This window comes from Lactuca serriola, chromosome 4, assembly GCF_051521515.1.
Source record: "Lactuca serriola cultivar US96UC23 chromosome 4, Lser_US96UC23_V15, whole genome shotgun sequence".
Classification (NCBI taxonomy): Eukaryota; Viridiplantae; Streptophyta; class Magnoliopsida; order Asterales; family Asteraceae; genus Lactuca; species Lactuca serriola.
In genome coordinates, this window is record NC_136411.1 from 388,030,873 (window position 1) to 388,175,051 (window position 144,179).

Consider the following 144,179-nt stretch of genomic DNA (forward strand, 5'->3'; position numbering starts at 1 on the left):
TAGTAAGTAAGTAGTCTTCTCACGAGACCCGCTGTAAGTAAGTAATAATATGATTGGTAGTCCCTATTCTACATTTGGAACTATTGGTGACTTCCGCAATGAATCGCTAGGTCGAAATCCATATTTATTACCAAATCATATATAAGACCAAACTATACCTATAATAGCTTACTAGGGATATAAGAACGTATACCCTTGCTACCCAAAGGTACTGAACTGACTGACTAGAACTATTATGTCCGTATATGTACACATGATATATAACTAATATTTAGACGACCTTCGGACGGATACCCGATACCCTACCAGACCACATCCCAATGAGGAAAAGGAAATAAAGCGGGTCAACCTTCCTAAGTCCTTTAAACATTACTTATATAACTATACATATACAGGCATGCTTTTAACAAAGTATCTATGTAAAGGTATCCAAGTAAGTGTATCCATGTAAGTGTATCCCTTCATATATCATTTAGTATAGACTCATGAATGAACTGACTCTGGTGTAATTCCTTATAATAGGAATAACAAGTAGTATCTCCTAACTATACCTATAATAGTTACTAGTAATGTACAAGTATCAACGAAGGTATACCTTTGCTAGCCAAAGGTACCGAACTGACTGAAGGCACTTTTATGTCTACATATGTATATATGATATATAACTAATATTTAGATGTCATTCGGACGGATAACTGATACCCCATAGCCACATCCCAATGAGGAAAAGGAAATAGAGTGAATTAGCCTTCCTAAGTCCTTTAAACATTACTTATATAACTATACATATACAGGCATGCATTTGGTAATATAATAGCATAAAAGGATTTTTGTAAAACCTTTGAAAAAGATTAATATCCTAAGAAAAGATTGACTTGATGTTAGTTTATAAAACAATTTGAAAGCATTTTGTTTGAATAAACAGTTTAAGTATAAAGAAAACCTTTGTTTGAAACACATTTGTAACATAGTTTGAAAAGAAACATACTGTGTATAAAGTAGTTTGATAAAGAGTTTTAAAAATATAAAAACGTTTAAGAAAGTCGTTTGAAGAAATCTATTTGGTAAAACAGTTAACGTATAGTAAATCCATTTGCATGCTAGTTATTAATCACATGTGATTGATATAATAACTAAACATGATTTAACTTGTATTCCCCTCCCCCCCTAAAGCATTTAAAAACATTTAGAAACATTTAAAAGGTTAATTTAAGGGGGTATGAACTCACCTGTAGTTGATGGTTTGGATGTATTGACTAACGTAGGATGCTAAGTGTCAAGTGAAGACTTGTACACACACAAGGATCCTAGTTAACATATAGTAGTACATATATGTACCCAATTAGTCTTTAAACAACTAATTAACAAATTTAAGACATCCTAGGATATGATAAACACTTTATATAAGTGTTATAAGTGCTAAGGTGTGCATCTAAGTATTGTAGGACAAGGCTATTGAGTTTAGGGTTCAAGGGAACCCCTAATATGAGTTTACTCCCTAAAGACCATAACCCATTGAGTTTACAGTCGTAAACTCATGGGTTTACGGCCGTAAACTCATGTCTTCTTGACCATGAGTTTTTTTGAAGCCTTGTAAGTCCCTTGAAGCAATTCTTCATTGAAGTATAAGCCTATGGAAGTGTTTGTGGCATCAAATCACCCCTATATGTAGTTTACGGCCCATGGACCACTTCTCCATGTGTTTGCAGCCGTAAACACATATTATTTATGTTCTTTTGATGTTTTCAAGTCCCAAACATATCAAGAAATAAAATCTAGACTAGTTTCCTAAGCTTGTGAAGGGACTAGGGCCATTTTGACCCCTTAAGAAGGGTTTACGGCCCAAGGTGTTCTTGGACCGTAAACACCTTTAACCTTGGTGTTTTCTTGTGATTTTCTTGATGTAAGGACGTATACTAAGCAATATGATACTCTAGGATAGAAACACTTACAATATAGAAGCTTGAAATGAGCCAAAAGTCCAAGAACACTAGTGTGTGTTCTTGGTGGAAATGGAAGAATCAACCTTTTGGAATGATTTCACAGTTAGAAGTGTCTTAAAACACTAGATTAAGGCTTATAATCACTTAAGAAAGCTAGAATCACTTACTAGATTGAAGATCTTGAAAAACTTTCGGATGATACTTGAGAGAGAAATGGATTTGGATCTTTAGAATTTGGAAAAAGTGAAAATAATGACAAATAGTCCTATATATACCCCCAGATTTAGGGTTTTTGGCAGAAAATATTTTATTTAGGCAGTAAACTCTAATTTCTTAGAGTTTTGGAGTAACAGTGTTGCACAACACCCTAGGGCATCCTCTCTCCTAACATCACCCGAAGTGTAAATCCTAAAATACTCAAATTTGTTCCAAAAAGTTTGAAACTTAGCAGCAACTTTTTTGACTTCTATTGAATTGAAGGGTTGTACATAATAGAAATTTCGGGTTGTCATAGTTAAGTGTAATTATATACCCGAAACTTGTCAATCTATTTGAATTTTTGTATTGATCAATCTACAGGTAGAAAACTTTACTTACTATGATAATTTTGACAGCTAAGTCTAAATATATATGAAGTGTTGCCTCTGACAATGGATGAATCAAATTTTCACTCATTGATGTAAATAACGGTGCTTCTTTTAAAACTAGTAGCTCAACTTTGTCATAAACACAACATATGGAATAAATAAGATGTATTCCCTTTTTCCCTTTTAGAGATTCATATCTCCAAAATTTTGCATCGTATATTTCACATATAATAATATGGTGTCCATGATCCAAATAATATATTGAATATGATAAATATAAAAATTATCAGTATATTGAACAATACAAAATGAAAAATATTAAAATTAAAAGAATTATGATTACCTTTTGATATACCACGACCAATATTTTGAATAATATGATCATTGTTAATTTTTTCATTTCCTTTCTAATTGACGCTTTCATGTTATTAACTTGGTTGATAAAGAAATTTGAATGATATTCGAACAATTGTTGGATGTAATGCCGGTGTTTGAGTAGTAAACACTGAATGATGTTTGTTAATAGGTAGGGATGTTTGATTGTTATTATTAAAATTGAAAAAAAAATAATAATATAAATTAGAAGGTTAGGAATTGTAATAATTTATATAAATGTCAAGTATATATTTAAAAAATATGTATAGACAAATGTGTACCATTGAAAATGTTAGAAAAGAGGCTTCTAATATTTATATTTGTAGAAGTAGAACGATTAATTGTAATTTGATATAAACATGACTTATTTGAGTTTATACCAATGTTTTAAAACCCGGGTCGACCCGGCCGGTTCAACCGGTTGGACCATGACCCATGATAGAAAGCGGGTCAAATTAGAACGGGCTTTTGTAAAATTACCGACCGGATCGAACCGGCCGGGTTTAACTTGAACCACGGTTGAACCGGGTATTTCGAACCGGTGAAACCCGGATTGGCCCGTTTATTAGGGCTTTGTTAATTAAGTGAGATCGCTCCAGGCAAAACAAAGTCGGCTCTTCTCTTCTCTGGGAAACGAAAGCAATGAGCTGAAGAAGAATGCAAGCAGCGACATCAGCAGCGAGCTGAAGAAAGAAACTCGACTCTTCTCTTCTCCAGGTGAGTTTTCATGTTTCTTCTTTTCCCTGCAAAACAACGACTTTTCATGTTTCTTTTTTTCTTGCAAAACATCGATTTTGATTAGCTGTGAAGAGAAGCAAAACAACGATTTTGAATAGTTGGTGTTATGAAATCAGTTTCCCCCTCTATTACTAATCCACTTACTCCAATCCGTCCAATCATCCAATTTTGATTAGTTGTGGTTATGAAATCAGTTTTCTTTTGACTGTGAAATCAATTGACTGTGAAATTAGGTGATAAATTTGTTTTCTTTTCTTCTCCAATTGACTGTGAAATCAAGTTCTTTTCTTTTATAGTTTCCGATTAGCTTTTCTTATGAAACATGTTTTCTTTTGAAAAAGGTGATAAATTTTGTTAGTTTACAATTCATTTATGGTTAATTGATCATTGTTTCAAGGTTTTAGTTGTGACAGATTTGGTTAGTTTACCGTATGCAGGAAAGTAAACTTTGTTTCAGACCTGACAATTTTAGACACGAAGACACGAATCTGTGAGAGACACGACACGACATGAATACACGACATGAATACATCTTAAAATTTAGATAAAGCTTATTTCTCATCGTGTAATCATATCGTGTCAAATTCGTGGCTGACACGTTTTCATGACACGGATACACGAATTTCCAGGTTTACTTTGTTGGCATCAAATTATTGATATTATATGTGTATGTAGAATGCAGGAAAGTAAAAATATATGAAAATAGAAAAACAACATAAACCAGGTTGACCCGGCGGTTCAACCGGTTGAACCGGTTGACCCGTGAACCGGTCATTACACCGGATCAACTAAAAACTCGGGTTTTAAAACATTGGTTTATACGTTCCTTATTGAAGGTGAAAATGTTAAAATATTGTTCATTTTTTTTTTAATTTTTTACTGGAAAAGAATAGACATGTTATCAATGATAAAAAATTGTGCAAAAGTTCATTTGCAAAAAGTGATTTTTCTTATGAATATAAAAATGGATGTAACTTAAGTATTTTTGACACCATTAATTTGGTGACAAGTTGTGCAGTTTACTAACCATTTTGCAGGCCTTTTTTCATATCTTAAAAGGTTTATGATCAAAATACTTGTGTTGTTTACAACAATATACTTTGGTGAAAATGGTAAAATAATTTTTTTTCTTATACATATATATATATATATATATATATATATATATATATATATATATATATATATATATATTGATATTTTAATGAAGTTGAATGCAATTTGAACAATTGGAAATTATAGCATTGTGTATAGATTTTAGTGTTTCTCTTGAAGATATAAAAAAGACTTTCAGATTGCAAGGTGAAGAGAATCATCAAACTGTCACTTATGGTAACAACCATGAAAGGACCAAATTATCCTTTTTTCCATTCATTCTTTTTATTGCACAATATCATCCGATCTTACTTGATTTTCATAACACGTATATTAAAACCCATTATTTTATACTCAAGTTTAAAAAACTCCCATTATTTATTTTAAACAGAAATGACCATTATGGCCTTTTCTAAAAAGTCATTTTTTTAAAATTATTTTAATTAAATTTAACTCGGCTTTAACCTCCAATTTGATACATTATTAAAGTGCTTTTAAATTTATTTTTAGGAGATTAAACTTTCATTTCAGGTTTCATTGATTTGAATATCATAATCCTTTAACCTTCAATCAAATTACAAAACAATATTACCTATTGTTTGTTATGTAATAAGTAAAAAAATAAACAAACTAAAATGAAACAATTGAAGGCAATAACTTTTAAAAATTTTGCAACAACTGAAATGGGATTGAAAATAATCTTTTTAATCTTTATGCTTCCTCAATGCTACATGATACAAGTGGTAAGGGCAAATTTGTCAAAATTTTAAGATTTTGCTGGAAAGTAGAAATTGAATGGCATGAAAGAATCAAATGGGAATACATATCAATCCTCTTTTTGTGTCGAGTACTCAGATTTACATATAGAAAGTAGATTGCTATATTCATAGTTGTTAACTCGTGACTCGAAATCCTAAATTTTAACTCGTGACTCGTCTCGTGACTCGCTTCGTAAGAGTCATGACACTAAAGTTATATATATATATATATATATATATATATATATATATATATATATATATATATATATATATATAACATCATGTGTCAACAAAATATAAGCCGAATATTTAAGCACATTTACTAATATGTTACAAATTCACTAGTTAGGGTAATACATGTCATAAAGTATCAAAAAATAACTAGTGATTTAGTAACAAAGCAAATGACAAAAAGACTTGGTGTGTATAAATCATAAAACTAAACTTTAGGGATAAAAGTGGTCATCATCATCTTCATCTTCAACCACCGTTGTCTCATGGAAACCAATATCATCTCCCTCATCCTCATCATCTAAGTCAACAAGTTGGCTTTTAGCTTTGTCTTTAACATTAGTCACTTTGTTTAGGTTCCTTGGTCCTACAAATAAACCTTGAATTTATTAAACTTGATACTTATTAATATTATAATATGTAATCATCCCTTTATATAATTTACATCTCTTCCTTTTATTAGTACTAGTTCCCTCATCCTATTTAAAACATTCATGAACATCCATCCATGATATATCTTTAGGGAGACATACATCCTCCTTTTCAGTAATCCATTCATCATCCGACTCCATGTCCGACAAACATATTGGATCATAAGTCTCCCCTCTTTATTTTCTCTTTTGAAGTCGTGTATCAAGGTTGATGTTATATTTCACAAACACCAATGCATTCAACCTTTGTTGTTCCAAACGGTTCCTCTTCTTGGAGTGTATATGGTCAAAAGTGCTCTAGTTTCTCTCACATCCGGTGGCACTACATGTAAGGCTCAAGACACGAATAACAAGATGTTGAAGTTTTGGGCACTCATCTCCATAACTTGACCACCATTTAGCTACAATTTAATAGAACAAATGAGTAATAAATAATAATGTAATTATTGTATATTTTACTAGGTTATATTTTTCCTAAAAGTTACCAGGTTGCATTTTCTTCCTTATTAACACGGCTGTGGATATCCCAAACATCCCGATGCTCTCATTGAACTTTACAAGTTGTTCATGAATTGTCACCATTGTTGACCTATCATACATCCTTTCAAGTTTCAATGACATCATACAATCCACATTTGACTTCTTTATCAGCATTAAAGTTCTCCTCGAAATGAAGACTAGTTTATAAAATAAAAGAAAGTATGTGTTTAGTCATATATAATAAATGCTAGTGAAATAATAAAAATATATACCTAGGATTAAGAAAATATCCCGCGGCGTGAAGTGGCCTATGAAGTATGTGTTTATTGCAATAATTGCATTGCAATCTAACTCTATTTTTTGGGTTTACTTTAGTACAATGTCCCTACGTGATGTCTGGTTTTGCCTTTCCTTTTGGCATAATTAAACTCTACAAACGAAAGAACTTGATCAAAGATAATCACATTACTAAAAAGAACCTGATCAAAATAAAATAAAATTGCACACAGGTAATATTTGAACAGAGAAAGAACATAGATAACAGGGAAGAAAGAAAACAAGAACGCATATAATATTTGAACATATAAAGAACATAGACAACAACAGGGAAGACAAAAAATGAGAACAAGTTAATAAAAAGTTTATGGGAAAGAGTTAGCTTCCTGAACTAACTCACATAAGTTTAAAAAACAATATAATCCGAAAATACCCCTGGGGACTCTTTTTGGCCTAGAAAATTTGAATCTTTGAGATAAAAAAAACTGATTCAACAAATTTATTCACATTCAATATCATAATCTTATACAAAAAAATTGAAAAAGAGGAAAAAACCTTACCTGTTAACTGATGAAGGATTGTGAAGTGATGAAGGAGTGAAGGAGAATTGCAGGAAAAGTTAAGAAGATCGTAAGAAATGTCAAGAAGAAGTATCGCAGGTAAAGAGAAGAACTAAAGAAGACTTAGGAAATGAAGAAGTATAGGAAAAAAGAAAGAAGAGACAAGAAGTTCAGTTTAAGAAAAGATGGAGAAGACATGAAGTTCAGTTTAAGAAAAAAAGGACAATAGCTTTTTACACGTTGACTTCTATCTCCATAAAACCCATCATATAGCTGGATAATAGTTTTAACCACCGGATAATAACTTTAACCATTGGATAAACAAAAGTAAGTCATATGTTTCATGACTCGTCCGATTTACGAGCCAACTCGACTCGGCCTGAGTCGGTACTTGACCCGAAATTTTTTTACGAGTTAGACAAAAAACAAGTCACCTTACGAGTTGAACCGTTTTGGGTATCAAATGGCTCGAATCGTACGAGTCAACTCATGACTCGTACAAGTTTAACAATTATGGCTATATTCTCCAAAATAGGCTATTTAATGAATGTATGTTATGTGTTATAATCATTATAAGTTATAACCTGTATGTGTTGTAATTGTTATAACTAATCTTTACATGTTAACTAATATAAAAAAATGGTCCTTGTCTTGTAACAAAATAGTCACTATCTTAATAAGTTTTAAATGGTCACTATTTTATAAAAAGTTACAATAATGGTCATTATACTTTAGTTTTTATTTGTATAAATTGTATTGTTTAGGTACCGGTTCTTGTGATTGTAGGAGAAAAGCACATCAAGGAAATGAAGGTCAGTCACCACAACAAGTATCTATGTAGGAAGGTAATAATATATTTTTTAGTATTTTATCACAAAAATATACAAACCATAACATCGTAGTTTTAAAAAAATTCACAAGTTGATAATGTGTTTTAAATAGCTTACAAAGAGTATTGTTAAGGCCTACACAAAACATTAGAAAAACAACAATAATAGAAAAACATGATTTACAGAAAATCACGATTGTCATATTTGAAGCAGGTCTATTATCAAAGGGAGGGACAAATTAGTTTGTGCAAAAATACATGACTATCATAATATTATAACACAAGAATAATAGAAAAAGAACATATTACTAAGCTTGAAGAAACCAGTAGAGCAGAGCAGAGTAGCAAAGAATGATATCAAATTCAATGGCAGAAAATAAATAGACCTTTTTTCAAGCAATACATATAAATATATGTAGAGGAATGAGACGCAATATATTGTTTTAAATGGAGAAGATTTAAAATGCCATAATTGTTACGAAAATTACATTAGTTTCGATATATTATTGATGATTTTTAGGGATTTGATAGATTTTAAAGAACTTGGTAAAGGTGATCAGGCTTCAAAATCGTTGGCAGAAAACAAACCAACCAAATTTTAGGGATTAAATGCATTTTGATTTGTTTACATAAATAAAGTTGATTTTTATTGCAGATATTTTGGTAAAAGATAAAATAGTCAAAATGGAAGTGCTGATTTAAAGGGATATATCGTCGATTTTAAAGGTATACAATGCAGATGAGCAAAAGAGCGGGAAAACAATTGAGCAAAATGGTGGAGAACTTGCCACGTGGCAAAACAGGGGTTTATAAGGGGGACATGTCTAGCTTAAATGAATCTTTTATTAAGAATATATATATATATATATATATATATATATATATATATATATATATACACACACACACTACACTTTCACCTACACTTTCACATTTACACTTCCAAATCAAAAAAATACTTCTACTTTCTTTCACTTTTCTTCCAAAAAATGGATCCAAACCAAAATACTCCACCCACTCCAAGTGATTATCAAGCATATATGCAATTGTTGAATTCTCCAATCCAACAACAACTTTTATTCACTAACCTTCCATACAACCCACAATTCTTCCAACAAGAACAACCACAACAACAATTCACTCAACTTCAATTCATTCCCCAATTCCAAGGCTTTCAACAACAAGTTTCTCCACAACTCCAAACACAATCATCTCAAGCCCTATTAACTCAATCCCAAACCGTCAACCTTGACAACGACGATGAGATGGTCCAAGAAACACCACAACCATCTCGAAGAAGGCAACCAAAAGGAAAAAGGAAAAAGAAAACAACGGCTTGGAACGAAGAATAAGAAGCTTTAGCAAAAGCTTGGATTATCATATCTTGTAACTCGAGGAGAAGCAACGCGCAATCTAGAGAAAGTTTTTGGAATCGTGTTTTGGACCACTTTCACGCGCTACTTGGAAGGGAAATGGATCGGTCCTACGACACGGTCAATGGAAAATGGTGTGATCTTCGCGCGATTTGCACAAAGTTCAATGGCATATTTGAAAATCTAAAAAATATGCATAAAAGTGGTTCCAACGATTTCAACATTTTATCAACCGCGTGTTACCAATTCAAAGTGACCAACAACGGTAAACCATTTGGTCACCAAAAAGCATGGGAAGTTTGCCATCAAGGTCCAAAATGGGTCCTTAATCCGGAGACATCACATTTGGACTCGACACCGGCTCCAACAAAAGAACAAGAACTTCTGAATCGGACGCGGGTTTTGGGCTAGACCTCAATGATGACGTCGATGTTGCCGAGGGAGAGGGTCCACCTGAAGTCCAACTCCGTCGACCACCGAGAAGGGACAAAGCAAAACGGGTGGCGTCTTCAAGCGGGAAAGCAACCGCAACTAGCGACGACGGGTTGTCGAATCCATAGATAAAACTTTAAGTTTTCTAGAAAGAAAATATGAATCCACGGAGGAATCTCGTCGCCAAAAAATCGCTCTTACCGATCTTCAAATCATAAACTCAAAGCCCCTACCGGATCTCGACCCCGAAAATCTCGCGACATTTCTCAAAATCCAACAACGTGTCCGTGCTAAGTATGAGGATTAGGTTCTCATATTTATGTTTTAGTTGTCATGTTGTGTGTTTTTTCAAAGTAATTTAGGATAAATAAGTAACTTTAGGATTTTTTTAATGTTTGTTTTATTTGAATTACTTTTTTTTTAATTTAATCTAATATTGTCAAAAAAAAAATGATGTGGAGTGGTAACCATTTCCAATGGCTAGTGGGTTGGTAGTGAGTTTGTAGTAGAGGTGAGGTGACGCTGATGTGACATCACTTTTTGAGTAGATTGGGTGTGACCATACTCTTACGCCTCGTTCCCTAGTTTAACAAAAGAAAAGAAGAGAAGAGAAAAGAAAGTCATTAGAAAAAAGAAGAGAAGGGAAAGGAAAACAAAATTTTCTTTTATGTTCCCAAGTTAGAGAGAAATGGAAGTAAAATGAATCATTTTGTTATTTCTTTTCAAATCCATTCAAATCGGAAGGAAAATTAGAAGGGAAAGTGATCCTCCTATTTTCCTCCACTTTTTTCCACTTCTCTCCTTTAATAAAACTCGGAAAAACAATTTACTTTCGTTTCTCTCGTTAAAGTTGAACTCGTGAGCAGAATGGTAGCCTTAGAAGTAAAGCTTTGGTTATTGCGAAAAAAAAGTCTCTTCACAGACCTATTTTGACTTTTAGGCAACTGCCGGAGTAAATAGTTTGTGATACAGGTTTCAAACACCAACCCTAAAACGCATCCTCTGTAATACGACGCCACCGAGATCGACGCAACTTCTTCCACCCTCTCCATCACCGGTCTCCGGCGCTTCTCCTTCCTTTGCCGGAACTGCTGTCCATCGAAGTCTTCATTGTGTCTTCGTCGGAGTTTCCCATCACCAGGTTTGTTTTGTTTTCCCTGAAATCTAATTTTTTGGAGTCTCATGAAAAAAATTCTAGATAGATTCTTTAGTTTATGATATTATACATGATAGCTTCGTGATTTCCTGAAATTGATTTTGCGAAGCTGATTGTTAATTCAGATGTTTGTGGAGTCTGATATACATGTTGATTCTGATTTTGTTATTTATGATTTTGTGAAATTGAGCTTATGTTTTATGTTAATCTGATTTGTACATTGCACTATGATACAAAAGTTGATATCTTTGTTGTTATTTATGATATGTAAGATTGTGTCACAGAAGAAGCAAATCTCTTTCCATCAAACTAATTCAGAAGTTGCAAAGGTAACAAAAATGGAGGTTTATATAGTATAAAAAATCTGCGTTTCGAGTTCCTGAGATTGAATAGCGCAAAAGACCCAAGGAGACACATACAGATCATGCATTGATCATCATACACTCTTATTTGGTTTCAATCAATATATATCTCTCATAATCTGCAATTATGATCTTCAAAATTCCAAGTCATTCTATTTTCCTTTTGTATATTCTTGTTTGTTTTCTGTTTCCGTTTCAAATAACCGCAATGTAAGTCATTGCGATTGTGTTTTGGCTGCTTTTTCCTCATAAACATGTTTACAACTCAACCATAACTAATACTATTTTACATTGTATAAGTTATAGCTTTAGGAGGTTATTTGCTGCATGCTATCACACTTATTTATTTGCTTATTTTATTTTTTTCATAAAAAACAATTCCATTTATTTTGGAAATGGTTATGGACAAGAAACAGCATATTACTGCTTAGGGAGAAGACTCATTTTTCTTATGATTCTCCTAAAACTGCTATAAATTTGGCTTATTATCAAACCATTAAAATTCTGTTTTTTGGTGTGACATCTTTCAGATAAAATTGATCTGAGTAGATAAGAAAAACAACCAACTCTTCACCTCCTTCTCAAGCAATGGAATTCTTGGAAGCAAAGGAGATCCAGGTTGGAATTGCTGTTGCCATTGTTGCTGTTGTTGCAACTGCAGCCTATTTATATACCTCAAAGAAAAGCAAAGGTGTTTATATTTCCATGTCAAACAATTTAACTTACTCGTGCAACTATTATTTTCCAAGCTTCAATTTCCCATGGTTTCCATCTGTAAAACTAAATAAGAAAGTATTGTTATTGTGTTGTCAGTAGTAGGGAGCATAGACCCTGAAAATTTTAAGGAATTCAAGCTTGTGAAACGCACACAGCTTAGCCATAATGTTGCAAAGTTCAGATTTGAGCTTCCTACACCTACTTCGGTCTTGGGCCTTCCTATTGGACAACACATAAGTTGCAGGTTTATTTATTTATTTTCTTCACTCAATCTCTAAATATATCACATGTTATCTTTAAGTGGTGAGTGTACAATTATTTACCTTGTTTTGTTTTTGTACTGTAGGGGTAAAGATAGTCAAGGGGAAGAGGTTATCAAACCATACACCCCAACCACCCTTGACACTGATGTGGGATATTTTGAGTTAGTTATTAAGGTACACATCAATATTAAAATTTGATGCACTTTTTTGATTTTTAATCTTGTTGTATTTAAATATATATATATATATATATATATATATATATATATGTCTGTGTGTAGATGTATCCACTAGGTCGGATGTCCCATTACTTTAGAGAGCTGCGTGAAGGTGACTATATGTCTGTAAGGGGACCCAAGGTACATAAAATCTTCTTTTTCTAGAATGTTTGCAATTGTTAGAAAGAAAGAGTGAATTTTACTTCCATCTATAATTAATTTCTGTAAATTCCATTCCAGGGGCGTTTCAAGTATCAACCTGGTGAGGTGAGAGCTTTTGGAATGCTTGCTGGAGGCTCTGGAATCACTCCAATGTTTCAGGTTTTTTTTTTTTTTTTTTTAATGTCAACAGGTTGTATAACTATATATGATGTATATAAACATCATAGTTTAATATTTTTGTGATTTTTTTTTTGGATGTAGGTTGCTAGAGCTATACTAGAAAACCCAAAGGACAACACCCAGGTGCATCTCATATATGCTAATGTCACATATGATGACATCCTTCTTAAGGTGAGTAATTTATAAGAGTTGTCCATATTAATTATAAATAAACATGGCTTATTTAAATTTGAGTGATTGGATGATTTTAATTTCAGGAAGAACTTGAGGGACTTGAAGCTAAATACCCCGGGCGTTTCCAAGTCTACTATGTGCTAAATCAGGTATTCAGATGAAACCCTAATTTTTGTCTCATTCACATCAGTCTCAGTCTCAATCCCAATCATGTCATGTGTTGTCCTTTTTGCAGCCACCAGAGGAATGGACAGGTGGAGTTGGTTTTGTATCAAAAGAAATGATCCAAGCCCACTGCCCCGCACCTGCACCCGATATCAAGGTACCATTCAAACATGTTTTCAACTTTTTTTTTTTAAAAAAAAAAATATGAGAATTATATTGTGAGAGAAAAAAAAACATGCAGATTCTAAGGTGTGGGCCACCACCAATGAACAAGGCCATGGCTGCTCATCTAGACGCATTGGGATATTCAGCAGAGATGCAATTCCAGTTCTAGTTCCACTATTCACATACGCCATGGATTCTACATATTGTTGCTCTATTTTGAACAATACGAACATGCTACTACTTCATCATAATATACTCGAATAAAGTTTTTCCCATTGATGTTGACCATGACAACATGCAACATATGCATTTTGTTTGGAATCTTTATCCCTCCTTCATAGATTGGGTAGAGGGGAAGTTGGTTAACTTTTAGTAACAAACAAAAACATCACTATATATATAAATATATACTTCATAACTTCATCTTGTTGCATATGAAAGATAGGGTGAAAATATATAATGGAGGTCTTAGGTTCAAAATCTGGGTACGTTTCTTGACGGGATTTACATCTAAAATGATATGATTAGTTCTCAACCATTTTATTATATTATCTTAATAATTTTTTGGCAATAAAAGCACAAATGTAACAAATTCTACAGGGTAACAAACTAATAATCATGTGAGAAGTAGAATTAAAAAAAAAAATCAGTTTGAATTATTTATTTAAATGTTATCATCGTTCTATATGTTATAATAAATTTAGTCTAATGTCTAAATCTTTTCTTTTGTTCTATATTAAAAAAAATTATATTTGTTTGCCCAAAATTTAAATATCTAAGGGGAGCATTGTAACACCTGCCTCATCAATCCCGATTTAGGACTTTCGAAAGAACATGTTCTTGTTGCAACCGTGAATAATTAGGGTGTCTTTGGTTGGTAGGAAATGAATGAAATTCGGAGGAAAATGATTTTAATTTGAATTTATGTGTTTGGATGGACTTAGAAGGAGGAAAAGAGTTTTTAAATGAAATAAAATTCACCATATGGAGGAAAGTGGATTTCTTCTAAAGTTTGATGGAAAACATTCTTTTGTATCAAGGAAATTGATAGATTACAAAAATACTCATTTACTTATCAAAAAACCAACCGACCACCAACCGTCACTACTACCACCACCATCACAAGTCACAACCAGTGCTACCACTGTTGTTGTCACCACCATAAGTATTTTAACTCCTTGTTGGAGAAAATACATAATATTTTTGTTTACAAAAAAATCATAATATTTTGGGTTAGTTTACGAAATAGTCCCAAATTAATTTGGTACCGGTTTCAACCGTTCAAAAAAAAAATCTTGGGACTTTTCATTCAAAAAAAAAATCTTAGGACTAAAGTGTAACTTTTCTGTAAATATTGATATTTTTCTGGAGATTTCCCAATAAATAAATAAAAAGATGTTATAAATCAATATCTCAAAAAGCTTTTAGAGTAAATTACACGAACGATCTCTATGGTTTAGAGTAATTTGTACATTTGGTCTCTAATTTATTTTTTTAACTCAGAAGGTCCTTACAGTTTGTCTTTGTTGCGCGCTTAGTCCCTGTTTTACCTAAAAAGACTATTTTGCCCTTGATTTTTTTAATTAATTTAAATAATGTGTGTAAGGTAAGGTAAGGTGAAGTGGAAGTGAGATCGGGGGTGTGTTTATTTAAATAAATTAAAAAATCAAGGGCAAAACAGTCTTTTTAGATAAAATAGGGACCAGACGCTCAACAAAAACAAATAATAGGAACCTTCCGAGTTAAAAAAATTTATTAGGGACCAAACACGCAAATTACCCCAAACCATAAGGACCATTCGTGTAATTTACTCAAATAATTATTGATAGACAAACAAAAAATCAAATGATATATTTCGTATAAATATATAAAGGAACCAAATATAAATAAAAGACTAAACTGCACGAATGGTCCATGTGGTTAGCTGAAAATTGTTACTTTGATCCAAAAAAGTTTGGACTAGCACAAGAGGTCCAAACTTTTTATTTTATTGCGAGTTTGGTCCGATTTTGTTTGAACTTTTTTATAAAGACGATTTTGCCCTTGATTATTTAATATAATAATTTTCTTTTATTACAACAATTAAAAAGAATTAAAAATAAAAGAAAGTATTACAAAGTGATTCCGAGTTGTATTCAAATACCCATTTCTTTGCAGTGGCCATGACTGATGTCCTCACAGAGGTGGGTTTACATCACAAATGTGGGTTTACATGGTTTTCAGATCTATGACACATCATAGAGGCGGGTTTACAAGGTTTTTCAGATCTGGGAGAGGGGGAGAGAAGGGTTATCAGATCTTAAAGAGGTGGAGAGAAGGGCGGCGATCTGAAAACAACATCCTATTTCATCAGAGCTAGGGTTTTCGGCGATGGCTTCTTATGTTGGAGGTAAAGATCTGTGAAAACCCTAATAGAGACGATGACGACTTATGGTTTCCAGTAGACGATATCGGAGAAGGTAGAGGGTGGTGTTCTAGATCCGATAACGTAGAAAATAAGGCATGAAGAAGATGTTGGTGGTCGCATTCTTGAAGGTTATCTGACGGTGGTTGTTGTGGAAACGACGATGGTGGCTAACGGTGGTGACGAAGGCGACTGATGGTGGTGTATCGGCAATTTTCATCTTCTTGCAAGTGGTTGTGCATCGGTGTATATGAAAATGAAAGAATATGGAGTTACAGACTTTAAGAGAGAGAGAGAGAGAGAGAGAGAGAGAGAGAGTATTTTATTTTTCTTTTATTTTTAATTGTTGTAATAAAAGAAAAATGAAAAATTAAATAATAAGGGGCAAAATCGTCTTTATAAAAAAGTGCAAACAATATCGGACCAAACTCGCAACAAAATGAAAAGTTTAGACCTTTGGTGTTATTCCAAACTTTTTGGGACCTAAGTGACAATTTTCAACTAACCATAAGGACCATTCGTGCTGTTTTGTCTAAATAAATCCAAAATCTTTCTAAAGCATTTTCCCTAACACTAAGAATCATTTCCTCCAAAACTAGGTTCCAATCCATCCATCTCTACTGTTTTATTTTTCTTTTAGCAACTAATGTTACATGAGAAAATTCGGCAAATGACCAAAATGTAGGATAGGTTTGAAGAAAATGACCACAAAAATGAACATTTCAGAAAATTACCACAGGTTCCGCAGAGGGGGTTCTGCGGAATCATAAACACCTCTGCGGAATGTGAACACCTCGATCTTGGTTTTTTTTCTTTTTTTATTGTTTTTTTATTGTTTTTATTGTTTTCATTTATTATATTTTTTTAATCACATAAGGTACTATATAAATTATTATGTAAAAAAATATTGTTTTCGTTTTTTATTTTTCTTATTTAATTACCCGTTTATAAAAGTTATGTGTTTAATAAAAATTATACAAATACACTATGTTTTTTATAAAATTACACACACCGGTATTCTGAATAATAAACATACTTTAAGTAGATTACAAAACATACTTTAAAAAACATAAACATATAACCTTCATAATAAACATACTTTGAAATAAACTTCATTGAAGGCTCTGCAGATCCTCTACAGCTCTGCGGAATCTTTGTTAAAAAACTTCATTTTCGTTTATTAATATAATTTTTTTAATACACTAATACCTTATGTGATTATTATGTAAAAAATTCTACAAAAAAATGTTAAAAATAATGAAATGTTTTATGTAATACGTTTGCATATGTGGAACCGAAACACCTCTGCGGATCTTGAGTTTTTTAATTTTTATTTTTTCGTTTTTTCTATTTTTTGTTTTCGTTTATTAATATTAATTTTTTTAATACACTAATACCTTATGTTTTATGTAAAAAAAATTGACAAAAAGAGGTTAAAAATAATGAACTTATGTTTAATATCAGTCCACAGAACTGTTTGGGAATCCACATAACTGTTATCAGTGGATCAGTGTACATCTCTACGGATCATTATACACATCTGCGGATCAATGTACACCACTGAGGATCAGACAATCAGTATACACCTTTGCGGATCTGTGTACACCTCTGCAGATCAGTGTACACCTCTGCAAATCAGTATACACCTTTGCGGATCAGTGTACACCTCTGAGGATCTGTGTACACCTCTGCGGAATTGCTGTTTTTTGATTTTTCTTTTCGTTTTTTCATTTTTTTTGCGTTCATTTTCGTTTATTATGAGGGTTGTATGTTTATGTTTTTTAAGGTATTTTTTCTAACCTATAAAAAACATGGAATATTTGTATAATTTTAATTAGGTTATTTATATGCACCGGTTTGTATTACGTTATTTATATGTATTTTGTTTGTATTAGTGTATTTAAAAAAAATCAATATAAATAAACTAAAATTAACGCAAAAAAAAAAAACCTTTTTTTGTCAAATTTTTACATAATAATAACATAATGTATTAGTGTATTTAAAAAAAATATTAATAAACTAAAATTAACGCAAAAAAAAATTAAAAAAAAAACTACATTCCGCAGAGATGTAGCAAATCCGCAGAGGGCTTAATAGATCCGCAGAGGGTGCTCTGCGGATCCTTTGGTCAAAAATTAAAAAAATTAAAAAAAAAACTACATTCCGCAGAGGTATCCGCAGAGATGTAGCAAATCCGCAGAGGGCTTAATAGATCCGCAGAGGGTGCTCTGCGGATCTTTTGGTCATTTTCTGAAATGTGTTTTTCCTTAGTTATTTTCTTCAAACCACCTATTGTTTTTGGTCATTTTCTGATGTTACATTGTTAATTTGTTATGGAGCCGCCTCCTTTCAAACTTTTGTTTTTATACTTTACAACTAAATTTAAGTTTTTTTTTCTTTTTATAAATTTGGTTAAAAAACCATTTTATAATTACCTTATAGTTATAACTTTGGTTTATTTTAATGGATTTTATAGATCGTGATATAAATATGTTTAGAATCTTTTGTTAACTTCTTTTAGAAAATTACTTTTTTTAAAGTAAAGGGTTGTTTGGATATGGAAAAAATAAGTTGTTTATTGATTATTGCTCAATCCCACCGCAATAAGCAAATTTAAGTGTGTGGATATAAGTCTTTAAAAATCAGCTTATTGCGGTAAGAATAAGCTAAATAAGCTGATTTTAATAAGCAAGGGGGGAATGCTTATTGCTTATTGCTTATTGGTCATTTTACTCATATAAGCTGTTTTATTTGCCAAACACTTAAAATGCTTATTGCTTATTCCCACCGTAATAAGCTAATCCAAACACATTTTAAAAAAATGTTTATTCCTACCACAATAAGCAATAAATTAATAAGTTAAAAACTATTTATCCAAACACCCGCTAAGTCTTTTTAAAACAAAAACAAAAACTTTTTTTTTTAATTTTTTTTCCAAATCTAAATTACATAACTTATTTTACATATTCTTTTACACGTTTGTTTATAAAAAATTTATATACTTTTTTTATAGACTTTAAACATTTTTTTTTCTTTTTTACAAATTAAAACACAAAATTTAATCAACTCTTGATTTGTTTATATTTGTTTTTTTTTCTTTTTAGTATGCAATATAACATCTAATTTATTGTTTGTGTTTAACATAACTTTTTTGATTGACTATATAAGTGAAAGACAATCAAAAGATTATGTTGAATAGAATAAGGTCTTGTTTAATAGTTGTTGATTGACAAAGTGATGACTGAGAAATGTCTGTCTGTCTGTCTGGGTAAGAAATCCTGACCGAATACTAAACCATTTTGTTTTGATTGCATATCTGACTGAATGTGTTGGTTGATAAAAAATGACCATTTTACTTTGCTCTTTGATTGTACATCTGATCAGACACAGACACTTGATTTCAAACCAAACACATACAAAAAAAATACAATAGAGCAACAAAAGTCCAACATACACAATATATACTTATCAATAATATATAGCAACAATATTATTCTTATTCACAAGATACAAGTGTAGATTTCAAAAAAAGAAAGATGATATACCCTTCATTAAGCTAAACCTATTAACATATATATTTAACCTAAATTACCCAAAATGCCCTTCCACTACCAAAGATTTCCCAACAATATTTAGCTCAATTTAATTAACTATTTTTCCATTTCTACCCCTAACAAACACACTAGGATGAAGTGAATGGGTAGGAATAGAACTAATCAACCAAATAAAGCAAAATAATATTATGAGTAAACTACAAGTCTAGAAAAAGAAAAACATTTTATTTATGCGAAATATGAAATAAACAAAACAACAAAGACATAAAAATGAATGAACTAGTCTAGATCAACTAATTCCTATGGAGCAAAAATGAGTTTAAAAACAATTTTATACAGACAACGTTCACCAATATACAACACTAAAAGCAAAAAAAAGCTTTAGAGCATCACAATCTCAAAGCTTTTTCAGTAACCTCATTCAGGCCCCCAAGGAAAACAATGTTTTTTCAAAAAAATGAATTTTTTTGGAACCATAGGCCACAAACATGCAAGAAAAAAGAAAAACCTTGTGATTATGGTCACCTGAAAGTCTGGACTCCAACGACAATATGAGAGGTATCAAGTATTTGAGAGAGCAGCAAGAGGCATTTTGTGATGGAAACTCATGTCCATCGAATCAAAGAATTAATTTCAATAATCGATTTCAAGGAAAAACGTGAAAACGAGATGGAGAACCTACGATTGAAGGAGATGGTTCGATATCAATTAATTTCAAAAACGGAATCATGAATCAATTTCAAAAATGATTTCATGAATCAATTAAAGAAGAAGAATGGAGGCGATAATCCCCGATAGGAAAAAGCATAGTGCAGAGGCAGGAAATAGGTTTCATGATGAAAATAGGAGAAGGCGTACCTGATGAGAAGAGGAGAATGAGCTGATCGGTGGGGACAGAGGCGTGAAAAAGGAACGTAGGGAAGGGCAAAATAGGAAACGTTTCTCCCTTTATATGTCAATCCGTTGTTTTCTTCTTACCGAGCGAGACCTTTCTTTCCATGGCAAAATTTGATTTACCAAACAGCTTTTAAATGACCGAGTCAGCCAAAATGCCTGACCCGACTCAGTCAAACGCATATCAAACAGGGCCTAATAGTAAATGAATATAATAGACAAACAACAAATATAGTAGGGTCATGGTGTAAAGAAACAAGTTAGACTGCATTTTTCTCATAGAATGAATAAAACAGGCTAATAGTAAATAGCTTATGACTCCGTGAGTTGGGAGTATTTAGATCGAATTATTTTTTTCTTAGGTTCCCGGACAAATGGCGAAGTTGGATTCGTGCATGCTTGGTCTCTTCTAAATCTTTGGTTATTTTAAATGGTGCCACTATTGATGAGTTCAGTTGGCTAGAGGGCTTAGACAAGGTGATACATTGTCTCCTTTCTTGTTTATTATAGCAATGGAAGGTTTGCATGTTATTATGGAAGATGTTGTGTCGAATGGTATTTTCAGAGCTACGAAAGTAGGATTGATGGGGTTGTAGGTTTCTTATTTATTCTATGCATATGATGCTCTCTTTTTGGGGGAGTGGGACGAGGAAAATAAAAAGTCTTATCCATTATAAAATGTTTTTATATGATGTCTAGGCTCTAGTCAAATCTAATTTGTTAGGAGTTGGGGTGAAGTTTCATTAATGCCAAGTTTTATCCACGGCTTGTAATGCAACTACTTTCCCTTTTAAATACCTTGGGGTTCCTATTTGTGAAAACATAGTTGATAGATTTTTAAAAAGATTGTCTAACTGAAAAGTTAAAATGCTTTCGTATGGGGGTCGTTTAACTCTCATAAAATATGTTTTGGGAAGCTGAGGGATATACTACATGTATTTGTTAAAGATGCCTATAAAAGTGTGTAGCATGTTGGAGTCTATTCGAGCCAAGTTTTTTTTGGGGGGCTGATGTGCAGGAATGTAAAATTAGTTGGGTAAAGTGGGATTTAATTTTGAACTATAAAGAGAATGGTGGGCTTAGGGTAGGAAGTTTGGATGCCCTTAACAATGCTTTGATTTACAAATAGAAGTGGCGATATTGTACTAATACTAATGCTCTTTGGACGAGAGTTATAAGGGCGTGTAATGACAAACAATTTGGTTTGAATGGGTGAGAAGGCTGAATTAAATCGACAAGGGTTTGGAATAATATTATTTCTTTAATTAGTAAATTACATTCTACAGGTAAAGTTGATAAAGGCAATATGATATGAAAATTGGGTGATGGTTGTCTTATTCAGTTTTGGCGGGATAAGTGGCGGGATCAACTAAGATTTAAGATGAAGTATGATCAGTGGCGAATCTAGGATTCAAACTCACGTGTGTCCCATTATAAAATAGATGAGTCGAAAATTTTGGTTATGAGTCGGTTTGTCGATATACTTTGATCAAGGTGTTTGTTATTCATCGTTGGTATCATGATCATACCATAAAGAGCTTCTTTCACCTTTTTATGTAAATTTTTAGCATTATGCCAAAAATAATAAAATAAATAATTACAAATCTATATAAATCATCAAAAACAAATACATATACACTATCACTATATATCTATAATATAAATAAAGCATCTAAACAAATAATATATATAAAAAATCACTTAAAAAAAGTATAATAAAATAATAATCATAATTGTTCGTTTTACCTAACAAGAAGAGTGACTTTTTTGTTTCATTTAAGCTTTATTACGTTATATATGTCAGACGTATTATTTAGTAAAATTTTAGTGAAGTAAATTAAATTGATAATTACAACTGTTCATTATAGAAAACAATAAGAGAGGCATCTGATGCCTGACATATGATCACAAAAACAATGATAGGTTTAGACTATGACTTTTTTAGTTTGTAGGTAGACTATGTTTTTTTTCTTTAATTGCTTTACAGTCCATATCGACCATATTGACTGCTACAAGAAATTTAACCTTAAGTCCTAAAAGAAAGAAAAGAAAGACTTACCCAAATAAATTGAATAGAGGAGAAGCAATGCATGTTTCTGGTTGCAGTGCCGGCGATAGATGGTCCAGTCCGGTCGGATGAAGGTGGGGATGGTATCCGGTACGAGTGGCGAAGAACAAGTGAGAGACGACCAGTAATATAAAACTATGACCCCAAGACATGTTGAAGACAACCTGCGGTCACCAGAGATCGAGACAGTCGGAGTCGTTGTTGTCGGCGACACCAAAAAATCAACGGCGTCCTGAAGGGGCCAATTCGGTTTTTGGAAGACAAAGGGCACTCAAAAATCATAATTTTTTAGGTTTTTGTTTTTCCACTTTACTAATTTTCTACCCTTTACAGTTTATAGATCGATCTGAGCTTGCAATATTCTTTCTTATTATATATTTGAAAAATATTTTGTTTACTTACTGCTCTTGAATTTTTTTTGTAAGTTTTAAAGATTAACAAGAAATTGAGATTGACAAATGTGATAAATCAAATCAAAATATTGTATTATTTATTCATTTGTGTTACTTAATCCAAGGGTGTCCGGACTTTTTCCCAACAGGGGTCCCATGGAATTTACGTTATATCTTGTAAATAAAATTTGAGATTTAGGGGTGTCCATGGACACCCTTTATAATACTGTACACTCGCCCCTGCAGTCAGTGTTGCAAAACTCGGCCTACTCGGCCGATTACTCGGAATCGGCCCTCCACCGAGGTGATTAATGTCAACTCGGCCAAAAAACTCGGATTTAGTCAAAATCGGCCAAAATCGGTCAAACTCGGTAAAAAATCGGACAAACTCGGTCAAACTCAGGGCCTAATCGGTCTTACTCGGGTCTACTCGGTCAAAATCGGTCAAACTTGGTCAAATGGTCAAAATTGTCATAAAAAGAGAAAAAAATCAAGAATTTCAAGATTAATATAATGCACTTAATGATTTATTATTTAACACAAACATGTGATTATTACTACATATATATCTTAAATTTTCAGTAATTATCCAAGTAGTTAGACAATTATGTGTATTTCAGTTTTTATGTATTTACATGTATCTAATTTTAGTTATATATTTCAATCAAATTATGATTTTAACTTATGATTTTGACATATATAATTTTCCAAAAAATATTTCTACATGAATTACCGAATCCGAGTGCTCCCCGAGTACTCCCGAGTACTCGCTACTCTCTAGTCGGCCGAGCAGGTACCGAGTAGCGAGTTCTACAATCTTGCCTGCAGTATGATAGACTTTATGCTTTATCTTTGAATAAAGAAGGAGTGGTGAAAGATTTTTGGATAGACACACGGTGGAGTTTTGAATGGCGTCGTGAGGTTTGCGCAGGTGCTAAGATGGATCAGCTTCAAGATTTGCAAGTGGAGATACATCAAATTCATTTAAATTCGAATAAGGATTCGTGGGGCAGGCATCTCGGTGGTGAGGGGGAGTATTTTGTAGCTTCTCTTAGAGAAGCTTTGGATGTGGGGGCTTTACCAGTTATGCTAGTGATTATGAAATGGAATAAATATGTTCCTATAAAAGTCAATATTTTGATTTGGAGAATAGCAATGGATAGATTGCCCACAAGGCTAAATTTTTCGCACAAAGGAATTAGCATACCTTCTATTAGGTGTTTGATGTGCGATGATCAGTTGGAACATAATGATCATGTTTTTTCAATGTGATATTGCTAAACAGGTTTGAAATCGGATTCTTATGGCGCTGGGACTCCCAAACTTTGATTTCAATACCATTTTGGAAGCTCAAGAATGGATTCAAGGCCTGCATGTAAGACAAGATAAGGAGGTGGTGTGTACGGTGTTAATGACAGGATTGTGGATTATTTGGTGCTTTAGAAATTACTTAGTCTTTCAGAATAAGAATGGGAAGGATATGTCATTTGATTCCATTGTTTTGTTTTTTTTAATATGTTTACTTTTAAAAACAAAAAAGATGTTAGAGATTGAAACTTGTGACTCCAACGACGTATGATTTTGTAATTTTGTTGTTTTAGGCTAGTTTCTTGTGCTAGTCTCTAACGTCTTGTTCCCAAGTTTAACAAAAGAAAAGAAGAGAAGAGAAAAGAAAGTCACGAAAAAAAAAAAGGAAGGAAAAACAAAATTTTCTTTCGTGTTCCCGAGTTGGAGAGAAGTAGAAAGAAAATGAATCATTTTGTTCTTTCTTTCCAAATCCTCCAAAATTGGAAGGAAAGTTAGAAAGGAAAATGATCCTCCTGTTTCCTTCCACTTTACTCAAATAAAACTCGAAAACACCAACCTTTTTTATTTCTCATTTCCAATTAGTTGCTTTCCTTTCTCTCATTCTCTCATTAAGTTGAAGCAGGGAGGGAACGGGGTGTAACGCTTGTTTCTTTTATAGCCTGCAGTTCAAAAAAAATAGTAGTAAATAGTTTGTGATACAGGTTTCAAACACCCAACCCTAAAACGCATCGACGCCACCTCCCCATCGACGCAACTTCTTCTACCCTCTCCATCACCGGTCTCCGGCGCTTCTCCTTCCTTCGCCGGAATTGCTGTCCCATCGAAGTCTTCATTCTGCCTTCGTCGGATTTTCCTTCTCTATCATCAGGTTTGTTTTGTTTTCCCTGAAATCTAATTTTTTGGAGTCTCATGAAAAAAAATTCTATATAGATTCTTTAGTTTATGATATTGTACACGATAGCTTCGTTATTTCCTGAAATTGATTTTTGTGAAGCTGATTGTTGCTTCTGATTTTTGTTCATCTGATGTTTGTGGAGTCTGATATACATTTTGATTCTGATTTTGCTATATGATTTTGTGAAATTGAGTTTACGTTTCATGTTAATCTGATTTGTACCTTGCTAAACGATACAAAAAGATGATATCTTTGTTGTTATTTATGATATGTAGATTGTGTCACAGAAGAAGCAAATCTCAAATGGACAAAAGTATGCTCGGAGATCTGGGGAATCTTCCAGCGGAGGATCAGGCTCGAATGGCCACCATGATCGACCAGCTTCAAATCCGTGACAGGTTCACTGCTCTATAAACTTTATCTGCTGATTCATTCATCTATCATACATATGTTATGTTACTCATACTCCTCTGATCCCCAATATTGCTTCAGATTTTCGTTTCTTTTTCCTCTTATGCTTTTTGATATAGATATGCATATCAACTTTGAAATTGAAATTATAAGTTGAATATTACAAAATTCTCGATTGCAGTTTGAGAATGTATAACACGCTTGTGGAGAGATGCTTTACAGATTGTGTGGATACATTCAGACGCAAAACATTAGATAAGCAAGAGGAGACATGTGTGAGGAGATGTGCTGAGAAGTTCTTGAAGCATTCCATGCGTGTTGGATTGAGATTTGCAGAACTCAACCAAGGTGCAGCTACACCAGATTAATCCTCCATAGCATCTATGGACCTCACTTCACTTTTGTAGTCTAATAGAGTTGCTTTAGTCTTTCAAGTAAACACCATAAAACATATAGACTGAGTTTCATAAACTTCTTTCCATTAACAATTGCTTTTCTCCAAGATCTGCATCTTCTCTCCTATTTTGTACTTCTTTGCATAATTTGCATGACCTCGTAAGGTATTTGAAAACATGCTAATGCCATTGATTTTCTTGTAGTAAGACCATATCCTAAATGTATATACAATCCTGAAATATCGTGCAATGCATAATTATGCACATGAAATAATGTTAAGCAATGTATTAAACATGACAAAAAATGTATAAACCGCTAGTAGAAATTGGGGTATATAACAAGCACACACATTTTCAATCTCTGAAAGAATGAGTACAGAAAAGTTGATTGGTTATAACTTATACAATCATAGACTACTCATCATCAAATACATCAAACCAACGCTACTAGTTTCAAACAAGATAACAACTGATAGATACCTTTTTCAAACAATAACACTCCATTCGATGATAAGAAACAATCACTTTCTGTTCCTTTTTTTGTCCCTCCCAACCCGTGAATCCTCCTCAAAGCTGCTACCATCTGAATCAGAAGACAAAGCTGCCCTTTTACTCTTACTCTTCCTCCTATGCCTTCTACTCGTCTCTTTTTCAGAACTGTCTGAATCATCTTCTGAATGCCTATGGCTTCTCATTCTCTTTCTCTTTTCAAATCGACGTTCTCCATCATCATCATTGTTGGTGTCGTCGTCGGACAACTAATCCTTTCTCCTCTTTTCTTTCTTCCTCTTCTTACCACTCACATCATCATCACTATCACTTAAACACTCTTCTTCTTTGATCTTCCTCTCCTTTGAATCCGACTCATTTTCATCATCTTTCTTCTATTTTGATTCACTAACCCCAACCCTCTTCCTGCGAACAATAGCCTTCTCACTCTCCTCTTCATCACTCTCATTCTATTTTAATATGACCGATGATGAAGAGTGACATGCTATTTTAATATGTTTTAGTTTTGTTTGAATTTATTAATGTATTTTTTTTAATTAATGAAATAGTTTTCTTTTATTATTATTATTATTATTATTAATAATTTTACATAATTATTAAATTACATTTTAATATATTTAATTAAATAAAAAATAAAAGTGAGAGGTAGTGAGAATTGACCATTTTCTAATAGTGAAGTGAAAGGGTGAGGGTAAAATGATGTGGCGATAAGGTGATAGACAAAAATTGAGAGGTAGTAAGAGTATACCCACCAAGCCTATGAACTTCAAAATCTTTAAAAAAGACGAAAAGTTCATATTATTCATTGTTTGTTTTCATCAAGCTATAGCTTGGTTAATGTCGGTTTATAGACGAGATGAATGGCACATGAGATTGTAGTTTTCAGACCTCCTTTACAATTAATCAAATCCATAGAAGGCGAATTTTGTAGCAATAAGAGTAATGAACCAATCTTTATTTTTTACACACGACAGAACGAAGTTTCCACATGAAGTCCAAAAAAGCATTTGAGTCACTCAAATTCTAATTTTGTACTTTTACCATTGATGTTGTCTTTCTTTGGTCTTGTTGTATTTCTCTTCCTAACCCTAGACTCGGATTGGACATAAACTCATGTCTATGTTACTACTTCCAATGGCGTTGAGGCAAGAAAGAAACAACGATATAGAAAATTGCAGGTAAAGGGTTTTTAAACCACTCACTCCACTTGGTAGAAACTTTAGGGTTCCTATTTACAAACCAATTGAACGAGGTATCCACAATATTATCAAATATCATCTCATTGGGACAAGCTGTCTCTAAAACCAAATTGATCCAAAATCTCCAAATTGTCCATATCGTTATGAAAACAATAGCTTCCACTGTTTTCTTATTATTTGTATTACCTGAGACCAATGTTCTAAAAAGCTCGCCATAGCGCGTCATGACTCAAATGCTTGTATTTGCCACCAAACTTTGACAAAATGTCACCTTAAGTCATATATGTATATAAAAGTGAATAATAGTAGAAAATATATAAAAAATTATTAGTTATACGCAAATTTCCGCTTTAAGTCACGTTTTACAAACGACGTGGCTTGTTATGACTCAAAAAAAGCTTGAGGCTTGACATTGCTGCCAAGTCACGTCTTACGTTATTTAGAACCTCTGACAACACCACAACAATCATATATATCTTCCTTAGAAATCCAACTATGCATCTATATATCAAGCCATTTGAACACCAATCTACGAACATTGCTAGCCAATTCACAAGCAATAAACACATGATCACATGATCCGAGGTCTCGACAGCCACAAAACAAATGAGATATAAAGGCGTTGAGGCAATTGACTAGTTTTATGACATGTTTCTCATCGGATTTTGAAAAAAAAAAATTGAACATTTTTGGATTATCAATTCTTCATTAGCAAAATCTTTTCAAAACTGGAGAAGATTGTCACATCTTTTAAATTTGGTAGACCATTGTGATGAAATGCTAAGAAGAAGACAAATATTGAATGTAGCACCTGGTTCCTGGTATGTAAGATTTATCTGAGTATTTTGTATTATTGGCCTTGGACTCGGCGAGTTGGAGGCCCGACTCGCCGAGTAGAGACGAGACTTGGGACGCGGTTAAGTTGGCGAATCGGCGAGTCCGCGCTGTCTGATGAAACCCTAATTTTCAAGGGTTTGCACCCTATTTAAACGACCATTTGCGCCCCAACTCCGCCCCCCTTCACCCTTAGAAGCTCTCCATACATTCTAGCCCTTGTTCTTGTGAGTTTGAGGCTTTTAGTGTGTTTCCTTGAAGATTTTGAGAAGGAAGAGGAGTAGATCAAGAGGAAGGGAAGGAAGCCAAGCATCTTCGTGTTCCCTCAGTAATTTCTTTGAGGTATAACTCGTTTTCCCTCTGTTTCTATGCTTATTACTCCATTAGAGTCCTTCTTGAACCATGTCCCAAGCTTGGTTGTGCATTGTTGGTTAATTCAAGTTGTTAGCCTTTAGATCTAGACCCTATTCAGTCCCTGGAGCTTGGATCTACTGCCTTTATGGAGTCATAATGCACACAAGCCCTAGATCTACCCCTTTTGGTGCACTTTGAGCCTTAGAACCTTTATTGGTGATGATCTACACGTAAAGTTGGAAACTTTACGTGTAAACCAGGCCCTAGGAGCCCAGATCTATGAATGGCATGGACTGGATTCGAGCAAAATCGCGTATATGGCTTTTGCATGAAGCAGACTCGGCGAGTCGCTCATCTGACTCGGCGAGTCTGGTCGCGAGTCTCCGAGTTTGTCCCCTTTTCGTTGTGTCGAGTTGAGTAGTGAGTCCTGGGTGGACTCGGTGAGTTGGTAGCCAAACTCACCCATGAAGGAACTCGGCGAGTCAACGCCCTGACTCGGCGAGTTCAAGGAAATCTTCTTAGATCAAGATCAGACTCGGCGAGTTGTTCATACAACTCGGCGAGTCACAACATAAATTGTTCATCGGATGAAGATGAACTCGGCGAGTTGTTCATACAACTCGGCGAGTAGGATGAAGGACTTGGATATCAGTTTAGAAGGAGAACTCGTCGAGTCAACGCCCAACTCGACGAGTAGAGACGGGTTGCAGGACAATTGATTGGATAAGGACTCGGCGAGTTGGGGAGCCAACTCGACGAGTTGGGTCAACTGAAAGATGACTCTGGCTTTGACTTTTAACTTGATCAAGGGTAAAATGGTCAATTTACCCGAGGGTCAGTTAGCGGTGTTTGATCGAGTGTTTTGTGGGAATTATAGCCAGAGGATTTCCGGAGCAGCAGCAGCAGACAGTCAATTCCCACACAGACCAGCAGCTATTTCGAGGTGAGTTTCCTTCCAGTAGGAACGGGTCTAAGGCACCAAGGCCGACCCGTGTAGACGAGATGTTAGCACTAGAGTGTGGGCCGAGCCCGTATCTCTTGGTTTAGTTAATTATGATATATGTGTCGGTATGATAGAGTTGTCTATACTTATTGTCTGTGTGATACTTGTATATTATGAGTTAGCGGTTGAGTGTGGGCAAGGCCCGTATCTCTCCGAGAGTGGAGTGTGGGCTAGGCCCGTATCTCCCAGATAATAGAGTGTGGGCGAGGCCCGTATCTCCCGGCTAGCGAAGTGTGGGCAGGGCCCGTATCTTCACGAGTGTGGGCGAGGCCCGTATCTCCCGGCTATTATGGGGGAACTCACTAAGCTTTGTGCTTACAGTTTACAGTTTTGGTTTCAGGTACCTCTTCATCGAAGGGGAAGGAGCTGGCGCGGTAGCGGCACATCATACACACACTGGTTTCCGCACTTACGAGATTCCTCTGGGATTTATACTCTGATATTTCGATTGGCTGTATGATTTGGCTTTTAGACATGGTTTACGTTGTGATGTGGTTTGATCAAACAATGTTTTTAATTATTAATGTTTTCTAAAGTACTGTTTTAAAAACGAAATTTTTGGACGAGAAAATTGGGTCGTTACATTGAGATTTTCCAAAAGCATGTTTATGAACAAAGAAACTTCTCTACTTTTCATTGAACCCTCGTCACCCATCAACTGCTTCCAGAACCCTCGAAACCGTCTGTCTATCAGCTACTTCCAGAATTCTACTCAAACCAAAAACATATATGAATTTCCATTTTGCCTTTCTTCCTTAACCAAAAGCCTATGGCCAAATTTAAAACCCAAGTCCCTTAAGTTCTCGCCAAACTTCAAAACCGAATCCTCTGAATCTTGATTAAACTGCCCACACACTCTTTTAAATCCTTAAAATTTAGAAAACTTTGCTGCCTCTTATCAAGTTTTTGAAGCTAAAATCAAGTCTACACCTTCCAAAATCACCACATGCATCAATTTTGAAGGTACATCGACTTTGAAGGTAAATCTTCGGAAATGCAGATCAATAGCTCTGATGGTTTCATTACTTTTTGAACATCTTCTTTTAGTGATCCGATTTGAGTTTAAACATTACAAAATTTTGATTGCACAACACAATTACTTCTTTCTGTTCCGTCTACTCTTTAAGTAACCATTCTTATCATTGTTCAGATTGAAACAACTATGCTTCTATTTCAGATCGCATCAATCTGATACCAATTGTTATGAATTACAATTTTACTCTGCATATCTATTTAACATGACAATTGTGACATCCCCAAAATCACGACCAGAAAATACCGGTTTAATTTATGCTTTTAAAATGATTTCAGAGTAATCCTTTGATTAAAAGAGTTGCGGAATTTGTTCCCAAAACAAAATATGATAAAATAAGATTTACCAAAGCATTTCTTAAAGAAATGTATTTTTCATTATATTACAATACTCGAGATGTCATGTTCCGATAAATAGACCAAAAGCATAAACATTTAAATACATACCTTACAACAGTTATTTACAACAACATGTCAATAATCCAAAAATAACTTGACAAGTCATCCAACTTATGGCTGACTACGGTCAAGGCCGTTGACTACTGTTTTAGGCCGGAAACTACTGTTTTGTGCAAATGGGCTACTGTTTCAAGGGCCCGTTTCCTTTTTCGTGACCATTAGCCCAAAGTATATAATGAAATTTTTTTCAGATTATGTCATTTTACCTATTGTTTTCTTTGGTTTGGCTACTTTTTTCTCTCAATTGAGCACCCAAAAAACAACCAGGTTTTTCTACTTTTCATCAAAATCTTACCGTCTTTGTGATTAGGAGTAGGATTTATATATGTGGTTAAATTGTTTTTGAAAAAAATCGAAAAAAAAAATATAAAACCGTAGGTTTTTGGACAAAACAGTAGTTTTTTTGGATAAAACAGTAGATAAAACTGCCAAAATAGTAGATAAAAAAACCGTAGCTTTTTCTCAAAAACTGTAGACTACGGTTTGGGAAACCATAGGTTTTATAATACCGACGGTTTTGTATGGCAAAAATGATTTTTTTTATAGAAAACGCGAAACAGTAGACTAATCTCGAAACCTACGGTTTCGTGGGCTATTTTTGGCCAGTTACTAATTTTTGGCTAAAATTTGCTAATTACTCCCTTAATTTGGCTAGATTAGTAATTACCCCTTGAAACAACATGTTATGCTTATAAATCTCATCGGGATTGACAATCTGCAACAGAAAATTCCAGTGATTAACGGCATCTAGAAATTCCTACATCTCCAAACATAATTCGGCGTGCGCTTCATACACAAACCCCCATTTTCCCTTCACATCTTCTATATAATTCCCGGTATAAAAATCACCCACGGCACATCCGTTGTCAATTTCATCGACCTACCCGACTTCTCAAGCCACATGACGGCGGCAACTTTCATCTAAATAAACCTTTCATCTCAAAAAATATAACAGACACACGTAGGCACACTTGATGACATCTCAAAATCGATTCGGGTAACATGGTTGAGTCTATAACAATCGATTATGTTTCCATGAGTATACCATCGTCCGAGTACAAGCTAAAATTAAAATATGAGGGTATATTCCTAGAAAATAACACTTGTACGAAAATATATTGTTTTTCTTTCAAAAATGCATCTTCATAGGCATATATATCATACCACTTCAGTCAACTAAATAAAGAAGTCATAAAATCGTTATCCAATCAAAGAACAAACGGAAAATTTCATGTCTATTCTTACCATATATGAAAACAAAAAAGAAAGAAGTAATAATTTTGGTGATTACAGAAAATAGCATCGAGTCAAATAACATCGGCTTCGGTAACCAGTTATATGACAATAAATGATCCACATGACAACCAATTATACGACAATAAATGATCCACATGACGACGATAATCTAGATATTTAGTAGTAGATTAGATTCCCGGTTCAAAAAAAACTAGAAAATTATATAAATATACTTGTAATATTTATTTATTTATTTATTTATTTATTGTAAAAATATATCATTTTTCAAGATAAATTGCTATTTAAATAATAATTTTGTAAAAAAAAAAACTTTAGAATTAAAGAATAGACAAAATTGCAAGAATGGTCCTAGTAGTATGTCCAAAATTGCTACTTTGGGCCAAACAGGTTTGGACTAGCACCAACAGTCCAACGGTTTTCATTTTGCTGTTATATTGGTCCAAATCAGTTTAAAAAATCTAAAAATAACGGATTTGCCCTTTTCCATTTGTTTTTTGTTTTTCTTTTTGTTATTTAATTATTTTCTAACTAAAAAAATTAACAAAATAAAATAAAATAAAATCTCTTTCTCTCTCTCTCTATCTCTCTCTCTCTCTCTCTCAAACCTCAAATGGGTAAAACTCGAATCTCCGATCTCTCTTGCCCTTTCTCTCGGTCCACATGTCTGGTGATACGCTGAACAAGGTGATGACGTAAACAGAAGAGAACGATAAACATGGTTCTCTTGAATCTGATTGTAACTTACAGGTGGTACCAAATTCGAAGAACAAGGGTGTGGAGACGATGATGGAGGTGGTTGCACGATTAAAACAAGAATAGGCTTGTTGAATCGATTAGAATTTTGAACCCTAGATGATGAAGGTTCAGACCATCGATCTGATATTCGGAGATCAACGAGGAGGAGAGTGATGGACACTGTCATTACTTCCTGCGATTGATTTATCCCAAATAATGGCGGTGGTGGTGTTAAATTTAGGGTTCTGGTAGCATCTCCAGTGATGGGGTGGAAGGCGATTTTGATGAACACCGACGTCTTTTCCGACAATCTCTATTTGGGGTGATTATGTGGTTTGGTGTCGTATTTGGCGATTTTGGAAGGTATTATCATCAAGTTTAGTTTCATTTGATGCAGATGGTAATCCCAATGTGTTGGTACATTCGATGGCAGTGGTGGTGGACTGAGATATATTAGTTTTCGATGGAGGTAAATCTAAAGAAACAATAGAGAAGATGAAGCTGGTGATTAGACGAAGAAGAGGATTAAGCCGGAGAAGACGACGAACTCGGTGGATGTAACCCAGATCGAAGAAGACAAAGTCATTGGAGCCGGAGTTGCCAAAACCCTAATTCTTCAGATCTCGGTAGGTGGCAGCGCTGTGATTCGACGAAGAAAACGATTAAGCCAGAGAAGACGAAGGAGGGCTTCAGTTTCGATGGTTTCCGGTGAAGAGGTGGTTTTCGGCGTAACTGTAGACCGAGAGAGATAATCTTGTATGTTAGGTGGTTTCAAAAGAGAGAGAGAGAAAGAGATTTATATTTTATTTTATTTTTTAAGTTTTTTTAGTTAGAAAATAGTTAAATAACAAAAACAAAAACAAAAAACAAATGGAAAATAGCAAATCCATTATTTTTAGATTTTTTAAATTTTTTAAACTGATTTGGACAAAAACACCAGCAAAATGGAATACTTTTGACTATTGGTGTTAGTCCAAACCTATTTAGCCCAAAGTAGTAATTTTGGACATACCACATGACCATTCTTACAATTTTGTCTAAAGAATATGTAAAAACTATATCATGATAATTATAATCACAAATAATCATATAACTAAATTGAGTTGTCAATTTCCAAAAGTTAAAAGGGAAATAAGATCGCAAGTTGAAAATTATGATAACCAAACCAGTTACAACTTACAAACACCTTCTGTAAACCAAAAGATTCTTATATCGATCCCAAATCTTTCCTATCCTTGATCGAGAATGAAAACAACATATTATGCTTATAAATCTCACCGGGATTCACAATCTGCGACGGAAAATTCCGGTGGTTAACAGCATCTGGAAATCCTTGTGTCTCCAAACACAATCCGGCATGCGCTTCATACACACACCCCCCTTTTCCCTTCACATCTTTTACATAATTCCCGGTATAAAACTGCACCCCCGGCGCATCCGTTGTCAATTTCATCGACCTACCAGACTTATCATCCCACACGACGGCGACGACTTTCATCTTCTTCCCCTTTTCTCCGTCCAGCACGTAATTGATGTCATAGCCGTCGGGAAGTTCCCCGATTTTGCTTTTTATCGTGTAGGGTTTGAGGAAATCGTAGGGCGTACCTTTGACAGAGACAATTTTTCCGGTGGGGATGAGTTCGTCGTCTGTCGGCGTGATATGAGACCCGAAGATTTTGATTTTTTGCGATAATACATCGCCGCTGTTGTGGCCTCCGAGATTCCAGTATGTGTGTTGTGCTAAATTCACCGGCGTTGCTTTGTTTAGGGATTTTGCTTCCATTTTTACGCGGAGTTTGTAGTTGCCGACGAGTGAATAGGTCACCATTACTTTGAGATCTCCGGGGAACCCTGATTCAGGTCAGAAAATGAATCGAATCAGATTGAATTAAGTTAATGTGAATTGTGATTAATGGAGGAAGAAATGAATAAGGAGATTTGACCTTGTTCGCCATCAAAACTGTGGTATGTGAAGGTAATACAAGGCGATTCACAATCTTTTTCATATTTTTTGACCTTCCAAACAACGTCGCTAAACCCGGGAGTGCCACCTGAAATTAGAAGTCCGATAATCAGAAAGTATAGATGTAACTTATAGCAATTTATTTTTATTTATGTATAATAATAATAATAATAATAATAATAATAATAATAACTTTATATATTGTATTTTTTTTCGATTAAGTCTCAACTTTTTTTTTAATAAAAAAAAAAACTTGTATTTTTCTATTTTTTCTGAGTAAGGTCTCAACTTTATATTATTTTCCAAAAAAAAAAATTCTTTTCCAAAAAGAAACCTCAAACTTGATAGTTTTTTATGGAAAAAAAATTGCCAAATAAAAAATAAAAAAAACAAACAGAAGGCCTTTTATAATATTAATTTTGTATATTTTGTATTTCAAGTTTTGTTTTTATAAACTATGAATTTGTTCAAATAGTTTCACTCAAAATAAGATTTTTTATTTCGACTGTTAACATTTTAAGATATTTTGTAATTAACAACTTAACAAGTTCCTAATTAGTGTTCATATATAATTAACCAAAAATAGATCAAGTTGTTAAATGTCTAGTCAAATAATGGTTTTTTTTTATAGTTTTGTTCTTCATTTTAGCAAATATTTATATTGATATTTGCAAGAACATTACAATCACAATATATATTTACAAAAATAATTTTTTTTATTAAATAAACAAGAAATAGAAGTGAATAGTGATCCCACACCATGAAGAATGTTTCCCTTCTCATTAGCATGTAACTTATAAGAAGTCCCATTTAACGTGAACTTAGCTCCTCCTATTCGATTAGCAACACGTCCAACAATAGCTCCAAAGTAGGTTGAATCATTCTACAATCATTAAAAAAAATTAAAACTATATTGTTAAAGTAATAATTTTAGTTATTAAATTAAACCATTTATTTGAGTAATAAGATTAGAAGGAATATTTTACAGCTAAGCTGAATAATAATATTCGAAAGAAATCAGTTGTCGCAAGAGAAGTTGGACTTTTCGAGTCAAATTTGAAGATGTGTGTTAAAGCGATATGGAAGGATTAGATTGACCACAACTTGTTTCTTGGCATTATATACATTGGTCACATTAAAACAAAAAAAAAATCAATAACTTAATATGATTATTGTAGTTCCCAAACATATAAAAAAAATAAATGGTTTTTGGTTTGGAGTATAAGTATAAGACAATAATAAAACTAGTTGTAGCAATTCTTAATAAATAAATCGATTTAGGTTATGTTTTATCTTTCTAGGTGAGAAGTGAATCCAAACTTTTAGCTAAAGGATCTTAAACCCAACCTTATTTTTGGTGTAAAAAAATATATATTTGTTCCAACCTAACACTATTTTTTAGTGTTACACAAAATTTGGTGTCGCAAATTTGTTAACACCAAATTTAATGTTCAAATTTGATTTTATATATTTAGTTTATTTAAATTGTATTAAATGTAAATATTATTTCGAATATATGTATGTTTTTAAAAGTTTTTAATAACTTATTTAAATATGCCATAAATTTAAAACTTTCTTTAATAATATATTTGTTTTAATAATGTAACCTTTAATTTGAATTATTTGTTTGGTTATATTTATTTATTAATACAATTACTAGAATTATTGAAACAAAAAGATACAAAACAAATTTATGACTATCTAATAAATAGAATCACATTTTCATAAAATTCTAAATAAGTTCAAAGAAAAAATATTATGTACATGAATATTTTTTGGTGTAAAAGTAATACAGGATTGAAGATTACGTATTATTTGCACCATTTATACCAAAAAAAATATATTAAATATAATATGCTAATCGCCTTTTAAAAAACATATAAAAGTGAACTTAATCTTTCTATTTCAGCTCATACTAAGCTGTTTATTCTTCCCGTTATCCAACGTGTCTCACACCCCTTGTTTAAAAATAGTAAAAGACAAGTGTTTGGTGAAGAGGTGGTGATTGAGGTTTATATCTAATCTAGGTCTATTGCTTTCATTATTATGGGCATTTCATGCTTTCTAATCACAATGTTATTTCTTGCAATGTGATAAGAGTGTCTTTTATTTTGATGTTTTTGTGATTAACTTTTTAAATTAATGATAACCACCACTCAAAACATGTTTTTGTCGACTTCGGCTCAAAATGGCAAGAACCAAACTTCAAGACTACTAAAAGCAGCATCAACTTTCTTCAAATAATAAAGATAACAAAACCAACTTTAAATAAAAAGACTTAAAGGTATCATAGTTTTTAATCTCCTTAATAAATTTAAAAAGACTCTTAGACACTAGAAAATACTATATTCTTATCAACTTTCCATCAACATACATTTGGTCTTTTATCATTTATCATTGCGTAGTTAATAGTTATTTTAGTATATCTAAATTTGATACAGTTTTGTTTATAGCAACATATTCTCAATAGGTCTGAACCCAAAAACCATGAACCCACAAACCTACCGTTTCAAACCAAAAAGCCACAAACCAAATTGAAAAACAAACATATACGATTTGGGTTCGGTTTTAGACCAAAACCAACCCATGTTCTCCCCTAATAAGATAGGTTTAGTATGTCGATTTTAGTTATCATTATCTAAATTTAATCCTAATAAAATAATTATTTTATTTTATGTTGAACTTAATTATTTTAAAAGGGATATGATCTTCTTATTATACAAAATAAATCAAATCTCAACAAAAATTTAAATGTGGACTCCCTCTCTCTATATATATAATTCAAAAAAGATATTATATCACTATTTTATTTATTTTCCAACATGATAAATACATATAGTCAAAAGTCGTGATCTCCATTTATTTGAAGTGTAGAAATTCGTGATCATCATTTAATTCCCTGTTTTTGTTCATATGACTAAAAGTCTAAAACTCTTCATAATTAATGGTGATGATATGTTTGAATCTTATTTCCATTCAATATTATCAAAACATATTATTAGTAAGCCTCTAACCAAATTATGAGTGTGATTTGATATCCATTAGTTATTCCAAAAAAAATGTCACCAACATATATACATCAAAATGGAAATATGGCAATTTATAGTCGAATTTTAGTACCCTTTAAGAATTGAAATTTAAAGATAAGAACATAACAAAAGATCTCACCTTGTATGTATCGATATTGTCATATCCAAGAACCACATCTTCGACTTTCCCTGAAAACACACACATATATTATTCTTAATTTCCTCGAAATACATAGGAATTGCCAAAAAGAATTCTGGGAATTTCAAGAAACAACCAAAAAAGATTCAAAGGAAATAAAACACACACACACACACAAAGAGAAAAGGTGAGTTTAGTGTGTGTGTGACATTCTAGTTAGGATGAAAATCAAGAATTGAATACATATATGAATGTAGATTTTATCAAAACCAATTAGAAATTACCAAAAAAACATTAGGAATTCAAGAAAGACCCAAAAAGGACTCCATGAAAAAAAACAGAAAAAGGTGAGTTTAGTGCGTGTTAGTACCATTTTCGTTAAGATAAACAAGAATATGATTATTAAATTCCCAAAAATCCGATAGCAATTCCAACAAAGATTATGGGATTTAAAGAAGAGAGAGAAAGTAAATCAAGAATGTGTACCATTTTTGTCAGGAAGAAAAACAGAGACAATGGTTGCTCCCCAATTGGTTAATTTGACAGAAAAATGGCCATTGTTGAGCTCATAAATCCCTATATCTTCATGTTTTGTGGCACTCACACCTCTTGATAACAACACAAAACTGTTGATGATGATGATAATGGTGATGAAACAGTGGAAAACAGTTGGGGATTTGTACATCGTTAAATTGGGTATAGAAAAGGATAAATTAGATTGATGGAAATTAATGGTGAAAGTGTAAAGAGTTAATTTCAAGAAATGGACTTTGGGTTTCTTTTTGGGGTCTGATGGTGGGAATATATATAGAAATATAGGATAACTAGTTTGAAGATCTGGAGTGGGAGTTTGGGACTGTGAGAAACTCACGCCCATTTTTTAGACTTTAATATTTATTTATTTTTTTTAACAAAAAATAAAAAGAGATTTGTGTTTGTCAAAAACAAGCTAGTAAACTAAATAATAAATATAAATGTAGAATTTAAACGAGAGTATATTAATTAATATATTTGAAAATTTTGTAAAAAAAATCATCAATAATTTATCAGTCAATTATCGTAAATAGTTTTTCAAAAAGCTATATTTGAGAACTTTGTGAGAAAAATAGTCTCCGTCCTTTTACCCATCCATGTCCCCACCCTATTTAATCACCAACGAGTTTGGGGGAAAGAATCATCGTCGGGTATGAGGAACCCGTTAGGATAGTAAAAAGAAAAGTTGTAAATCTTTAAAAAAATTAAAAATAAAAAAAAAATAAAACAATAATCACACAATATTATTATTATGAGTATTCAACTATTCATTCAACCATCGATGTGGACAAATGGAAGAGGATAAAGAAGGCGAGACTAAGTCAACTATTCAACCGTTGTGGTTTACACTTTTACACATCATTCAACCCATAATTTAGATCGTATATTATTTACATATACATAATGATAATCTTTACAATTATGTGAATATATATAAGTTACAAAGAGGACATAATCATACTTTACTCACATGGAAATGATCTCAGGCTCAGCCATGGCTATTAGTTTCTCATGACTTATCCTGTCTCCTATAACACGATCTTGAGTTCTTGACACATTTCTGGCATCTTAAATGTAAGTGTTGTTACATATATGGGAAATTATTTATAACGTGATTAAACCTAATGAAAATAAACGTGGGGTTGAAACCTATCAGAAAAAGGAACTGAAAAAACTCGATTCCGAATCAAAAAAGGTGCAAGCTAAAAACCACGATATCATACCGAAAAAAAGACCAAAATCAATCCAAAAAATGTCAGACCGTATTAGACTGGTCCGAGAAAGAACGGAATGTTAAGAGCAGTGGCAGACGTGGGACAAAATCTCGGGGCAGCACACATGATTTTAGGGGTAGCTCGCTGAAAATTTTACATTACACTGGAAAATTTCCAAAAAATCTACAATATACTGTAAAATTTGAGGGGTTGTACTGATCATCCCGAAAACCCCCTATGACCGGTCTCATAAAGCTCAAACTGTTTTAAAACCAAAACAAGATCAATCCAAAAGAACCAAAATTGTCAATGTATATGTTTCCTTATTTCTTATTTGTTTCGAATTTTCGTGATGTAAGTGTATTATGAATTTTGAAACTTATAAGAAGACATATTTTATATGTAACAAAACACAAGAATGATGGTCGAAAATTTACAAACAAACAAAAAAGCCATTTAAACTAAATTAACAAAGTCTAAATCTCGAATTATATACACTTGAAATACCAAAATTACCTTTTGGTAAAAATTAAGAAGATATCCGTTAAGTCCAAAATGGGTTGCAGCGCATATTCCACCCCGGTGGCCAGCTCATGGGGCCCACACTTTCTGAATTTTTCCATGTGTCATTTTCCAATGATATGATTAATTAAAATATACTGTAATTAAACTATGACAGTAAATATTATAATAATTATTTTATAAGAATATCGTTAAAACAGTCAAACTCCTAGTGTATTTAATACTTAAAAAGGATAAATTTCAGAATAATTCATACACTATATATTTCTTTATCCAAGAAAAATCACTAATTTTTCTTATCTAAGACATGTTTGGCAAAACTAGCTATTAGTTAGTAACTTGAATTTGCTAATTCGTAAATGGTAATTACTTTTTATATTTATAGAAATGTTTGACAAAAATAGTTAATTTTTAAATTTGTAAAATTAAATTAAACCTAAAAGCTCTTGACAACTACTTGAAATAGCTTTTAGGTTCAAGCTAAAATCTCCTATTATCAGCCAAAGCTTTTTTTTCAATTTTTTAAAAGCTAAAAACTCCAAAAAATTCTCAAAAGCTTTATAAACTCGCCCTTAAGCTTTTTTTACCTACTAAAAGACATTACTAACTTAAATATTTACAATAATTTCCTTATAATCAGTTTGTAACCTCTAACTCTGATTTTAACATGTAAATAAAAGATTAAACAAAAACATACAAAAATCAAATCATCACCAACTTTTCCATAAAAAAATCGTAACAGCTTTTCAGATAGAAAGCCAAAAAAAGTAAAAACTTTTCCAAAATTTTCCCTATATATAAAACACCATTTATTGAATGTGGATAAGATGTTTCTCATTGTAGTTATAAACACCAAAAATGTTGGGTACTAAAACAAAAAACACGTAAGTCACATTAGGAATCCTAAAAGAAAAAAGAAATCATGACAATATAACAATCCATAAGTTAACAAAATTAGACTCCAAAGACGCTAAAATCAAATGCAAAAAAACACATCTATGGTCTTTTAAAAAGCGGCTATAAATAATTAAAAATATAAAACAAACCAACTTTTTTGTCTGGCTTCATTACTACTGTACATTACAACATTCACTAACAACTCTCATAAAACCAAAATTAAATTAAATAAATATAAAATAAAAATACCAGCTACAACAAATAACAAGATTTCTCCACTCACCTCTTCCACCCTGCTGAAAGTAAAAAAAAAAAAAAACAATGAAGGGTTAGATGCACAAAATAGCATTTAGCCAATTATAGGGACCAAACTTGTAATTAATGCAAACAAAAAAGTATAGGGAGCAAAATTGTAGTTATCCTATTTCCTGAATAGGGACCAAAACTGTAAATATGATCAACTAAAAATTATAAGGACCAAAACTGTAAATATAATCAATTAAAAATTACAAGGACCAAAACTGTAATTAATGAAAATCAAAATGTACAGGGACCAAAATTGTAATTAGCTCGTTGATTTCTTTTTATAGCAATTTACTTCCCTTGCTATTTCTTGCATTTAGCCATATTAACAACTAAAATAATCATAAATCAAAGAAACAAATATGAAATATCCTTACCATCTCCACCAGGGGTAATTTGGGGTTTATTAATTTTCCCCCCTCCTTTAACATTAACTTGTAAAGGCTTCTGAACACGAGGCGACTGCAAACCAAGTTTTCCGGCGGCGGTGGTGGTGGTGGTGGTGGTGGTGGAGGGAAGAGAATGCCGCCGGACATTGACAAAACCATTTTCACCGCCATCTTCCGCCACCTTTGCCGCCGCCTGAGCTCTCAGCTTAGCCTTTGCTGACTCGGTTGCCGCCATGTAACTCGGTACATGATGATGTTGTTTTACTGGTAAAGACTTTCTTCTCCTTGTTTTCTCATTTTCCTTCCCATTTAACTCCAGATTTATTTTGTTTTGTGAGGAATTTAATGGATTGTTTTCGGGGGTTTTTGATTTTTTTGATTGTGATTTAATCGGTTTTCTTTTTTTCAGTGGTGGAAGTGGGTCCCAGAAGTGGGTAGTTGACCAACGGGAAAGCCAGTTGGTGACTGAATTCGGTTCGGTTGGATCGTATTGGATGTTCAGGGGCATTTTGGTCTTTAATGAAGTAACAAGCTGAAATTATCAGAAAAAGGGTATAGATGTCAAATTCTTAAAAAATCATAATAGCAACGTCTTAAATTGTGCTTTATTTAATAAATGAGATCAGGGTAAATTACAGAAAAACCATTACATTTTGGGCAATTTTGCATAATATTATTGTTTCATATAATTATCCAAATTAACCATTTTGATAATAGGTCAAAATGGTTAATTAAAAAAAAAAGAGTTTATTATTTATAAAAATTGAGAGTACCTTAACAGCGAATGCATTTGTTGACAGCTTCTCTGATTTGAGGGACGTTTGAAGCAAGTCAACCTCTTCCTTCTGCTAATAAAACATACAAACAGATTATTAGTTGTATAATTAGTCAAAATACAAGCAATAGCAATGTAGTTTCATTTATTGGATACTTTGAAATATCTACCCAATTATATATGTGAAAATTGCTTTGTATTTAACTGAAATTGGTATAAATATAATTAAGTAGATTTTTCAAAGCATAATGTTGTAATAAAAAGAAGTGAAAGTACAATTCTTTAATAAAAAATATCAACAAAAGTATGTTGCTGTTTCTTGCATTAAACCTAAGAGTAATGAGTTACCAAATCCAAATGTTCTTCTGGAGTTTGTTTTTGAAGAATTTGAGGAAAGCTTCCGGAAAGTCTGACTATTTGACCACGAACAACTGCCTGAAACTCAACAATTGCACGCATACAATGTAAAGTTGCAACAGCTTGTCTCCTCACCAAGTGTCCACGGATAACTGCTTGGAGCCTTATAATGCCTTTAAGTGCCCAAAATGCCCTTCGAGCCTTCACAGAGTTATATTTACATCAGTAAAAGTATCACACTTACTAAGATTTAAGAAAAAAAAACATATTTTTCACTTTATTTTTTTTATCCAGTAAAGTAGATTGCCTATATTAGTAAGTGAAGTGAAGTAAATTGCTATTTCCTGCAATGTTCTTGTGAATTAATATGCATTAACCTTACCAAGTATCCCCTGAAAGCTGCTTGTGCCTTAGTAGCAGCCTGTTCTAGTCTGATTAACTCATCATCATTTGCAGCATTTATTAAGTTGCCACTGGAACTGGAGTTCTTCTCTAACTCTGATTCTTCTCCATTTATGTTGCTGACGTAGCACACTGGTGTTGATATGATAGTAGAATCAGCAGCAAGATCATTTGATTGTGTGTTGAGGGTAATGGAGGTCTTTTTGTCTAAACTAGCATCCTTCAAGAATAATAAGACATCAAATCAGCATGTATATGTGTTTTACTTTTACAAGTAACAGATGTAAACTGTAAATTAACACTTTTACTTACTTTTGAGAGAGTAGATTTTGATGACTTCTTCCCAAAAAGAACAGTCTTCATCCACTTTCCAGGAGATTTCCCCATTGTTGAAGTGTAACAAGTAACAACCTCAAAAGTCCCTGGATTACATAAATGAATTCTTAACAAAATAGAAGGAAAGAATCATAAATCTCACCTATAATCAGATATAAACAAGTTTGGTCAGTAAAACCAAAAGCCCAAAACATGAACTGAAGTATTATAGAATACGATTATCGTTTAATTATGTAACAAGTAGAGATACAAAAGACAATTTAAAGCCTATTGCAAATATCATACGCAACATAAGCATCAAATTAAAGCAATGTGTCTCTAACCTAACACAGATCTGCAGCAGCGCCAAACTTCAACTTATGAAAAACAGAATTAAACGACGACCTAGGGTTTTAACAAGTGTGCTTCAGATCTGGAAATGTACCTGATCAATAAATCGCTCTTAAAACCCTACCTTGTCAATTTGCAAAACCGCAACAAAATTTAAACTGGAAGAAAACACAGACAATATCTTTGAAGACACAGATAAAATTAACGAGAACGCAAACAAACGAGATTGAAATCCAAAATTTTGATGTGTGTTACCATGAATTGGAGCATTAAACCAGCGTCGCCTCGCCTCTACTTTCTCTCACTAGAGTAGAGAGTGTGGGTGTGGATTTTGGTTTCGCTATTGATTTTTGGGAGCAGGTAAAAAACAAAATTTCGAATTTCGAACTTCGAACTTCTATACTATTTTTGTATGTTTCTTTTTCCTACTTATTATTTTATTTCACACACAAAATAAAATAACTTTTTAATTAAGATATAAATATATAATATCGCTTTACGTTATTTATTTATTTTAAAGAAAATAATAATATAGTTTTCAGTTTAGTTTTTTTCGTAAAATAAGTCCGTGTTTATACATTCAAGCATTTTAACTGATTACTTCAAGTTCAATCGGAAAATATAATTTAATATGGTAATACAGTTTTCATTTTGTACATATTTAGGTCTTAATATTTTTTTTGTTCCAAAATAAGTCATTGTTGTTTTTCTATACATTCAGTTTTTATGACCGGTTATTTCAGGTTTTGCTCACATGTCATCCAACGTTTGATAATCATTAATAATGTGTTCTTATATATGGTTAATTCTTCACTTATATCAGTAACCTAATTTATGAATCGGTCAAATAATGTTGGCATTTGGGTTTTCTCCAAGAAGAAGATGTATTCGGCTTTAGTTTCAATTATCTCCATAGTATACAACGATATTTTATATGATTGTTTCCTCCCAATTCGAATTTGCACTTCTAAAACAAAAGAATATCTTGGAAAAAAAATTAGACTCTTCCCTTGTGACATCCCTAAATTTCTCGGCCAGAAAAGGCTGATTTCTTTTATGCTTTTAAAATAAAATCAGAGTAGTCTTTCAAAAGGTGTTGCGGAATTTGTCCACAAAACAAAATATGATAAAAAATTTATTAAAGCATTTCTTAAAGAAATGAATTTTCATTGTATTATAAAACCTCGGGATGTCATGTTCCGATATAAACGAAAACCATAAACAGTACCATATAGGCCCTACAAAATTTATTTATATCTACTGGCCTATAATTCAAAATCCTTCGTCATCGTCCAACTATGCTCTTGTTCCACTATCTGTAATATAGAAAACTGAGTGGGTCAGGCTTGAGAGCCTGGTGAGCATATAGGGTTTTCAACCCATAATAAATAAATTTATTATGCTTAAACATCAAACAATCAACCTAATTATCCAACCCCATTATCTTATTTATTTCTTAAGGATTTACCCTAAGAATCATCTATCACTCATTCCTAAGGATTCAACTAAGGAATAGGCACGAAGTCACATCGTCGTCAGGGTTTACACAACAGGCACTAAGTCCATAGCTACCAAGGTAACCAAAGGAATAGACACGAAGTCACATCATCGTTTGGGTTTATACAACAGGCACTAAGTTTATAGCTATCGGGGTTTATACAACATGTGTTAAGTCCATACCTCTCATTTATCGACAATATTATTCACGGGAATCCACCTGCAATACATGTCAATGGGTTTTTAGAGTACAACTGATGAACATATAGTTCACACACTTACAGGTTGTGAGCCTGCTAGTGTTCCATGGACCGTCTAGAATAGTTCATGGTTGTCATCCATACTCTGCTGAATGACGGGGGCCAACGTTTGGGTAAGGGTTTCTCTCATATTTCATCCCTTATCCTCATCTCATGATCTATATCACCTTTCTTCTAATCATCCAACTCATTTTTCATCACACACCAACTATTTCATCTACCCATTTTTACCCCAACATATTTGTAGATATAAAATACATATACAATTTAAAACTTGTATAAAATATTCATTCAACATCCATCTCAATTAAACAAACAACATATATACACATAGCACGTATTTTATATAAAATACTTCATATCTATGTGTAAGATGAAAGTGACTATACACTCACTTGATAAGACGACGATTGGACAACGTTTCGTCCCTTAAAACAATATTCTTCGAGGAAACCGGGATATTTTCTCAAAAACGGGTTTCTCATGGGCAAAGTTTCGGCTCGAAAAATCTCTTTCTCGGGATCTTCGAGGCGTCGAGACTTGCTTCAGGCGCCGGGGATAATACATGGACTTCGGGGGGTTAGAGGTAGGCTAAAGAAGGGTTTTAGAGTGAGAGGAAGTAGAGTTTGTAAACAAAATACAGCAGCCTTGCTTTCTATTTATAGGGGCTGAAACTCGACATTCACGTCGTGAACCATAAGTGTTCACGTCGTGACTATGATCCTAGTCACCTTCTAGGCTTGCCGTGTGTCTTCTAGGCTAGAAAGGTGTCGTTAAACAAGTTCACGTTGTGAATTTCTATGTTCACGTCGTGAGTTCAGTCAGACCTTGAAGTTTGTGTTCCGAACTTCATAAATTCATATCTTTTGCATACGAACTCCGTTTTTTACGTTCTTTATATCCACGCGTAGCTGAGATTATGCTCTACAACTTTTGTTTAGACTCTGTCGGCTAATTTTGACTTCATTTTTATTATTATATTTTTAACAGGTTGGGACAAGAAAAGTCCGTTAAACATTCATAACTTCTTCATCCGACGTCCGTTTTCGTCTGTCTTTTTACCGTTGTACTACTATTGACAAGACATTCGATTCTCGTTTAGATTGCGTCGGTTAAAAATCACTCGATCTTTATTTCGAGTTTTGAGTTGCATACTGCTAATTCGAAACTTTAAAAAAATCGTAACTTCCTCATATGAAGTCAGATTTAGGCGTTTTTTTATGCACGCTCTCGGTTTAACAAACTCTACGACTTTCATTTAAATCAGTAAGGCTAAAATTCGTTCTATCGTAAATTCACAATTTACGTCACGCAGTGTCGTACCGGCTCTGTCGCGAAACTTCGACAGGTCATAACTTCTTCATTATAACTCGGATTTCAACATTCTTTATATATCTGGAATCCTTGTCACGACCACTACAACTTCCTTCATAGATATCGACTTTATCTAATATTAATTTTCGATGCTTATTTTTATTCTTAATCATAATAATTAAGTTTAAAGCACATACTTCATTCTTATTACTTCAAAACGAGTTCCCATGGTTGACCTAGACTATTATATCATCATTAATGTTTAGCCCATAAACACAGGCGTTACATCTGTAATTCCTTTGTATGTCGATTTTGACCATTTTCTACAAATGAGTTTTTTGTTATTTTCAAATTAACATTCTTTCGTACATGCTTAAATTTTGTTTTTGTTACCGAATAAACCAAGTAAAAAGTGCAACTTTGGGTAATAAGTTGATGAAGAGCGTGTCAAACGAATTAGTTTGCAACAGTTAAAGATGGGGTTTTCTATCTCAAGAAATAAGTGAATGAGCTGAAGAAGAATTCATGTAGTGATAGGATTAAAATAATTTGTAATCTTCTATAATGATAATAAAAGTACAATGCTATTAATCTGCTTCTATTAAATTGTAGCACCTGGTTCCTGGTACGTAAAAATTTATCTTAGTGTTTTTCATTTTTAGCCTTGGACTCGGCAAGTTGTAGGTCCGACTCGCCGAGTAGAGACAGGATCCGGAACACGTTTAAGTTGGCGACTTGGCGAGTCCCCGCTGTCTGATGAAACCCTAAATTTCAAGGGTTTGCACCCTATTTAAACCCTCTTATCCGCCCCTAAGCTCGCCCCCTTCACCCTCAGAGCCCTATACTTCGTTCAAGCCTTGTTCCTTGTGAGATTGAAGTATTTTGGTGTGTTTTCTTGAAGATTTTGAGAGGGAAGGAGAGTAGATCAAGAAGAGAAGAAGGAGGCCAGGCATATTTGGGTTATCTCAGTGATTTCCTTGAGGTATATTTCAGTTTCCCTCTATTTTCATGCTTAATTTTCCAAATTGGGCTCCAAACTCCTAATTGGGCCTTACCCTAAAGTCCATCCCTTCACTTAGCCAAAAACACCAATACTCAGATGGTCTAATAAGGGCCCAAGCATCTAAGCCCAAAAGGTGGCCCAGACTTGCTAAATCTAATAGACTGAGTACACGGGGTGTACCCAGCTGTACGATCAACGTACTTCCGCCTTGACCAAGAAACGCGTTGCTGACCACCTACGCCCAATGTACGCCCTGGTACACCCAGCGTACGCGGTGGCCAGGCAAATTTCGAATAAGGGCTTAAACCATTCAGTCCAAACGTCTAAAATCCATATCCAAGTCCAAGAAGGTGCTTTTAACCATAAAGTTTCCAACTTTATGGTTATGCATGCATCATTAGGACCCAAAACCAACCTCTTAGTTGATCTTAATCACTAAAGACCTCTACACTTTGCATGCAAGCACTAAATGAGTCAAGAAAACATTTTTATGACTCAACACAACTCAAATCTTCTAAAAAGGCAGCTCCTTTTGTCTTACAGAAGCATTTACTCATTAAGTCTAAGAAAAAGGGACAAAACTTATAAAACTCCATATGGCTAGATCTCTAAGAATTACAAGTAAAGTTCAAGACTTTATACCTTATGGAGCTTCCCAAAAAGATGAAGATCTCAGATCTACAAGCTTGAATCCCACACCAAAGCTTCTCAAAGAATCATTTCTTCTTTCTTCAACACCAAGAACATGCACACTGTCACACCCCAAACCAAAACAGCGGAATCGTTCGAGGGCGGATGACTTCATGTAGCATCGAAACAGTTGAATACATAGTAAAGAAAGCAAACACAACCAACATATATATAATTGAAAAAGTCATATCATTTGTAGGTATTACATGTTCCAAAATATCAATTATAATATGTTGTCAAAATGAAAATAAACTAACGCCGCATCGTCCCTTCTTCAAAAGCAGTAGTTTACCTGTATTACTGAATCCCTGAGAAATACAAGTAGTTTTGAAAGAGTAGGTCAGCATTTAAGTTGGAGAGTTCATAAGTATTTAGTGACAATGTTTGAATAAAGTCAAATGAAATTTGTTTGTAGATGTTCGAAAAACTCCTAGAAAATCCAATATTTCCTACTAGTATAAAAGTAGTCTTCCTCAAAGACTCGAATGTTTTGAAGGTTTGCCTTTAGAAATCCAATGTCCATTCATAAGTGTGTGGTAGTTTAAAAGTTCCAAAACTGAAATGCAATCGTGTTTTTCATGCCTAGAGTAGTAGATTTGTGTAAGTATAAAATCACTAAAGCATTTGATAACCCTGTAAATCAATAAGTTCTTAATACTCCATGTGAGTTTTATAACCATACTAATGACCCAGACTGCCTGTAACAACGTTCTTCAGGCGTTGAAATGTTATGACGTTTGTCACCCCAGGCTTTCCGGCCTAGCTGTAGCTAACAACTCAGGTGCGGGATTGTCAATCCCGTATAGATCTATACACAAGTATCACACTCCCCCTACAAGGGATTATGGTATATAATACAAGACTTAAAATGCATACTCGAAAGTACGTGAACTGTCTCACAAAACTTAGTATAAAACATATTTACGTATAAAAATGTTCATTTGTTCTTGTATGTGAAAGTATCTCTTTGATATAGTGTTTCTAGTATGTAAATGTTCATGATTTTCTCGTAAACTATACCTATTATAGTTATTCAAAGTGTGTGTTTCGTTCGTATAGTAAATCCTAGTGTAATGCTCGCTTGTTATGTAAAGTATAACATTTAAAGTGGCATAAATGATCACATATACTCATAGTATAAATAAGGGTTTGATTCGCATATATATATATATATATAAATATGTTTTATTTCCAAAGGACAAGATGTTATCGTGAATATATATTGCATACAAAAGTTCCCATGTAGTAGTTATGAATCACATATGATTCACTTGATAGAAAAGGGTATATAGTGAAACTTTATGTTACACACGATAATAACCATGTGTTTACTTGTATTCCCCCCCCCCCTAAAAGTGTATAAAAAGCATTGATAAACATTTGAAAGTGTAGTTTATAGGGGTATGAACTCACTTGATTGATTGGAGAAAGCGAGATGAAAATCGAGCAGAACTTCGGCTTGTGAAAGTCGATTTTCTCGGGATTCTCGGGAATCTCGGGAGTCTCGGGAGCGTAGAATCCTTCCTTCGGAACTTGAGTGTGAAAACCGGGGCTTCGGGAGCTTAACCGCAGAGTTTCAGCACGAGAGATGGAAGAATGGAGCACCTAAACCCGGCACCCCAAGAGTTCTATTTATAGGGGGGATTTTTGAGTGCCACGTCATGGCAAAGGGTGTGCCACGTCGTGGGGAGCAATTCTATCCTCTTCCATTGATTGGGCGCCCTCGATCACTTGCCGGGTCGCGGCAAAACTATGCCACGTCGTGGCAAGCCTGACAGCCTCAGATTTTGGACCCCAAACTTGTAAAATCCATAACTTTCGCGTACGAACTCTGTTTTCGACGTTCTTTATATGCACGCGTAGCTGAAAATATGATCTACAACTCTCATTTAGACTTCATCGGCTAATTTTGACTTTATTTTTAATTATTTATTTTTAACGGTCCGGGACACGAAAAATCCGTTAAAAATCCATAACTTCTTCATCCGATGTCCGTTTTCGTCAGACTTTTCGCCGTTGTGCTACTAATGTTGAGACCTTTGATTCTCATTTAGGTTGTTTTGGTCAAAAGTCTCTCGAGCTCTATTTCGAGTTTTTAGCTGTCTACTGCTATACCCGAATCTTGAAAAAATCATAACTTCCTCATACGAAGTCAGATTTGGACGTTCTTTTTATGTACGCTCACGGTTTAATGTTATCTACAACTTTTATTTAGATACTTAAGGCTAAAAACTATTATATTGAAACTTCGCGTTTTTCGTTTAATCGGTGTTGCCGGTTTTGTCGGAAATCTTAGAATGGTCAAAACTTCTTCGTTATAACTCGGATTTTAGTGTTATTAGTATTTCTATAAACCTTGACACATTATCTAGCATAATAGACATCCCCATAGAGACTTTTGCACATTTTATTTTCGAAGTTAATTTCATTATTTCAAAAGTAGCTACAATACTTGACTTTTTAGGTCATTACATAGAGTCGAAATATCGGGTTGTCACATGCACACACACACACTCAAGCTCAACTCACACAAGGGCTAGGGCTTGCAAGATCGACTCAAGGAGGGTGGAAGCTGAAAGGGTGAGGGAAATGGGGTTATAAGCGGGATTATATAGGGCTTAACCTTAAAAATTAGGGTTTTCGACATTTGATGAGTACGTCCCGCGTACGTTGACGTACGCCCAGCATACTGGGACACGCCCTAGTACGCTAAGCGTACACACGTATGCATGACGTACTCCCATTCCCTCCAAATTATGGTTTTGCCATTAGGAGTTCTCATGGCTAATTCCTTCCACTACAGGGACCAAAATGTCATGAATTAAAATTAGGACAAATTACATGAATGGTCCCTGTGGTTTGGGGTAATCTGCGCATTTGGTCCCTAACTTTTTCATAACTCGGACGGTCCCTAAAACATAATTTAGTTGCGCGTTTGGTCCCTGCTAACCCTAAAAAGAATATATTGTCTTTTTTATTTCTTTATAATTATGTATTTCTTATTTATTTATTAAAAACAAAATGCCAAACCTAGTATTTCTCTCTCCACACTTATATAACACACCATCAGTCCAATCCGACCACCACAATCAGTCCAGTCCGACAACCACATCTATTCTGGCAACCAGGTGAAATGAAACCAAAAGGAAATCAAAACCTATAAACAAAAACCACAACCAAAACCAAATCCAAGCCTGCAAATAGAACTAAATAAAAATCTACAACTAAAATCATACCTAAAATACAACCAAAAACCAAATCATACCTAAAATCCAACCTAAAACCAAATCAAACCTAAAACTCTACTATAAATATTAGACGGTGTTCTTTTTGCTCCCTTAAATTTGAATCTAGCGAAGGAGGAAAGAAAATCAAAATAAGATAATGTGATTTTCTTTGTTCATTTTTGCTCAGTTGAAGACGAGCGACTTCCAACCAAGATTGGCCCATTTCCCTTTCTACCTGACTGTTTGTATTTCCGGTTAACCCAAGGTGAGTTTTAGAGACATGGAATTGGAATAAAGGCAACAAGATTAAGATGTCTTCATCACTACAGACCAGGGCCGACTAGATCAGGGAAGGGAAAGGTCGTTCCCGCACACCAAACCCTAGCTCTGTGCGTTTTTTTGGCGAGTATATTATAGATCGGAAAGACTGGTTGCAACGATGGGAGGAAGAAATCGATGGATGGTGACCACCTAACCCACCCCTCTTTATTCCTTTCGAACCTTGCTCCTGCACAATCGAATCAAATCGATGTGTTAAGTAAGAAATCGATGGATGGTGACCACTCAACCCACCCCTAGAAGAATTCAATGTACCAAGTTATAAGCTTTTTTAAAATCTACCTTGAACATCATAACTTTCTTATGATGACTTGCATCAAGCCACAATCTCATCCACAATCAAGGGTCATCTGGAGTCTATGTAACTCGAATAAAAGTCATTTGCTCGATAGTAACCATATCATCCACCATCGAGCTCAAATGATTAGCTAATATTTTGCCAATAAGTTTATATTGACAACCTATCAAACTAATAGGTTTGAAGACTTTGACAAACTCTACATCATACACTTTGGGGATCAATGTAATAAAATATCAATAACATCCTCTAGGAAACATGTTAAAATTAAGAATTCCAACACAACCTTAACAACATCATCTTCAATGAGGTACCATATCTTTTTGAAAAAATCAAAATGAAACCATCTTAAGGATTTCTCAAAACCACAATCCCAAACTACTCTTCCAGTTTCATCACGATTCACATCAATTTCAATCAAAAGAGATTACTCTGTAGACATATTTCAAGAAAGCCTCCAAGATAGAAGTACGAGACCTAGTACTAGGTTTGGAAAACCGATCTACAAACTAAGAAAAAAAATCCGACTTCACTCAACCAGGAACAACACCCCACGAAAAAAGTTAAATATACCCATTGTGGAGTCTGTGTAAAAAGTTAAAAAACAAACCCAACTATCTTGTGAAAATGCTTCAAAACAATTCTTCTCCACTTCAAGTGACAATATCAAGTACAAACTATATTGCGATAGCAACAAGATGTAGTAAAGTTAGGTATGAATAAGTAACAAATATTAGCATAATTTAAGACCAATCATATAATACAAGAAACCATCGTATGTACACACATTACATGCCCAATAAGCAAACAACACAACACAACAAAACACATATAATAGAAACTAGAAAGCTTAAATTCCCTAAATAGTAAATACTTTGATAGCATAAAAACATAACTTCTACTACTAACCAGTCTTATTATTGAGAATATTTGGTGGGGTTTTGATTTTTGAAGCAAGCAAATATCTCATAGAAACATACCACCATACCATACCATAAGAGAATTTGATCTTAAATGATATAGAGTACAGATACAGACATATATAATACTATATATTTAGTCAGCTGTCCAGCTCTGCTCCACAATTTCACGCACTTTTCTGTTATATTCGCGCTTATTCTCACTAAACATTCTTGCTGCTTCTGAATTTGCTGGTGAGTTTGGATTTGGATCACATAGCAATGACTATATAATAATAATTATAAATAAAGATTAGGACTTAATGTGTTGTGTAAACATTGTATCAAAGAAACTGTATACCTGAATAGATGTAAGGATGGCAGCAACATCATAAATTGGACTCCATTGATTTTGAAGAATGTCCAAACATATGCTTCCATCTGCATAAACTAATGAGCAAAAAAAAATGCAATGGAGTTAAAACAATGTCACCATGTAAAGAAGAAGAAACACTCTCAATCTCAACTTACTATTGGGGTGAAACATTCTAGAAATGAATCGCACTGTTGGTGGCTTGTTTGGATAATCTTCTGAAAACTGTAGTGTTAACTTGAACGTACCTGAGATCAATTTAAGTATTATATGCAACAGATGAAGAGAATGTATGATAAAGATGGGAATTCCTTGAATCATTTGTCATTATGGACTAATGAGTGAAAGATGAAGTCCAAACTCACCTCCATCCCATGGAGTGTCATCTGGTCTGAAAAGCAAATAGAAGTAATCAGTGAATGATCATTTTCATTTCAAGAAAAAAAAAAAAGAAAGACCATATGATGATGAAAAGAAGATGAATTTACACTCCAACATACCCAAAAATGACAGCATTCCATAGCATTATATTGTTATCCACAGGTGCACCACTGATACCAGCAGGGGGATCCTGCTGCAACCTCTTAAAGTCCCTCATTAGCCTCTTCCTTGAAGGTGTAGACATTCTCCTCCCCTGTTACAACTGAATTCAATGAACACGAAAAAGTAAGAACATTCTCGTGTCGTCTACATGTTAATCATCTACCTAATTGATGCCATGAGTGTTTAGATGTGTGTTTCAGTGTTTGTAAAGTGGTTCTTGCGAATTATTGTGAATAATTAGTTTCGAACTTGTTTACTTACTGCTCCAGATAGTATATAATCAGAAAATTTGAGTCATAAGCTCGAAATCGCACTTTTGCATGCAATCAAAACGCAACAGTCATTTTATAAGAACATCCAACCCCTAGAATCATCGTGAAAACAGAACCACAGAAAAGAAACAAGTTCCCTAATCAAATTATTAGAATGTGAACCCTAGATCTATAAATACGGACCAATTGTACAAAACATGAAGCGATTTTAAACCCGAAAAACCAATTAGAGAAGGTTTTATTGTTCAATTCTAGGATTCCGGTATGTACGTTGACTATGGAGATGATTATGTGACAATACGAATGTGGAGTAAGAGAGAAATGGAAAATAGGGAGGAGGATTTTGCCTGAGGGGTTAAGCAGCGGAGAGCGGCGGTGTGGGTGAACCGGAGTGAAGAGGAAAATGATGATCAGCCGCCGATGGCCGTGGGGGAATCCGTGACCTCCGTCTGCAGTTTGGCCTTTTAAACTCGTGTCTCGGAAACGAAGATGAAGGTTCGACTTCGCGTAACATGTAAGCTGGTGATATATCGTTTGTATGTCGTCATGTCGGCATAACACATTTGTTAAAATAGAATAATAACAAAAGTAAATTACAAAAAAAAATATGAAATCACAAAATTTATTTATCTATCATCGTATTCGTCCACTTAAAAAAAAGCTTCATTGATTTTATTTTAATTGAAAATATAGAATCATTGATCTATGACATATAAAAGTCAAAAACACATTTTTCTTAGATACAAATATAAGTGAAAATATCACTTTTCAAACTAAAGAATCATCTATTACATAAAAGTCAGATCATATTTTTATTAAATAAATGGATACAAATATAAGTGAAAATATCACTTCCAAATGACAATTAAAATAATAATTATTTATTTGATAAAAAAATGGGTTATTTGATGTTGAAAGTAACCAAATATATAATTTATTACCTACGACACTGTTCATATGTACATGCGGAATACAAAACAAGTTCTTACAATGAGTCTATATGTGTTGGTGCTATTAGGTGTAATGTAATAATGTGCTCATGATGATCCAACCAATGGTTTGAACACTGAACTAGACACCGAACTAGTCGCTTTACTTTGATGGTTCAACTGGTTCGACGAACTAGTCCCAAAAAACTGAAGTCGTAGATCTTTGAGAGCTCTGTAAAAAGAATGGAATGCTACATTTTATAATATTTTTATAAATAAACCAGTGTTTTGTGTTTTGATCGGACTAATTTTGGATTGGTCTTTGGTTGAACTGACGAGTTTTCACACGTTTGATTACAAGTGGTTTGTAGGCCTTAAAAAGATGGTAACCTGACCGGTTTTCGGTTGAAAATGGCCGGCCAGATTTTCAAAACCATATATTCAACATTTTGTGGTGATGAATCAAGAACCTAGCAACCGACTTTTAAAAAACCTCCAAATATGTGTTTGTGGTTTAAGAAAGACGTAAGTTTGGTCTTTTAAAAAAAACATTTCGTTAGTAAAATTGGGTTAAGCATATATGAAATGACAAATATACTCTTTTACTTTTTCCTCTTATTCCTTTTATGAATGATGGTGAAAGTGGTGATTTAGGTCGAAGACAATGATGGTGGTGGTGTTGGATGGAGGCGATGATGGTGGTGGTGGTTGCTGTGGTGCATGTGCATGTTAAAGGTAGTGATGGTGACAATGACAATGGTTGAAGGCGCTGATGTTAATTGAAGGAAATGATGTTGGTAAGTTACTAAAGACATTGGATGAATGCAGTAGTTGTGGTGGTTAAAAAGGATCACCTTGTCATTTTTTACATAGACACATAAATTAATTCTAAAATTTTAACAAAGACATATAGACCATTTTAAAAACATAACAAACAATCAGGGGTGGACCTAGGGGTGGTCCATGGTGGTACCGACAACCCCTAACTTTTCCGGCCGTATTGGAAAATTTTTCGAAATTTTACTTTTTCTACTACCGTGCAACCCTAACTCTTCCGTACAATCATTCCTGTAAAATCATGCGTGCGGCCCTCCAATAAATAATTAAACTAAATGTTAAAAAAAACCATCTCTACCATTTTTTGAAACCAATGCCAAATTCACCACTTAAAAAACAGTGCGTAGGCTAGAACGTTGTAAACTTAGGAATGGGTTTTGCAATGGACATGTGAGTTAACCATTTCCGCTGTAATGATTTAGGGCAAACAGGAATAACAAAGGAGGAAGACGAGCTGCAAACACAGCTGATAACCATTAAACACCACTATCAGCCGTCAGTAATGATTCCCATCTCCAGGCGATACAAAACCCTAGTTTTTGATGCATAAACACTCAATGGGTTATCTCAATAGAGCGTCCAAAGCAATCCAAGTAGTCAATCGCAAATACAAACTCAGCCCCAATCATCACCATCATTGTTATAGGTTAGGAGTACCTTATTCTAGCTCATATGAACACGGATTTTGCTCCAATTCACGGAATAGTAACCGCAAAGACGATAACAACGCCATAGATTTGAGCCAATATCCTACCGAAAAAATTCGAAATTTCTCCATTATTGCTCATGTTGATCATGGAAAATCTACACTGGCTGATCGACTTCTTGAGCTTACTGGTACTATTAAGAGAGGCCTTGGGGCCCAATACCTTGATAAATTACAGGTACACAATGCCCATTATCATTGCTTTCGTTTCAGGATTTTTTCGTATTACTTTATCTCGTCTTCATTTTCTGATTTTCTGATTTTCTGAATGCTGTGGTTGATTGGGTTTGTAAATTAATCCCATTTAGGGGGTGTTTGGATTGTAATAGGTTGAGAAAGAAAGAGGAATCACTGTTAAAGCTCAAACAGCCACCATGTTTTATAACTACAAATCAAAAGAGAGCTCCACAAGCTATTTACTGAACCTAGTTGACACACCAGGCCATGTTGATTTCAGCTATGAAGTATCAAGATCTTTAGCTGCTTGCCAGGGTGCCCTTTTGGTAGTTGATGCAGCTCAAGGTGTTCAAGCTCAAACAGTTGCAAACTTTTACCTTGCATTTGAATCCAACCTTTCAATAATACCAATCATAAACAAAATCGATCAACCAACAGCTGACCCTGATCGAGTCAAATCCCAGTTGAAATCCATGTTTGATCTTGACCCAAGTGACGTACTTTTAACCTCTGCTAAAACCGGTCAAGGTCTTGAACACGTGATTCCGGCTGTAATAGAGCGGATTCCGCCTCCTCCCGGAATGTGTGATTCCAATCTTCGTATGTTTCTGTTGGATTCTTATTATGATGAGTATAAGGGGGTGATATGTCACGTGGCGATTGTTGATGGGTCTTTGCGTAAAGGTGAAAAGATTACATCAGCTGCAACGGGTCAATCTTATGAGGTTTTGGATGTTGGAATCATGCATCCAGAACTTCGGAGTACCGGATTCCTTTTGACTGGTCAAGTTGGGTATATGGTTAGTGGTATGAGGTCAACTAAGGAGGCGCGTGTTGGAGATACATTGTTTCATAACAAAACTATTGTAGAGCCTCTACCAGGTAAATAATTATCTTAAAATATAAAATTTAATAAAAACAAATTAACATAGAATTCAGATTCCTAATTGTTGTTTCTTGATATGCATATAATGATTAGGGTTCAAGGCTGCAAAACATATGGTTTTTTCTGGGCTTTATCCAGCTGATGGATCTGATTTTGAAGGATTGAATAATGCAATTGAGAGATTAACATGTAATGATGCAAGTGTCTCTGTTGCTAGAGAGAGTAGTACAGCACTTGGACTAGGTTTCAGGTATGTGAATTCTTTTTGTCCTTTTATTTTTATAGATTTAAATTCACATTTATGCAAACATAGTTTCATCTTTTTCTCAATCTATGCAACAAAGTGGTTTTTTAGAATTTATACAAAGTATGCAATGTCGTTTTATTTTGTATAAAGTATAAAAAAGTGAAACATTGTTGCATCAATTGGTTAAAAAAGTGAAATATTTTTGCATATATTGGTAAAAATGGAACATTGTTGTATAAATAATAATAATAATAATAATAATAATAATAATAATAATAATAATAATAATTATTATTATTATTATTATTTGTAGGTGTGGATTCTTAGGACTACTCCACATGGATGTTTTCCATCAGCGGCTTGAGCAGGTTTTCTTTCTTCTTTTCTGGGCTTTTAAAAAGAGCAAATTACATAAAAGCCCTTACTTTTATCAACCTTTTAGCTAAAACACCATTATGATTTTTTTTTTTTTCATTTCAGCCATTATTGACGTACCAAAATTGGTTACCATGTTTAATTGGCTTACATGGACAAATTTTAATAAGGTGACATCTGATGTGGCAAGGGAAATGTCCACATAAGCATATACTGATGGACACCTTTTTGACACTTTAACACTCTTATATGGACATTTCTATTGCCACATCATTAAAAATTGTCCATGTAAGCAAATCAAATCTCTTAACCGGTTTTTTTAGGTCAATCCTGAAATGGAAAATTTCTTTTATAAACTTACTTTTATGTAAAAAAAATTCATAATGGCTTTTCAGGTAAAATGCTGATAATGTAATGGCTTTTTCTGTAATTTGCCCTTTTAAAAAAATGAAATAAGACTTTATTAACTCATCAAACACTTGATGGAAATTTAACTTGTATAAAATTTTATTTTGAAAGTATTATATGCATATATTTGTGTTGTAAATGACAGGAATATGGAACTCATATTATTTCCACTGTTCCAACTGTACCATATATCTTTGAGTATTCAGACGGGAGGTTTGACTTTTTGACCTATATGAATACACTCTAGTAGCTTTTTTGTCAAATGTTTTTTCTTTTTTAATTAATTAATTAATTTGTTTCAGCAAAGTAGAGGTTCAAAATCCAGGTGCTTTCACTGCAAACCCTAAAATCCGAGTGGTTGCTTCTTGGGAACCTACAGTATTGGCAACAATTATTATCCCCAGTGAGTAAGCTCTCAAAATCCCTAATTTTTTTTATCCCCAAATGGTAAATTGTATAAATGACTGAAATACCCTTTTTTAAAACCCTATTATTAAAATTGTAGTATTTTGGTTTCTTCTTTTTGACGAAATGCATAAGGTTGGGGAAATGAAACTTTTTACAGATTTGCCATCAATTGATTTTTCCTTTCATTTACCCAAATATTTGGTTATTTTCTCAAATATATTTTTTTAAACATCATATTTATTCATACAGCATTTTATTTTATTGAAGGTATGTGGGAGCTGTTATTACTCTTTGCTCTGAAAGAAGAGGGGAACAATTAGAGTATTCATTTATCGATAGGTAAGTTGATGATGTGTGCACGCCAAGTAAATTAAGGTTTTCAAATATTACCATTTTGCCCTTTTTTGAGTATTAAAACTTGTTGTTTGCTTGGCTTATATACAGTCAAAGGGCATTTATGAAGTACAGGTTACCCCTAAGGGAAATTGTTGTTGACTTCTACAATGAACTAAAAAGTATTACATCTGGTTATGCTTCATTCGATTATGAAGATTCAGAGTAAGTACAAATTACAGTTTTGGTCCCTGTGTTATATCATTTTTTCAGGATATGGTCCAAAGAAGAAACTTTTTTGCATTTTTCATCCCTACTCTAGTGATTCTTAACATTTTTCTTTCCTGGAGCATGCAAATTAAGATCCATCTCATTAAATTCATGACAATGACCATTTTTTGCCCCTGCCTTGGTACATTACCAGAGTAAATGACCATTTTACCCTTGTACCTTTACAGGTATGTGGCTTCTGATGTGGTGAAACTTGATGTTCTTTTGAATGGACAACCTGTTGATGCAATGGCAACTATTGTTCATAGTTTGAAAGCACAACGTGTTGGTCGTGAACTTGTAGACAAACTCAAGAAATTTATCGATAGGTTTACCAACTTTTCTCAACCACTTTTTATTTTTTATTTTTTTATTAAATAATCAACCCTCGTAACATTTTTTGCATTCAAACAGACAAATGTTCGAGATCACAATACAAGCTGCCGTTGGATCAAAGGTCATTGCTAGGGAAACGTAAGTAACACCCCCTCTCATTCCACAAACCTACAAGGGCATTTACGTCTTTTGCACATGTGAGAGAACAAAAGTGAGTCCGTCCCTATTCCACCTTGTTCTATCTACTTTGGTGGGACACAAATTTGCAATTCTTTTCTTTTCCCATTGACTTAGTCTCTTGCAACTTAAACTAAGAGGGGGGTATTTACGTCTTTTGCACAAACGAGGAGGGTATTCATGTCTTTTGCACATAAGAGAGAACAAAGACGTGTCCATATTATACCTTCTTGGGTGGGACGAGAAATTGCAATTTTTGTCCTACTGGTGTCAGCCTCGTTCCACAAACTTGCAAATTACTCTATAAGGAGGGTATTTACGTCTTTTGCACAGAGGCGGAAGGAAAGCAAATTTATGTTCCATGCATAGTACGACCTTTTTATTGTTTTGTCCCATTTTGGTAGATTTCGTTGGCAGTGATATTTGACTGTTTTGCCCTTCTTTTAGGATTTCGGCTTTGAGAAAGAACGTTCTTGCAAAGTGTTATGGTGGAGATGTGACAAGGAAGAAGAAATTGTTGGAGAAACAAAAAGAAGGAAAGAAGAGAATGAAGCGTGTTGGATCAGTCGATATCCCTCAAGAGGCTTTTCACGCAATACTGAAAGTAGGCTAACTTTTACAAAAAAAAAAAAAAAAAAAAAAAACCTCAAGAGGCCAAATTTACAAATAAAAATAAAATAAATTCCAAGCCCAAAAATCAAAGGAGGCAAATGCACATGCTAGTCTTTTGGCTCATCTTCGGAAAAGGGTATTTTTGGTAGTCTAAAGGTAACCAACCAATCATGGATATCTACATTGAAAAAAAAGACATTTTTGCCCTTCAATATTATAGAGACGATCGAGATAGGGGTATTTTTGATAGTGTATTGGGTAACTAACTAATCATGGATATCAATCTACATTGAAAAGATATTTTTTCCCTTTGTTATTCGTTGTAGAATATTCATACATGTCTTTGAAAAGACTTACAACGTACAAATGTCAACGTATTTGATTATTGTCATTGTGTCTTTTAGAACCATATAGTGTATTAGCTTATTATTATTATTATTATTATTATTATTATTATTATTATTTTTAGTGTTATTGAATTGCACTACAAATTTTAAAAATGTAGTGTATATTTTAGGATTTAGGACGAGGGAGAGGGGATCCATTAAGGAAACTATGAAATAGTGTGAGAGCTTGTGATGGTGATGTGAATGGAACTTCATGGGCTGCTCCTCGTACTGTTGCATATGTTAAATACGTGATGTTTTTTCCGTCTTTTAGTCCCCCAAAAGACTGCGACCAACCTCCCACCTACATCATAAATGTTGTTAGTGAATCATATATTTTCTATAGATAAATCAATTTTCTAAGTGGAAATATAGAAGATATGTTTATGTTAATCGGTTGTGCAATATAATTCATCAAAATCAAAATCGTTATGCTTACTTGTTTCTCATTGTACCAAGTCCTGTATTTTGAGAGTGTTGTGAGCTTAAGTCCTTTTGCGATGTTATTAGCAATGATCCTTGTTTGTGTAAGCGGGATTTTTGAATCTTGATCTCCACTGAACAAGGTATATACATTTATTACATTAGGTTTAGTGGTATACTTGCAGAAAAATTCAAAGATTCAAGTCCTAGATATAGGATAACCCAAAGCCTTAGAATCATTCAGTCCTTTCAATCATTTAGAGGTTGTCAAACAGCTCTTAGTGTACCTGTAAAGAAAGACGGGAAGACCAGCCTTTATGAGGTCGGAGACGAGTGGGATTATGTTTATTTCAAGATTCTCTTCTTGATAAACCAGCGGCCTACAACATTTTATATCGAAACGTAAATTCATATCTAAAAAACATCCGTCACATATGAAAACATCTATATTTTTCCATAACAAAAAAAAAAAAAAAGTAAGAGAAAGTAGCAAACCCTAGACAAAAGTCCCAATGCCCCGGAAGATCGGTCGTGTTAGCATAAAGTGCCTTTTGCACGTCGCGTCTATTCAAATACGTTAAAATCCTTGATTGCAAACACGGGTCACTTGTACTTCTGACTCTTTCAATCTGCCAGAAACAAAATTTTAAATTTGATAAAACAAAAAAAAAAAGATTTGAACACAAATATGGGTTCAATCGAAGTATGCAATAAAGTTGCACACTTGGACCGGACCGGACCGGACCAGCAGAGTGAACCAGTCTGGTCTCTTGGTCTCTGGTCCGGCCTATGTACAACACTGTGTTTTGTACCGATGAATGTGCATTTGCGTGTAACCCTCGAGGTTTAAATTGCTGAGCCGACGGTGTTGATAAACATTTGGGCAAAAGCAAATCATCAAAAGCAACATCTTCACTGACTTCATTATCGACACGATTGAAAACATCATTACAACCTTGAGACCATCCTGAATGGATGTACTCTCGAAGATACTTTGAATCGTTGCATACGGTTTTTTCTAGCATTAAAGTTTTGTCTGAAATCGCACCATGTGACCATAAATATTCTCCCGCAAGAACACTAATGTCTATGTCTAATAGAGGATTTCCAATCTACCAAAAAAACATAACAAATGTTACAAAAGCTAATTATAACAAAAAAGAAGAAAAACGATTAATCTTGAATTTCTTTACAGCAATTGCTTTGAGGTTGATTGGAGCAACGCCTGGACTCTTGTTATAGTTCAAGATTAATTCTGCTACTTGTGGAATATAATGGCCTACAATCAAAAAAATATTTATATAATTTAAAATAACAGAAATACATATTTTAGGGAATTAAATTTGGATTTTTTTTTTGAATTAAGTTATTGTCAACTTACCTGCATAGCTTTCCCCGACCAAAAAGAATTCCGAGTCTTTGTACAACGGAAACTTTTCAAGCCATTTTGTGATAAATACAAGATTATCATAAGCTGTCATCATTTAAAGTAAAAGTAGTCAAACATAAGATAACTTTTTATTGTTAAACATAGAAAATGATACATTTCTAATAGTAATACAAAAATCATAAGAAAGGTATTTTTGGATTGATTTAAAAAAATATTGTAAATGATGAAAAATAAAATAAATTAATGCAGATTAAATATGTTTAGAGCTTCATAAACATTGTGATGTAAACCTGTATTGGTGTCATTCCAATCAATGTAATCTTCATCGGTTTCCGAGTAAGAAAAACCAACCCCAATTGGTGATTCAACGTATAACATGTTGGATTCTGTAACGCAAAATTATATAAGAAATTAAATCCGTAAAGTAGTAAACCATATATGTTTTTTATATATATAAAATTTACCTAAATTCCAAGAGTATTGATTCTTGACAAGTTCTCCATTTTCACCAACTTGAAATGGTCCATTTTCCATGAATGCCCCAAAACCAACGGAAGAACATCCAGGACCTAAATTATAATGAATTAATTATAAATAAAACCTTTACAACAACAAAAAAAAAATCACATATATAATATGTGTATGTATTATATGTAGACATGCACAAGACGAGTCAACTCATCAAATGGCAATCCCAAGCCCAATCAAATCAGATTTTATTTACACTCACTCAATTGAGTTTATACAAATCATATAACATAATTAATAAGGAAACTTTTGTAGTTTGAATATATATATATTTGTAATTTTTAATAAGTAACATCATAAGAAAAAAGAGAAGTGAAACCTCCATTGAGCCATAGGGTTAAGGGAAGCGAAGAATGGTTAACTGAATCTGCCTCAACAAAGTAATAGAAAAGTGAACGCCCATGTCCTTCATTTGTGACAATATAACCTGAATGTTGTTGAAAAGAGACATTCGTAGGTTGCCCTGGCAATGCTTTTATAAGCTCTCCATTGCAAGATTGCAATAGACAGACAAAAAACAATATCGTTCCAAGAAACTGAAAATCCATGACAAAGAACTTGATGTTGGTTTCGAGTATGTATGTAAAACTGTTTGCTATATATATAGAATTGGACACCATTGAAGATAACGATTGGATGGATTTTCTTATGAGTTCGATATTTGTTTATAGTATTTAAAGCTATAGGAAAAGAATTGTATTTTTATTGTTTAGAGAAACTTATTCGGCTAAAGATTCTTGGAAGGTTCAAAATGAATTCAAGTGTATCTACTGCTCTTCATGTTCGAAACTAGTTTTAACTTTAGGGATAATGTTTGCTAGAGTTTTTAGTTAGGCATCACAACTCAACTATAGATATATTAAAAACAAGTGAGCATCGACCTATATAATGGTTCTTATAATCCTGCCAAAATCACTAAAAATGACAAAAGCATCCTTGTCTTTTATTTAATGTTTAAATGAAAATAAAATCATATCATAGTAGTTAAAATATGATAATCTAAACTGTAAATAGATCTGAAAAAAACTTGAAGATTTGAATTGGGAGTTGAGAGTGGCCGTCAACCTGCCCGTGGTGTTGATTTGAGGGAGCAGGAGCGGGATCATTGGTGAGGCGGGAGATGAAGTTGTATTGTACAAGGTATTATGGAATGGGAAAGTATTTTCATTGCCTTTCAATAGAAGATACAAACGAATATATATACAAAACTAACATGGGCTAAGCTAAATACTTAACTAAGTATGGGCTACATACAAGGTTATCATACAACATAACATATACATGGCTAGTGCGGAGGGTACCACTGTAGGAAGCAATTTCACCATGCGGGCAACTCTCTCCCTCTCCCTCTCCCTCTCCCTCTCTCCCTCCTCCCTCCCTCCCTCCTATATAGCTTTAGCACTTGTACATTACAAATCATACAAATGAGTAAAGTTGCAAACTTTATGTATTAAGACCTTATTCAGTAGATCTGAGGTTTGGGTGTTGTGGGCTTAATGGATTAAGTCATTTGATTGAGAAATGGGGACTTACCAGTAGCGTACTCCACAGTATGTTGCACGTAGTAGGCTAAACATGTGTACGCCGGGTGTAAGTCTGAGTACGCTGGGCATACTCAGCAACTGTTGACTTTTGTGGTTGGCCCATATTTGGACTATTAGGGTTTTGAGCTTTGTTGAGCCACTAGCCTTTCGGACTTTGGGCCATTGTGAGGTTTTGGGCCTTCTTGGATTTGGGCCCATATTGTACTTTGGGTGTCCTTTAGGAATTGGGCCACTATTGGGCTTTTAGTGCTATTGAGTTTGGGCCTCGGTTATTGGGCCAAAATGAGAGAAGGGTAAAATGATATTTTAGCCTAGGTGTTGGACAAATAAACTAGATTCCAGGTTATGTTAATGAATTGTAAATATGTTGCTATTATGAGTAACAGATTGCAAGTATGTTGCTATTAGGTGACATCTAAAAGCAACATATTTCAATTATTTGTTATTTATTGCTACAATAGCAACATACTTTGGTACACACCAAAGTAGATCTGTATTTGTTTTTGTCTAAACCAAAAATAGGAAGCCATTTTTGACGAAAGAAATGTTTCATGTGATCATATATGAAATGTTTTACCTGTACAAATTTAGTATGTTTTTAAAAGAACTAGCTCTTTTTTTCCAGTCAAATCCAATTTATGTACCGAATACTTTTGGTAAGAACAGTCAACAAAAGCTAATTAACTAGCTATGTTTTTTTTTTCCATTATCATGTGATATGTAAATTAAAACATCTACATTGTGAATTTAATTAAAGTCTTTAACCGCCCTTTGGAATTTAGAGACCTTATAATGATGTTGAGTCCTAAATAAAGAATGATAACCCCACTTTTGATTTAACAAAAAACCTTATATTTCAAACCTGCAAAAAGTTTAAGATAAAAATGTAGCTATATATGATTATCATCAAAAAGTTTAAGATTCTCAAACATCTCATCTCATATGGAAATAAATAATCCAGATAATCAGATCTAATACCCATCATCATCATCATCATCATCATCTGAATCTGATACATACAATATTGATCGTGGGTCATTATTCCTTAAAGGAAAAGATATTTTTTTTCCCTCGCAAGGGGTCCCCATGTCTAACAATTGAAGGCTTTCGAGACACCAAACAACATCAAATACAAAAGAAGCATCATTGAAGTCCACTAGGCTTGAACAATCTCCCCTCACCCGAATGCAATTATAATCAGAAATCACAGCTAAAGAACCTTGGATGGGTGTTGCTGTCAAATAGTGTTTTGGCAATGCAATTCTGCCAAAAACATGAGTGCTCAAATCGAATGTCAATACATAACGTCTCCCTCTGACATTAGATACCACCTCGCAATGTAACGCTCCATTGACCAAACATGATTTTGATATCACTTGTAAAGATTTCACAAATCAACTCGTCACATAGATGGAGCTGACATCATGTGGTTGTGCTTTTTTCTAAGGCCAGACATAACTGCAATACAAGTAAAATAGATTTAAAAATAAACCACATAAAGTTCTAATGAATACAAGTAAATCAAATGGGTTGGTTCCATCTTTTCAGGCATTATATCAAACGCTTGATGTGCAAATAAATATTAAAACCAGGAAGATGTTGAAAAGATAAATCATATATGCTCATAAACTAATATGGAGTTATTCTGCTCAATCCCATAACCTGTGAAAAAGAAATCCTAATGGTTATTGATTTAAGAAACCATCTTGTAACATGGGTCATTAAACTCATAGACGCCTTCCCATGTTTGTTTGCAATGTTATCTCACCAAACAGCTGTGTGTATCAGTCACAGTAAACTGGATTAAAATACATCAACGACTTCTAATCTCGTTCTTTCTAAACAAGCTAATCTGGCTCAAAAAAATTGATGGTTTCGACTTTAAATGACAACAAAAACATTCATACCTTCATCACATGTCTATTAAGATGGTTATTCGAATGATGTGCTAAAGAACCTAGATAAATATTGTCCAAATATGATCCCCTTTTCACCTAATCTCCTTACAATTTCCTCACTGCTAACTTTCGTTCGGATTCTACCTTTACAAGGCCCCACTCATCCTATTCTTTGTATTTGTATCGCAATATCACGTATTACTGCAAACTATCCAAAAGCTAAATAAATTCACGGAATATTATAAACACATCCCGCTTTGAAACCTAATGAATTTCAACTCCCGGGGAAGATGAACAGAACACATCCTAAAACCTAATAATCATCGCATATAAGTAACAAAATTTACCAGAGAATATCAACAGAAATCTCGTAAGAATAACGAAATCGCTTACCGGAGAAGACGAACAAAACGGCAGACGACTGACGACGCGGCTGTCGGGCTGGTCGCTAGAAAAATAGATGGCCGAAAGGAGGAGTAGCTAGCCTTGTCTTCCATTTGAAAACATAAACGTGTAGGGGTGTGTGGATGTGTGTTTTAAAACTGAATATTGATTTAGGTTTTAGTGGAGCTAATTTCAATGGTAAGATAACTCAGAAAACAAATAAATTCTCCAAACACTTCTCCTTTCGAAATCGCCATTGGGTGTCTCCACTTCCCTTCGGGTCGGGTTACTTGTCCAGGTCACTAAAAATATAAGTCAGATTTTGACAACATGGAAGGAAACTATACCGGTGTTATATAATCACATACCAATGTATGGACATGATGGCAATTGGCTTTGTGGATGTAATGTCTAGAACCCTTCACGTGATAAGTACTTAACGTGTCTTAAAGTGACCTAAAACGTAGGAGGGATTGGGGATGTAGTCTGGTGAAGATTTTAACAATCAACTCATCACATAGATGATGATATGGCACCGTGTAATTCTGCATTTTTTCAAGGGAGACATAACTGCAATACAAGTACAATATATTTAAACATAAAACACAAAAAAAACATTAAATATTCAATTAGTTGATCACTTGAACACCAAAAGTCAAACGACTGTTTCCGAGTTTCAAACCCAAAACCTCCATGAGTATGATCATGACAACATGCAAACAAAACTAGCCCTATGAATTATAGGACAACGCCATGATCATGAAAACGTTTATAACGCCGATCCACGTACAACTTAGGATCAGTTAAAATGTATCTATTATTATAATAAAAAAAACATCTCATATTGAAATAGCAAATAAATAATTGAGGTCTGAATAGGTAAGTTTTTCCTTCAAGAAAAGGTAAGTTTGTTTCCCTCACAAGCGATCCTCATGCCTAACAACTGAAGGCTTTCGAGACACTCAATAACATCAAATACAAAAGAAGCTCTATTGAAGTTCACTAGTCTTGAAAACTCCCCAATCTTAAGATTATAAACTTGGAACCTGTTACAGAAGCTGTAGAAAACAAGATCATCACTCGTGCTCAGTTGCAAAACACTTGATAAATGTGCCCTAACTTGATCTTTTTTAAAATTCAAAAAAGCAGACCAAGAAGCATCTTTCATCAACCAAATCTGATTAGCAAAAGGTATAGAACCTTGGATGGGTGTTGGTGCAGCTACCGAAGAAACCACAGCTATAGAACCTTGGATGGGTGTTGGTGCAGCTACCGAAGAAACCACAGCTATAGAACCTTGGATGGGTGTTGGTGCAACAAATAGCACAGTTTTGAATGGCAATGCAATACTGCCAAAAACATGAGTGCTCAAATCAAATGTCAATAGATAATAGGTCCGAGTCAAATCATAGTGTCCCAACCAATACAATACTCCATTGAAAAAACATGGCTTTGTCATCACATAACTAAACAAAGGCGTAGGGGAAGCAATTCTACGCCAAATGTTTGTCTTCAATGCATAAACAAAAGATCTTCCTGCTTTTTTCCCATTACTTTCGGGCATACACACAATCTTGTAATCATCAATGACCGGGTCAAAACCGAAACCGATCTCCACCTCAGAATAGCATGTCCGAGGACAATCAGGCAGGGTTAGTTTGCGCCTAATTGAAGGGTTCCATAGAATAATACTTTTTTCATCATAATCAAACAGACAGACAAGTCCATTATATGAACCAATAATATTGGAATATGTGGAAGGCAACTGTACGGGTGTTATATTGTTGTATCTATGTTTGTAAGACAATGGCAATTGGTCTTGTGGATGTAATGTGTAGAACTCTTCTAATTCACCTTCTTTATTCTCTTTATGAGCTCAGTGTCTTATTAGGAGTTTTTGTTGGGATTGAGAAGTGTGCATGCGGATGAAATCAGGGCTACCAATACAAGAATACCACGATTTGGAGAGCGATCTAAATCGGAGGAGGGATTTGCTCGGTAGTCTCGTGAAGATTTCAACAATCAACTCATCGCATAGATGAGCCGACTTCATGCGCTTCTGCTTTTTTCTAAGTTGACGAGACATAACTGCAATACAAGTAAAATATATTATAAAAATGAGACGCTTCATGTGCATATTAAGAATGGAGTTATTCTGCTCCCATAACATGTGAAAAAGAAATCCTATAATTAAATTAATATCACTTTGTACGCAATATCACCTATTACTGTTCATTGTGCAAATTATTGAAAAGCTAAATAAATTCACAGAATATTATAAACACGCCCCGCTTGAAACCTAATTAATATCACTTCCCTAGAGAAGATGAAAAGAGAACACATCCTAAAACAATCATAGCATACGATTAACAAAATTTTCTAGAGAATATCAATAGAACACATCACCTAAAAACTAATTATCATCTCATATGAATAACAAAATCGCTTACCGGAGAAGATGAACAAAACGGCAAAGATGCATGGTGTGGTTGTCGGGCTAAAAAAATAGATGGCCGAAAGTTATAATCAGTATTAAATAACATTCATCTGTGGCCCAGCCCAAACAACTATTTCTAATTGTTTGTTCTTTTTAAGTAGAAGATTTTTCAGTCTTTTTGAAAAGGGTGTTGCTAATAAGACACCCCTTAGACACCCTATCATCATTTTTATAAAAGTCAACCTATAATCATCTACTTGTAATAAGCTTTTTTGGAAAACAATGCAATTTCAACCAATAAAAATATTTCAAAAATTAATTAGGATTGTTTGATTGTTCATGGTGAGCACCTTCGCCTTCGTCTGATTGTTCTTGATCGTGATCAGAAGGAATAAAATCTGAATCATTGGGCGAAGCTTCTTTCAGTTTCCTGACCATCTTCTTCACCTTTCGCTTCTTTGGTGCCGAAGGAGCTGCTTGTTCGGCCTTACGCTTTTTGGACGTAGAAGCTTTGGAAGATTGACCCTCTTTCTCCTGCTTCTTTTGATCAGGCTTCTTCCCACGTTTTGCTGGTTTATCAACTACATCCAACGCGCTTTGCATTTCAGGAGTTAAATGTCTTGGTCCTGAAGAAGGAAGCTTTATATACTCCCTGATCACCTTGCTTTTGGCAAAGACACACCGATACATCGATTCTGGAATGGAACCAACAAACGCGAACTTGGTTGGATCAGAGACAATAATGGTGTGGAAGGTGCCGATTGACGATCTGAGAGCATCAACCATGATAGGGACATTAAACTTCTCGATGGATCGATGAGTAATAAGAGTCCAAAACCTGCTACAGGAGATTTCAGAGTGTCTTGAAGAAAAGTTGAGACTTTGTACCAGTTGCGACCATAAAATTGATCCATAGTCCAAGTTGATGTCGTGATAGATCCCATAGAGTAAGGTCATGAGAGCTTTGCTAGCCCCATCTGACCAAGCAACCCTTTCAGCAAAGGCCTTGAAAAGAAGGGTAAATAACCCATTCCACTGAGGTGGGAGGCAAGATTTCTTGAACTTGGTCACCGTGGTAAGAAGATCAATATACCCCATATCGTAGAACATTGTGAACAACTGAGTCGTAGTGATGGAGTCAGGATTAACCAGGGAATCATCAGAAGCCAGCTTCAGCAGAGAGCAAAATCCAACTCTAGACACAGAAGTTTTGTGGTTGAAGATTTCAAATAAAATGCGTTCTTTACTCTTGTCATAAGTGATGGGTTTTGGTCATAAGACATCCTATGTGCTCATACAAACCATAATGCTTGGATCTAGGTTTCTCTATTGTACATGCTTTGAATCCAAGACTATAAACCCTAATTCTAGCATATGGAAATCAATATTAACATATAATTAGGTTTAATATATTACCTTAATTGTTATGTAGCAATAACAATCCCAATTCCTCCTTGAATTGACTTTGGAAGGCTTAGAGTCACAAGTGTCACTCCTCTAATGGCTCACAAACACCATAAGCAAGAGGATGAAGAGGAGAGAGGTTAGAGGCTGCCAAAACTCGTGTGAAACCCTAGCAACAAGCTTGTCCACGTTTTTGGTCCTTAAGGGATCTATATATAGTGAGGCTATTAGGGTTATCTAACAAGGAAACCCTAATTTGGTTGCTTAAGCCCTAAGCAACCCATAGACTCCTTTAATCAATCCCTTGGACGATTTCCTTATGGGCTTCCCATAAGAATTCGTCCACCTCTTGATTTAAGACAATCCATGGCCCAAATTGCAATTATCTTATAATTACAATTCCAGTCCCTTAAGTTTAATTAATCTCTTTTAGTCACAAAACTAATTACCAATTAATTCTTGACTAATATTAATTAAACAATATGATTTCTCCTTTAATATATTATTCTCATAAGATATTAATAAATCATATTTAATCATTTCTCTCCATAATTCATCCTATCAAGTTGCTTTGGTGAAGGCAACCTGATATGTGCATAATTAGTTCATATTAAGTATTCATTTGTTAACTTAATTATCGCATATTATGGACAAAAGGCACTTAAAAGTGTTAAATTATGTTTTTCAGTCCAAAGATGAAGCTCGGAAGCGAAAGGAAGCGGGAGAAACAGTTAGAAGATTGAGAATGGAATAAAGAAGAAAAACACTGAAAAAGGCATCGACTCGGCGAGTCAGATCGTCTACTCAGCGAGTTCAATCGAAGAATCGAGAAGATAATGACTGGGGATCCCAGAGAGTTATCGCAATACGGGGAATGTGAGAGGGACTCGACGAGTCACCACCTGACTTGACGAGTCGGTTCGTATATTTAAAGATAATTCCACAGATCAATTGGATTCGACTTCTAACCTAATTTAGTCGACAATTAACTTCTGTTAAGCCGTTTTGAGGGTCTAGAAGGCGGCCGGAAGGCCGTTAAGCTAACGGGAGCGGAGATCGGAAGGATTGGAGAGCGGATACATGTCGGTTATCATATGGATTGCTGACGTGACCATGTTTAGCATTCCATTGTGGTACTTTTCTGTATTTAGTTTTTGATTTGGGTGTAAAAACCTTTTACTTTGCGTTTATGATTGAATGAAGCTTTGATTATTAGACTAATTGCTATATTGAATAGTTTATTTGTGTTTAATTTATCTTGCCAAGCTTGTTAAAAGATCCTCATGTGTTAATGATGATTATTTTCTATTAATTGTTAAGTGAATTAAGTTGTATGAACATCTGCTTGATTTGCTTGTCTCTTATGATTTTTGATAACCATCGAGATTATAAGACTAGAAATAACGAATGTGAAACTAGGATTAATTTGAGAATAAGTAAGTTAATGTGTGAGCCTTGTTTGATGACCATCAACAAGAGGTTGATTAAATGTCTACATTGATTAACTGTATTTACAAGTCTTGCTTGATACGAACTGAACACTAGGAAGCATGTTAGTTTAATCAACTGATCACTGTTTGAATTGACTTGTTTGCTAAAGGATTAGTTATAGTGAACGCGAATCTAATCATTTTAGGAATCGGTGAACATGAATAAATGAATTTGAGTATGCAATTATCTATGTTTTTTTAAGGTGTAATTTATCTAAACCAAAGTACCTGAAGAGATGTGCTTTCCTGTTAGTTTATCGAGAGTTGTTAATTGTTAGTTTGAGATTTATTAAACCATTTTCTTTATTATTTTCGTGTGACCTATAACCTATAATCAAATATATTAAATTAATCCACCGTTCCCTGTGATCGACACCCGACTTACCTAAGCTATACTGTAATCTGACTAGGTACACTGCCTATAAGTGCATAGTTAGTCTAAGTTTGTTAGGTTATAAATATTAAAATTAGTGGGTACTTTTGTGCACATCACAACCCAAAAGAACCATGCACCATCGGGTCAAGTACATACCAAAATAGTTATGGACTTAGACACTAATCCAACAATAAGAAGCCGTTGTATAGACCTGAGAGAGCAAAGACATGGGAACTGATTCCACCTGGGTCATAGTGATTGTAACGCCCGTAGATTCGGGCTAGTCAATTAAAATAAATAAGTGTTAAAAATAATCTTTTTTATAGAAAATTATCAAAGATATATAATCTTAACCAAATTAATAGTTAGGATCGACAATTGTAATCTATTTGACTTAATAAAGAAGAATTACATAAATATTATATGTTTCATAATTATTTTAATATAATAAAATAGGAAAAATCAACTAAATCGTCCGTAAAGCGTAAAAATAAGTTCGCCAAAACATATATATATATATATATATATATATATATATATATATATATATATTATATATTTAGAAAGTACACGTCGCCCCGATCCTGAAAATATAAATTTCGTAGAAATCCGACTCCGAATGAATTAGATATGATTTTTATAAGATATAAAAGTCAGCCGCGCACAACGAATGTGTGACATAAAAAGCTACGAAGAGAATGGTTGACTTTTAGCTAATGTCACCAAATAGGAATTTTGAGAAAAAGAATGCCAAAAATGGAGTCCGTATGAGAGAGTTATGATTTTGGCAAAATCATTTAATTTTATAAAAATATGGACAAAAATATAAATTCAAAATTAGCCGACGGAGTCCAAACGAAAATTGTAGATCTCGTCGATAGCTACGCGTGGATATAAAGAACGTCAAAAACGGAGTTCGTATGAACGATTTACAAATTATAATAACATATTTACGTATTAAAATAAAGTATAAATCATATATACGTAAACATATATATATATATATATATATATATATATATATATATATATATATATATATATATATATATATATATATATCATTATAAAGGTATCAACGACGCGGTCATTATAAGACTATTGTTGAGTTCTTTCGACATTAGTTTAGTACAAATATTGTTAAATCTATTTAAAATAGTATTATTAAGGGGTGTTTAGTTGTTTATATAACTATAAGGTTATTAAGTAACTATGAGGGTAGTTTTTGAAAATTCAATTACTATAAATAAGAGCCTTGGGCTCTCATATTTCTTGCACCATTCTCTTGATTCAAGAGTTTTTCTCTTCTTATCCCCCGAGCATTTCGGTCCCTCGTGATTCGACTTCTCTTTCTATAGTTTTAGTATAGTAAGGTGAGCGCTGAAGCGCTGCACGAATCTTTCTTAGAAAGATTCAGCGACGAAGTTCTGCCCCTGCATAGCTCGGCTCCTAGCTAAGGCCTTCTTGCAAGTAAGTTATGCTTACCCTACTTTAAGTATAGCTTATATTTAAAATTAGTATTGTTATTATGAACTTATAATAAATATTTGGGCTATTATTATGAGTTATATAAGTGTCGTTAAAATGTCTTTTTAACCAGTCGCGGTACGGGGGTTCCGGTTTGGAGGGCCGCTTGGGTTGCTAGATTCAGAAGTGCTTTTATGCCGAAATGATCCTGCCCTCCGGTGTTCCATGTCTGGCCTTGTCTGTATGTAGTGGGCGAAAAGTATTGTGTCACGCTTATATAATAGTAATAATAGTAATAATAGTTAGACTATTAATTACTCGCGGTTAACGTCAGACTAAACTCTAGTGGTAATAATACTAGGTTTTGTCGAGGAAAATCATTTTGAGAGTAACGAAGCGCTATCTGAGTGCAGAGTCACCACCTTACCAGGTGAGTGCATAGTTACTTTCATCTTACACATATATATGAAGTATTTAATATAAATTACGTGCTATGTGTGCACATTGTCTGAATACTTGCTGTCTATGTTGTGTGAAAGATTTTTATACATGTTTTAAATAATTTAAACTGTATATGTATTTTATATCTACAAAGTATGTTGGGTAAAAAATGGGTAAATAGTTTCGGTGTGAATAAGATATTGAGAAGCGTCTCGGAAACAACATAGTCGATAAACGAGATCAACTTAGGCGACTATGTGACTTAGTGCCTGAACCCCTTGACATGTATTGTCAGAGAAGTCTAGGAATCGATAAATATCGATAGAAGAGAGTAACCCTGGCGATCATGCAGACTTGGTGCCTTAACCCCGGGTGACTATGTGACTTAGTGCCTGTTGTGAAAACCTTGGCGATCATGCAGACTTGGTGCCAAACCCTGACGACTATGCAAACTTAGTGCCTAAGCCCTGGAGATCATGCATACTTGGTGCCAAACCCTGGCGACTATGCGACTTAGTGCCTGTTGTGAAAACCCTAGTGATCATGCAGACTTCGTGCCAAACCCTGGCGACTATGCAGACTTAGTGCCTAATCCTTGGCGATCATGTAGACTTGGTGCTAAACCCTGGTGACTATGCAGACTTAGTGCCTAAACCCTGACGATCATGCATACTTGATGCCTAATAACCTGGCGACTATGAGACTTAGCGCTTGTTGTATAAAACGTGGCAACGATAGACTTCATGCCATTTCCTTAGGATGATCCTTAGGAATAAATGAACGAGGAATATATGATTCTTAGGGTAAAACCTTAAGAAGATAATGAGGATGGGTAATTAGGTCGATTGTTTGACGTTTAAATATAATAATATTATTGTGGGTTGAAAACCCTATGTACTCACCAGGTTTCCCAACCTGACCCACTCCAACTTATGTGTATCACAAGTATTGATACGAAGCTACGTTGCACTTAGAGATTTAAAAGAGATGTAGATCACTAGTGTAAATAAATGTAAGTTCTGTTTATGCTTATGTTTATGTATTGACGATGACATCCCAATGTTTTAAAATGAATAAAAATACATTTCTTCGGAAATGCTTTGATAACGTAATTATCATGTTTTTCTGGGAACAAATTCCGCAACATTTTTATTAAAAGAAGTACTCTGATTTTTATAAAGCATAAACAAAATCGGTCTTTTCTGGCCGAGAAAATGGGGATGTCACAGCGATCACAAGTGGTGAATATTTTAGGCATTCAACCACTTGGATCATATAAGAATCGTAAAGGAAAGGATCCAAATCGATAATCAGGTTCTGGTTGGGTTTAATGGTTAACAGAGAAGATGGGGCGGTTTGTTCATGAACAGATGAAGAGTCAGCCATTGTGGCAGGTATGAAGAAGAATATGAATAGTAGAAATTTGTCTACGTGTTCTTGAGAGATTTTCGGAAGTGGTAAATAGGTATAAGGAGTGTGAGAGAACCTTATATACCATTCCCAGGAGAGAGAAAGAATCTTGAGTAATGATAATACGATCTTCTGAATCGGCGCCTGTAAAAGCGCGATTTGACAGCTGCGTTTCCCTAGAAAGATGTCATCATGCGTGATATTAGGAACCGTTTCAAATCACGCGCCCTTTGCAATTCTTATCCAATGACTTGGTTTGAAATCTTATCTTGTTACCGCCTTTCCAACTTTGAAAATGTTTCAAATTCTTTTGCAAACTGTGACAAACCCTTTCGCTTTATGTTAGGTTGGCATTATTCCCTTAATGTAGTATACCACCATAGTATTTACAACTGAAGCTTCAAAACTGAAAAATTGCCATTAGTACCACCAACAAGAATTGAGAAAATCATAAAGATCTTCGTGCAAGAGTGTGCCAATAGAAAAGAAATAAAGCAAAGTATTTGTGGGATTTAAGTGATGTCTACTTAGACACGAAACTGTGGATCCCGGGCACAAATCGCTTCCTTCAAAGTCAAGAGAGACTGAGAAGTGTCTGTGTGGTTTCCCGTTGAAGTACTCAAATGTTTATTAAGAAACATTGAAAGGCATCTTTTCAAATTGAGGCTATAAGGGGTGGCTTTGCTTCAACCGGACTTCAGTACTTGACATAAGACCGGAAGTTGGATGAAGTACTTGTGAGACTAGTGTGGCCTTTTAAACAAGTAGGTTAGATAATATGTTCAGTGACTTGGTGAAATTTATGTTGAAATCAAAAAAAAAATTGAAAGCTGGATCTTTTTGGGAAGAAAAGTCTTGGTGTTAGACAAATTCATAAAGATCACACAAAAATAAAAAAGATTTCAAGGTACACACCATCAAAGTGGTTGAGTGAAAAACTATAACTTTGGAGTGTTCACCATCAATTCGTTTAAGGTATTGGATTTTGGGTCTCACTTAACACGTGGTGAAGTAAAACTAAGATCATTAACACAGGTGTTGTCTAACCATAAACCTCAGTGGTAAATGCTGAGAGTCTGAAGGGTTACAAATATGAACCGAAATGAGATGGAGAAATAGGAGTAGGTGGTTAAAGAACCGAAAGTACCTCTGCTAATAAAGATGGACCAAGCAGATAACTCTTAACTCAATGTGAGAAGAGTAAGGTATCTCATGACTTGAGTGATTGTATCAGCCTTATTGGGAAGAAACGATTTGTGTATATCGAATCAGTAAGGCTTCACTCAAAGTCTTGGAGGCTTCGGTCGACATGCAACACCATGCTTCTAGGGACACTTAGCTAGTACATAGATAAAGAGTGTTATACCTGCCCCAATCTATATCATGGAAGTACATCTGTGATACTCAAGAAAAATATTTTTGTAATTTTCGAATAATAATAAAAAAATTAAACTAAGCAAATAGAAACTATTTTTGAGTTTTATGAATTTTCTGAAAAAGAAATAAAAACAGAAAAAAAAATATTTTTGTGTTTTATGAAATGAATTGAAGACATAAAGTAGAGTAAGCAAAAAAAAAATATACATACTACACAAATGATATGTAAGTTCCAAACCATAGGATGAAACACTCGTTCGCTTTTAAAAGCAATTTAAGAAGCGAAATAAACCGAGCCTTCGATTCATTTCAGTTTCCGAAAAATCAGGAGCCGAAATAGAGCGAGCGTTCGGCTCATTTCGGTTGTTAGAGAAATTTAAGAAAGCAAAAGCGAAAGTTTTACTTAATGAAATGTGTGTGGTTTTGGAACTAACTCAGCTTCCATCATTCCTAAGCCTTGGAGTATTTTATTAAACGATGCTTCAGGCAATGCCTTACTAAAGATGTCAACCAATTGATCAGAGGATTAAACAAAGTGAATTTCAACATTCTCATCTTCTACGTGATCCTTGATAAAGTGATATCTCAGTGTTATGTGATTTGTCTTGGAATGATGCACTGGATTATGACAGATCCTGATGGCGCTTTCAGAGTCACAATAAAGAGGCATCTTCTTCATATTCAGGCCATAGTCTCTTAATGGGATTTAGATCCAAATGACTTGGGAGGTGTAAGATGCTGCAGCAATATATTCAGCTTTGGCTGTGGAAAGTGAAACACACGTTTGTTTCTTGGACTGTCAGCTGACCAATTTACCATCTAGGAATTGACATCCTCCTGTAGTGCTCTTTCGGTCCAAACCGCATCCTCCAAGATTAACATCAGAGAATTCTTGAACGAAAAATCCTGATTTAGCAGGATACCACAGACCGAGAAAAGAGGTTCACTTCAAATATCAGAAAATGTTCTTAACAGCCACCATATGAGGTTCACGTGGATTAGCTTTAAACCTGGTACAGTAACAAACAGAGAATTTAATGTCTGCTCTAGAAGCTGTTAGATACATTAGAGACCCTATCATTTTCCGATAGAGAGTCATATCAACAGTTGGTTTTTCCAAAGATGGTGTTAACTTCGTTCCAAATGCCATAGGAACCTTCACTTTGGAATCTCCCATCATGCCAAACTTAGCCAGTAGGGTCTTCGTGTAAGCCTCCTGATTGATGAATATGCATTCGGGTCCCTACCTAATATTCAAGCCAAGGAAAAGGTTAATTGGACCCATTGAGCTCATCTCAAACTTAGTCTCCATCAACTTCCTGAATTCAGCTGTTAGGCTGGGATTCGTGGAAACGAAGATGATGTCATTGACGTAAATTTGGACGATCATTAAGTGGTCACCCTCTTTCTTGGGAAAGAAGGTTGGGTCAACCGAACCTTGTTTAAACTTGGACATTTTTAGAAAACGAGTAAGGGTTTCATACCAGGATCTAGGAGCTTGCTTTAAACCATAAACGACTTTATCCAGAATATAGCAGTGGTTTGGATACTTTTCATTCACGAAACCCGGTGGTTGCTCATCATACATAGTCTCCTCTAGTTCTCCATTCAGGAAGGCACACTTGACATCCATTTGAAATACTTCAAAGTTTTTGTGTGCAGCATAAGCCAGAAAGATTCGTACTGATTCTAACCTTGCTACAGGAGCGAAGGTTTCCTCATAGTCTATACCTTCTTCCTGACAATATCCTTTCACGACCAACCTTCCTTTATTACGAATCACATTCCCTTCTTTGTCCATTTTTTTTTTCTAAAAACCCATTTTAGGACAACTACAGATGTATCCTTTGGTGTGGGAATTAATCTCTAAACTTGATTTCGCTCAAATTCTTGGAGTTCGTCTTGCAATATTAACCGTTTTCGGTTCTATTTTAGAGAGGATCGAATTAAACATACAAAATTCTACTTGAGAGAACAGAGCAGTTTGCTTTGCTTTTATTTGAGACCAAGTGAGAACTCCTTCAGATGATTCACCAATTACTTGAGTTTTTGGATGATCTCTTGTCCATTTTGTGAGAGGAGGGTAGTTTGGATTATAGGCGGGATCCAATTTGGCATTGATTTCCTCTTCCAATTCTGATTGAATATCCGACTCATCATTTGTATTATGATTCTCCCCCTCGAATGACGAGAAGATTTCAACATCAGGTTCAGAATGCTCCCCCTCGAATGGAACTTCATGGGTCTTTGATGGTGATGGATTTTCTCCCTGGAAGGACGAATCAGTGTTATATGATGTGGATGAACCCCCCGGAATATAAAGCGTTCTTTTGGGGGTTCGCTTGGACCTGGCTGTTCGGTTGGACCTTGATGTTCGCTTTCCATTTCTTTTGCTGCTTTATCATTAATTTTATTCAAGTTGTCGATCTTGTTGTCAGCGGCCTTTGTCTCAGAATTTATAGCTCTCTCTGGTTCATCGAAGAGCAACATATATTCTTCAAATAGATTGGAAATTGGAACCGAGACTTGACCGGATGCTGGAAAGATTTACTCCGTTGGTCCTTTACTTGATTGAAGTTTCTTCATGTAATCATCATCAAAGGTGACATAATAGGTTTCTTCATTTTTCTTTGAATGCTTATTCAGAACCTTATATGCCTTTGAAGTAAGCGAGTAACCAAGAAAAATCCCTTCATCTGCCTTTACATCGAGCTTGTTTCGGTTCTCTTTGGAGTTGAAAATAAAGCACCTTGAACTGAACATATGGAAAAACTTGACATTCGGCTTGGGATTATTCAAGATTTCATATGGAGTGATGGAAAATCGCTTGTTGAGGAAGGATCGGTTTTGGGTATAGCAGGCAGCGGCTATTGCATCAGCCCAGAAGTACAAAGGTAAGGAAGCGAAGCTAAGCATGGTTCGAGCTGCTTCACATGACACACACCATCGTTTGTTATAACTTGGAATGTTAGACTCTGATAATAATAACGTTTTGGAACATTGTGAATTATGTTTATTAAGATGACTGGATGAATTATGGTTTCTAATACTTAATATAATTGAAATTTTTGGTCTTGAATTTTGGGACGTTACAAGTCAAAGTGGGTTAGATCTGATCCCACATCGGCTTGGAAGGAGAACGAAACATTTCCTTATAAAGGGGTGTGGATACCTTCCTTGTCACAACGCGTTTTAAAGCCGTGAGGGCAGCAGATCCCATAAGAACTCTGCAATTAAGCGTGCTCGGGCGGGAGTAGTACCAGGATGGGTGACCCCATGGGAAGTCCTCGTGCCGAGTGGCCTAAAGCGGGCAATATTGTGATACGTGCCAGAGGGGGATGTTACAAATGGTATAAGAGCTAGGGCACGGGTCGATGTGTTCGACGGGTCCATCGAACCCTATAATGGGGGGTGAAAGTGGGTTAGATCTGATCCCACATCGGCTTGGAAGGAGAACAAAAAATTTCCTTATAAAGGGGTGTGGATACCTTCCTTGTCACAACGTGTTTTAAAGCCGTGAGGGCAGCAGATCCCATAAGAACTCTGCAGTTAAGCGTGCTCGGGCGGGAGTAGTACCAGGATGGGTGACCCCTTGGGAAGTCCTCGTGCTGAGTGGCCCAAAGCGGACAATATTGTGATACGTGCCAGAGGGGGATGTTACACGTACTCACCATGATGTCTCTGAAACACAACACAAAATAATCAGATACTCGCTCAATTATACTCACACTCGATCACTCGCCCCTACTTGTTTCTCAACATCCTAAGGATTCTTACTTAGACTGCCCACATATCTGGTGTTTTTAGTAGTACGGGCCCAATACTACCTTCCACACCAACCTGTATTCACCCCAAGTCCTCATCCTAGGATCCCGATACACAAGTACTCTATATCTCGCAAACACAGACTACTCACTCAAAAGACCTCTCACAAGCTCATCTAGGTGCCTCTCCTAGACTCCCTCTCTCAACTCAAGAACCCTCCCTAAGTGATCTCTGCTAAATACTCAAAAGCAAATCACAGATAGCAGCAACTCCTAGGATAAGGCGTCACAAATCAGGCCACGATAGTCCTAAAATATGAAATACCTAGCCTAATTTCTAGCATGAATAATTTCTCATAGAATATCTCATAAATTTTTCATAACACAAAAGTAAGGGTATTTTGGGAAATCACCGTTCGGGCTCTAGCTGATTGTACACACTGCTCCGACTTGTTTTCTCTTAAACTCTTTCTTATTTTTTAAAAATTATATCCTTTTTGAAAATTTTTCTCAAATCCTTAGTTTGAGTTTGAACACACCCGAAGGTGCATAAGAATCCCTCAAACCAAGGCTCTGATACCAACTTAACGATGTATATTTCCAAACCAAAATTTTCAAATTAAAAACACATTCATTCTCATTTCAAAACTATAAAAGTGCACAATATCAATTCATCAACCACATGTCGAAAAACAGTGTTATATATATCAAATCCAGGATCCTCTCAAATCATAAATCCAACTGTAGTGTGTGTGGACAATCATGTCGGCGCCTTCCCGTGATCTTGAGAAGTACCTGAAACACATAACACGGTAAGCATGAAGCTTAGTGAGTTCCCCAAAATACCACATACAACTCATGATCCACTCGAGGCTATAACTCTGTAAGACCCTCCGATCAATGTGTCTCAGTGGGACCCTCCAGTCCCACAACTCTATGGACCCTCCGGTCCTAACTCTGTAAGTCTCAGCATAATATACAACATAATTCATAAAGACATAATGTAGGATATCACAATACTCAATATAAGCACATAAGACCATCCAGTCACACAAAACTTACCACTCTAGGTAAAGTATAGTGAGAAGACTCACCTTGTAAGCTAGCAAGTAAAAGTCTTGTACTCGGAAATCTTGAACTAGAACCACCGATCTAGCCTCCGCCTAACACATACGATAATTATCCCTAATTAATAATGGCTCTCAAGAAGCTAGACTAACCCTTCTATAAACTCACAGAAGGGTAAACGTCCATTTTACCCCTCCATGGGCTTAATAGTCCACAAATTGACCAAACCCTAAAGGGCAACCAAAAGTCAATGGTCATGAGTACGTTGCGCGTATCAGTTCTTTACGTTGGGCATACTCTACTGCCATGCAGGCACCGGGGATGCTCGACCCCTATGCTGCGCGTACTGGGATTACATGTAACACCCCATATTTTTTTGTTTTATATTTTTAAATCGTTAATTATCGAAGAAATTGATTTATAATGTTAAGAGTTATTATATTCGGGTTGAAAGTAATAATATGACTTTAAGGATTCATATTAGTTTTTACAAGGTATATATGAGGGGTTAGAAAGAGATAACATTAATAGAAAATGTTAAGTTTGCTAAGGAGTTAAGGAGGAGGACCTAGGTGTAAATGTTTTGAAGCATGGGGATCAAAGTAAGCCAAGGAGGAACATAAACTAATATAAAACTTAAAACCCTAGCCACTCACTAAGAGAGACTTCAATCATGCAAAAGGAAACGACTCCAAGTTGATGAATATTCGTAATTCTCGTTTTTGAAGACCTTGCAACAGTGTTTGGACGATCCCATGCGAATTAACCGTTGGATCATCGTTGACCGTTGGTAACTGACCCTAATTTGGAGTGCCTCCTCCCAAGACATATATCCAAGTGAAATTTGCAACAGTTTGCAACAGTGTTTGGACGATCCCATGTGAAATTTGGAGTGCCTCCTCCCAAGACATATATCCAAGTTTTGACCGTTGGTATTTTAGTTTCAAGGTATGGAGCTCGAATTACAGATCGTCGATCATGGAATAGATTTTTGGGTTGTTGTCGAAATCGTTTTCGGTGCAAGGCTTGTATGGGGCTTTCAATCTCAAAAACATAGGTATGATTTTTTCCTCATTGTTTGGAAAAGTCCTTTAGGACCTAGGGCTGATTTGTTACAGACTTGGAAGGTCTTAATTGAATTTGGGACCTGATGGGTTAAGTGGATTGAACCATAACCTTAGTTTTATCTTTCTGAAAAATCCACTTTTCTGTACCGTTTTTGTAAATATCACAACTAATTCTAGATACATCGGTTTTGAACGAAACCAGTGCCCAAAGTTTCATTTTGGAGTCTACTACATTTCATTAGTTTTGACCGAAATCCATAAATGTCTATAGCTAGGAAAAAAACGAGTATTTATTCAGACTGGTCTGGAATGATCTGTTATGCAAGGCAGTTTTGTAAAATTTGTCATAAATCGTAGAAAATTGTATGAAGGTGTGAAAGTACTACTTTTAAAGATAAGGACATGATATATATTGATATGATACAGTTTTGACAAACACGGAGATTAAGGTGGGCAAAATAGGTCCCAAACTGTTTTTTTTTTTTTTTTTTTGAAATGGCAACTGACCCTAATTTTTATGTAGAAATCTGGAACATTTACCCATTAGTTATATTCATAATTAAGGCAATTTAATAACTAAAACCATCTCAATTTATTTTATCAGGAAGTTTGAAGGGCAAGCTGGTGTGAGTGAGTTTCGGGTTGCTTTGGAGGTTGCTTTGTTTTTGGAGGTGAGTTCCTCACTACACCGTGTTGTGTTATATCTTCTTTACATTAGCTCGTGTGTGCTATGTATTGTATTATTTATGTGGGTATTACTAGGCGGGGTAGATTCTAGTGGTTTTCCTCACGTATTGAGGATTATGCATGGTAGGACTCGGCGCATCCGCGTGGGGATCGAGCGTAGCCAGTGTGTCCCAAAGGCTCGACGAACTGAGCAAGGGGGGTCGGGCATGGCCAATGGGTTCGGGTACGGGGGATCGACCTTAGCCAATGTGTCCCAAGGGCTCGAGGTACTGAGCAAGGGGGATCGGGCCTAGCCAATGTGTCCCAGTAGGAGTATGTCTGTTACTGATTTGTTCTTTGACATGCATGCGTGGTTATGTGTTTGATGCTGATTGTATTCGTGTATATGGGTAAGGATTATATGATATGATACTGTGTATGTGTGGAATTCACTAAGCTTTGTGCTTACCCCTTTTCCCTTAAAAAATACTATTTTAGGTACACAAAATGGTCGGGCATGATTGTACACACTGGCTCGAGGCGGGTTTTTGGAATTGATATTGAATTGGTTTTGTTTTCATAAATTTTAAAATTATAACTAATAATGGTTGGAAACTGATTTGATCTTGGGGTTTGGTATTTCATTTGTTTTGAAAAAAATACATTAAATGTATAATTTATGTTAGTTTAAAAAGTTCAAATTTATTAGAAATTTTGGATGTTACATTACGCCCATCGTAAGTCCCAGTTTCACTCTTCTCACACATTTGATCTTAATCAGTTAAGACCTTGGCTCAAATCACAGATCTTGACCCTCTACTAGCTCTTACTCCATAAAGTTAGTGACTTTAAGCCTTTGCATGGCTGATTTGGTCATAAACACACAAAACACTCATCCTCTTTCCTCATAAAGCTCATATCTCATGCATGGCTTGTTTCTAACGTCCAAGATTGGATTTTTATGACATTACTCCTATAAATACGCTCAAAGAGGGTTGATTATGATCTCTAGAGCTCATTATCTCATAAAGTCTCCATCTTTTGGGACAAAACCCTAAAATACACTATGAAGATGCACAAATCAAAAGAGTGAGAAAGCTTGAAGCTTTATACCTCTATGTGAAGCTCCCAACACAACTATGCTTAGATCCAAGGGTCTGGACTCTCACTCCATCTTCCCAAGTCTTCTTCTTCACTTCAAGAACACAAGAATCCACTCACAAGCTCTCAAATGCACTCACAAGCTATAAGAACGATGAATTAGGGTTAGGAGGGTTTGTTGTCTGGGAATGGTGGCCAAGAATGAGGCCATCATATCCTTTATATATGTGACATCCCCAAAATCACGGCCAGAAAATACCGGTTTTATTTATACTTTTAAAGATAATTTCAGAGTAAATCCTTTTGATTTGGAAGAGTTGCGGAATTTGTTCCAAAAAAAAATATGATAAAATAATATTTACCAAAGCATTCCATAAAGAAATGTGTTTTCATTATATATCAAAACTCGGGATGTCATGTTTCGGTACAAACCAAAAAGCATAAATGACATATTACAAGCCATACAACAGTTATATACAACTACAGGCTTATAAACAAAATAACTTGATGATTCATCCATTTTATTGATGGGTTTTATACAAACAATCTTATGTGTACATGCAACCCTAGATTTGGATCTATGTTTTCACTATTAGATACACAACATTATGAACACAAGAATAAAACCCTAAAGTAGTATGCTATTTTCGAAATTCATATATAAGGTTAGATTACATACCTCTTGTTGTTATATTGCAATAACAACTTAAATCTTCAAACCCTAAGTCTTGAAAGCAAGCACCACAAGTGTAGTGCCTCTAATGGCTCACAAACACCACAAGCAATTGGAGAAGCTATAGAGAGAGAGGGGAAGATGTAGAAATCGGCCTTGGGATCTCTTAGAAGCAAGTGGCTGATTTCTCAAGGCCTAGGGGTCTTTATATAGGGTTGTGATTAGGGTTTCAGTCCTTATCCTTATCCAGTTGCTTGCCCACCAAGCAATCATAAGATAAGCCTTAAAAAGCCCTTATCCTTTTATCCCTTGGACGATTTCAAGGATATCTTACCCCTTGAATTCGTCCAACCCATAACAAGGATAACCATTGCCCTATTTTGCAACTATCACATAATTACAATTCAACCCCTCTAGTTTAATTAATTACACTTGATTACAAAATTAATTCCTAATTAATTATTGACCAATATTAATTAAACAAATATGATTTCTCCTTTAATATATTATTCTTATAACATATTAATAAATCATAATAACCTCTCTCTTTATATATTTCTTCAGTCAAGTTGCTTTGGTGAAGGCAACCCAAAAGGACCATGCACAACCGGGTCAAGTACTTACCAAATATAGTTACGGGCTTAGACACTAATCCAACAGTCTCCCACTTGGATAAGTCTAGTAACCACAAATGCAACGTACAACTTGATTAGCAATCGTAGCTCTCAAAGACGCTGTTGAACTCTGATCTCATCAGTAACCTGTCCTTTAGATAAGGGATCGTACAGTCCTCTGTTTAGATATTGTGCTGACAGTTTTATGGAACTAATTGTCCAGCAATTGGTTTCTCGATCTCAGATTTATTCGACATAGAACTTAATTGAACACATCAATTCAGTCCTGACCGGGCCCGGCACATAAGTCAAATCAAATCATCGAGCGGCCGTGATATCGCTTTTACCCTCTTAGGATCGAAGTAACATATAAACTTCGACTTATATGCATTTACTTATTCACCAATCAATTATACACAACAATGCGTTTTATGACGTCAATTTACTGATGCGGTTTCGCATTATCAATGTACAACCAATTAGCAAATAATAAACCATATATCTAGGTTTTAAGACCATATGATATTATCATCTTGCGATCACTTTTCTCACATTCCATAAAGTGATTCCAACAAGTGCGGGTTTATTCCAATGCTCAAAACCTTTTCATAAGCACTCATGAACGTTGTAGCAAACTTTTGCCATGTCTAATACCATTTAGACAATCTACACACCAATTCATGACAATCTTCATTCATACCTACTTCCAACATATGAACGATTGTGGACTATTTGAATAATTCGATTATTCTTAATAAACTCAATTATTCTGGAAGTCAAAACATGCAAAGTGAAACAATAGTTAAACAATTAACATAAGATAGTAACTTTACTCATAAATAATACTCCTTTATTTAATCATCAAATGTTAATTACATTTATCTATTACATGTTTCTAAAACTATCTAATCCAAACTAATATCATCCTTCAGCCCAATGCTCCTAACATGCTAAAAGTGCTTAACCTTACTCAGTTCCTTCGTAAGCGGATCTGCTGGGTTATCTTCTGATGATATCCTCTTAACCACGAGGTGTCCTTCTTCTACTCGATGTCTAATAAAGTGATACTTTCTGTCGACATGTCGAGATCTACCATGATCCCTCAGTTCCTTGGTCAAGGCAACCACTCCTTCATTATCACAGAAAATTTCCATAGGCTCCTTTATGGCAGGCACAACTCCAAGGTCACCAATGAAGTTCTTCAACCATATCGCCTTCTTTGACGCTTCGCTTGCTGCAATGTACTCTGATTCGAACGTTGAATCAGCTCCAATTTCCTACTTGGAACTTTTCCAAGTTACTGCTCCACCATTTAGAGTAACGACCCAGCCCAACTGCGAACGATAGTTGTCTCTTTCGGTTTGGAAGATGGCGTCACTATACCCTCGCATCTTTAAGTCATCACTCCCTCCGAGGACTAAGAACCATTCCTTGGTCCTCCGAAGGTACTTAAGTATATTCTTGACCGCAATCCAATGAGCTTTGCCTGGGTTCCCTTGATATCTACTGACCATGCTCAAAGCAAAGGCCACATCAGGGTGAGTACAAATCATAGCATACATGATCGAGCCAACTGCAGAAGCGTAAGGTACTCGGCTCATCTCTGCTATCTCGGCTTCAGTACTCGGACTTTGAGTCTTACTCAACTTGGCATTACTCTGTATCGGTAGTTCTCCCTTCTTCGAGTTTTCCATACTAAAACGTTTTAGTACCTTTTCCAAGTAAGTATTCTGACTAAGTCCTATTAGTCTCTTACTTCGTTCTCTAACTATCCTTATTCCCAAAATATAGGAAGCCTCTCCGAGGTCCTTCATAGCAAAGCACTTCCCGAACCAGGACTTAACCTCCTGCAGAGGCGGGATGTCGTTTCCTATGAGCAGTATATCATCGACATACAAAATGAGGAAACTAACTATACTCCCATTGGCCTTGACATATACACATGATTCATCTTCGCTTTGTACAAATCCAAAATCTTTGACTTTCTCATCAAAGCAAAGATTCCATCTGTGAGATGCTTGCTTAAGTCCATAAATGGACTTCTCAAGCTTGCACACTCTATTGGGATGCTTCGTATCGACAAAACCCTCTGGCTGAGCCATGTAAACATCCTCAGCCAACTTCCCATTAAGGAAATCGGTCTTGACATCCATCTGCCATATCTCATAGTCATGAAATGCAGCAATGACTAGCATCACCCTAATAGACTTTATTTTCGCAACTGGTGAGAAGGTCTCATCATAGTCAACTCCGGGAGTTTGAGTAAAGCCCTTCGCCACCAATCGTGCCTTATAAATGTGTACATTCCCATCCATATCGGTCTTCTTCTTGAAGATCCATTTGCACCCAACCGTCTTACGTCCGGGCACATTGTCAACCAAATTCCAAACTTGGTTGTCATACATGGACTGAATCTCGCTGTCCATCACCTCTTTCCATTTTATAGACTCTGGGCCTGCCATTGCTTCCTTATAGCTATTAGGTTCATCTAAATTTATTAGTGTACCATCACTAATATACGTGTCCCCTTCGGTAGTAATATGAAAACCATAAAACTGGGGTTGAACTCTAACTCTTTTGGAACGTCTAAGAGGTAAGGACTCGTCAATTGGTTCAACCGGAGTTTCCTCCTCGGGTTGAGCGCCAGCGGTAGAGATTCCTTCATCACTCGATTCTTGAATCTCTTCAAGATCGATTTGCCTCCCACTGTGTCCTTGGCTTATGAGTTCTCTCTCTAGGAAAACCCCTCTCCTCGCAACAAAGACAACATTGTCACTCGGTCCATAGAAGAGATATCTAAAGGATCTCTGCGGGTAGCTGATGAAAATACATCGCTCACTACGAGGTTCGAGCTTGTCGTGAGTCTCTCGTCTTACGAAAACCTCACAGCCCCAAACCTTGATATGTGCCAACGAGGGAGCCTTCCTTGTCCACATCTCGTGAGGTGTTTTGGCAACCTTCTTTGTAGGGACTCAGTTAAGTATATGGGCGGCAGTCTCTAAGGCATACCCCCAGAATGAGATAGGTAGTGAAGCACGACTCATCATAGAACGGACCATGTCTAACAAGGTTCGATTACGCCTTTCTGCCACATCATTTAACTGCGGTGTCCTAGGTGGCATCAATTGCGAAACTATTCCACATTCCTTGAGATAGTCGTGGAATTCAAGACTTAGGTACTCTCCTCCTCGATCGGATCGAAGCATCTTGATTTTCCTGCCTAATTGATTCTCCACTTCATGCTTGAACTCTTTGAACTTTTCAAACGTTTCTGACTTGTGCTTGATTAAGTAAATATACCCATATTAACTATAATCATCGGTGAAAGTCACATAGAAGCGGTTTCCATCCTCTGTGGTGGATCTAAAGGGCCCACATACATCGGTATGTATGAGATCCAATAAACCCTCACCCCTCGCACAAGTGCCAGTGAAGGGTGACTTGGTCATCTTTCCAAGCAAACAAGATTCGCACGTTTCATCTTCCCTAAGGTCGAATAACTCCAACACTCCATCCTTTTGGAGTTGGGCTATGCGCTTCTTGTTGACATGTCCAAGACGACAATGCCACAAAGATGCTTTATCCATACTATTGGAAGAATCCATACACAACACATCATTTCCTAGGTTATTTACAACCATAACAGTTTCATAAATTCCATTACAAGGTATTGCTTCAAAGTATAAAACACCATTTAGATAAGCATAAATAGAACCATTCTCATTATTAAACGAATATCTAAATCCTTGTCTAAATAAACCATGAAATGAAATGATGTTTCTTTCCATATCTGGCGAGTAGCAACAATTATCTAAATCTAAATTCAATCCATTACTAAGCACTAAAGAATACACTCCAATCTTGGTAACAGTCGACGTTCTTCTGTTCCCCATGATCAGATTTATTCTTCCATGCTCCACATCCCTATTTCTCCCTAGTCCCTACAAATCAGAACAAATGTGGTAACCACATCCTGTATCAAGAACCCAAGAAATAGCATGAGATGAATCATTAGATTTAATTGTGTATATACCTGCATAAGATGGCTTGATCTTTCCATCCTTGATGGCTTGCAGATATTCCGAGCAGCTTCTCTTCCAATGCCCTATTTTGTGGCAATGATGACACTCTGCCTCCTTCGGGTTAGGGTTGGGTTTAGCAGGATCAACCTTGGTCCCACTAGAATAGGAACCATCTTGGGACTTTCCCTTGCGGTGGCTCTTTGACGGAGCCTTTCTCTTCTTGCCCTTTCCCTGCCCTATAGCCAAAACAGGAGCAGTGGGTGGATTAGGAGTTGGTGCAACAGACTTCTCCTTTAGGTTTCTCTCAGCAGTCCTTAGAAGTCCTTGGAGTTTGCTTAGGGTGACCTCTTCCTTGTTCATGTGGTAGGTCATCCTAAATTGGTTGTAGCATGAAGGCAAGGAGTGAAGAACAATGTCGATAGCCAAATCCTCCCCAAAGTTAACATTTAACTTGAGAAGACGATCAACATATCTTTGCATCTTTTGCAAGTGCACGGTAAGAGATTCTCCACTTCCCATCTTGGCGGTGATCATATTCATGATGCTCTCATAGCGCTCTTGCCTCGCGCTTTGATGATACCTCTCCATTAAGTCTTGATGCATTTCATACGGATACATGTCCTCATAGGACTTTTGGAATTCTTGGTTCATAGTGGCTATCATGATTCAATGTACTTTCGTTGCATCACGTTCGTGGGTCTCAAAGACAGCCATTTCTCCGGGAGTGGCGACTTTTGGATTGATCTTCTCGAGCTTTTCGTCGAGGACATACTCTTTGTCCTCGTAGCGCGCAATCGTGCGAATGTATCTTATCCATTCGCTAAAGTTCGTTCCATCGAAAGTCACCTTTTGGCAAAGACTCATTAACGTGAATGAGTTAGCAACAGCGTTGTTTGCGTTCGACATCTACAAATAGAAAGGACAAAGTTGATTAGAATTGAATCCCCAATTAAACACCCAAAAATGAAAAATTAGGGCTAGGACCCAACAACATTATTTACATATTAGAAAAGGGATGTCGTAATCTAACACGCAAATAATTTGGAGGTAAGTGAATGACGATTCACTAATTCTTCACCATGAAAACATAAGCTTAAGTTTTAAATGCATTGAGAATTCCTAGATTTTCTTGGAGATTCATTGAACTTTTCAATGGCATGTTTAAATCTCGATATGCCCCTCTCGTTTGTGACTGGGATGCCGAGGATCACAAAGTGGGTGTGAATAACCATGCAAATCTACATGGTGCCTTCATTGTTACAATCACCTATTCGATGTGCCGGTAAACCACACACTCTCCATCGAACTATGACAAACAATGAATCACCATTTGCCACCTTTGCTTAGAACCAATTAGTGTTCCGGTAAACCACACACGCTCCACTAACTTCTTGGCAAGGGTGCAAAGTGTAATTTCATGGGATTGCATCAATTCACTTTTTCCTAAAGTAACTAGGATTGGGAATTTTGTAAAACGTTTAGTTACTTTATATAGATTCATTATACTTATTAATGAAGAGAGGATTGCCCTATCCTACCCGTTCGGCTAATGACCGTCCACCAGTCAAGCAAGCGGTGGGTGTGAGGGTACACCCATTAAGCGTCATTTTATAGGCAGCAACCTTATACCCACCTTATAGATCGGCTTCGTGAATGAGGCCTACTAACGGTAAGACTAGCATTTTAATTATACATATATATTCATTAAGCTTGTAATAATATAATAGTATAGGGTGTATTTTAAACATTTCAAAATACTTGGGTTTTAATCTTCAATTTAAAATTTTCGAAATTTAATACCATTTAAATAAAACTTTTAAATATTAAAACTCTTGATTTAATAATTACCTTAAATTAAACTATTAATTTAAATTATCAAATCATAAGGGATTATCTAAATCATGAGGATAATTACCATTTAAACATTTAACTTATCCTAATCCCTTAAATCCCTCTAAATTTCGAAAACAAGGGGATGGGATAATTCAAAATCTTTAATTACCATATTTAACAATTAAAAGATAATTACAAGATATGGGATTATCCAAATCCCTAAAAATTAGGATCTTATCTTGGAGAAGGAGGCTAATCTCGAAATCTTAGGGTTTGCAAACCCTAGATTTCGAAATCTTGGATTAATGGAAAGGATTCATAAAACCTTTTCACAATTTTCGCAAATTAGGGTTAGGAAACCCTAATCTCGAAATCTTATGCCTCCTAGGGTTTATTGGCAATAAACCCTAATTTGTCAAGTTCATACAATTGTATAAAACTAACTGAAAACAAGTTAACCAAAGGCTCTGATACCACTGATGGGTTTTATACAAACAATCTTATGTGTACATGCAACCCTAGATTTGGATCTATGTTTTCACTATTAGATACACAACATTATGAACACAAGAATAAAACCCTAAAGTAGTATGCTATTTTCGAAATTCATATATAAGGTTAGATTACATACCTCTTGTTGTTATATTGCAATAACAACTTAAATCTTCAAACCCTAAGTCTTGAAAGCAAGCACCACAAGTGTAGTGCCTCTAATGGCTCACAAACACCACAAGCAATTGGAGAAGCTATATAGAGAGAGGGGAAGAGGTAGAAATCGGCCTTGGGATCTCTTAGAAGCAAGTGGCCGATTTCTCAAGGCCTAGGGGTCTTTATATAGGGTTGTGATTAGGGTTTCAGTCCTTATCCTTATCCAGTTGCTTGCCCACCAAGCAATCATAAGATAAGCCTTGAAAAGCCCTTATCCTTTTATCCCTTGGACGATTTCAAGGATATCTTATCCCTTGAATTCGTCCAACCCATAACAAGGATAACCATTGCCCTATTTTGCAACTATCACATAATTAAAATTCAGCCCCGCTAGTTTAATTAATTACACTTAATCACAAAATTAATTCCTAATTAATTATTGACCAATATTAATTAAACAAATATGATTTATCCTTTAATATATTACTCTTATAACATATTAATAAATCATAGAAACCTCTCTCTTTATATATTTCTTCAGTCAAGTTGCTTTGTTGAAGACAACCCAAAAGGACCATGCACAACCGTGTCAAGTACTTACCAAATATGGTTACAGGCTTAGACATTAATCCAACACTTATGCTCTTGCGCCACTACCTCGTGAGTTCTGACACAACCTCGAAAATTGTGTTCCGAACTTCAGAAATTCATATCTTTTGCATATGAGCTCCATTTTCGACGTTCTTTATATGCACGCGTAGGAGAGATTATGCTCTACAACTCTCGTTTAGACTCCGTCGGCTAATTTTGATTTTATTTTTATTATTTATTTTTAGTAGGCCGGGACAGGAAAACTCCGTTAGAAATCATATCTTCTTCATCCGACGTCCGTTTTCGTCTGTCTTTCTTCCGTTGGACTACCATCGATGAGATCTTCAATTCTCATTTAGATTGTTTCGGCTAAATATCGCTCGATCTCATATTCGAACTTCGGGTTGTCTACTACTAAGCTGAAACTTCGAAAAATCATAACTTCCTCATACGAAGTCAAATTTGGGCTTTCTTTTCATGCACGCTCTCGGTTTAACATTATCTACGACTTTCATTTAGATCACCAAGGCTAAATGTTGCTCCAACGTAAATTCACTATTTACGTTACGATGTTCCGTACCGGTTCTGTCGCGAAACTTCGACAAGTCATAACTTCTTCGTTATAACTCGGATTTCAGCATTCTTTATATTTTCAGAAACCTCGTCGCGAACACTGCGTCATCATGCATTGATATCAGTCTTACCTAACATTTCATTTTCACGCTTATTTTCATTCTTAATTCATTTAAGCCACACAATTAAGCAATTAAGCATATAATACTCAAATAATACATTCTTATTATTTCAAAACAGGTTACAAAGGCTAACCTAGACTATTACATTGTTATTAATGACAAGCCCAGAAACACGGGCATTACAATTCTCTCCACCTTATGATGATTTCGTCCCCGGCATCACACATCAACAAATAAATGCGGATAGCGACTCCTCATGTCACTCTTCGTCTCCCAGGTGAGATTTGGCCCATTCGTATGTTTCCAACAGACAAGCACTAACTCGACCATCTTGCATCGCAACTTCTTAGTCTTTCGGTCAACGATTGCCTCTGGTTCCTCAATCAACCTCTTGTTCTCATCAGTTCTCAATTCCGATAGTGGAATCATATTGGGATCTTCTCCCGTGAAGTTCCTCAAATAACACACATGGAAAGTGTTGTGAATCCCATTCAGTTCTTCGGGTAGCTCTAGCTTGTAAGTTTGGTTCCCAACATTCTGAAGAACTTTAAACGGTCCAATAAACCTTGGGCTTAACTTTACCCTTTTACCAAATCTTATAAGTCCCTTCCACGGAGAGACTTTAAGTAAAACCGAATCTCCAACTTCAAAAGTCATCGGTCTTCTGTTCTTGTCAGCATAGCTCTTTTGACGATCTTGAGCGGCTAACATTCTCTCCCTGGTTATTTTCAGCTTTTCAGCAGTTTGATGGACTATCTCAGGTCCCATAAACTGCTTTTCCCTAGCCTCAAGCCAACAAGACGGCGTACGACACTTCTGTCCATACAAAGCTTGATAAGGTGCCATCTTTATGCTCGAGTGGAAACTATTATTGTAGGAAAACTCTACCAAAGGTAAATGTTCATCCCAGTTACCTTGGAATTTCAGGGTGCATGCTCTCAGCATATCTTCAAGCGTTTGTATCGTTCGTTCGCTCTGACCATCAGTCTGTGGATGGTAAGCTGTACTAAAACATAACTTGGTACCTAACTCCTCTTGTAGACTTTTCCCAAACCTTGAGGTAAAACTGCTATTACGATCCAACACAATTGTTAACGGAACACCGTGAAGCCTCATAATATCCTTCACATAAGAATTCGCAAGCTTATCCATAGACCACTTCTCATTGGCTGCTATGAAATGCGCACTCTTAGTGAATCGATCAACGACCACCCAAATCATGTCGTGACCACTCTTTGTCCTGGGCAATTTAGTGACAAAATCCATAGCAATGTCTTCCCACTTACCCATAGGCACATGTAAAGGTTCTAAACTCCCATACGATTTCTGATGTTGTGCCTTGACTCTTGCACAGGTCACACACTCGGCCACATACTTTGCAATGTCGAGCTTCATCATCGGCCACCGATAGTAGGTTTTCAGGTCCCTATACATTTTTGTGCTATTGGGATGAATCGAATACATGGTCTTATGAGCTTCTTCCATTAGAAGATCTCTTATTCCTCCAGTCTTAGGTACCCAAATACGATCTTGGAATACCTTCAGTCCGTCACTGTTCGTACTGAATACCAACGTTTTACCCAAATGTTCTTCCTTCCAGTCATTCTTCTCAGAAGCTTCTCCTTGAGCTTTCTTTATACTCTCCATAATAGTCGAGACAACTTCTATTCTCAACCCTCTTGGCCTTTTCTTTTCAAGATTGACTTTCCGACTGAGAGCATCAACAACAACATTTTCTTTACCGGGGGTGGTAAAGTATCTCACAGTCGTAGTCCTTAAGCAATTCTAGCCAGCGTCGTTGCCTCATGTTCAATTCTTTCTGACTAAAGAGATATTGAAGACTCTTATGATCAATGAACAGTTTGCACTTTGTGCCATAGAGGTAATGCCTCCATATCTTTAGAGCGAAAACTATTGCTGTCAACTTCAAATCATGAATCGGGTAGTTCTTTTCATGCTCTTTCAGCTGTCGAGATGCATACGCGATCACCTTATCTCTTTGGGTCAAAACACAACCCAATCCAATCCCAGACGCATCGCTATAAACAACAAAGTCTTCAACTCCTTCGGGTAGAGATAACATCGGTGCCTCACATAACTTCTTCTTTAGCAACTTAAATGCTTCTCTATGCTTATCACTCCAAGCATAAGCGACTCCCTTGTGGGTCAAAGCTGTTAATGTACTAGTGATCGAAGAAAAGCCTTGGATAAACCTTCGGTAATATCCAGCTAATCCCAAAAAGCTTCGGATTTCCGTGGGACTCTTCGGTTGCTCCCATTTTGTCACAGCCTCAATCTTTGCCGAATCAACCATTATCCTTTCTTGGTTGACTACGTGACCCAAGAATTGGACTTCTCAAATCCAGAAATCACATTTGGAGAACTTTGCATACAACTTCTCCTTCTTTAATACTTCCAACACATCTCGCAAGTGTCTTCCATGCTCTTCTTGGCTTTTTGAATAAATCAGAATGTCATCAATGAACACTATCACAAATTTATCAAGGAATGGATTAAAAACCCTATTTATTAAATCCATGAATGCTGTTGGAGCATTGGTTAGTCCAAACAACATAACCAAAAACTTGTAGTATCCATATCTTTTTCTAAATGCAGTCTTCTCTATATCTTGCTCTTTCACCTTCAGCTGATGATATCCTGACCTCGGATCGATCTTTGAAAAATAACTTGAGCCTTGCAGCTGATCGAACAGGTCATCAATCCTCAGCAACGGATATCCATTCTTTATTGTTGCCTTGTTCAGCTCTCTGTAATCGATGCACATCCTCATACTTCCATCCTTCTTCTTCAGGAATAACACTGGAGCTCCCTAGGGTGATGAACTAGGTCTAATGAAACCTTTGTCCAATTAACTCCTGCAATTGCATCATCAACTCCTTCATCTCGGTTGGTGCAAATCAGTAAGGTGCTTTTGCAATTGGTGTCGTTCCGGGTAACAAGTCAATACGGAATTCTACTTGTCGATCAGGCGGTAATCCAGGAAGATCTTCAGGAAACACTTCCGGATAATCACACACCACCGGAATACTTTGCACCTCCTTCTTCTCCTTCTTTGTGTCAATCATGAACCCTAGATATGATGTACATCCGTTGACTAAACACTTTCTGGTTTTCATTAATGAAATGATCCCATAATTCACTATGCGTTTGTCCCCATACACCATAAATGACTCTTTCCCTGGCGGGTTAACTCGTACTATCTTCTTCTTGAATAATATATCGGCGTCATTGGCGCTAAGCCAATCCATTCCCAGCACGATGTCGAAACCATTAAGCTCGATAGGCAATAATTCCTCGTGGAACATATTCCCATTTAAATCAAGTAAGATGTTTCTCATAAGATGGCTAACAGGTACAAACTTGCCACTAGCAACTTCGACTAATAAAGCATTATCTAGTCTATCAACAAGCAAAGCTAGTATTCTACCAAATTCATGCGATATAAAGGAGTAATTGGCTCCAGAATCAAATAAAATTTGGGCATACAATTCATTTACGAGAAAGGTACCTGAAGCGACATCAACTTCTTCTTTTGCAGCTTCTAGTGTCATGTGGAATGCTCTCGCCTTCGGATTTGGCGGAATGTTGGGTTTGGATGCGTCCTTCTTCTTCGGACAATCCCTTGAAATGTGCCCCTCCTCACCACACCCATAAAAAACTTTCTTGGTAAGGGTGCACTCGTTGGCATAATGCCCTGGCTTCCCACATTTAAAACATGTGACGACCTCCCCGTCACATTTCCTAGAGTGCTTCTTCTTGCACTTGTCGCACCATTTCGCCTGTCCTCCTCCACCACATCCTCTTCTTGAACCAGATTTCGAGAACTTAATATTTTTGTTGTTGGACCCTGAAGGTCCATCGAACTTCCTCTTCTCTCCAACCTCATACCTCTCCAGACTCTTCTCCCTGATCTGGGTCTCAACATTTTTAGCAGCCCAGATGGCAACTTTCAAAGTTGTAGCTTGCTTAACCATTGGGCCGAAGTCCGCTGGTAACCCACGAGCAAACTTATTGACCTTCGCTAGATCGGTTGGAACTAAGTATGGGATAAGCTTCATCTTCTCGGTGAAACTTGCAGCGTATTCAGTAACGCTCATCTTTCCTTTTTTAGATTTTGAAACTCATTGTTGATTTTCAGAAGGTCCTGCTCTGAGCAGTATTTCCATTTCAGCTGCTCAACAAATTCTTCCTAATACATCTTGCTAGCTTCTCTCTTGGGCATCGAATCAGCTAGTAACTTCCACCAGCTTAGTACCCTATATTTTAACAGAGGGATCGCAAGTGCGGTCTTCTGTCTGTTGCTGCACTCGCAACTTTCGAACATTGTCTCCATTTCGGAGATCCAATTAATCACTTCTACTGGCGTCGGGTTTCCGGATAGACTTGGTGGTTTGGATGCCATGAAATCCTTATACTTGCATCCTCTTCCATCGTTTCCTCTATCCCACTTATTCTGCCTAACAATCGGTGGATCGTCTTGACCATGGATTCCATTAAAGTTTTCTACTTCCGACTGCCCTCCATTAACCTCGGGCTCTTCTATCGGAATCGAGAGTTCTCCACGATTCTGCCGGAGCAGACATCTCGTCTCTTCCATCTGACGATCCAACATCGTCTAAATCATCAATTGCACACCAGCCATAGTCATCGGCTCGGGTGCTGCTGCTGCAATCACTACTTGCTCCAACATAGTTATTTGATTCCTGTTTTCATCAGCATTTCCAACTCCACTTCTTGTTATCACCATTGCTGATCTATACACCGAATAAGGTGAAATTAGATCCTCTTCCATGATAGATATCCAAATCATCCTTATTACTCCAAACGACTACATGCTAGTTCTAATATCGTATACATACGCTTAGAATCCTAAACACATAAACCTTCAGATCCGGTTGGCAACAAACCGTCGATCCGAACAAATAACATCATATATGGCAATCATATAACATTTAGCACATAAAAGCATTTTAGACAATTTTCCTAAAATAAACTAGTGCTTGTGTCTAAAATATAACAGACACACAACTCACAAACTTCACTTAGCATTCTAAGTTTAAGTCTAAAAATCCTACAAATTCCTAGTTCGCTTAAACTAATGCTCTGATACCAACTGTGACATCCCCAAAATCACGACCAGAAAAGATCGGTTTCATTTATACTTTTAAAGATAATTTCAGAGTAAATCCTTTTGATTTGAAAGAGTTGCGGAATTTGTTCCCAAAAACAAAACATGATAAAATAATATTTACCAAAGCATTCCATAAAGAAATACGTTTTCATTAAATATCAAAACTCGGGATGTCATGTTCCGATACAGACCAAAAAGCATAAACGACATATTACAAGTCATACAACAGTTATATACAACTACAGGCTTATAAACAAAATAACTTGATGATTCATCCATCTTATGCCCTTGCGCCACTACCTGTAATACAAATAAACTGAGTGGGTCAGGCCTGGGAGCCTAGTGAGCATATAGAGCTTTCAACCCACAATAATAATTATAATTAATTCACCAATCAACAATAACCCGATTACCCATTCCCATTATCCTCACTTTACGTCCCTAAAACAACATCTATCTCAAGGGACCTAATCTAGGATTTTCATCGGGACGGACATTACTGCAAAGGGGTTTCCTCAACAATAGATGTCCTAAAGGCAACCATGAGGGGGATAGAATACACCGGTGAACACATCGTTCACAACACCTACAGGTTATGAACCTGCCAGCGTTTCACAGGACAGTCTAGAAAGAGTTCGTGGTCGTCATCCATATTCTGCTGAATGACTAGATCAACTACAACAACGAGGCCTCTCATCTGTTTATCACACGACAATTATCTACCCAAGTTCTACCCAACATTTTGTAGATAACAATATACATATTCATTTATATGCCATTTAAAACTGATAAGATATTCATTCCAAATAAACAGATAACACATAATCATATAGCACATGTTTCATAGAGAATATCGCATATACTTAGTACATTCAAACAATGCTTGTATTAGAATCGTGTTTAAGAAGAGGACTATGTACTCACATAACACGTATTATATAAGAGATACTTTATATCTATGTGTTAGAAGAAAGGGTATATACACTCACTTGATCAGAAGATGATCGAACAACACTACGACTTGTAGAAGTAGTATTCTTCGGTACATCTGGAAGATCTTCACAAAAATTGGCTTCTTTGAAAAACCGGGCTTCTTGTAGGCAGAGCTTCAGCCCGGGAACTCTAATTTTCGGGATCTTCGGGGCTTCGGGACTTCCTTCGCGTCTCGAGATGATACTGGGGCTTCGGGGGGGGGGGGGGGGGGGGTTAACATAGGGCTTAGAGAGTGAGAGAGAAGAGATGTAGCAACCCAAAACGGCACGCCCTCAAAATCTATTTATAGGGAAAAATTGTTGTACTCATGTCGTGAGTTTCTAATGATCACGTCGTGAGCTCAGTAGGTCACTGCATGTGTCACTCGTCCACTTGCTCTGGAGGGTGTACAGACTGTGCTCATGTCGTGAGCACTGTGCTCACCTCGTGAGTTCTGACACAGCCTCGAAAATTGTGTTCCAAACTTTAGAAATTCATATCTTTCGCATACGAGCTCCGTTTTCAACGTTATTTATATGCACGCGCATGTGATATTATGCTCTACAACTCTCGTTTAGAGTCCGTCGGCTAATTTTGATTTTATTTTTATTATTTATTTTTAGTAGGCCGGAACAGGAAAACTCCGTTAGAAATCATATCTTCTTCATCCGACGTTCGTTTTCGTCTGTATTTCTTCCGTTGGACTACCATCGATGAGATCTTCAATTCTCATTTAGATTGTTTCGGCTAAATATCGCTCGATCTCATATTCGAACTTCGGGCTGTTTACTACTAGGCTGAAACTTCGAAAAATCATAACATCCTCATACGAAGTCAGATTTGGGCGTTCTTTTCATGCACGCTCTCAGTTTAACATTATCTACGACTTTCGTTTAGATTACCAAGGCTAAATATCGCTCCAACATAAATTCACTATTTACGTTACGCTGTACCATACCGGTTTTGTCGCGAAACTTCGGCAGATCATAACTTCTTCGTTATAACTCGGATTTCAGCATTCTTTATATTTTCAGAAACCTCGTCGCGACCACTACGTCATCATGCATTGATATTGGTCTTATCTAACATTTCATTTTCACGCTTATTTTCATTCTTAATTCATTTAAGCCACACAATTAAGCAATTAAGCATATAATACTTAAATAATACATTTTTATTATTTCAAAACAGGTTACAAAGGCTAACCTAGACTATTACATTGCTATTGATGACAAACCTAGAAACACGGACGTTACAATATAGGGGGCTCACCACAAATTAGGATTTTCACTCTGGGCCTGTTACGCCCAACGTACTAAGTGGCTTACGCGTCAAATGCACGCATATGAGTACGCTGAGCGTACACTCGAGTACGCCCCGCGTACTCATTTACCATCTTTTCTCTATGAAGGGCCAAAATGGACAAGTGCTCAAAAGATCAAGGGTTACAAGGTATACCTGGACTTGGAATATATATATATATATATATATATATATATATATATATATATATATATATATATATATATATAGTTTTGTTTTGATTCTACAAGGAATGCGAAAAAAATGAAATAAAAAGGAACCCCAACAATATCATTTTCGACTTTAAGTAACTTATTTGAGTCTACCGCCTCCTAAAATAAAAGTAGAATCTGAATGCTTTCATTCAAAGCTGTGAAATCATGATCGTAAGATCAGATGAGATTATCTTACCAAAATGAACCACCATCCAAATTTTCTAACAAATGAGAAGTAAAAAATTTAGATAGTGGGGCCAACGCTAAACTAAGAGATATGGTCCACGACGTATATGAAGTGTTGATAAAACCGATCAAGTTATGGTACATTGTGGTAATGAGGTAGCTGTGAAGATTGTGAATAACCCGGTTCAACAGGATAGGCTGAAATATATGGAGGTCGATCATTATTTTATCAAAAACCATCTTGATAAAGAACAATTGGACTTTCGTATGTAACCTCAAATGATCGGCTTACAAATATGTTGACGAAAACGGTATGCATTAGAGTTTTTCACATCTCTCTTAACAAGTTGGGAATAATTGACATCTATTCTCCATCTAGAAGAGGGGTGTTGAGGAGAACATATATTGGAGAATTGACTTGTTGACTAAAGCATTTAGTGGGATCGACTCTAATTGATTCTACTATCCATTTCATTTGTTGTATTATGTATTTCTTCTGCTTCCCTGTTGTATTTAGGCTAATTTATATTGTTTTTTTTAGAACGGCTCCCAATCTAACTACTAAACTACCCATAAAATCTCAATTGAGGGGGTCGCTCGTTAGCATTACACCAAAGGCCCTTTGGTAAGCTGATTTATGTTGTGATCTCCTTGTATACATTGGTCCATGGTACGGTTTTTTTAAGAACGGCTTATACACACACACCACTACTCCAAAATCTACATCTTTCATCAACACAACAAAAATTGGAACCCTCAACATTTGGCTATTTGATCCATGAGAAGAGTGCTCATCCCATTGAACACTAATCCACACAAAATATATGTACAAATAGAACAACATCACAGTTGAGCCAAGCCAAGCATGCCGAAAAAGAAATAAAAAAACAATAAATTATGCTAAAATAGGTTGCAAAGCCGAAGCATTCAAGTTAGCATTATGGTTGTATGAATGCAACTCTGCAAGCGTGCATTAAATTGAGTAACATAAATAACCAGTATACAACTAAAATAGAAATAATATGGGCACATAGGCATTCGGGGCAAGCAATGCCAGGTGTGAGCAATGGAAATATATAAACGACCTCAGACTTGAAATTTACCAAACGTGATTATCACAAACAGTCATGTATTACATACTCATACAAAAGAAATAAACTAGATCCTAGGGGGTGTTTGGGGGATCTTTTCAAAGGGCAAAAGAACTTTTGGGAAAAGTTCCAAAAAGTCACCTGACTTTTCCAAAAAGTCAGTTTTCCCTCTTTAAAAAATCCAAAAGGAGCTTTCAAGAAGCTTTTCCCAAACATCTTTTGTATGTTATCTTTTCCCAAAAGTTCTTTTCCCTCTCAAAAAGATATCCCAAACACCCCCCCTAATAATTAGACAAACCATGCAAGTGTTAATAATAATAATAAATGTTTGAAAATCATTTTAATAGCAAACACTTGACAATGTCATGATGATGATGATGATGATGATATGGGCTAGTGGTCATCCTCATGGATGGGTGCAATGGTCCCATATTGACGAGAAGCTGATGCTGTGTAGGATCCAATGGGTTGATATACGGCTCGCCTTGGTGAATCATGAGGCGTGACATCTGTCTGGTGAAGTCCTCCCACTCCCAGGTCCTCCTCAATATGTGGTGGCTGTGGCTGAGATGAGATTGGTAATACATTCAATTTATCATCTATAACTTAATTTATATGCTCTGCATGATGCAAGAGAAAGTAGGACATGTTCATCGACAGCCCATGAATGTGATTCTGTAATAAATCTCTCCTGCAAATATCACCCGGTCCCAAACTAATGTTATGAAATATGATTCATCTGAATACACACATTATTTTATTGAAGAAATGTCTGTATTAATTATACAAGTAAAAATGGAGTTGTTATTAGTGCAAAAGTTTCCACTCACTCATAGCACTTGCTCTTGATAGAACAAGTAAGCATGTCAACATAACCCAGGTAGCATTACTCTACTTGGAGATTATTAATGCAGAATATAGAGATTATCAACCCCCCCCCCCCCCCCCGGGAAGGATGATGGAACATACATCCAAATTGAGCAGATATAGGGGATTGTTTTACCAAATCAGTAATTGTGTTAAAAAAAAAACAAGCAACTAGTAAAAGATAAAAACAGAGACTCATACCCAAGAAGGAATCAACAGAATGACCAACCCACCCACGTCCACTGTTTGAATAGTTGTTGCTAGAAGATTAGGTGTCAAAACCTCAAAATCTTGAAAAGAAAAGAAAAGAAAAACACATTGCATATCATCAGGATTCATCAACATTTACCATAGTCAAGAACTTGACCTAAAGTAACTCATTTTAATGTGACTGTGAATTGTGATTTACCTGAAATACACACATGCCAAATGTATTATTGCCAAGAATTCTCTCAGAATCCTCATACCAACAAGGCGTAATTGGTGCAAACTCAAGAAAAAATGAGAAAGGGGGACACTTCTCAAGATCTAAAACCCCATGACGTCTCAAACACTCCACCTGTTTGGCCAACTTCCTACGACTGCAAGATTGCAACATGGTATAGTGATCAATGAACACATAAATTAGTAATTAGCCAAGAAATGAAATTCTAGACATAAGCAACAGCATGACACATTCCATGTAATCACAAAGCAAAACATTCTCTAGCTGCAAACAAAACTAATCCACAAATTAAATTGGACTCATCCTTACCCTCCCTCTTTTTGTTTTCTCACTTTCTGTTACACAACTTACACAACTACTAGTATTGGTATATTCCTTGGTCAGTGCTCATCAACCTTTCCAAGGCGTCCAATTTACAACATCCTAAAATAGGACGCCTCAGTTAAATTTTATACAATTTTCGACAAAAATAATAAATAAATAAAAATCCTACTTTGCAGTCGATGATACCATGTGCGTGTTAAAGTACCTAATTTTTTGTTATAGTATGGATGAAAACGTAAATTAACTACGAAAAAAAAATTAGAAAAAAACCTTCGAAGTTCAAGTTTATCCTCGTAGCACCAAACAACTTCTTTCGATACAAGGTCCCTATTGCCTTCTTCTTGGCGAAGAATGAAGTAGAGCTTCGCAATCTGCTCGAAGAAAAACCCATGAATGATCCATACTCAAACTCTATAAGCAGCAAACATTTAATGTATACGTATATATGTGTTTTTGTTTGTGTGATGACCTGATCATGGGGCTTGTCGCCGGATATGACGAAGATAGAACGCTGTCCGATTTCCAACCCGTTACGAATTATGGCTCTCGTCCGTTCATCCGCCTTCACCTTCTTAATCACCGTATTCATCATTCTGTTATTCATCATTCTGTTCGGCTTCTATGTTAAACCTAACCTGTGGCTGTGGGATTTTAAGGTAACAAAATTGGCATAGACACCGGCCTTAGACGTAAGAAAATGGGCCATACATGACACCCGACTCTGGCCTGGTTTAGGACGTTTAGTTTAGATGTTTAACGTTTCTATATAGCTTAATATTTGGGAAAATGAAATAAATGTATAATGTATTTTTTTATTTGCAATAGAGTTTGTTTTGGGTTTATATATACTCTTTCAATTTGTTAAATTGTATATATTTAGTCTTTATGTCTGGCTACTGAGGTAAGCTGAAAAAATTAATTAACAGGGTAATATATTTCTCACTTTGTACACATTTAGTCTTTCATTTATTTATTTTTTTGCACATCTAGTCTTTAATATTTTTTTATTGCAGAATAAATCTTTGTTATTTTTGTATATATTCGGTACTTATGATCGATTTTTTTAATGTTTTCTCATGACATCCTACGTGGGACAATAATTAATGATGTGTTTGGGGTTGTTTATGTTTATGACCATAGCGGTACTCGTAACAAAAAAATAATGTAAATTACACGGATGATCCATGTGGTTTGGAGAAACTTGCACACTTAGTTCATGGGCAAGATTTTTAACTCGGATGATCCCTAGTATTAAAATTTGTAACCCGTCTGGTCCTTACTACATCTGAAATGAATGTATTGCCCTTATTTATTTATTTTCTGGTTTATTATTATATAAAATAAATATAAAAATTAAAATTAAAAAAATAATCCAAAAACCGCCTCATCTCTGCCTCTCCCCCTGTCCAATTAGAGCTCTCCTGCCACCGTGCCACTATCTGTTTCCTTCCTTCACGTATACAGATTAAATCAATTAGCCATGGTACAAATCCATTAAAAAAAGATGTAGAGCAAAACTAGAAAAAGCCCAAAGAAATTGATTCAAAATTCTAGAAAACCCCAAATAAAAAGCAGATCCACCGCCATTGTGCCACTTAATTCTTCTTCATCCCCTATCACAAATATGAAGAACGCCACACACCACCATCATGGGTTCGATCGTGAATGGAAGGAAGTAAGAAGAATCAATTTGTGAAATCTGTATGGATATAAGGATATTGATTGAAGGTAGAGGTGAAGGACTGAGTAAAACATAAACCATCCTAAAAAACACATGAATGCTTTGCATTGTTTGGCTTTAAAGCAAGTGTCTTTTGATTTGGTTTTGAAAAACACAGGTGGATTTTGATTTGGTTCTGCTTTTGTCTTTAAATGTATGCTTCGCTTAATGTTTCGGGTTTGATGTGGATTAGTCTCAATTTCAATATTGGTAGAGGATTTGAGTTCAAAATTTCATCAAATTCTTGTTGGGAAATATGGGGAAGAAGTTGAAGGACTTCAGATGGTGGAGGATAGAGGGAAATCTAAGGATTTGAGTTGATTCCGGTCATATGGTGGTGCTAAGGGATTTCCACACCTCTATTTATCGATTTATTTCTCAAAAAAATCCATGGCAATCATCGAGAAGAACTGGGGTTTCTATACCTGTAGTGGTGTTGATTATGATGGCATGTGCGAAATAAGAAAAGATCTAGTGAATCATCATAGAAAATCAAGAACACAAGGAGTAAATAATTCTTTGTAAGCTCGTATTAGATCTAGAAAGGATATACAAATGGGTTTGTACACAATTTCTCTCTCTAGTCTAACACTCCAAATGGTTCCTTACATAATGGGAGTCACTCACTTCCTATTTATAGGAAAAACTCAACTCATTTACACACACAAACGGGAAAGCCCAAGACTCCACATCCAAGCATGACTTTGCACCCTAACATTCTCCCCCTCAAAGTTAGGATTGGATGTACCGGCTTCAGTATCCAACGAGCTAGCACGATCAAGACCAAACTCCCCCTCGAAGTAACATCGGTCTTCAAATCCGGAAATGAATATCCGAATAACCCGAGAAGCTTCGAATACCCATCATTCTCCCCTTTTTTATAATCAAAAAATGATTATAAAACCCATTAAGGGTGAGAAGCGCCCGAGGAATAAACTTCACAATACTCCCCCTTGATGTGTACCAAAAATGAATCAGCAAAAATCTTGCATGGAAAAAACAATCACGAAAAAGCCTCAAAAAATTCCAATTTGTGAAATTTTTTCACTTTTTGGGTGAAAGTTGCAAGATTTTCCAAAATCCGGGTAAAAAATGTCACTTTCTGAATTCTATAGGGACCCGTTGCACCAAAAATCGTCTAATATGTGAAAATCTAGCCAATTTGTGAAACTGAGCATAAAGCGTAAATTCGCACAAACTGCAGGGACCAGAAATGAGCATTCTTCATTTTCTCAGCTTTGGAACACCTTTTTCGAAATTGGGTATAAACTGCCAAACGTTCGAAACTACAGGTGCTACTTTCGAAAATTCATCCACTTGTCTTCAAAAATGTCAAAATTTGACTAGTTATGCCATTTCTTCGAAACTACAGGGACCAATTTCGAAATATATTTGTTTTCTTCTCCAATTCATTACACAGATAGCAAAGTCAATGTGACTGCCACTTCGTTCGTTAAATATTGAGGGATAAGTTTCGAAACTTGTGATTTGTGGTTATCCTTGTTCTTCACTTCGTTAATCAAAGAACAAAAATCGCTACAAAACCTTCGTTAGTTAACATCAAATTTTTCGTTAATAAGGCAAACCCATTTATCAAAAGCAAATACCCTTCCAAACTCATTATCAACCAAGACTTCGTTACGAGACCATCTATAATTCGTCCTTAAACGATAAGTCTTCGCTTTTCAGTCTATAACCATCGACATCCATTCCAACTATGAAACCTTCGAAATCAATATCACTTAACGAAGCCCTTCGTTAACAAACAAAATCAACAATCTAAATCATCAAACTTCGCTTTTTAATCTTCTCATACGATTTCAAAATCGCAGACTTCGTTCTACATGTCTACCCTTCCCAAATCGAGACTCCAATTTCGAATAGCAAACTCGTTAAACAACCACTTTGCTTTCCAGATGAGTTCTTTGCACAACCATCTATTGACCTATAGCAAAGCCACTACTCACTCGACTATCACAAGTCGAAATTACCAGATGCATAGCGAACAACTCCAAATTACAATCACATATAGCGAACTCAAAAAAAAATCAGCACACATCGAACACAATCCATAGATGCGAACACTCGATTGACTTCAAACCTGTCAAGTCGAGACTCCCAGGCTTGATGCTCGACTCTCAAGTATGAGATCAATTCCATAAATGAGACTCTCAACCGCAATCCCAGATCTTCGACTCCAAAATCAAAACTCGACATCAAATAATCACGAATCCAATTTCTATTCGACCCAAATAATCGATTGTTCGACCATTAATCACGAATCCAGTTTCGATTCGTAAACACATACCTCAATTCGTTTCCAGACAACACGAACATCATTAACAGTCGAATCGAAAAAAACAGCACTCGAATTCGATTTCGATCCTAAGCAAACACAGTTGAATCAAATGTGTTTGACTGTGTATCATTAACTTCCAAATAATCGAATTCAATTTCAAATCCAAAACACATTCGACTCCAAAATCAAGTAAGCACAAACCCATTCGATTCCCAGTAACCATCGTTGGACCCCAAGCAAACAAACACGTTCGTTTTCAATCGACACCAAGTAAGATCAGTCAAAATCAAATTCGACTCCTATGAGAACAAATTGAAAATATGTTTGTCTACAAATCGGTCTTCAATCTTCGATACTAGGAAACGATCGAACAACAACAAACTATTTCGACAAATCGACAAATCGACAAATCAAATTTTGACTTTTGTTTATCTCGTTCGTTCGGATTTCGAACGGTTGAACACTTGATTTTGGGCTTTTAAAAAAAAATGAAGTAAAATTTGAATTGTATTACAAATATACGGATCAAAACAAATTAATGAAATGGGCTTCAAATTTGGATTGATGAACAGTATCAGGTTGATTTTTTGGTTTGGGCTTGAAAACAATTGGATGAACAGTAAAAATCGAATGAATAGTAAAAATATTTTAATTTGATTTTGATTTTTGGGATTTTGATCTAAACAAAAACAATTGGATCAATCAATGGGGTTGAAACGGATTTGATCTAATGAGGCAAATCGATTTAAAATTGAAAAACGCAAAGTACGAATCGAAATCATGGACGTTTTGGAATCCATTTGAGAATTTGTGATACCTTTTTGACGAATCGAGTTCTATTTTCAACAAACGAATCGAATTTAGAAGATCTTGGTTCTTTTGTTGGAATGAGAAAATCTCCAATTTGAACATTGTACCACCCATTATGCGAAATGTACAACTCGTTCTTCGTGTTCTTCGTCAAACCAAAAACATCTTCAAAAGAACCATCAACACTTTTGGGTTTTGACTTCAAATTCAATGCAACCTTTGGAGATTGTTGCTTTGGAACCCAAATTTGCTTCACGGATTTCGGCTTCACAACAACATTTGACGATTTTTGTGAGTAAACCCGCTTGTTTTTGCGATTGATCTTCTTCTTCTTTTTCTTTCTCATCTTTTTGCATCTTGAAGACTTGATTCCTTGAACAAACCCATTTTCCACAAATTCAACTTTGTGAATTTGAATCAAATCTTTTGGAGTTTGATACTTGTGAATTTCTTGGATCACCGACTTCCGATAAGGAATCATTCTTTCAAACGAATCACAAGAACACAAAATATCATCAGTTTGAACTCCAATCGAGCAAAAAACTTTATCATCATAAGAATCAACTTGAACTCCTTTTTCTTGAACATCATGAACATCAAGAACATCATGAACATCACATTGAACTCCATTGTCTTGAACTTCAACAAACTTAAGAGCACGAAGATCATTTGGGTCTTCAATAAGAGAAATATATTTCTTTCTAAACAAATATTTTTCTTCTCCATTCTTATCACTACTACGTGTTGATATGGACCATGTAATATCAGCCAACCATTTGATCTCACAAAGTGGTTGAAATATCAAGCTTCCATGATCATCCTTCAATCCTCCATAAGAAACCATAGTTTCCCCAAAAATCAAACGGTTTAACACCAACCCATAATATTGATCTTTATTGACTTTGTATTTGATACCTTCAACGATCACAATCCAAGAATTGTACGGAAAATTCACCGTGATCACAAAAACTTGAAGATTTCTAGAGAGAGAAAGTGATTTCGAATGGGTTTTCTAGAGAGAGAAAGCGATATAAACAAGTAATGGTATTTTGATATTGGAGCCACTGATCACATTTCTCCTGACTTGAACAAGCTCCATATTTCAGAAGAATACAAAGGGGATGATAAGCTGCAAATGGGAAACGGTAAAAATCTGTGTATTTCTCATGTTGGATCCTCTTCTTTGCCTAATTTAAAATTACCAACTTTGCTTATTATTCCTAAACTCACTAAAAATCTTTTAAGTGTGCCTAAGTTAACAAGAGACAATAATGTCTATATGGAGTTTTGGCCTAATCATTGTACTGTTAAGACCTTGCAGGGACAAACCATACTCAGAGGAGATGTTAAACATAATCTCTATCGGCTGCCTCATACCCTATCAAAACCTCCTTCAATGGCATTCACCGGTATCCATACATCTCTACATGGATGGCATAAACGTTTGGCACACCCTCATAAGCCTGTTTTGCGTAAACTTGTGGCTTCATTTAATCTTACTGTTTCATTAAATAAATTTCCAAGTATTTGTGACTCATGTCAACTTGGAAAAAGTCATCGTTTTCCTCTTGCTTCTTTGCATGTTACATCTTCTACACCATTTGAACTTGTTTACTCTGATGTATGGGGTCCATACCCTGAATTTTCTTTAAATGGAAATCGGTATTTTATCTTATTTGTTGATGATTGCATAAAGTTTATATGGATATATTTCTTGTCCCATAAATCACAAGCTTTTTCTACCTTCTTACAATTTCGAACCATGATAAAAACTCAATTCAACTATGATATAAAGAGCTTACAAACAGATTGGGGTGGGGAGTTTCGAAACATCTCGTCTTTTCTTCATCCAAATGGAATCATTCATTGTATTTCTTGTCCCTATAAACAAGCACAAAATGGAGCTATTGAACGTAGAAATAGAATCATAGTTGAAAAAGGATTAACTGTTCTAGCTCAAGCTTCACTACCTCAAGTTTTTTGGGAACATGCTTTTAAAACAGCAACCTACTTAAACAATCGTACCATCACACCAATACTACATTACCAATCACCTTATCAAAAACTTTACCTCAAAGCTCCTGATTATGATTTTCTAAAAACTTTTGGTTGCCTTTGTTATCCTTTTCTCAGACCATATAATGCTCACAAAATTGATTTTCGTTCCAAACCTTGCATTTTTCTTGGATATAGTGCTTCACACAAATGTTATCTTTGTTTCCATCAACCAACCTCTCGCATATACATCTCTCGCTATGTTGTTTTCAATGAGGAGATCTTTCCATACATCCCTCAATCTACTCCTTCACATCAGACCTCACCAAATGTTGACAATACTCCTACCATTATAACTCAAATAGATTCACCATCCTCAATCCAATCCTCCCCAACAATCTCATCCCATTCATCACCACCTTCCACCCCTAACTCGAGTCCATCAAATACTCCAATCATCTCATCTATGTCTCCCTCTCCCACTCCACATCATCAACAATCTACAATTAGCTCAAGAGCTCGACAAAATCCTTATATTCCTTCTCATTATCGTCCTGCTGACAATAATCAACATTCTATGATCACCCGTGCTCGCACCAACTCACTAAAACCAAAACTCTTCCATCTTTCCACATCTTCTTATCTTGAACCACAAACTTTCTCTCAAGCAAATAAGCACGCATGTTGGCAAATTGCAATGAAGGCAGAGTATGATGAACTCATGAAAAATAACACATGGTCTTTAGTTTCATGTCCCACTAATACTAATGTTAATTCTTGTAAGTGGATTTACAGGATTAAAAGAAAATCGGATGGCACTATTGAACGACGCAAAGCCAGATTAGTAGCACAACGCTTTAGTCAAGAGGCTGGGATTGATTTTTTTTAGACGTTTAGTCTGGTTATTAAGCCTACAACTATACGTCTTGTGCTCTCCATTGCTATTTCGCAAGGATGGAAAATTCGACAACTCGACATTAATAATGCTTTTTCTTAATGGCGATCGAATGGAGGAGGTATACATGAAACAACCAAAAGGCTTTGAAGACCCAAATAATCCCACCCATGTATGCTGCTTACACAAAGCTCTTTACGGACTTAAACAAGCATCAAGAGCTTGGTTTACAAAACTAAAGCAATACTTGGTTACAAATGGTTTTAGAGTGTGTCAGTCCGCTACATCTCTGTTTGTGCATATTTCATCTACCTCCACTGTTTATGTTCTTGTGTATGTGGATGCCTTAATTGTAATAGGCACAAATGCATCTCACCTTCAGAAGTTTATCAATGCCTTGAATCAACAATTCTCACTAAAAGATCTTGGTGACTTGCATTATTTTCTTAGTCTTCAAATACATCGACATATAGATGGTCTCCAAATTTCTCAACAAGCTTATATACAAGAAGTGATAAACAAAAGTAACATGGCGATGGCAGCTCCGATGATGACACCGGCTGATCCTCATCATCGTCTTCAATTAGAAGGTGACCCATTTGAAGATCCAAAACTGTATAGACAGATAGTTGGTTCTCTTCAGTATGCAACAATCACACGTCCCGAAATTGCTTACTCGGTTAATAGAGTTTTTCAATTTATGCATGCTCTAACAACTAGACATTGGCAAGCAGTGAAACATATACTTCAATACTTAAAAGGGACTATTGATCATTGTCTTCACTTCAAACCCACTACAGTTCACGCTCTTCATGCTTATTCTGATGTAGGTTGGAATTTAGATCGAGATGCTAGTCGTTCTAAGTATGGCTTTGCTATCTTTCATGGTTCAAATCTAATTAGTTGGACATCCAGAAAGCAAAAAGTAGTGGCCCGGTCAAGCACGAAAGCTGAGTATAGGTCCTTGTCTTCCCTTTAGCTTCTTAGGTCTTATTTTTTCCTTACTTTCCATACGCTGTTTTGATTCGATATATATATATATATATATATATATATATATATATATATATATATATATATATATATATATATATATATTGTTTTCTGTGTCACCTTAAGTTTCAGACCATCATCTAAAAGTCTAGATGCACCGATTTCTGGCAATAAATTTAGCACTTACCTCTGTGACAATCCTCTTCCTATAAGGTTAAATGTTATACCTCTTCTAAAGGGGAGCGAGGCCCTATGTATACATCGGAATTCGACCTCCGCACCTAAGCCGTCAGCGTTTCAGCGTTTTCTTTCTCCCTTCCCTTCCCATATTGCCTCATGAACTTTTCTTTTTAATGTGTATAATATGCATTAAGCTTTGCATGTCGAAACATTAAACATGTTGAAGGAGTATGAGTTGGGTATGCGGACAGGAAAAAGTAATAGTTGAGATTCAGATTAGATAAAGTCATAACAAATTCAAATGACAAAATAGAAACATTAGGAGTTGCGAGGGTGGATGACGACATCATGAGGATGAGAGAATGGTGAAACGGACTGTGTAGTTTGGGAGAGAATGGAAAAACTGAAATGAATCATTGATCTAGCCAAGTAAGATATTTCCACATTATAAAAATGATTTAATCTAAATGTTTTTTTACTTATGGTTTTGGTTTTGGATCTTTTTAGTTTATTTAAAGAATCAAAGAACTTTCATATAAATAAACGAGTCATTTTCGAGCTGAAATTTTCAACCCTAACCTTACCCATTTAAGTTGCGTGTCGTATCGTGTCAACCGTTTATTTAGACGAACTTTAGCATACTTAGGTCTTGTTTGTTTTTTTTGAGGCAAAATGTTTGCAGTCTGCGGACCATATATGTAGACCTCTGCAGTAGAAGAGGTGGACCAAACGTCTGCAGTCTGAAAAAAGAAGACTGTTTGTTTTTTTAACATCTATGAGCTATTAAAATAATCTGAAATCTAAATAAACTGATTTTTTTAAACTTCAAAGTGATTTTTTAATATTTTTATGACTTTGTTATAATTAATTAACGAATCCAGATCAACTTTTATGTATTATTATATAAAAATAAAAATAAAAATGATATTAATTAACGTATATATTTGATAAAAACAACAACTTTGGTTGCAAAGTTATAACTAAACATTACAATTAGTTATCAAAGAATTTGATACATAAATGGATGAAAATAAACTTCGATTTTTTCAATTAAATCCATTAAAAATGTACCATAAATATTTTCTTGAGAAATTGACGATACTGTATTAAATAATGTTTTACAAAATTTGGCAAAAAAATATAAGAATATATTATGATTTTTTTTTTCATATTCATATAAACAACTTCAACGACTATTATTGTAATAAATCTTTATTTATAAATTTGTCAAAAATATCATGTTTGTATCATCGAACGTTTTTTTTAAGTTTTGTAATTTTTTTTTTTCAAATTGTTTATCATTAATAAAGTTGGAAAAAATATAAATTAAAAAAACTTGAAAAATATAAAGATATATATGTTTTTTTTAGGCTAGAAGATGTTAGAAGACTCTGGTCCACATCTGCGCCAAGAAGAGGGCGTGCAGACATTTTTAGGTCTACGCGTGATCTGCACGGCGCAGACAGTCTGCGAACGCTAACGTCTGCGCGTGATTTGCGCGGCGCAGACAGAAGAGGCCACACAAATCTACAGACAAAAAACAAACACTAACTTAGGTTTTTCCTCAATGTGCTTGTAAAGTTGTAGAACAAACCCAATTGGTTCTCAAACCGACGGGTTGAAGAGTGCATTTTCTAGTCTTCTACATTAAGATGAACAAAAGCATAGAAAAACAATTGTTTGGGCCCAGAAAATATATAAACGTCGGGCTGGCCCACAGTTGAAAGTTACTAAATGAGTTTAAGGCCAGAAAATCTCTGCAGCTATGGCGTTAAGTTATGCTATCTTATGATCTTATCTGCGGAGTCGTCCATCCAATTTTTTTAGCGACCAGCCGACAAACATTCCGTCAATCGTCCGCCGTTTTGTTCATCTTCTCCGGTAAGCGATTTTGTAACCCGTAGTGCGATGGTAATTGGATTTTAGACGCGATTTGTTATGTTTATCTTTTCGGTTAAGTAATTTTATCAATTGAATGCGATGATAATTAGGTTTTAGTCAGAATGTATTCTGCTTATGGGATGATAATTAGGCTTTAGGATGTGTTATGTTCTCAGGTGAGTGAATTTAATTAGGTTTTAGGCGGGATGTGGTTAAAGCTGTGAAATTATTTAGCTTTTTAATCATCTGCACCATGAAGAGTAATACGTGAGTTTGATCATGTAAAGTAGAATTTGAATTTGAATTTTGGAATTGATAGTTTTTTTTATTTTAATTATGGAAACTGATCTTATGTATCTGATATAGTTCCTGAGATGGTGTAAGGAGATTATGAGAAAAAGGGATCTGGTTTGGACACTATCTATCTAGTAATAAAAAGGGATATATATATATATATATATATATATATATATATATATATATATATATATATATATATATATATCACGTAAAGAGGTCAAAGTTCTTTAGTGCCAAACCATTCAAATAAAGGCTTGTATGTTCTTGTAGTGGGTCAAAGTGGAAATCATCCAACTTGAACCAGATTAGGTTGTTAAAAAAGAATAGATTAGAAGACATGGACATATTCTAATCCAGCCTACAAAAGGTTTAGCACTTACACAATCAGCCTGTGAAATGTGAAATCAGCCAACAAAAATAAGTATTTTAGGTTATATTTGATGCAGAGTTTTGAAGGATTCTTTGATGTTGGATTCCTCCTCCTGAAGTGTGCACATGAGTAACAGCGATTCTAGTCTTTTGAATGCATAAGGCATTCAACCAGATCCATAAAAAAATGTTCTGCGGGTCAAAGCTGATTAGGATCCCCAGTGTATAATCTCAGCTTCAATTCTTAGAAATGAACTCAATAACAGTATTTTTCAATTTATAAAATCAATTCCTTGTCATCTTTTTCTAGTCTCCATCTCCAGTAAGCAGTTTTCTGGTTTGATTCCAGTGAGTTTAATGTGTTTTCCCACTCACCATCTGTTTGTCATGTTGTTTGATGAATGATGAGATAACATGGCAAACAAAAATAAAATGGGATGGTGTCTATGGGTTTACAGTTTCTTAAATCAATAACCATTAGGATTTCTTCTTCACAGGTTCCATTTTAGTTTTAACTCTTCAATATCTTCCTGCTTTTAATATGCACATGACGCTTTCGATGTAATGCCTTAATGGAATTTTCTTTTGGGTTTCAAAAAAGACAACTCATTTGATTGAAAGATTCTCAAAAGTATTAACACCTGACCTGAGATGCAAGGTTCACTTGGAATGACACCATTATGCAGACGACTTAGCTGATGCTAGTGTATCAGTGCCTACATGATTTGTATAAAACGAAAATGACAAAATCCTTGTGGGGTGATAGTACATTAGTTTGAGTATATGTATATGTATATGTGAGACGAACTTTATAAAATTAGAAAGAAGAAAATCAAATAACAAATATGTTTTAGAAAAGCAATGCTAATTAAAGGTCAATGTTTCTTGATATCTTGATGTTCCAGTTCTAGACTATTTATACTTTGTTATTTATAATTAAACATTCATAATCTCTCATTAGATTGCTAAAATATGCTTTTAGATTTGTATTTTTATATATGATGACTGATCGTAGGATAGACGGTAGACACACTTGAAACCTAGGATGTTTATTTGGAATTTAAATATTATAATACATCTTTGAATATGATTATATATATATATATATATATATATATATATATATATATATATATATATATATATAAAATTTGTATTGCAGTTATGTCTTGTCGACTTAGAAAAAAGCCGAAGCGCATGCAGTCGGCTCATCTATGCGATGAGTTGATTGTTGAAATCTTCACAAGACTACCGAGCAAATCCCTCCTCCGATTTAGATCGCTCTCCAAATCGTGGTATTCTTGTATTGGTAGCCCTGATTTCATCCACATGCACACTTTTCGATCCCGACAAAAACTCCTAATAAGACACCGAACTCATAAAGAGAATGAAGAAGGTGAATTAGAAGAGTTCTACACATTACATCCACAAGACCAATTGCCATTGTTTCGCACACATGGATACAACGATATAACACCCGTATAGTTTCCTTCCACACATTCCAATATTATTGGTTCATATAATGGACTTGTCTGTCTGTTTGATTATGATGAAAAAAGTATTAGTCTGTGGAACCCTTCAATTAGGCGCAAACTAACCCTGCCTGATTGTCCTCGGACATGTTATTCTGAGGTGGAGATTGGTTTCGGTTTTGACCCGGTCATTGATGATTACAAGATTGTGTGTGTACCTGAACGTAATAGGAAAAAAGCAGGAAGATCTTTTGTTTATGCATTGAAGACAAACACTTGGCGTAGAATTGCTTCCGCTACGCCTTTGTTTAGTTCTGTGATGACAAAGCCATGTTTTTTCAATGGAGTATTGTATTGGTTGGGACACTATGATTTGACTCGGACCTATTATCTATTGACATTTGATTTGAGCACTCATGTTTTTGGCAGTATTGCATTGCCATTCAAAACTGTGCTATCTGTTGCACCAACACCCATCCAAGGTTCTATAGCTGCGGTTTCTTCGCGAGCTGCACCAACACCCATCCAAGGTTCTATACCTTCGCTAGCTGATTTTGCTAATCAGATTTGGTTGATGAAAGATGCTTCTTGGTCTGCTTTTTTGAATTTTAAAAAAGATCAAGTTAGGGCACATTTATCAAGTGTTTTGCAATTGAGCACGAGTGATGATCTTGTTTTCTACAGCTTCTGTAACGGGTTCCAAGTTTATAATCTTAAGATTGGGGAGTTTTCAAGACTAGTGGACTTCAATGGTGCTTATTTTGTATTTGATGTTATTCAGTGTCTCGAAAGCCTTCAGTTGTTAGGCATGGGGACCGCTTGTGAGGGAAACAAACTTACCTTTTCTTGAAGGAAAATTAACCCAACTTCATTAATGGATATATTAGATGATGACTATTCAGGTCTCACTTGTTTATTTCACTATTTTAATATGAGATGTCGACTGTACGTTTAATTTTTTTTTTATATTATAATTATACCTACATTTTAATCGATCCCAAGTCGACATTATAAATGTTTTCATGATTTTTTAATTCATAGGGCTAGTTTCCTTTGCATTTTAATCGATCTCAAGTCGACATTATAAATGTTCAAATCACATTGCGACGTGTACCCCCAACCCTTCTGTTGCTTATGTAGCAAAATATTTGCGGTTTGCATGATTGTGTTTTGGTTAACTTTTGTGCAAATATAAAAGGTAGACTCCAGAAACTTTACAAAGGTGTACTCTTTCAAAAAAAAAAAAAAAAAACTTTACAAAGGTGTATGCAATTTATGTTAGGGTTGTCATTTAATTAGTCGATCCAATATTTTTTTGTTTATTATTTTATTATTTTATATTTATGGCATGTGGTTCTTGATATATTGACAAAAAATAATTTATAGTAAGGTTAAACTTAACTATACAAAAAGAGCATTTGTGTTGTGGTTTATTTACACATTTAGTTTTACTCCTTGGCGTTTTACAATGATTACAACCTTGTAGTTAGTTTCGAAATCGAATAATATTTATGGCATCGTGTTTGATGAAAAGAGACATACAATTTTACATGGTTCTAAAAAGCACGCCATGGCGCACCTCAAGGCGTGTCATGGCACGAGACGTGGTGTAGCCGTTACGAAAACGTCCAAGGCGGCTTTGTGAAGCGTGGCGCCCAAATAACTTGTCAAGGCGCGCCTTATCGCGTTATGACGCGAGTTTTTTTCAAGGCACGAGTTTTTTTGTTTTTTTTTTGTTTTGTTTTTTTTATCAGGCCTAAAATAAATGAGTTTTTATTAATTCTTTTCTGTTAGATATTAATATAACATTTCTAAAAACTTCATATATTTGATAAAATTCAATAATTATATGATTTATATTTTTTAATGTATATAATATAGTCACGCCTTGAAAAACGTCATGGCTCGTCAAGGCTCGTCATTGCTTAACTTTTACCTTGCCGCCAAGCCATGCCTTACGTTATTTAGAACCTTGCAATTTCATAATCATGTTTGATGAAAAGAGACACAATTTTATATCCAGGTGAGTTGGAGTGTACATAAAACTTCATATTTCAACAGTACGAAGAACGGAAAACGTACTCTGATAAAATAAAGAAAAAAAAACAGCGATAAAAGGAAAAAAAAAAACAAATTATTTGTTTTAGACTTGCAACTTATCGTCTAAGCTACATAAAGATTGCAAAATGATCTCTAACGAATAGATGTTCCTTGTTTGATTATTTGATAAGATGATATGAGATTGAAATTGAGTTTCTATTTCTCTTTCTATTTGCTTGAATATGCAAGATATTTTGATTTATCATCTTTACTGTTGTTGTAAATCTGATTTTTCTATATTTGTCTGTTTGATTGGATGATGTTTGATTGTCCTTTTTTGTTTTTGTTTTTTTTTTATCTATTTGATTGAGTTCTTGTTTTGGTTTCCATTTCTGTTTGCTTGAATATGCAAGATGTTTTTTTTTTCCAGATTTTATGTTCCTTGTTTGATTATTTGATAAGATGATACGGGATTGAAATTAAGTTTCTATTTCTCTTTCTATTTGCTTGAATATGCAAGATATTTTGATTTATCATCTTTACTGTTGTTGTAAATCCGATTTTTTTATATTTGTCTGTTTGATTTGATGACGTTTGATTGTCTTTTCTATCTTTTTTTTTTAATTTTTTTTAATCTATTTGATTGAGTTCTTGTTTTGGTTTCCATTTTTATTTGCTTGAATATGCAAGATGTTTTTTTTTTCTTAAGATTTTATGTATTTGATTGTAGATGGATGCTAATGTCATACTCCTTCCGTCCCAATATTATAGTCTATCTTTCCTTTTTGGTTTGTCCAAAAATAATAGTCAATTTCTAAAAATAAATAACATTTTTACCAAAATACTCCTTTATTATTACTTAACCAACTAAGCATTTAATGGAACATTAAATGCAAAGTAAGGACAAACTTGTCATTTTATTGTATAAAGTTAGTGGTAATTAATGTTTCCTTGTCTGTAGACAATAATATTGGGATGAAGGGAGTATTAGACATTGTTAAGAATGAGGATTTCTACCAATCTCTCAAGTTGTTGTTGCAAGCAAAGCAATAACAAGTGATAATGAAGTTGCTGCATATGATGTGTCAGAAGAAGATGAAATTGGAGAAGAAGATGGCGAAGAATTTTTTGACAATAATTTTCAAGTTCTTTCAACTTTTACTACTATGGAGGAAACAAATATGACTATTGATAACAATTGGATTGTGTCACAATTAGTGATCAAGAATGATTTTACACAAGAGTTGGGAAAAGATTCTTTCAAGTGTAACATCCCGACTCCCAGGTACAATATTTAATTAATTTATTTTCATACTTTCAGAGCAACTCAACTTGTTGGATGCCTCAACTCGCCAAGTAGAGGAGTTAGTTGGCCGTGTGATTCTAGAGTCTACTCGATGAGTCGGAGGACCCCGACTCGACGAGTAGGAGCTGAGTGAGAAAACCCTAATTTTCAGGGTTTCTGTCCTATTTAAAGGATCGTAAGCCCTTATTTCCACCTCCCTTATCATTCTAACCCTCTATGAGAAACCCTAATCGTGTTTATCCTTTTGTGAGAGAGAGAGAGAGGAGCAAACTTTGGGTGTTTTAGTGCATATTTGGAAGGAGAGTGAAGAGCATCAAGCCTTGGAACGAGAAGAGGCTTGTGGATCAAGTGTTTCTCTATATTAGCTTCAGTTTAGAGGTAAAAAGCTACCACCTTGAGCATTTCTTTTGATAGATATCTCTCTAGAAAGTTTTAGGGCTTTTCCCCCCCTTATCTTGTGGTTCCTAAGTTTCTGGAGCTTGCCATGAAGTTGAGACTCTAGATCTGGAAAAAAGGAGGTCCCATGAGCCTAAAGCTCCAAGCTTTATCAAGCTTTGGGCAAGCCTCATGCATGAAACCCTTTATGGATCTTGTTTTTGCATTTTGAGCCTTAGATGCCATGCATGAACGTAAAACATGCAACTTTACGTCATAAGTGAGCTTTAGAAGTCTAGATCTAGAGTATGAGACATCACTTCTGCCTAAAAAACGTCTGAACGAGGAAATGGTCTGAAGGGACTCAACAAGTCGGTGAGCTGACTCAACGATTCGGTTAGGGTTTTTCCCGACGAGTCTAGACGCGTGTAACTCGGCGAGTCCCTTAGCTGACTCGACGAGCCGGGTAGGGTTTACCCATTTTCAAGATTCGGGGTGATTTCGGTGAAGAATCAGGGTTTTCGGTCTACATGGGTTTTCGGTCTTCTAGACATTTAGGATCTCGATGAGTGAAATAGGTGACTTAGCGAGTTGAAGAGTCACTCGGGTAACACGACGAGTTGCTGGATGCACTCGACGAGTTGAGGTCAACATGGACTGTTGACCCTGACCGTTGACCTCGACTTTGACCAGGGTTGACCTTGAGGGCATTTATGGTATTTCGGGATTGTGACAAGTTAATCACATCATGAATATAGGCGGTTGAGTCGGAGCAGTGCGTGGGATTTATTTGATCTTAGCTTGTCAGTTCAGCATCCGAGAGGTGAGTCTTCTCACCATACCAATAGGTATAAGGCACCAAGGCCGACTCATTTTATGATATGTGGATTGTCGATTGATTATGCGTTATGTTAGTATGACATTTGCATGGAAGACCACGTGGGGGTTCCCGTGGTAGTAGACTAAGGCCACATGGAGGTTCCCGTGACATTTGATGTAAGACCTTGGAGGGTTTCCATGGCATCCTAGTATATTTTCTTGTTTAGTATGTATAATATTTTCTTGGTAGTGAAGACCATGTGGGGTTCCCATGGAAGCTAGAGAAGACCATGTAGGGGTTCCCATGGCAGGAAGACCATGTGGCGGTTCCCATGACAGGTAGTTAAGGCCATGTGGGGGTTCCAATGACACTAGGTGTAAGACCCTGGAGGGTTTCCATGGCTTCCTTATATGTTTGTATGCATGGCTTATGCGATTTATGTAGCTTTATAGCTAATATGATATGTGTTATGTGGATTGTGTGTGGGGTATGCTTTGGGGGACTCACTAAGCATTAGCATACAATTTGTGGATTTGTTTCTGGTACATCTGAGCCCAAGGGCAAGGGTAAGTCTTGATGGCGCGGCGTGCACTCTCTCAGGCATTTTTTTATGGGACACTCTGATGTTTGGAAAAAATATTGTTATGGATATGAAATTGAAAACAATTGTATTGAGATTTCATGATTTATGGAAAAGTGTTTTGACTATTTAAAAATGAAAAATTTCTTTTGAAAAATTGGGTTGTTACAAGTTGGTATCAGAGCCTTGGTTTGAGGGATTCATGCACACTCTTGGGTGTGTCAAGACTCAAACTAAGGAAATGGTTAAACTGTTTTCAAAAATAAAATAAAAGTTAAAACTTTTAAGTATTGAAAAGAGGAGACCGCAACGTGCGTGATTGGCTGAGCTAAGTAAGTAGTTCCCCAATGTGTTAGACATTTTATACTGATATTTGAGCTATGATAATCGTATGGATCTTGCTATGTGTATGCTTTTAAAATTGTATACGGCTAGGAGCTTATAGCCTTAGAATGATTGATTTGTCCTTATTTCATGTTCCTCATTTTATTTGTGGTCCTAGGGTAGTATCTCTTAATAAAGTCTATTTGATCATTTTCCGTGTATAATTTGCATGCATAAGGGCAACCTGTTATGATCGGTATGGTTGATATAGGTAGAGTAAATCTTAGGGTCGCCTAAGGTTTGAGATATGTGGTAGTCTGTGGGATATGATTTATTTTGGGAAGAATTGGAGTTATCGGGTAGAGCACTGGGGAAGGTACAGGTAGGTGTGGAAGGTAGTATTGGGCCCATACTACTGAAAGCACAAGACCTATATCCGAACCAATGTTAGACCTGGAAGCTCTAAGGAGGACCGATGTGGGAGGATCCCCTTTATAGCCATCCTGATCATTGTGTTTAATGGTATATCAATACAGTATATTGATGACATGAAATGGAGTTGGGGGATCAGGATCGGGATCTGGGTCGGGCGATGGTACCGAGCCCATCGACGAGAGGTTGCGTGAGCTCATCGCAACTGAGGTTATAAGGGGCATCCTTGACGCCACCCCATTTATCTTTGGGAAGGTCAAGTAGGGCATGATGGAGATTATGGAGGAGAGGCTTAGGGAATTCAGAGTCGAGATTGATGCGGGCCAGGTTGGGGCCCAGACTCCTTCGTTCCGGGAGTTCAAGGCGTGTGGGGTGTCGAAGTTTTTTGGGGTCAGGGACCCAATTTTCAGCCGACGATGGGTGGCGGATATAGAGAACACCCAGCGCACGAGTTCTTTCCCTGATGCGGCAAAGGTGGGATTCGCTTCATGTATGCTGAGAGACAGAGCCCGAGACTGGCGGGGTGAGGTGACTAGTCATGTAGGAGCTGCCGGTGTGGCTGAGATGAATTGGGTCAAGTTTGTTCGGGGACTAGATTTGGAGTTTGCACTATTTATTGATGTGCAACGGTTAGTGAGGGAGTTCCAAGAGCTCTAGCAGACCACCGAGACTGTGGCGGAGATCACTGCCAAGTTTCGGGAGCAAGCATGGTTGATCCCACAGTATGCCGCCGATGAGGACATGCAGAGGACAAGATATCGTTCCATGTTTAGGGATGATATTTCGGAGTTTGTGAGCTTTACATGGTGTAAAACCCTGAATGAGATGGTGGAGAAGGCCCGTGAGCAGGAGATGGAGTTGGACTTTCGTACCAAGCGAAAGCCTGAGTAGGCACATACAACAGTAGGTCAGGTTAAAAGCCTAAGACTTCGGATTCATCTAGTAGGGGCCAGCAAGCCCGTGGCCGGTGTGCCAAATGTGGGAGGTTTCATGGGGGAGCTTGCCGGGGGAGGAGCCCGGTATATTATACGTGTGGTCAGCTGGGCCACGTGGGCAGGGATTGCCCCAAGAAGGGCCTGATATGTTTCCACTGCAACCAGACTGGCCATAAGAAGGCCGATTGTCCGAGGTTACAGGGTGGGGGAGGAGCAGTGGTAGCGCTTGCGCTCGCCACGATGAGGATTACTGATGGCCGCCTTGCTAAGGCGGATGCTCCAGCGGTGAAGAGCCGCACATTTCAGTTGACTACCAAGGAGGCTCGGGCAGTGCCAGACCTTGTGGCTGGTATGTGTTTATTTTTTCTTTGCTCTATGTTTATTTGCATTGCTTAAGTGTACATTGTGCTTGTATAAGGACCTTTTTGGTTAATGGTATGTCGGTTCATGTGTTGTTCGATTCGGGAGCTACCTGATCGTTCGTGTCTCTTGCGCTTAGCAAGAAGTTTCGGAATGCGTCGGGAACTTTGGATTCCCCGCTCGAGATAGAGATTGCAGATGATCGCACTATGAATGCTGCAAGGGTGTATCAGGACTGTGTCCTGAATGTTCTTGGGGAGAGGTTTCATGTTGATCTAGTCCCGATACCGTTGCGAGGGCTGAAGGTGATTGTCGGGATGGACTGGCTGGGGGCCAATGGGGCCATGATCGATTGCGAGCGCTAGTTGGTGAGGGTTCGAACCCCAGGTGGGGGAGAATTGGTTATTCATGGTGAGAGAGCGTCGCAAGGGCCAACCCTTTGTTCAGTTGCGAGAGATAGGATATTTCTACACCAGGGATGTACGAGATTTTTGGCTTATATCTCGGATACGAGGGTTGAACCCACGATAGATGTGGGCAGTGTGCCAATTGTACAGGAGTTTTGAGATGTTTTCTCCCTAGGAGTTACCGGGAGTGCCTCCGAAGAGGCAAGTGGAGTTTCGCATTGATTTAGTGTCAGGTGCCGCAATGATAGCAAAGGCACTGTACCGGTTAGCACCGCCCGAGATGCAGGAGTTATCTACGCAGCTTCAGGAGCTGCTAGACCGAGGGTTTATCCGACCGAGTAGTTCCCCGTGTGGAGCTCCGATCTTGTTTGTGAAAAAGAAGGATAGGTCACACAGGATGTGTATTGATTATCGAGAGCTGAACAAACTAACGGTAAAGAACCGTTATCCGTTACCGAGGATCGATGATTTGTTCGATCAGTTATAGGGTGCATCTTGGTTTTCAAAGATTGATCTTCGGTTGGGATACCACCAGATGAGGATATATCAAAGACAACTTTCAGGACTCGGTATGGTCACTATGAGTTCGTGGTGATGCCATTCAGGCTCACCAATTCCCCAGCAGCGTTCATGGATCTCATGAACAGGGTGTGTAGACCGATGCTGGATTAGTCGGTTATCGTCTTTATTGATGATATCCTGGTTTATTTTAAGACCAAGGAGCAGCATGAGCAACATCTGAGAGAGGTATTGGAGACCCTGAGGGTGGAGATGCTGTATGTCAAGTTCTCCACGTGTGATTTCTGGCTGCGAGAGGTACAATTTTTGGGGCACATCATCAACCAAGAGGGCATTTCGGTTGATCCAACCAAGGTTGAGGCAGTGATGAGGTGGGAAGTGCAGAATAATGCTTCCGAGATCCGTAGCTTCTTGGGTCTAGCGGGCTATTATCGGAGAATTATCCAGGACTTCTCCAAGATTGCTATGCCTTTGACCCGCTTGATTAAGAAGAATATGACATTTCGATGGGGCACGAATCAACAGTTGGCTTTTGAGACCCTGAGATGGAGGTTATGCGAGGCTCCGATTTTAGTACTACCTGAGGGGTTAGATGATTTGGTGGTGTACTGTGATGCATCGATCTCAGGGTTAGGCGCAGGACTGATGCATATGAGGAATGTGATAGCTTACGCCTCGAGGCAGTTGAAGCCTCATGAGGCGAATTACCCCACTCACGACCTGAAATTGGGGGCAGTGGTATTTGCCCTCAAGATTTGGAGGCACAATCTATATGGGGTACGGTACACTATTTATACTGATCACAAGAGTTTGAAGTGTTTGATGGATCAGCAGAACCTCAACATGCGGCAGAGGAGGTGGTTGGATGTGCTGAAAGATTATAACTGTGAGATCTTGTACCATTCAGGGAAGGCCAACGTAGTGGCCGATGCTTTGAGCCGCAAGGCAGCAGGTTCCCCGATTGGAAACGTTTGTTGGAGGATGAAAGTAATCTCTCCATTGTAGGATATTATCAAGGAGGCTCAGGTCGAGGGGGTGAAGAAGGAGAATCGGAAGATAGAGCGGATTCAGGGACAATATCCTTTGTTTGTTAAGGATAATTGAGGTCTTCTGACATAGTGTGATCGAGTGTGGGTATCGGTGATTGGAGGAGTGAGATAGAAGATATTGGAGGAGGCACACAAGTCCAACTTCTCTATACATCCAGGGGCTAAGAAAATGTATAGAGATTTGAGACTGAGTTATTGGTGGCCCTGCATGAAGCGGTAAATTGCCTGGTTTGTGGAGCGGTGCTTGACCTGCAGGAAGGTCAAGGCTGAGCATCACCGGCCTCATGGCAAGGTTCAGTCGCTACCCATTCCCATGTGGAAGTGGGAGGATATCACTATGGACTTCATCACTAAGTTACCAAGGACGGCGAGGGGTGTGGATGCCATAATGGTGATATTGGATAGATTGATGGAGAGTGCCCACTTTATCCCTATCTCTGAGAGTATACCCGCTGAAAATTTGGTGGATATCTATGTGCGAGAGGTGGTGGCTAGACACGGGGTGCCAGTGTCAGTAGTCTCTGACAGAGATGTTCATTTTACATCTAGGTTCTGGAAGAAGTTCCACGAAGAACTAGGCACTCAGTTGCATTTTAGCACGACGTACCACCCCATACAGGTGGCCAAAGCAAGAGGAGGATCCAGACACTTAAGGATATGCTGCAGACATGTGTGTTGGATTTTAGAGGGAGTTGGGATACGTATCTTCCATTGGCAGAGTTTTCATACAACAACAATTACCATGCCAATATCGATTGACCCCCATTTGAGATGTTGTTGTTGGAATAGTATCCAAGGTCATTAACTATTGGTAATATTTCTAATAATGACAGGGTCCTTTTGGGTTTCCCTCAAGACTCAAATTGAATAGAATAAATAAAGGAGAAATTGGTTTGTTAATTATTATGGTTAATAATAAATTAGAAACTAATTGAAAATATATTTTGGAAATATATTATGGGAATTAATTAACAGTTTAATTAATTAAAGGGTTGAATGTTCATTAATCGATAGTTGGTTAATCAGGAATGTTCTAGAACCTTTATGGAATTAGGTTTAGGTGAAAATCACTCCATCCCACATGGAAAAGGAGTGAAATTTCATGGTTATGCCTCCATCCCACATGGGAAGGAGTACTAAAACTTGGAAGGGATCAAAGGCTATAAATAGGGCCTTAGGGATTGCATTCCTCCTTGCACCTTGGCTTGAAGTTTCGCCAACCCTTATTCCTCCCCCCATAGGGACAATTTCTAACCCTATTTGGGTTTATGAAATTGGCCCTTCTCTTAGTTATTTTTATTCTACTCTTTGGTGTCATTGGGTGTGATACTATTAGAGAGATTCTGGTTTGGATCCTTTCATCCAAGCAACTTCATGAAGGATCAAGATCTCAAGCATGAAGATCATGGGCTACATAAGAGGTATATTTTCTTCTTTGCTTTTATGTTTTCTAGGGTTGGTATAATTAGCATGAAACAATAGATCCATAGGATGCATGTACACTTAGGTATATCATAGTTTTGATTCTTCCGCTCCCTAGTTTAGAGTGTATTTGATGCATAGAAAACACAACAGTGGTATCAGAGACATTGGTTCATGGTTATATTCACCTTACGTCCATATTTTCTATTAAAACTTGTTTGAAACTGAATGGAAGATGAACAAATGAAAATTCATAATATGTTAAAAACCCTAGTCGCAGCTCACGACGTGAACTAGGAGGTTACGACGTGAGCTCGGCAGAAATTAGGGTTTCAGATTTTTGCCATTTTTCGAATACGAAGCTTTATAAAATATGGATAATTACCAAATTTAAAATGTTTTAAATCTGGAAAATTGATAAATATTATTTCAATGTGTTTATTTGAATTTGAATATTTATTTATTTATTTAAATTGTGATTTTAAATATTTAATATTATTTATAATAAAGATTTATAAATTTGAATATTAACCCCTCATGTTTTATTAATTATTACATTGCGTCATCGCAATTAATTAGAATTAATAATAGACAGCTAAATTTAAAATGTTTTAAATTTAATCCTTATATTTATACATATTTGAATTGTGCCTATTATATATATAAGAATGTTAGAACATGCGCCCTCGCATGTTTAAATATTGACATTATCAGTCCTACCATGATTAGGCTCACCCATTATGATGTAGGGGTTTAAGGAGGTCTCTATGATTCCTAATGAGCTAGGTTTTTAATATGCTTCACGCTTACCACTCTCACCACCCAACTGCATTTTAAGAATGGAGTTATCGAAAGGGTTTGATGGTGATAATGGTCAATCTAAAAGTATTCTAAATACAAGTATAAAACAAAATCCTGTTTTATTAATAGAATGTGAGTTTATATTATCCATGAAAATTGCACATTCTCTTTATATTCTGTTGGTGGAGCTCGTATGGTTAACCGGCACATCAATCTTGGGTATAGTTGAGAATGATATGGAACTCACGAATCTCAAGCGTAACTTGAGTCGGGGGCCATGCGATTTTGCAAGGTTAATTCTCAATCTATTTAATGTGAATCTTATGTTATCCATAAAAGTTGCACATTCTCTTTATAACTTGTTGATGGAGCTCACATGGTTAACCGGCATGTCCATTTGAGTGTATAAGTAGAGAATGATGTGGAACTCGCGAATCTCAAGCGTAACTTGAGCCGGGGACCACACGATTTTGTATGGTCGATTCACCATCTGTATAGTGATCCGCAGCGACCCCGTCATTGAATTTGAGATGAACATAATCTGATATTAACATGTCATTGATAGTCAATGAATCTTAATGATCTAGAAATTTCATAGTGATCGAAATTGGTAAAAGGCTTTGCCTACTTAAATAACTTTATGGTGTGTTTACGGCATCCCTTTACACATCATGGAGCCACATATGGATCCTAGCCTTCTAAAATAATTTTATTTAGGGTGATTATTTTCTAAGGATAAGTAAAACAAACCATAATAAAATTTGTTATTGAATGATGTCTATAACCTTATCCACTAAAATCTACTGCTTCAAAACCTATAAGGATTAGCTATGAGGATGATCAATCTTGTCAAGTTCGTAGTTTGGGAATATTTCTCATAAACAAAAGGAAAGATCATTCCTTTGTTAAAGCTCTTCCTAGGTTATTTCAAACATTGCATTTTAAGTTGTTAGAAAGAGCAATTATCAAATGTTCGTTGTAAATTGACATATTGAAGTAAAATGAAATTTCCTTGAGTTAGAAGTTGACTAGGGTTAGTCAACTAGCTGACATGTACATATAATCAATTCATTTTGATTTTGATATGAATAACTTGGAATGACCATGAAGGAGTTGTGTAGCATGTTGAGATTTCCTTTTGGAATTAACATGGCAATCATAGAAACTCATACTTCAAAACACTCCCATATTTTACTATCATGAATAGAAGTGTCAAGAAGAAGAAATCTAATTTCCCACGGTTTATAAGGCGATTAGTGTTGGTATACCTAATCTGGGACCTAATACCTAGGAAAAAGGAAGGCTTATTCTAAGACATGTTTTGATAGCTGTTTGTTTCCATAACAAGAAAAGGACTAAGAAATCAAACTTTCCCAAATGTATATTTGAGGTGAAAGGATTGGAACATGAAGAGGTTAAATATGATCATGGATCACGAGCCCGTGCTACTTTCCATTGGATCAAAAGATTGCTAGTTCTTCCATGTTTGGTATTCAACCAAATATATGGATTTATAATGCCATCAAAACATTACTTCTAAACCTTGAGTATTTTACTAAGGATTAAGAACTGACATTTGCAAGAACGTGCAGTTGCTAAAATGAAGTAAGAAGACTGAAACATGGAGAAGATAATTTGATCATGAATGCCAAGTCCTTGCTGCATTCATAGAATCAAAGGACAATTCTCTTCATATGGTATTATAATTGAAATTGCTTATACTATGATTCATGAGATAATTCTGACTTATTTAAATGTGGAAGCATGTTAAAAAAAAGTCATGAAATCTATGAAGCTAGTATAGTAGCAATATTTCAATGCTGATTCAACTATTTGAATAAGATGTACTATTGTGAATATTTTTTGAAATTAGTTTACCTAATTGATCGTTCGGATTGACCACAATATGTACTTAGTCAAATACATCCAAAGGTTTGGGTGAAATGTATTTGTGGAATCATAATCTTAGACACATAAATGAGAAATGCATTACCAGGTATCCAGTTGGATTGGATTTTGGATATCATTTGACCTCGAGTCTTATGATAAATGAAAATCTTGTTTATCAAGATAGATGATGAATACATCATTAGGTGAAGTGAAAATCTGTTGGAATCAGTTTGTACTAATGGACCGTTCAGGTTAACCACGATACATGGCAAAATCAACTTCGTATGAACGTGAGTCTGGAACCTTTTAGGTGTTTAGAGCTCTCATGAAACGAAGTTAAGAATCAACTGGGCAATAGGATGAGATACTCATAGTGAGAATCTCAGTAAAAAAACCTTATCAATCATCTAAGTGATCATGAAAGAGTTTCATGATCTATCTCCACCCAAACCACTACGACTAGGAAGTGTTAGTTGGATAGAGAAACAAATTGTTCGTTGATTTTGTACTTGACGAGCCGCACTATGTTTGCTAACAATTCGTGGACTGTACCATGAATAGTGTTACAAGAAGTCCTTTGGTCTTGTGCCAACTAAGTAGGTTCTTGAAACACTCTATGATATGTGAAATGGGATTCTATCCTCACTGCTATATAAGGAAGTCTACGATTATGAGGCATACACTCGTCGTGAATAGCTCGACAATCTAGGACTTTGAATATAGATGTGTTATCTCATTGGAGAACCCATCAAACATTTTGGATAATTGCTTAACAATCCTTTTGAGAACAAAGTGTTTGTTGCTCGAAGGGCAGTCTTCCAAGAGAGGGAGCTGATTTCCAAAAGGGCTAGTGGGTGCCCCATTGATCGTGCTAAGATTCAAGAGTCAACCAACGAAGAGCCTAAAGTTGTAGATAGCATTCAATTTGGAATTGAAAGAGCTATTAAGGAAACCGACATATTTCCACTTTTTCCTTATAGATCTGATAAAATACGTCATGAACTTAGTTATATAAGAGTTTATATTACTGTGGTAAATGAGTCACTGGTATGGAGAAATGTAACAGCCCGGATTTCTAGGTATCTTTTATGCATATATTTTTGGGGTTTTGTGAGGGGACTCGGCGAGTTGGAGCTCAAACTCGCCGAGTAGGATCGCGGTTCAGGACGCGGGTTCGCGCCTGGACTCGGCGAGTCCAAGGAATGGACTCGACGAGTCCTCGCTGTTTAATGAAACCCTAATTTCCCGGTCCTAAGCCCTATTTAAAGGACCTTATGGCCCTTCATTGCGGCTACCTTGATCTTGAGAGCACCAAAGCAGCCGAGGGTTTTTGTGAGTGAGATAAGAGGCGATTGTTCACCAAATTTGTGTGTTTTTGCAAGAAGGGAAGAGGAAAATCAGCTAGAAGAGTTGGGGAGCTTGGATCTACTTCCATTTCATCAGAGGAGGCTTCTTGAGGTATCATTCAGAGCTTATTCTCGTGTTTTTGTTGATATGGTCAAATCTAGGGTTTCTTCATGCCTTAATTGCTTTGTATTTGAAGTGTGAGAGGTCCTATGGGGATATGGTGCTTAGATTTGGACCTTAGTAGGTCCAGAGAGTCCCTAATGTCATGCTTTATGTCCTTCCTTTTGGGTTGGAGACTAGGGTTGCCATCTTAGAGGTCATTTCTCCTAAAAGAGCCTTGTAAGTGTTGCATGGTAACCAAGATATGAACTTTACGTGATGAATGAGCTTAGGAGGGCCAGATCTATGAGTGGATGGAACGGATCTGACCTCAGAAGCTAGTTTGAGTTGATGCATGGCATGGACTCGCCGAGTCTGAAGAACAGACTCGGCGAGTAGCATGAAGATTGTCCTTAACCACTCAGCGAGTGGTCCTGTCGAGTTATGGGTTGACTCAGTGAGTCAGGGTGAGTTAGAGAGGGTTGACAGATGGACTGAGTCGAGCTGGAACTCGCCGAGTTGTTCTTGAGACTCGGCGAGTTGAGTTGCGGTGGCCCGCGACTCATGCCAAGTGGACCTCGTCGAGTCAGGGGAGTACTCGACGTGTCAAAAGGGAATCCTAGAGAGTTGGTGAAAACGCTTAGACTCGTCGAGTCGCTTTAGTGCACTCGCCGAGTCCGGTCAAAGTTGACTGTTGACCGTTGACTGTTGACCAGTGTTGACTTGTCAAGGGTAGTCAACCTTAGTGATAAAAGTGTTAATTAGAGATATATAATGTTATAGGAGGATTATAGCTCGGAGGATTGAGCACGAGTGATTTCCAGGATTCACGAGTTATCGAGATATACGAGGTGAGTCTTCTCACTATACTTTACCTTGAGTAGGTAATCAGAGTTATGTGATAGAGTATGTGTATGTTATGTGTATGCTATGTGTTGTACTGCATGATGTCTATGTGATTTATGCTGTGCATGCTTATAGAGTTGGAACCGGAAGGTTCCCAGAGTTAGAACCTGAGGGTTCACAGAGTTTGGGTGCACGAACCCACAGAGTTATAGCCTCGAGTGGCTAATATGTGTTATATGTGGTATTTTGGGGAACTCACTAAGCTTTGTGCTTACAGTGTTAGTGTTGTTTGTTTCAGGTACTAGTGATGACCGTGGGAAGGCGCCGGCTTGATCTGTACACACGCATGGGATTTTTATATGTGATCTTGGGATTTTGTATGATGTAAATTGGAGATTTAAACTTGATGTTTTATGAAAATTAAATGAAAAATGTTTTATATTTTGCGAAAACTTATTTTGAAATTCACGGTGTTACAGGAAATCAGAGTGTACCAGCTATCGGAAGCTATGATAGGCCCTAAAGGCTACAACATAGAAGGAGGAAATGGAAAGCAAGATTCAATCCATATATGTTGTAATTTGGTAGATCATGCACCTGACCTTAACCATTTGGTGCAAGTGGATCTTCAAGTAGAGACAATCATGGATAGGAACAAGCACATAATTAAACCAAGATAGGTTTTGAAGGATGTGTAAGCTTAACAAGTTCATTTATGGACCAAAATAAGCATTTCGCGAGTGGGATCATTATTTCAATGAGAAAGTTCAAAGAGTTTGAATTTAGAGAAATAAAGATAAGCCATATATATCTGAGATCGCCAAAACTGTTTTCTTTCTGAGAGATTCTTCTTGTATCTCAGATTTCGTTGGTGTTTTCGTTCTGCCACCTGTTTTGGATTTTTATGAATATTGGCCTTTTTCTTTGGAAATTAAGCATGGAAGAACTCCTCACATCCATTTGCATATCTTCTTCTACCATTGCTGTCAGTTCTGTTGTTTGTTGAGGAGTGACTCCCTGAACTGTGTAAACTTGATTTGGAGCGGTTTGAACCTTTTGATATACAACAGCTTTTTCCTTGAGAATTTTGGTCTTGTCTGTCGATGAGCGAGCGAATTCAACGGAGTTTTCAGATTTCAGATTTTTGTTAGTTTCGGGTTCGCTTTTGACAAATTCTGAACAGTCCACCACATCCTCTACAAAGATTTCACTCATGTCATCATCCTCATTAAGTTCAGATGCATTTTCGACATCAATTTTATTTTCTGAACTTAATCTGGCATTCAACGAGTCAAATTTATGTATAGTTTCGGTTCTTAATTTCAATTTATCGTTTTCATCTAACATATTTTTGAGCATGTCCTTATGGTCTTTTGACTTTATGTAGGACTCTATTTTGTCAAGACCAATTTTGTAGGCAGGAGAGATTTCGTCAGAAGATATAACATTTTCACAGTTGTAAGCTTCAGCATCGACTTCATCCTCCTTTAACTCAAGGAAGGGTAAAATCATGCGATGTATCTTCTTTCCTATTTCACAATCGAGATGCAATTGAGTGATATTAAAATAAAGTCTTTTCGCAATCAAACAAAAAATGTTTCGTTGTTTTAAAAGCTTAAGATTGTCTCGTTGCAAATAGATTGACTCATCCCTAAACCTAATTAACTCTTTCTCCTTCTGCTCAATCCATATCCTCCTCTCCTCACTCTTCGACGATATCCTACTAATTTGATCAGTCAGGTTAGAGTTTGTGACACGAGTTTGGGTAAGACTACTACTTATACTAGAAAATTTAGATTTTAAGCCATTCAATTCCTTTTCATAGTTAGTAATAGGTATTTTCAGAGAGGCTAGAATATTTTGTACCTTCTTGCTCAACTCATCACATTCGTTGATCTGTGCACTAACAGGCTTCGCAGCGAAACACCTGTCCTCTCGCTCCTTTTCATCTTCCAATACACCATCTGTTGTGTACCCTCGCATCTGTGATACACCTTCTGTCACCATCAAACACCTTCCTGTAACGCTCATAGATTAGGGCTAGCCAATTTAGAGACGATAAGCGTCAAAAATGACTTTTTGATAGAAGATTTTTTAGAATGAATAATATAAACTAAGTTGTAGTATATGTCACAAGGTTTTCGTGCATATAAAGAACGCCGAAATCCGAGTTATAACGAAGAAGTTATGACCTGTCGAAGTTTCGCGACAGAACCGACACGACGCTGAATGACATAAAAAGTGAATTTACGTTAGATTGATATTTAGCCTTAGCGATCTAAACAAAAGTCGTAGAGTTCGTTAAACCATGAGCATGCATAAAAAGAACGTCTGAATCTGACTTTGTATGAGGAAGTTATGATTTTTCTAAGTTTCGACTTAGCGGTATGCAGACTGAATACTCGATTTGAGATCGTGTGGTTTTTAGCCGAAACAATCTAAACGAGAATCGAAGATCTTGTTGATAGTAGTCTAACGGTAAAAAGACAGACAAAAACGGACGTCGGACGAAGAAGTTATGAATTTCTAACGAAGTTTTTCTGTCCCGGCCTACTAAAAATAAATAATAAAAAAATAAAGTCAAAATTAGCCAACGGAGTCTAAACGAAAGTTGTAGAGCATAAACTCACCTACGCGTGGATATAAAGAATGTCGAAAACGGAGCTTGTATGTGAAAGTTACGAATTTTTGAAGATCGTGGCACACATACCAAAGTTTATCTGAAGCATACGCCCAGCGTACTTGGAAATTACGCCCAACATACTGAGTACGCCCAACGTACTTGGAAATTACTCCCAACGTAATCCCAGACCCAGCAGCCTATAAATAGAATGCGAGAGCTGCCGAATTCTTTTGTTCAAACTCTTTCTTCTCTCTAGTTTTTGCCTTGATTTGCATGTCAATTATATCCCGAAGCCCCGGTATCATTCCCGAGCCCCGAAGCAAGTTCCGAAGCCTCGGGGATCCCGAGAAGTGAGATTCCCGAGCCGAAGCCCTGCCCGCGAGGAGCTCGATTTTTGTAAAGATCTTCCAGATCTACAGAGGGATACTACTTCTGCAAGTCGTAGTGCTGCCCGATCATCTTCTAATCAAGTGAGTGTGTAGTCACTTTCTTCTTACGCATAAATAGTAAGTATTTGCTATGAAATACGTGTTATGTGTATAATATGTCGTTTATTCGAGATGATTGTGGAATGGATAAATTATATGTTTTAATGAGTTAAACTATATATATATATATATATATATATATATATATATATATATATATATATATATATATATATATATATATATATATATATATATATATTGTATCTAAAAATATGTTGGGTGGAACATGAGTAGATGAGGTTGTTGGTAGGTGATAAAAGATGGGTTGGACCATGAGATAAAAGGATAAAGAGATAAACTTGTATTAGATCCAAGAGTATGGATCAGATCAAGAGGTTAGTTTTAGATCCGGGAATATGGATTAGTTAATGAGGCAAATTTAAGATCTGGGAGTACGGATTATGTATTTTTCAACTACGTGTTCATTCGATAAGGTATCATGTGTATAGTCCCTTTTAGGAACATGATTTAATACAAGTATTGATTAAAGTATGAAATATACATATGTATGTGAAGTATTTGTTATTATCCAAAATACATGTTAGATATATTTGATGATATACAACGTGCGAACCAGATATGGTTCAATATGTGTTAAGATGTGTATATATGATATTATTACTTAAAACCTTGTGTTAAGTATACACTAGTTGGCATTGCCTAAACGGAGATAGTATCGAAAATTGATTTTTAGGCATCGTAGGCTTGCCTAGTGATGGGTTGAGACTTAAATAAAGATGTTTAGTTCCATTAAGTTTGGACATTGGGTAGTCTCTTAAGAGTACGTGTGTTGTGAGATTGATGATCGGTGGAGTACGTCCTACGTACAGAAGTACATTTTATGTATGAAGTCCTTTTCAAAGCTCTGTGTCTTGGATGCTGCTTGTGCCAGGGTACTATTATGTTCTCGGGTACGAGTCTTTCGCATACCAGAGTACTATAATGTGCCAGAAGTACTATCATGTACAAAGTCTTTTTGACAAGTTTATGTGTCGGTAATAGACCACTGCTAGGTATGTCTGGTGTATAATGCTGGATAGGGTGCGTCTGGGGGTGAGATACCTCATGTATTCAGACCACAGCCTAGGCATTAGTCGGTGTTTCCATTTCCGATGCCGGATAGGGTGAGTCTGGGGGTTCAGACCACAGCCTAGGCATTAGTCAGTATTTCCATTGCCGGATAGGGTGCGTCTGGGGGCAATATACCTCACGATATTCAGACCACAACCTAGGCATTGATAACTACCCTTGACTTAAATGTCTTGTGGTTCTTCTTTTACGAACGAAGGTTCGTGGTGAAACTTATTCTATTCCCCTCAATTGATGTCTTTATTGATCCTCGTTTGCTGCCAGGGAATTTCCTAAACAGCTTCGTCAGTTTGTGGTTCATATTGATTCCTTAGGCTAGATCTCGTAAGATCATTGTATAGGGTCAGTATGTGGGGATCGACGGGATGAGATATATTGTTTTAGAAATATAATTTGTATGTGTTTATAATATTAGTGGTTTTTGCAGGATCAAGATATACTTCATTATCACATTGTTTGAACTAAGAGCTTTCATACTCTATGTTCCTTAGGTGATTAGGTTCACCAGGGATATTCGAACTAAGTGTACATTAGATATTTGAACTTAGTGTTCATTAGGGATATTTGAACTAAGTGTTCATTAAGTGTTTGTGAACTAGGTGTTCATTGGGTAATATTGGAACTAAGTGTTCATTAGGTGTTCTTGAACTAGGTGTTTATTAATTATTGTGAATTGCATGTTCACCAGAGGTAATCTAAGAACCTTGGCAGCACTAGACTTTGTGCCAGATCCTTAGGGCAATCCTTAGGAATGAATGGGAGAAGGGAAATCGGTTCTTAGGATAAATCTTTAAGAAATAAATGGAGATAATGGGGGTGGGTATTTGAATAGATTGTTTGATAATTGAATATAATAATCATGTTATTGTGGGTTGAAAACCCTATATGCTCACCAGGCTCCCAAGCCTGACCCACTCAGTTTTCTTTGCATTATAGGTAATGGCTCAAGAGTATAAGTTGGTGGACTTGACGAGAGATTTTGGATTATAGGCGAGTAGTTATGAATAACTGTTGTAAAGTCTATTTTGTTATGTTTAAGCTTTTGGTCTGTATTGAACATGACATCCCGAGATTTTGTTATATAATGAAAATACTTTTCTTTAAGAAATGCTTTGATAAATTCTTATCATATTTTGTTTTGGGGACAAATTCCGCAACAATTTTCTTTAAACGATTACTCTGATTTTAAAAACAAAGCATAAACAAATCGGTCTTTTTTGGCCGTGAAATTGGGGATGTCACAGTCCTGCAACATATTCTTCTTTCACCAGCATAGCCTTGCCATGAATCGACTTTCTCACTTCTTTGTCCTCCGAATCCATGGACCACACTTCCACTCCACCAAACTCATCATTGTTACCTGTATCATGTACAATCAAAGTATTCATGGTGTTATTATTAGCTTTTGATTTTCTTTTCTTGATCTCCCCCAATCGTCTCAGGAGGTTCGCTTCCTCATCATCCTCATCAGCCTTTTCTGCCTTTTTCTTCAGCATGCAGTCTTTGGCAAAGTAATTCTTGCCTCCACAATAATGGCAATCAAAGCTTGAGTCACCACCAATCTTCATCTCCTTCTTGGATTCTTCTGACTTTGAACCCGTCTTCGGTTCCTCCTTCACCTTTTCAGAACTATAACTTCCTTGCCAGTTTCGGTTATTGTTGGCTGGGAACTTTCTTTTGATAAACTTTCTTAGGTTGGAAACCATCAGGGCATACTCTTCACCAGTTAGATCATAGTTAGCAAGATCCAATTCTTCTTCTTCTTTAACAACACTTTTTCCTTTTGAAATAAGAGCTAATGACCCCAAGCTAGAAACCACATTTGTTTCCTTTGACACCGCACTTTCATGGGACTTCAGAATTCCCACCAGTTTCACCAGAGAGTATGATTTGAACTGTTCGTGTGCCTTCACCGTGGACACAACAGCCATCCATTCGGGTCTAAGACCTTTCATGAAGGTGACCTTATGTTCAATAACCTTCCTTTCGATGTCGTGCTTTATCATCTTACTGAGAAGATGATTGAACCGATCAAAGGTTTGAATGAGTTTTTCTTTGGGCTTCTGTTTGAAATCGCCAAATTCAGAAAGCAGCAAGGTTTGAATAGAATGTTCCAGATCTTCATCAGTAGAATATAATTCTTTCAACCTATCCTATATCTCTTTTGCTGTAGCACATGAACTCACCAATCGAAACGTGTCTGATTGTAAAGCAAACCTAATCATTCTTAAGGCTTTGATGATGCACTAAAACTTCTCCTTCTCGTCTTGAGGAATGTCTTTTACATCATTCACGAGTTGATTGTACTCCTTTTGAGTTTTGACAATCTTTGAAGTGTTTGAGTGAGCAAACGGACCAACTATGATTGCTTCCCAGATCAAGTACCTGTTATCCTCTGAGCCGATCATATAATCTTCGAAGTGGTGCGTCCAAACTTCATAATCATGAGTGTATAAGATTGGAATCCTTGTTGTTGATCCAATATTATTGGAGATGTTGATTGGATTGGTCTGCGAATCATCCATATACATTTTGATGAAGTTTGATCGATAACTTGTTTAAGATCAGACTTGTAATTTATCGTTAGAGTGAGATCGACAATTAATGAGATACGCCAATATGGAATGACGACTCAATTAATATCAATCAATGCAGAAAAACCCTAATAATTTCTTCAACAGAAGAGATGTGTATGAATTACACAGCCTCCTACTCTGATACCAATTGATGAGAATAAATCTCTAGATTGTTTAGATCTTTCACAGGTATATTGATAAAGAAAAAACAATTCAAACACAATATGATTAAGAACACAGTATGGAATCAATATGAAGCTTATGATTCAAATATAGTCACGCCTCAGCAGAGCTCGATAAAGAACTTCCACTGTAGAGGCGAGCTAGGGTTTACAATACTTTGATAAGAAAGATAATAAAAGTGTTGCTAACTAAGGATGCATGCATGCACCTTAAATACTAAAACCCTAGAATAAAAACAATCACGGTTGGACAAGCCCAAACCGGATACCAAAACTGAGCTAAGGACCGAGCCCATGACGCAACACTATAAGCCAACAATTCCATTTGTATGATGGCTTAGTGGAATAATGGACTTATTGGGCTAAGTCATTAATGGGTTAAGTGAGTAAACTTAACCCTAATCATCATTTCATGTGTAAACCCTAATTGCATTGGGTTTTGCGTTGGGCCTTTTCTGTTGGGCCTAGATGTTTGGGCTATTGATGGGCCATCTTAGAACAAGTACGGACTAGAATATTTGGATTGGGCCTTAGGATAAGGCCCTTTGGACAGGCTTAGGCCCAATTTGGAAAATTGGGCCATAGATGGGCCATAACTGGGCCTTGATGATTATAAGGTATTGGACCATCAGAATGTCAAGTGTTGGACCAAGAATAAATGTTTGGGCCTTAAGGCAAGACCATGTAAAGGTATGGGCCCAATTTAGAAAATTGGGCCAAAGTTGGGCCTTGGTTGATTGTTTGACTTTTGGGCCTTCAAAGTATGAGTTGGGCCTTGGTCTTGGACCAAGATATGTTAGGGGTAAATGGTCCTTTTACCCCAAGTGTGTATTTTAGAATTATACATTGGAAACCCAAATGGTTAATTGGGTTTTATTGTGATGATTGACAGTTTAGGGATCTGTCAGCTAGCAGCTAGAGATTTATTTGTGGGACTCCAGCAGTGCGAGGTGAGTCCTCTTCTAGTAGGAACGGGTCTAAGGCACCAAGGCCGGCCCGTATATGTTGAGTGTGGGCGGGGCCTGTATCTCATTATTATCTGAGTATAGATATTAGTCATATTATTGGATTACTATACTTGTTGTCTGCGTGATACCTGTATGTGTTGTTAGGAATGTGAGTGTGGGCGGGGTATCTCATAGTAGCTGAGATTGGGCGGGACCCGTATCTCATAGATAGCTGATATGGTATAGATTTATATGCATGATTAGTGATACTTGTTGTTATTACTTGTATGTTTTTCTTTGACTAGCTGAGTGTGGGCGGGGCCCGTATCTCATAGTAGCTGAGTGTGGGCGGGGCCCATATCTTATAGCAGCCGAGTGTGGGCGAGGCCCGTATCTCGAAGTAGCTAAGTGTCGGCGGGGCCCGTATCTTAGAGCCAACAGAGTGTGGGTGGGGCCCGTATCTCCTTGAGTGTGGGCGGGGCCCGGATCTCCTTGAGTGTGGGTAGGGCCCGTATCTCTCAGTAGCATGATTATGTGTACAATGTGTGGTAGTTTGCAAAAACTCACTAAGCTTCGTGCTTACGATTTAGAGTTTGGGTTTCAGGTACTTCGTTTCAAAGGAAAAGAGTCGGCTTGGTCGCTGCGCATCACACCATGTTTTCCGCACACGAGATCTTTGAGACTACACTCTGATATGGTTTTATGATACTATGTTTTGATTATTGACACTTTGGTTTTGACATGAGATATTATTATGAATGTTTCTATACTAATGATTCTATGTAATAACTTAATTAAAATGAAATTTTTGGTCTTGAATTTTGGGATGTTACACATGGCCCTATTCCATGCCCTAGGTCTCCATTATAGCTTAGTTTGGTGTTTCTAGCTTCATAACACCATGCATACACGTAAAGTCAGCAACTTTACGTGTTATGATAGCCTAAGGAGACCAAAGATGTGGCCTAGAAGCATTGGACTCGATTAGAATCGACTGAATGAGTTTGGACTAAAGGGAACTCGACGAGTCGCTCATGCAACTCGGCGAGTTGGATCGTAACCCTCTACTTTTCTGACTTCGAACCAACCCAGTGAGTCTAGGATATGACTCATTGAATTGGTCAAGGTTCTTTGGGTATGGAAGACTAAGGAACTCGTCGAGTTCAAGGAAGTACTCGACGAGTTACTTGGAAATGTCTCGATTCTATACAAGGTAGAACTCGACGAGGTGACTCGGTTTATCATGATTCTAAATAGCATAGGAACTCAAGGAGTTAGGAGGTAACTCGACGAGTTGAGTTGACTGAGAGTTGACCTTGACTTTGACTTTGACCAAAACGTTGACTTTGGCCAAGGGTAAAATGGTCATTTTACCCTTAGAAGGATTATCAAATTCTGACTAAGTGTTATTGTGAAATTAATAGCCGGGGAGTCATTGGAGCAGTCGTCAGAGATTCCTCACACGAGATTTCACAGTTAGCTTACGAGGTGAGTTTTCTCATGTAGGAACGGGTCTAAGGCACCAAGGCAAACTCATTTAGATAATAGTAGTTCCGGACTACGGTCCGATG

At 35.9% G+C, this 144,179-nt stretch overlaps 9 protein-coding genes, 1 long non-coding RNA gene and 1 pseudogene across 21 annotated transcripts; 4 read left to right on the top strand and 7 right to left on the bottom strand.

Annotated features, from left to right (window-relative positions):
- The first annotated feature begins 10,979 nt into the window (after positions 1-10,979).
- Positions 10,980-13,961, top strand: LOC145097813 (NADH--cytochrome b5 reductase 1-like). 2 transcript variants are annotated; one of them, XM_079035457.1, is made up of 10 exons: positions 10,980-11,252; positions 12,160-12,320; positions 12,446-12,590; positions 12,693-12,783; positions 12,891-12,968; positions 13,068-13,148; positions 13,251-13,340; positions 13,427-13,492; positions 13,579-13,665; positions 13,750-13,961. In XM_079035457.1, the coding sequence occupies exons 2-10, from the start codon at positions 12,218-12,220 to the stop codon at positions 13,840-13,842; spliced, it is 834 nt and encodes a 277-aa protein (XP_078891583.1). In that variant the 5' UTR covers positions 10,980-11,252; positions 12,160-12,217; the 3' UTR covers positions 13,843-13,961. The 2 variants fall into 2 exon arrangements, with proteins under 2 accessions (XP_078891583.1, XP_078891582.1); XM_079035456.1 differs by having other exon boundaries at positions 10,981-11,252; positions 12,443-12,590.
- Positions 13,962-24,895: 10,934 nt separating this feature from the next.
- LOC145097814 (mitochondrial import inner membrane translocase subunit Tim9) lies at positions 24,896-26,101 on the top strand. Of its 2 annotated transcripts, none has more exons than XM_079035460.1 (3): positions 24,896-25,161; positions 25,476-25,586; positions 25,781-26,101. In XM_079035460.1, the coding sequence occupies exons 2-3, from the start codon at positions 25,492-25,494 to the stop codon at positions 25,965-25,967; spliced, it is 282 nt and encodes a 93-aa protein (XP_078891586.1). In that variant the 5' UTR covers positions 24,896-25,161; positions 25,476-25,491; the 3' UTR covers positions 25,968-26,101. The 2 variants fall into 2 exon arrangements, with proteins under 2 accessions (XP_078891586.1, XP_078891585.1); XM_079035459.1 differs by having other exon boundaries at positions 24,901-25,161; positions 25,464-25,586.
- An 8,396-nt stretch (positions 26,102-34,497) lies between these two features.
- On the bottom strand, positions 34,498-39,400 carry LOC145097815 (Galactose mutarotase-like superfamily protein). Its single transcript, XM_079035461.1, has 5 exons — positions 38,995-39,400; positions 38,509-38,558; positions 36,100-36,223; positions 35,321-35,428; positions 34,498-35,228 (listed from the first exon to the last, which is right to left on the bottom strand). Exons 1-5 carry the CDS (start codon positions 39,383-39,385, stop codon positions 34,585-34,587), a joined length of 1,317 nt encoding a protein of 438 aa, XP_078891587.1. The 5' UTR covers positions 39,386-39,400; the 3' UTR covers positions 34,498-34,584.
- Positions 39,401-41,777: 2,377 nt separating this feature from the next.
- Positions 41,778-44,960, bottom strand: LOC145097816 (protein IQ-DOMAIN 28-like). Of its 7 annotated transcripts, none has more exons than XM_079035468.1 (8): positions 44,823-44,960; positions 44,662-44,725; positions 44,214-44,323; positions 43,882-44,121; positions 43,491-43,700; positions 43,141-43,212; positions 42,356-42,899; positions 41,778-41,971 (listed from the first exon to the last, which is right to left on the bottom strand). In XM_079035468.1, the coding sequence occupies exons 3-8, from the start codon at positions 44,286-44,288 to the stop codon at positions 41,955-41,957; spliced, it is 1,158 nt and encodes a 385-aa protein (XP_078891594.1). In that variant the 5' UTR covers positions 44,289-44,323; positions 44,662-44,725; positions 44,823-44,960; the 3' UTR covers positions 41,778-41,954. The 7 variants fall into 7 exon arrangements, with proteins under 7 accessions (XP_078891594.1, XP_078891595.1, XP_078891589.1 ...); XM_079035469.1 differs by having other exon boundaries at positions 41,778-41,968; positions 43,141-43,215; XM_079035463.1 differs by having other exon boundaries at positions 43,141-43,215.
- An 8,968-nt stretch (positions 44,961-53,928) lies between these two features.
- LOC145097818 (ubiquitin-conjugating enzyme E2 2-like) lies at positions 53,929-55,769 on the bottom strand. 2 transcript variants are annotated; one of them, XM_079035470.1, is made up of 6 exons: positions 55,630-55,769; positions 54,968-55,110; positions 54,833-54,858; positions 54,626-54,715; positions 54,456-54,544; positions 53,929-54,380 (listed from the first exon to the last, which is right to left on the bottom strand). In XM_079035470.1, the coding sequence occupies exons 2-6, from the start codon at positions 55,090-55,092 to the stop codon at positions 54,252-54,254; spliced, it is 459 nt and encodes a 152-aa protein (XP_078891596.1). In that variant the 5' UTR covers positions 55,093-55,110; positions 55,630-55,769; the 3' UTR covers positions 53,929-54,251. The 2 variants fall into 2 exon arrangements, with proteins under 2 accessions (XP_078891596.1, XP_078891597.1); XM_079035471.1 differs by having other exon boundaries at positions 54,968-55,101; positions 55,630-55,767.
- A 1,600-nt stretch (positions 55,770-57,369) lies between these two features.
- Positions 57,370-62,392, top strand: LOC145097819 (Small GTP-binding protein). Its single transcript, XM_079035472.1, has 11 exons — positions 57,370-57,932; positions 58,084-58,813; positions 58,911-59,067; positions 59,378-59,432; positions 59,993-60,060; positions 60,150-60,254; positions 60,523-60,594; positions 60,700-60,813; positions 61,047-61,187; positions 61,273-61,332; positions 61,819-62,392. Exons 1-11 carry the CDS (start codon positions 57,591-57,593, stop codon positions 61,982-61,984), a joined length of 2,010 nt encoding a protein of 669 aa, XP_078891598.1. The 5' UTR covers positions 57,370-57,590; the 3' UTR covers positions 61,985-62,392.
- A 104-nt stretch (positions 62,393-62,496) lies between these two features.
- On the bottom strand, positions 62,497-64,716 carry LOC145097820 (serine carboxypeptidase-like 45). Its single transcript, XM_079035473.1, has 9 exons — positions 64,647-64,716; positions 64,459-64,568; positions 64,174-64,225; positions 63,986-64,071; positions 63,605-63,904; positions 63,288-63,421; positions 63,080-63,172; positions 62,809-62,926; positions 62,497-62,673 (listed from the first exon to the last, which is right to left on the bottom strand). Exons 1-9 carry the CDS (start codon positions 64,714-64,716, stop codon positions 62,497-62,499), a joined length of 1,140 nt encoding a protein of 379 aa, XP_078891599.1.
- Positions 64,717-67,126: 2,410 nt separating this feature from the next.
- Positions 67,127-69,041, bottom strand: LOC145097821 (uncharacterized). The gene is made up of 2 exons (XR_013704506.1): positions 68,546-69,041; positions 67,127-67,712 (listed from the first exon to the last, which is right to left on the bottom strand). It is a non-coding gene; the product is annotated as an uncharacterized LOC145097821 (long non-coding RNA).
- Positions 69,042-69,426: 385 nt separating this feature from the next.
- On the bottom strand, positions 69,427-71,759 carry LOC145099845 (uncharacterized). Its single transcript, XM_079037348.1, has 3 exons — positions 71,324-71,759; positions 70,478-70,624; positions 69,427-70,402 (listed from the first exon to the last, which is right to left on the bottom strand). Exons 1-3 carry the CDS (start codon positions 71,757-71,759, stop codon positions 69,429-69,431), a joined length of 1,557 nt encoding a protein of 518 aa, XP_078893474.1. The 3' UTR covers positions 69,427-69,428.
- A 32,839-nt stretch (positions 71,760-104,598) lies between these two features.
- On the bottom strand, positions 104,599-106,870 carry LOC145100800 (RNA cytidine acetyltransferase 2-like). 2 transcript variants are annotated; one of them, XM_079037930.1, is made up of 5 exons: positions 106,704-106,870; positions 106,505-106,605; positions 105,875-106,046; positions 105,667-105,755; positions 104,599-105,162 (listed from the first exon to the last, which is right to left on the bottom strand). In XM_079037930.1, exons 1-4 carry the CDS (start codon positions 106,839-106,841, stop codon positions 105,741-105,743), a joined length of 426 nt encoding a protein of 141 aa, XP_078894056.1. In that variant the 5' UTR covers positions 106,842-106,870; the 3' UTR covers positions 104,599-105,162; positions 105,667-105,740. The 2 variants fall into 2 exon arrangements, with proteins under 2 accessions (XP_078894056.1, XP_078894055.1); XM_079037929.1 differs by having other exon boundaries at positions 104,599-105,289.
- Positions 106,871-116,777: 9,907 nt separating this feature from the next.
- On the top strand, positions 116,778-120,103 carry LOC145097822 (putative F-box protein At1g32420; annotated as a pseudogene). The gene is made up of 2 exons (XR_013704507.1): positions 116,778-117,007; positions 118,839-120,103. The product of XR_013704507.1 is annotated as a putative F-box protein At1g32420 (transcript).
- The last annotated feature ends 24,076 nt before the right edge of the window (positions 120,104-144,179 follow it).

Coding starts and splice junctions, on each gene's coding strand:
- LOC145097813 (XM_079035456.1), top strand. CDS start 12,218: ATGGAATTCTTGGAAGCAAAGGAGATCCAGGTTGGAATTGCTGTTGCC. Junction 12,784..12,890: donor ATTTTGAGTTAGTTATTAAG/GTACACATCAAT, acceptor GTCTGTGTGTAG/ATGTATCCACTAGGTCGGAT. Junction 13,493..13,578: donor TCTACTATGTGCTAAATCAG/GTATTCAGATGA, acceptor TCCTTTTTGCAG/CCACCAGAGGAATGGACAGG.
- LOC145097814 (XM_079035460.1), top strand. CDS start 25,492: ATGGACAAAAGTATGCTCGGAGATCTGGGGAATCTTCCAGCGGAGGAT. Junction 25,587..25,780: donor CAGCTTCAAATCCGTGACAG/GTTCACTGCTCT, acceptor TCTCGATTGCAG/TTTGAGAATGTATAACACGC.
- LOC145097815 (XM_079035461.1), bottom strand. CDS start 39,385: ATGGGCGTGAGTTTCTCACAGTCCCAAACTCCCACTCCAGATCTTCAA. Junction 38,559..38,994: donor TTTTCTTCCTGACAAAAATG/GTACACATTCTT, acceptor GTGTGTTTTCAG/GGAAAGTCGAAGATGTGGTT. Junction 35,429..36,099: donor GAAGGGAAACATTCTTCATG/GTGTGGGATCAC, acceptor TTCTAATTTCAG/GTGGCACTCCCGGGTTTAGC.
- LOC145097816 (XM_079035466.1), bottom strand. CDS start 44,288: ATGGGGAAATCTCCTGGAAAGTGGATGAAGACTGTTCTTTTTGGGAAG. Junction 43,701..43,881: donor CAGCTTTCAGGGGATACTTG/GTAAGGTTAATG, acceptor AACTCTGTGAAG/GCTCGAAGGGCATTTTGGGC. Junction 43,216..43,490: donor CAGAAGAACATTTGGATTTG/GTAACTCATTAC, acceptor ATGTTTTATTAG/CAGAAGGAAGAGGTTGACTT.
- LOC145097818 (XM_079035470.1), bottom strand. CDS start 55,092: ATGTCTACACCTTCAAGGAAGAGGCTAATGAGGGACTTTAAGAGGTTG. Junction 54,716..54,832: donor TGACACTCCATGGGATGGAG/GTGAGTTTGGAC, acceptor AATTGATCTCAG/GTACGTTCAAGTTAACACTA. Junction 54,545..54,625: donor TAGAATGTTTCACCCCAATA/GTAAGTTGAGAT, acceptor TTTGCTCATTAG/TTTATGCAGATGGAAGCATA.
- LOC145097819 (XM_079035472.1), top strand. CDS start 57,591: ATGCATAAACACTCAATGGGTTATCTCAATAGAGCGTCCAAAGCAATC. Junction 59,433..59,992: donor TCCATCAGCGGCTTGAGCAG/GTTTTCTTTCTT, acceptor TGTAAATGACAG/GAATATGGAACTCATATTAT. Junction 60,255..60,522: donor ACAATTATTATCCCCAGTGA/GTAAGCTCTCAA, acceptor ATTTTATTGAAG/GTATGTGGGAGCTGTTATTA.
- LOC145097820 (XM_079035473.1), bottom strand. CDS start 64,716: ATGGAAAATGGACCATTTCAAGTTGGTGAAAATGGAGAACTTGTCAAG. Junction 63,173..63,287: donor CATTGGGACTTTTGTCTAGG/GTTTGCTACTTT, acceptor AAAATGTTGTAG/GCCGCTGGTTTATCAAGAAG. Junction 62,927..63,079: donor CTTCCCGTCTTTCTTTACAG/GTACACTAAGAG, acceptor TACCTTGTTCAG/TGGAGATCAAGATTCAAAAA.
- LOC145099845 (XM_079037348.1), bottom strand. CDS start 71,759: ATGGTTGATGCTCTCAGATCGTCAATCGGCACCTTCCACACCATTATT. Junction 70,625..71,323: donor ACAATCAGACGAAGGCGAAG/GTGCTCACCATG, acceptor CTTGTATTGCAG/TTATGTCTCGTCAACTTAGA. Junction 70,403..70,477: donor ATCGTGGTATTCTTGTATTG/GTAGCCCTGATT, acceptor GAGCTCATAAAG/AGAATAAAGAAGGTGAATTA.
- LOC145100800 (XM_079037930.1), bottom strand. CDS start 106,841: ATGATGAATAACAGAATGATGAATACGGTGATTAAGAAGGTGAAGGCG. Junction 106,606..106,703: donor GCGACAAGCCCCATGATCAG/GTCATCACACAA, acceptor TTCTTCGAGCAG/ATTGCGAAGCTCTACTTCAT. Junction 106,047..106,504: donor GATAAACTTGAACTTCGAAG/GTTTTTTTCTAA, acceptor GCAATCTTGCAG/TCGTAGGAAGTTGGCCAAAC.